General features: G+C 36.1%; 18 protein-coding genes, 2 long non-coding RNA genes and 1 other non-coding gene across 30 annotated transcripts in view; 6 read left to right on the top strand and 15 right to left on the bottom strand.

Annotated features, from left to right (window-relative positions):
* Positions 1–2,647: 2,647 nt before the first annotated feature.
* Positions 2,648–5,783, bottom strand: LOC131000229 (uncharacterized). The gene is made up of 3 exons (XR_009093689.1): positions 5,187–5,783; positions 4,457–4,895; positions 2,648–3,639 (listed from the first exon to the last, which is right to left on the bottom strand). It is a non-coding gene; the product is annotated as an uncharacterized LOC131000229 (long non-coding RNA).
* Positions 5,784–7,437: 1,654 nt separating this feature from the next.
* On the bottom strand, positions 7,438–8,281 carry LOC131000228 (uncharacterized). Its single transcript, XR_009093688.1, has 2 exons — positions 7,874–8,281; positions 7,438–7,747 (listed from the first exon to the last, which is right to left on the bottom strand). It is a non-coding gene; the product is annotated as an uncharacterized LOC131000228 (long non-coding RNA).
* A 2,799-nt stretch (positions 8,282–11,080) lies between these two features.
* On the bottom strand, positions 11,081–14,586 carry LOC131000227 (uncharacterized). Of its 2 annotated transcripts, none has more exons than XM_057926026.1 (3): positions 14,234–14,586; positions 13,517–13,707; positions 11,081–11,358 (listed from the first exon to the last, which is right to left on the bottom strand). In XM_057926026.1, exons 2-3 carry the CDS (start codon positions 13,673–13,675, stop codon positions 11,215–11,217), a joined length of 303 nt encoding a protein of 100 aa, XP_057782009.1. In that variant the 5' UTR covers positions 13,676–13,707; positions 14,234–14,586; the 3' UTR covers positions 11,081–11,214. The 2 variants fall into 2 exon arrangements, with proteins under 2 accessions (XP_057782009.1, XP_057782008.1); XM_057926025.1 differs by lacking the exon at positions 14,234–14,586 and adding an exon at positions 13,885–14,212.
* Positions 14,587–16,068: 1,482 nt separating this feature from the next.
* Positions 16,069–20,249, bottom strand: LOC131000226 (methyl-CpG-binding domain-containing protein 6-like). Its single transcript, XM_057926023.1, has 3 exons — positions 19,683–20,249; positions 16,685–16,801; positions 16,069–16,575 (listed from the first exon to the last, which is right to left on the bottom strand). Exons 1-3 carry the CDS (start codon positions 20,031–20,033, stop codon positions 16,438–16,440), a joined length of 606 nt encoding a protein of 201 aa, XP_057782006.1. The 5' UTR covers positions 20,034–20,249; the 3' UTR covers positions 16,069–16,437.
* Positions 20,250–24,063: 3,814 nt separating this feature from the next.
* On the top strand, positions 24,064–26,848 carry LOC131000224 (bifunctional nitrilase/nitrile hydratase NIT4B-like). Its single transcript, XM_057926021.1, has 5 exons — positions 24,064–24,306; positions 24,636–24,815; positions 25,566–25,859; positions 26,108–26,389; positions 26,469–26,848. Exons 1-5 carry the CDS (start codon positions 24,066–24,068, stop codon positions 26,612–26,614), a joined length of 1,143 nt encoding a protein of 380 aa, XP_057782004.1. The 5' UTR covers positions 24,064–24,065; the 3' UTR covers positions 26,615–26,848.
* A 6,781-nt stretch (positions 26,849–33,629) lies between these two features.
* LOC131000225 (bifunctional nitrilase/nitrile hydratase NIT4B-like) lies at positions 33,630–36,741 on the top strand. Of its 2 annotated transcripts, XR_009093687.1 has the most exons (6): positions 33,671–33,931; positions 35,302–35,481; positions 35,578–35,871; positions 36,048–36,329; positions 36,409–36,608; positions 36,664–36,741. XR_009093687.1 is itself a non-coding variant. In XM_057926022.1 (5 exons), exons 1-5 carry the CDS (start codon positions 33,796–33,798, stop codon positions 36,552–36,554), a joined length of 1,038 nt encoding a protein of 345 aa, XP_057782005.1. In that variant the 5' UTR covers positions 33,630–33,795; the 3' UTR covers positions 36,555–36,741. The 2 variants fall into 2 exon arrangements, 1 of the variants encoding a protein (XP_057782005.1); XM_057926022.1 differs by having other exon boundaries at positions 33,630–33,931; positions 36,409–36,741.
* Positions 36,689–39,149, bottom strand: LOC131000223 (uncharacterized). 2 transcript variants are annotated; one of them, XM_057926020.1, is made up of 3 exons: positions 38,410–39,149; positions 38,218–38,328; positions 36,689–37,951 (listed from the first exon to the last, which is right to left on the bottom strand). In XM_057926020.1, the coding sequence occupies exons 1-3, from the start codon at positions 38,770–38,772 to the stop codon at positions 36,959–36,961; spliced, it is 1,467 nt and encodes a 488-aa protein (XP_057782003.1). In that variant the 5' UTR covers positions 38,773–39,149; the 3' UTR covers positions 36,689–36,958. The 2 variants fall into 2 exon arrangements, with proteins under 2 accessions (XP_057782003.1, XP_057782002.1); XM_057926019.1 differs by having other exon boundaries at positions 38,218–38,335; positions 38,411–39,129.
* A 6,770-nt stretch (positions 39,150–45,919) lies between these two features.
* LOC131000222 (F-box protein At2g27310-like) lies at positions 45,920–47,165 on the bottom strand. Its single transcript, XM_057926018.1, has one exon. The coding sequence runs from the start codon at positions 47,066–47,068 to the stop codon at positions 46,067–46,069; it is 1,002 nt and encodes a 333-aa protein (XP_057782001.1). The 5' UTR covers positions 47,069–47,165; the 3' UTR covers positions 45,920–46,066.
* Positions 47,166–52,513: 5,348 nt separating this feature from the next.
* TRNAL-AAG (transfer RNA leucine (anticodon AAG)) lies at positions 52,514–52,594 on the top strand. Its single transcript has one exon. It is a non-coding gene; the product is annotated as a tRNA-Leu (tRNA).
* Positions 52,595–54,602: 2,008 nt separating this feature from the next.
* Positions 54,603–57,675, bottom strand: LOC131000221 (uncharacterized). The gene is made up of 10 exons (XM_057926016.1): positions 57,447–57,675; positions 57,292–57,363; positions 57,118–57,210; positions 56,700–56,781; positions 56,562–56,618; positions 56,374–56,438; positions 56,194–56,289; positions 55,991–56,077; positions 55,825–55,905; positions 54,603–55,725 (listed from the first exon to the last, which is right to left on the bottom strand). The coding sequence occupies exons 1-10, from the start codon at positions 57,543–57,545 to the stop codon at positions 55,078–55,080; spliced, it is 1,380 nt and encodes a 459-aa protein (XP_057781999.1). The 5' UTR covers positions 57,546–57,675; the 3' UTR covers positions 54,603–55,077.
* Positions 57,676–58,277: 602 nt separating this feature from the next.
* LOC131000220 (mRNA-decapping enzyme-like protein) lies at positions 58,278–62,347 on the bottom strand. The gene is made up of 8 exons (XM_057926015.1): positions 62,130–62,347; positions 61,708–61,748; positions 61,516–61,565; positions 60,975–61,119; positions 60,811–60,867; positions 60,055–60,151; positions 59,342–59,740; positions 58,278–58,630 (listed from the first exon to the last, which is right to left on the bottom strand). Exons 1-8 carry the CDS (start codon positions 62,289–62,291, stop codon positions 58,574–58,576), a joined length of 1,008 nt encoding a protein of 335 aa, XP_057781998.1. The 5' UTR covers positions 62,292–62,347; the 3' UTR covers positions 58,278–58,573.
* Positions 62,348–63,754: 1,407 nt separating this feature from the next.
* Positions 63,755–65,132, bottom strand: LOC131000219 (casparian strip membrane protein 3-like). The gene is made up of 3 exons (XM_057926014.1): positions 64,722–65,132; positions 64,322–64,445; positions 63,755–64,165 (listed from the first exon to the last, which is right to left on the bottom strand). Exons 1-3 carry the CDS (start codon positions 65,003–65,005, stop codon positions 63,950–63,952), a joined length of 624 nt encoding a protein of 207 aa, XP_057781997.1. The 5' UTR covers positions 65,006–65,132; the 3' UTR covers positions 63,755–63,949.
* Positions 65,133–67,045: 1,913 nt separating this feature from the next.
* LOC131000218 (mitochondrial fission protein ELM1) lies at positions 67,046–73,502 on the bottom strand. The gene is made up of 10 exons (XM_057926013.1): positions 72,869–73,502; positions 71,449–71,687; positions 70,560–70,656; positions 69,569–69,718; positions 69,352–69,478; positions 68,483–68,595; positions 68,305–68,368; positions 68,129–68,222; positions 67,941–68,049; positions 67,046–67,478 (listed from the first exon to the last, which is right to left on the bottom strand). Exons 1-10 carry the CDS (start codon positions 73,058–73,060, stop codon positions 67,377–67,379), a joined length of 1,287 nt encoding a protein of 428 aa, XP_057781996.1. The 5' UTR covers positions 73,061–73,502; the 3' UTR covers positions 67,046–67,376.
* A 919-nt stretch (positions 73,503–74,421) lies between these two features.
* Positions 74,422–91,720, bottom strand: LOC131000217 (helicase protein MOM1-like). Of its 4 annotated transcripts, XM_057926011.1 has the most exons (20): positions 91,048–91,720; positions 90,338–90,614; positions 89,315–89,396; positions 87,454–87,599; positions 86,964–87,157; positions 86,670–86,797; positions 86,334–86,591; positions 84,075–84,212; positions 83,371–83,622; positions 82,954–83,094; positions 82,562–82,873; positions 82,149–82,325; positions 81,085–82,009; positions 80,759–80,946; positions 79,208–79,312; positions 77,262–78,563; positions 76,161–76,841; positions 75,849–76,074; positions 74,626–75,211; positions 74,422–74,518 (listed from the first exon to the last, which is right to left on the bottom strand). In XM_057926011.1, exons 1-20 carry the CDS (start codon positions 91,511–91,513, stop codon positions 74,515–74,517), a joined length of 6,588 nt encoding a protein of 2,195 aa, XP_057781994.1. In that variant the 5' UTR covers positions 91,514–91,720; the 3' UTR covers positions 74,422–74,514. The 4 variants fall into 4 exon arrangements, with proteins under 4 accessions (XP_057781994.1, XP_057781992.1, XP_057781993.1 ...); XM_057926009.1 differs by having other exon boundaries at positions 74,422–75,211; XM_057926010.1 differs by having other exon boundaries at positions 74,422–75,199.
* Positions 91,721–97,553: 5,833 nt separating this feature from the next.
* Positions 97,554–98,486, bottom strand: LOC131000216 (protein S40-7-like). The gene has a single exon (XM_057926007.1). It carries the CDS (start codon positions 98,415–98,417, stop codon positions 97,719–97,721), a length of 699 nt encoding a protein of 232 aa, XP_057781990.1. The 5' UTR covers positions 98,418–98,486; the 3' UTR covers positions 97,554–97,718.
* A 2,641-nt stretch (positions 98,487–101,127) lies between these two features.
* On the top strand, positions 101,128–107,514 carry LOC131000215 (uncharacterized). 3 transcript variants are annotated; one of them, XM_057926006.1, is made up of 7 exons: positions 101,128–101,228; positions 101,314–101,385; positions 105,900–106,102; positions 106,178–106,307; positions 106,394–106,705; positions 106,782–106,886; positions 106,969–107,514. In XM_057926006.1, the coding sequence occupies exons 3-7, from the start codon at positions 105,900–105,902 to the stop codon at positions 107,371–107,373; spliced, it is 1,155 nt and encodes a 384-aa protein (XP_057781989.1). In that variant the 5' UTR covers positions 101,128–101,228; positions 101,314–101,385; the 3' UTR covers positions 107,374–107,514. The 3 variants fall into 3 exon arrangements, with proteins under 3 accessions (XP_057781989.1, XP_057781987.1, XP_057781988.1); XM_057926005.1 differs by lacking the exons at positions 101,128–101,228; positions 101,314–101,385 and adding an exon at positions 105,665–105,801 and having other exon boundaries at positions 106,969–107,513; XM_057926004.1 differs by lacking the exons at positions 101,128–101,228; positions 101,314–101,385; positions 106,178–106,307; ... (1 more) ...; positions 106,782–106,886; positions 106,969–107,514 and adding exons at positions 103,963–104,832; positions 104,913–105,012; positions 105,106–105,801 and having other exon boundaries at positions 105,900–106,029.
* Positions 107,515–108,677: 1,163 nt separating this feature from the next.
* LOC131000214 (germin-like protein 9-3) lies at positions 108,678–109,436 on the bottom strand. The gene has a single exon (XM_057926003.1). The coding sequence runs from the start codon at positions 109,434–109,436 to the stop codon at positions 108,819–108,821; it is 618 nt and encodes a 205-aa protein (XP_057781986.1). The 3' UTR covers positions 108,678–108,818.
* Positions 109,437–112,277: 2,841 nt separating this feature from the next.
* Positions 112,278–113,186, top strand: LOC131000213 (uncharacterized). The gene has a single exon (XM_057926002.1). The coding sequence runs from the start codon at positions 112,598–112,600 to the stop codon at positions 113,153–113,155; it is 558 nt and encodes a 185-aa protein (XP_057781985.1). The 5' UTR covers positions 112,278–112,597; the 3' UTR covers positions 113,156–113,186.
* Positions 113,187–114,298: 1,112 nt separating this feature from the next.
* Positions 114,299–118,858, top strand: LOC131000211 (N-carbamoylputrescine amidase). 2 transcript variants are annotated; one of them, XM_057925998.1, is made up of 9 exons: positions 114,299–114,602; positions 115,669–115,717; positions 116,658–116,749; positions 116,864–117,015; positions 117,097–117,143; positions 117,253–117,286; positions 117,514–117,680; positions 118,355–118,451; positions 118,538–118,858. In XM_057925998.1, exons 1-9 carry the CDS (start codon positions 114,517–114,519, stop codon positions 118,711–118,713), a joined length of 900 nt encoding a protein of 299 aa, XP_057781981.1. In that variant the 5' UTR covers positions 114,299–114,516; the 3' UTR covers positions 118,714–118,858. The 2 variants fall into 2 exon arrangements, with proteins under 2 accessions (XP_057781981.1, XP_057781982.1); XM_057925999.1 differs by lacking the exon at positions 114,299–114,602 and having other exon boundaries at positions 116,835–117,015.
* A 214-nt stretch (positions 118,859–119,072) lies between these two features.
* On the bottom strand, positions 119,073–120,212 carry LOC131000212 (uncharacterized). The gene has a single exon (XM_057926001.1). It carries the CDS (start codon positions 119,970–119,972, stop codon positions 119,370–119,372), a length of 603 nt encoding a protein of 200 aa, XP_057781984.1. The 5' UTR covers positions 119,973–120,212; the 3' UTR covers positions 119,073–119,369.
* Positions 120,213–121,307: 1,095 nt separating this feature from the next.
* The window catches only part of LOC131000210 (rho GTPase-activating protein 5-like), a 3,919-nt gene continuing 3,763 nt past the window's right edge, over positions 121,308–121,463 (bottom strand). The window contains exon 5 of the mRNA XM_057925997.1: positions 121,308–121,463. This exon is cut by the window's right edge and continues 430 nt beyond it. Within this exon, the coding sequence (XP_057781980.1) occupies positions 121,387–121,463 (77 nt within the window). The 3' untranslated portion in view covers positions 121,308–121,386.

Genomic DNA, 121,463 nt, shown 5'->3' with positions numbered 1-121,463 from the left:
AGAAAGAATCCATAGCGATTAAGGCAACTTCGGTGAAATTCTTAAAGAGAGAAGCTGGACAAGAAGGCAACCAGAACTCTCCACGAGACAATCAGAACTCTTCCCGAGACTTGGGGCAAAGAAGACCTACCTTGAAAGAAATGCAGCAAAAACAATATCCATTCTTAGACTCTGATGTTTCAGGAATTTTTGATGATCTGCTCAAAGAAAAGCTTATCGAATTGCCAGAAATGAAGCGACCAAATGAAGCAGGGAGGACAGACGATCCAAGTTATTGCAAATACCATCGTCTGGTTGGGCACCCCATACATGATTGCTTCATCTTCAAAGACAGGGTCATGCGGTTAGCTCGAGAAGGGAAAATATCTCTTGAAGAAGACGCTACTGCTGTAAATATGGTCTCCACAGACTTGAATGACATAATAGAAGGTATTGGAGCTCTGTATGATACATCCAATCAAGTAGATGAAGAACCTGAGCTAAATATGGATGAAGACGATGATGCATTGGCAATCACATTCTCCAATGAAGACTTGCAGCTTGGATCTGAACCTCATAACAGGCCATTGTTCGTGAGTTGTTATACACAGGAGCATAAGGTCAATCGAATTCTCATCGATGGAGGCTCGGCGGTCAATATTTTGCCACTAAGGACTTTGAAGCAATTGGGAATCCAAGTAGATGAGCTGTCAAACAGTCGATTGATGATCCAAGGTTTCAATCATGAAGGGCAAAGAGCTCTTGGAACTATAAGGTTGCGATTGCTGATGCAGGACATGGATTCGACAGCGTTGCTTCATGTTATCGATGCCAAGACGTCCTATAATATGCTTCTGGGTCGACCATGGCTTCATGAAAATGGTGTTGTTCCTTCTACATTGCACCAATGCTTCAAGTACTATCAAAATGGTGCCATAAGAAAAGTGGTTGGTGATCAAAAGCCGTTTACGGAAGCAGAATCACATTTTGCTGATGTTAAGTTCTATTTGGAAAGAACCAAAGTCTCAATGGTGAAAGATGATACATCACATGACGAGTTGAGATCTTGCCAGGAGAAAAAGAAAGAAGAATCTTTTCTGAAGATGGAAGGATTCACCATGCCTTTAACGAAGATTGATGCCAAGAAGCCAATTCACCAACCATTTGAAGGGTTTGTCCGACCAAAGCAAAGTAGCATCACAGAGCATGAAGATCTCTCAAACAAAGAACTCTCAAAGCACTTTGGTCCGAAGGCATATAAACTCCTCGTGAATGCTGGATACAATCCTCAAGAAAGCTCTATGTCAAGGTCTCATTTGGAAAAGACTGATAACGCAGGCCAAAACTCCAAAGCAGGTTTGGGATATACAGTGCAAAGCCCCATTCGAATTGCCATCAAGAGAGCCACTGCTAACTATGCTAGCACCAAGCAAATCCTGGAATCTTCAAGCAATCGGAGAACCCAAAGGGTTTCTATTTTCAATAGGATGGGCAGAAGAGAAGCTCAACAAGTATCTGTCTTTAAAAGACTTGGCAAAGGCAAATCATGGAAACGAAGCAAGACAAAAGGGAGTGATGAACTGCACATAACAGAGAAATGGAGAAGTTTGATCCCTCCTCGAATGAAAAGATACACCACTTTGATTATGTCATGTGGGAAAAAAATGAAAGCTCAAATGAAGACCACCATCTTCACACGAGATGCCATAGATCAAGAAGATAGAGAAAGTGTGGCTTCCTCTTACTACACTACTAATAGTGCTAGTAATCCAGTTCCTCTTCCTCATACTACTCAAAGTCAAGTGCGTCGTAAAATTGCAAGTCTCGTTAGAAGTGGCGTTATCACAACAAGCGTTGCAGAGAATATAGCCTTCATACGCCAGAGAAATGAAAGCATAATGACGTGTTTTGATTGCAAAGATCCTCGCCGAAAAGATGAAGACGATGTCACAGCAAACCATATCACCTCCTGCGAGAAAATGGTCGTTGGAGAAGAGAATTCGCACTTAAGCCCCAAAGAACTGGAAACTCTGGATGAAGAGAGACTAGAAGTCCAGCAAAAATTGGAATACTATCAAGCTCTTCCTTCAAGATCCTTCAACAAAGCAGTGCGAGCGCCCTCTTTTCAAATTGGAGACATGACCCTCGCTGCAAGGAGGCCAATTGTTATCACTCTCAACGGAAAGTTCTTGAAGTACTACTATCCTTGAAGGGTGGTAGAAGTTGAAGCATGTGCATATGTATATAGTTCAAAAAAAAAAAAATCGAAAAGCACAAAAAAAAAAGCCAAAAAAAATAGAAAAGCAGAAAAGCCAAAAAGATGAGTCAGATGAAAAGCCACAAAACAATGAAGAAAAACAACAAAATGGAGCATATGAAGACAGCTCCTTGACGCACGAGCCTAAACTGCATGTTACTCCTGGCCCGCATGAGTATAAACTGTGCACGGCACCCAATCTCAAACACTTGTTGATCCTATGAACTACGTTTTGACTTGATCCCTTTCAAAAGGGTACGTAGGCAGCTTAGATAATTTCTAGGTTCAGTCATAAATTGTGTTTGACTCTTTTCAATTTATATCATCAAAGTTATGATTTAAGTTGATTATGTGAAGCCGAATATGTCTCAAATTGGGAAGAAAATCAAGCCATCAAAAGAAGCACAAGCATTTGGAGAAGATGTCAAAATATCCATCACAAACCAAATAAGAATCATCAAGAGAGAAATGATAGAAACTGTGGTTTGCACCAATACTAAGCAAATGGGTCTTGATCCTCCAAAGTTCTCTGAGCAGAGATCAAAAGTGACTCTGAAGTCTTCAAAATTCCGCAGCATTTCCTCATCAACATGTGCAACTTTATGTTTGTCAAACTCTCTTTTGAATTATGGGATTGCACCTCGGACAATATGAAAGGAGGCACTATCTTGCTTGAAGGACAACGTCATCTCTGTCTTCCACCTCTCTATCATAGCAAGCACTTCCTTGATCAAAGCAATTCGGACGATGGCTTCATTCTCCTTGGCTTAAGCATCAAGAAGAAAATACTCAATCTTCTCGAGCCGTTGTGCAGAATTCTCCCAACTTCGTGAGATGCCAAACATAACAACAACCTCACTCAAACCAGATTCAAACAATCCCAGGCCTGAGCGCACCCAAGACCTGTCAAAGAATTGAGTCATCTGGCATTGAGGTCGGCTATGCATCGACAAATTCACTTCTCTCCAAGCTAAAGTTGAATGCGCTCGTGGAGTTGAAACACATGTTCGCCAAACATAATAGAACACCATTGAGTCATCTAGCCTGCTCAAATGCGCGCAAAGAGAAAATGTAACCAGCAATCTTCAAAGGTTGGACTCACAATGGCCCAGATCCGAGCGCACCCGAAATCTGATTAAAAGCCAATTGAGCCACCTGAAGTGCAAAGTAAACATCACTCAAATAAAGTCTTAGATAGGCTGCTGCCAGATTTTTGGATGAACTCTCTGAGGATGGTCTTTAGTCGGGCTGATGGAGATGTCAAGACTGAAAGAAAGAAGACAATAGATTTCGAACTTTGCAAATACTCAAAGCATCTCGTTTGGGGCAAAATCCGCCATGAAGTTGATTAATGAGACTATGCCAATCTTTAACACAAGCTTCCAAGCTCCCATTGCCATCAACTGCAAGAAAAATAAACAATATTCAAAATTGGGGTTGACTTAAAAAAAAAAAAAAAAAAAAAAAAGGAAGAAGAGGAAGAAGGAAGAAATCAGCGTGTGCGCCATCAGAGAAGTATTAAGCTTATTAATAATTTTGGGCCAAGTTTTATTGGTGAAAGATTAACTTAAAAGGCCCAACATAATCATTTTCTCTAAAAATCCAACCAAACTCCTTTTAAGAAAAGCCCACAAGCCTCAATCTCTCTTTCTTTCTCTCTCTTAGTTAACACACACACCAACAGTCCGCCCCTCTTCAGCCAAAACCCGCCGTCGCGGCTCCCTTCGACGAGGAAGCCGTCGACCGGCCTCCATCTCCCACACACTTCCGCCACTCAACAACACGAACCAGATCTCACTCTCTCTCAGCCCTCAAAGTTCAAATCGGAAATTCCCCGCTAGGCCCTTCCTCCTCCGGCGAGATTGCCGCTCAAATCGGTCGGCGCGACCTTGTCTGCTCCTCTCTCCCCCTTCACCTCTTAAATGAACCCTCAGAAAACGCACCATCAAGAGCCCTAATTTCTCCTCCACCAGAAATCGTCACTGACGCCGTCACTGAGCGACCGGCAAGCGGGGCCGCTGCTGCCGCTGTTTCCGAGGTCCGCCGCGCCTTTGCTTTGGCACCGCGAACAACCCTGATTCGACCTTCAGCGGGGTCGTCTCTGTCTCTCAAACGCTGTTGGTGCTCTCTGGTCCGATGGAATCAAGGCGGTCGCCCTCCTCCTTGTTTAAAGGAACAGGAGAAGCTATGAAAGAATGGAGGAGATTAAGCTGAACTTACATATCCGAAACTTGGCAGCTGGAAAGTACTCCCTTTGATTGTTTGGTGAACAAAGACTGGATAAGGGAGTTTGTTTGTTTAAAGGAGAGAACAGGCGGCTCCGTTGCTGGCCGAAGAGAAGCAGCAGTGGTCACAGCCATCTGGAGATGCCGATTGCCGAGGAGCCTAAAATCACCAAGAAACAGAGATTGATTTCCGACTACTGCTACGCCCGCTGAGAAGAAGCTGGAGACCGCTACAAAGCCGAAGCCAAATACCACCACCGCGCTCCAAGCCCGTTTCAGTAGCTGCCGCAAGGCTCCACCGTCGTCTCTCGCCTTCGGCACCACGCGGTTCGTTGCCGTTCGCTGCTGCCAAAGACCGGCGAGTAAGTTGCCTGGAGTCTCCGTTGTCGCAACTTGTCCCGGCACACTCACGACGATGCTCGATGCTTCTCCGCCTAACCAAAACCAATCCAGCAGAAGAAGCCAAAGCCGCGGTCATGATATTATTTGATGAAATACAGCAGCGATAACAAGCATGGGATGAAGTTTTAAGACTTGGCAAAACGCAGCAGCAATAAGCATACAATGAAGGTTTCTTGCCGATACTTGGATAGTAAAATATCAAATTTTGATGAATGAAAAGCTCACAAATACAGTAGAAGCATACTATACACAAAGTTAAAAGGGAGCATGTCATGCATGATCTAAAGTTGAAAGGAGGATCAGAGGTTGCAAGAGAATTTTACTTCGAAGCCTCTACTGCAAAGCTCGATCTCTCCTTTTCGCCGGAACTATGGGACAGCACACCTCGTCGGCACTCGGCGAAATCAGCAAGGATTCAACAACTATGGCTCAATCCCTCGACTGCCAAAGCTCGATCTCTCCCCTTTCGCCGGAACTACGGGACAGCACACATTGTCGCCGGTGCCCAGTTGCAGAAATCGTAAGAACGAAAGCTGGGACAACAGCGTCCCTATAACCCCACTCTTTCTGCCTCGCTACTGCTATTGCTACATGAACTGCTATTGCTACCATGGCTGCCGTTTTTGGATGGCATTTGAGTTCCAAGATGAGGAAATTGAAGTAATGGCAGGTGGTGGTAGCTCAAGAAAGAAGCTAATGTAAGAAAAGAAAGAACAAGGAGAGTGGCTGTTATATTCTAAGAGAAGAAAACCATGATGATTGTGTGAATGAAACTGATCACAGAAGCACTCCTATTTATAGGCAAGGGAAAGTTCTCACATAGCTAGCAGTGGTGCAAATGATAGCTGGCAATAGCTGAGCATGGTACATTTGTGCGCATGAATTAAAAGTTGTTGCAAAGAAAAATGGTGGTACAAAAATGGTGGAGTTCCAGCTGTACACGAAGAAAAAAAAACAAAGCTCCAGCTGTATCAAAGAGTAAAGCACCCCAGCTGTTTCTATAGTTTTCTGCAGAGGCTCCATGGCCCTATTTTCGCAGACTTTGATATGCCTAAAGAGGCAAAGTTGTTGCAAAGAAAAATGGTGGTACAAGAAATGGCGTGAAATAGAAAGCAAAGCATTAAATGAACGGAGTCGAGTAGGCAAATTGCTGAGGAGCTTTTCTGATTCCATTTAATAAACTCCATGGTACATGCATGCAGAAAAAGAGACTCAAAATGTCGGATACTATGGGGCTCAAGTTGCATTTATCAAATTAAGAAGGCATATGGTTAGTAGAATAAGTATGGCTTGATCCTTCTTGTGGTGGCGCCACGTGTAAAGAGGGTTTGATTAGTTTTGTGAATGGTATCAGTAAGCTTGGAAAGAAATAGAAGTGGGCATGCATGGCTTGGTTTAAGATGTGTTGTTGGCTGTTGCCAACATGAACATGCTGTGGCAAGTTCTTATATTGTTATTTAAAAAAAAAAAAAAAAAAAAAAAAAAAAAAAACGGCAAATCCTACAATTTGGTTGGACGGAACTTTTGTCTACTAGTTGAGAGGTTGATTAAAAGAAATTTTATTTCTCTAAACCAATAAAGAAAATGGGCCTGATGTCTAAAAGCCCAATTTGTTGGCCCACTTAAATTCTATGAGTAGGATCGGCCTCGTATCAATGTTGCAAAAAAAAAAAAAAAATCAAATTCAAATTCAAATTGAAGAACTCCTAAATACGAGTATAAACTATTTACAAAATTCAAAGAAATTCAAGAACTCCTAAATACGAGTATAAACTATTTATAAATCCAAAGAAATTCAAGAACTCCTAAATACGAGTATAAACTATTTACAAAATTCAAAGAAATTCAAGAACTCCTAAATACGAGTATAAACTATTTACAAAATTCAAAGAAATTCAAGAACTCCTAAATACGAGTATAAACTATTTACAAAATTCAAAGAAATTCAAGAACTCCTAAATACGAGTATAAACTATTTATAAATCCAAAGAAATTCAAGAACTCCTAAATACGAGTATAAACTATTTAAAATTCCAAAATCAAATGAAGAACTCCTAAATACGAGTATAAACTATTTATAAATCCAAAGAAATTCAAGAACTCCTAAATATGAGTATAAACTATTTATAAAATTCAAATCCAAATCAAGAACTCCTAAATACGAGTATAAACTATTTATAAATCCAAAGAAATTCAAGAACTCCTAAATACGAGTATAAACTATTTACAAAATTCAAAGAAATTCAAGAACTCCTAAATACGAGTATAAACTATTTAAAATTCCAAAATCAAATGAAGAACTCCTAAATACGAGTATAAACAATTTATAAATCCAAAGAAATTCAAGAACTCCTAAATATGAGTATAAACTATTTATAAAATTCAAATCCAAATCAAGAACTCCTCGATAAGAGTTTAAACTATCAAAATAAATTTCGAGGCTCGTCTATTACCAAAGACATTTCGTCCATAAACAAGTCTCGATGGGGCAATTTGTAGACAATTAAATTGTCGTCGAATTAAATCGTGCCACGTGTAAATTCATGAATTAAATATTCAATTATATTTTCTATTTTATTAAATGGGATTTTATTCCTAATTAAATAGATATATATGATTAATATTTAATAAAATGAATTAATGGGCTTATTGGCCACTTAAGGCCCTAAGGCCCATACATGGAGGCCCAAAGCCCATAAAGCCCACGAAGCCCATCTCTAAAATCTATAAATAGAGGTGTAGGGAGCTCATAAATAACAACTCGAAGGAGCGGAAGATCGAAGAGCATAAAGAATTCTCTCTAGTATCACAAGTTGAAGTGGAAGATTGAGGAGTTCAAAGAATTCTATCAAGTCTTCGAGTATTCATCAAGTATCCTTCAAATCTTCAAGATCTTCAAGGCAACATTCAAGTATCCTTCGAATCTTCAAGTATTTGAGAATTCAAATCTTCAAGTATCATTCGAATCTTCAAGTATTTGAGCGTTCAAATCTTCAAGTATCCTTCAAACTCTTCAAGTATTCCTGCAAATCTTTGAAGTGATCTTCAAGTATCCAAAGAAATCAAGTTCGAAAGCTTCAAGGCGTTCTTACAAATTCCAAGAACGATCTTCCTCAAATCAAATCAACCAAGTCCCAAAGCTTCAAGGCGTTCTTACAAATTCTAAGGACGTTCTTCAAATCAAATCAAATCAAGTTCAACGTTCAATCCAAAATCATGACTTAAGTCCCTTGGATTGGCGTCATCAAATCAAGTATTTCAATAACCTTCGAGCTTGTTCAAGAATCAAATGGAAGAGAAGAATCAGAGGATTAACTAGATATTGCAACCCGCATAAATCTATCTTCAAATTCTATCAAATTATTTTTGTAACGCGTTTTTGTATTTTATCAAATTGAAATACAAAAATTTGTGTTTACACTTATCCACTGCAATAAAACTCTTTCTTATTCTTTTAATACAACATAATTTTATTTTAACTAAATATATAAAAAAATTGAAAATAATAATTGTAATTAAAATATACATATTAAATTATAAATTTAATAAAATCATTATTTGGTTAACCCGAATTAATTATCGGATTAATTGATACCCAAAATTTTTAAAAGTTTAATAACCGATTGATGAGGATAATATTATGCACGTCTCTTTGGGTAGGGTTTAAATAAAGACTACTGTAATAAGGGATTAAGCCCAATTATTTAGATTAATGGGCCTTAGAGGTCAAATGAGCCAAGTTTACTTTGAATATTAAATTAGAGGAACATTCTATTCACTTCTCACTAGGGCTGGAAAAATATACCGAAAACTCGGTATACCGGCCATACCGTACCGTAAATTACCGCAAAATACCGAATTTAAGGTATACCGGTTTTTTTGGTAAGGTATGATACCGTACCGAATATTTACGGTAAGGTAAAGGTATGGATTTTCCAAATACCGGGGTATACCGGTGTATACCGATACCGCGGTATATACCGAAAAAATCAATAAATACCGTATTAAAGGTATATACCAGAATACGGTATGATACCGTATTACTGGTATACCGAATATTACTGCATATACCGGTGATGCGGTATCATACCTTATTCTGGTATACCTTAATATTCGGTATATACCGATAATAAGGTACAATACATTATTCTGATATACCGCAGTTGTCCGTATATATTGGTATACCGAAAATCGCGGTATATATCGTATCAAAATCTATAGTTTTAAAATATATAATATTTATTTTTATGTCTATATTTTAAAAAATATTTATAAATTTTATAAAATGATATATATAATCTATATTATGTGAATATATACAATTGTACATGAATTTATAAATATCATCAAATGATACAAAAATAAATAAAATATAGTATATAGTATAAGTCATACAATAAAATAAAAATGTTTATTTTGATATTATAGTATAGTTATAATATATAACTAAAATTATTGTTTTACAATAGATTATACATCTAACTTATAATAGTTACATATATAATAGCATAGTTATAATATTAGTATTATATTATAAATAATATTACGTCTAACATATAAATTATATGTAACTTATAACATCTACATAATTTACTATATATTACATGAATGCATACAAGTATGCGAATATAAATATCATCAAATGATACAAAAGTGAATAAAATATAATATAGTATGTAAGTTATATAATTTAATATAACTGAATTATTTATATTGATATCATAACACAGTTATAATATAATATTATATATTATATAACTAAGATTATTGTACAGTTATAATATAATATTCTATATTATATAACTAAGATTATTGTTCTACAATAAATTATACATCTGACGTGTAATATCTATGTATATAATAGCATAGCTATAATTAATATTGATATTATATTATAACTTAGATTACATCTAACTTATAAATCTCATATAATTTATAACATCTATATAGTATATACTATATACTATATAACTTATAAATTTATAAATATCATCAAATGATACAAAAACAAATAAAATATAGTATATAGTATAAGTTATACAATAAAATAAAATTATTTATTTTGATATTATAGTATAGTTATAATATATAACTAAAATTATTGTTTTACAATAAATTATACATCTAACTTATAATAGTTACATATATAATAGCATAGTTATAATATTAGTATTATATTATAAATAATATTACTTCTAACATATAAATTATATGTAACTTATAACATTTATATAATTTATTATATATTACATGAATGCATACAAGTATGTGAATATAAAGTGCGGTATACCAATTGAATTTTTTCGATTTTGATAATACCGATTATTTCGGTATACCGTTAAAGTGCGGTATACCGTGAAAGTACGGTATACCAAAATTCGGTAAGGTATATCAAAATAAAGGTACGGTAAAGGTTTTGTATATTCTCCATACCGTACTTAAGGTATACCGAACTAAGGTATACCGTAGGTAAAGGTAAGGTAAAGGTATGAATTTTCTCCATACCGGAGGTAAAGGTAAGGTATAAGGTATGGTCGATTTAATAAGGTATACCGTACCGTGCCACCCCTACTTCTCACCATGTAAAATGTAAACTTCCACATGAAGCACAGTGAAAACCACGAGAACCACCCGTGAATGTAGATCTTCATGATCGAACCACATAAATCTTAGCCTTCTTTATTGAATCCGTTAATTTATGTTTCATCACCGATATCGAACCAATAACCAAAAAAATGATTATCAAGTAACCAAATCCAAATTGTGCGATTCAATTATCGGATTATCCAATACCCGATAATCTCCAGCATGACATCTTCAGGCAAACTTCTTCAGTGCACTTCCCTCGAGCTATCTATTACAATTAAAGTTGAGCTCTTTAACAAATGAGTTACTCAGACTCATATCAATGACTGAATTCGTTATATCTTCATGCAAACTCTTTTAGTGCACTTCCCTTAAGCTATCTATTACAAGTAAAGTTGAGCTCTTTAACTGAGAACGATAATTGAACTCGTTTCAATTTATTAATTAGAAATTAATAAACTCTAATTGAAATTTAATAAATCATAATTGAGTGCTACAACATCCTAGGTAGAACTCATCATCAAAAGTCACGCTACGAAGGAGAAGGTGGCTAAAGTGTTATAAACCACATCACTCAACCCGTACTTAACGATGCGGGACGAATCATGACATTGAAATGGACACAGGGGTGTACCCAAGTTTTTGCCTTTAAATTAACACACAAGAACACAATGGGTACTTTTGATTAGAATAAAGTGGTTTGAACTTGAAGACAAACTCCTACACAAGCCTTATTGTAAATAGAAGACATTGGATACAAGGGGTTCAGTCGTCTAGAATTAGTTGGCGCTCAGTTTCAGACAAAGAGGTGAAAGTGGCATTACTGCTCCGACATTGCTGTAGCTGTTCCCTAAGATTCTTAACAACCTCATTCAGTTTCTGGATGCTCTTTTCCTGTGACAAGATGATCTGCACACCAACAACAAACCACCTCCAAATTACAAATAGTGCTCACATTAATTCATACAAACAAGGAAATGCACTTTATTATATGAGATTCACGAGTTGTGATTCAGAATTTATGAACCAAGATCTTAGTTCAATTGGGGGAAATATGTAATTTTAATATCAGGACTATGAACCCTTTTTATAGAACAGATGTAAGATGAGAATTGTCCACACACAGAAAAGAGCATTTCATCTTTGGACTTCAATTGTTCACCAATAGTCCATTTATTTTTTGTAGCCACATATAAGCACAGATGAAAGCCACTTTGGATATTGATCTTGGCTGGAAGGATCAGCACCTATTAAGGGGGGTGTTTACTATTCAAGATTGATAACATATTACATGATTCAATAATTTTATCCCCGTCATTAGGACTTCTCCAATCCAACCCCTTTCAATTGGATATGAATTAGCCACATTAGCTCAAATTACAGTTTTTATAAAGGGCCTTTGGAGTTAGGATATCCGAAAGTTCCAATCCATCTCAGTGAACAATGCAGAGAGCATATTGTTGAAGATCACTTTTTTTTTTTTTTCCAAACACAGTCCACACCTGCCTGAGTTGCATTGTCCGGGGGAAGTGTATTTCTATTTTGCTTTTATGATTCATATTGAAATACGCATCTTTCATACACGGGTAAGATCTTATATGACTTTATGCAGAACCTATCAGAAAGATCCGATGGACCCAAATGCTAATAGATTAACCTAATCTTTCACTTTTATTCAATTTATGCTCTTATAAATACTATGGCTGTGACAGAATACCATAGTATTAGTATTAGGGTGCAGAGGTCATCACGGAATACAAGGAAATTTAGTAACTCTACACACAACATAGAACTTAGACCCAAGGAAAGAAAATTTAACCTTATTCTCAGTACAACCCTATATGTATCATTTATGTATTGCAGTGCCAACACCCTGTAGTGGAAAAAGGCCCTTTTCCAACTAGCTAGCAAATTTAGTAAAATGGCAGCTAGGGCACCCTTTTCATTCGCAAGGTCTATTTTCTCAGTTCTTAGTGAGACATGAACTACCAGTTCTCTATGAAGAAGCACTAGCTCGCTAAGAGTCTGGCTCAATTTTTGATAGTTCCTCTCGTGTTCCCAAGCTAGTCTTTCTGGCAAAAACAATTCCAATTAACTCTCAGTAGTAGAATTAGACGACTTGGTAAGATCACTAGGTTTGATACTCAAATTTTGAAAACAAAATTTGAACACATGAGCTCTTTTGTTATTTGTCACTCCACAAGGTCGCAACAACAACTACAAGTTTTTGGTATATTTTTCCTGGGTCACTTCTCTAAGTAATGAGGAAAACGATGTGTTAACTTTCTCGATAAGAGATGGCTAAGGACAACATAGAGGTGGTAGAGTGGCAGTTGATAAATCTAACACGGCTGATATGAGAATCAGTGAATATCAGTTGAAATTGGTGCCTCTTCAAGGTCCAACGTCAATCATATGAAATCCCAATAAGCCCTTGCAGTAACGCAATACACCATCCCCCTTAATTGTTGAGCATACAGAAAGAAATACGTAACTAAGAACCCAACCATCCTAAGGGGTAACAATAAACCTTTTTAAAAGGAAAAGAATCTCTAGGGAATTCTTTTCTGATTAATTCTGTTAAGATAATGCTAGTATTGTTCTTCCAATTTCCATATGCATATACATTGAATACACCAAATGCGCATGAGGAAAAAGTACAAGCTGATTAAAGCTTAACACAGATATAGAGAAAAACAAGCAAAAATAGCAAAAATGAAATTGCTCCATTGCTTAAATGGTATATGCTATACACTTTCAGTCCAATGGATATGCGACACGTGACATGCACTAGTCAGAAAGAGAAACATGTATGACAAACATATATAAACCTAAAAAAAAAGTAAGAATATACTTTGTTTCCAAGAGACTGCACATCCAACAATATGCTCGCTAGATTTGATCCACATGGATACAAAAATGTATGCGGAACACATATAATCTTAAAAGATGGCATCATGCCCCTTTTGCATACCGAACAGAGACAGGAGCACACATAATATAAATTCATTAACTTCTTAACAGCGCTAACCAATGGATGCGGATTAGAGGAGGAAGCTACAATTACCTTTTCTTTGACACCTTCCTCCCTTTTCGAGATCTGTTGTTGCTTCTGAGACACCGCCGTATTTGTGTCCATGTCATTTACTATTTGCTGTCTCCATTCAAATTGGGATGTAATAATCAGTATCAGCAACAGAAAGACAAGCAGCATTGGTCTCGACATGATTCCTGTAGACCTATCGTCTTTCCCAAAACCTATAGAAATGCAAAAAAAGAAAAAAAGAACAAACACACACAAACAAGCAAAAGCACAAAATTTAGAATCTAGACCACGCAGCAAGTTTATAACCATCAATAATCATGATAACAGAAAGACAAGCACACAGAGTTCATGAAATTCCTAAATTAAATACATTTAATCTGGGAAATTACCTGAAGATAATCAACACCCAACATCAAGAAGAGCCATTCTTATTTAATTCCAAATGCAATGAACTTGCCCCTTACTTATTCAACTTAAACACTTATAATGTTCAAAAGAAAGTAGTAATAGTTAAGAATAATGCCCGATTCCGCTTAATTTTGGAGCTCGATATCCATACACACAAAGTAAAAAATGAAGGGTTTCAAAGATTGTTTATTTCTTTCCTGAGTCGGACCGAATTAGCCAAATCGAATTTTATATCCAACGCACTAATTCTCCATTTACGTGTTCCAGTTCGCTATAAGTTCCACAAAGTCTACATGGCGGAAACGAATTGAGGTGGAAGAGATAACTTACAGATCAAAGCTGAAAATTGAAGCGAACAGCATCTGAATAAAAGGGACGAATCCAAATAGCTTCTGAAAACGTCGAAGGCTTTGTTTGGTTGCAAGGAGTTGGGTTTTACCAAATGTTGTAGTATTGTTTGATTGAAGGAAAATGGTGTTCAATGATTGTTTGAGCGTTAAGGTGGAAACTGTGAGTGAAAGCAAACTGATAAGAGTTAATAGCCAAGGAAGATGAAGATGAATGGACAAATTTGAGTTTGTTGAAGTCAGTAATGGCAGCCGATTAGGAGAACAAAATTGGCTTAGGCGTACTTCAGCACAGCACAAGCCTCTCTCCTCTCTCTCTCTCTCTCTCTCTGCAATGCTGGAATCATAAATTTTGAGATTGAGAGCACGTTTAATGCCTAATTAATTACTCCCTCCGTCCCAAGAAACATGACACAATTTCCTTTTTGGTCTGTCCCACGAAACATGACACGTTTCAAAAAATGGCAAAAGATTTATCCTTTATTCACATTTTTACTTTTCCACCTACCACACTTAACACACAAAATATTAATTTCTTAATTCTCGTGCCGAAAAAAAGTGTGTCATGCTTCATGGGACGGAGGGAGTAATTTTTTTGTTTTTGTTTTTAATAAGCTAAACACATTCTCCATCCACAAAATGTTGTTATAAGACAAAGAAGACACGGATTTTAAAAAAAAATGTGTTATTTATATAGTTAGTTAATGTAAAAATGAGCCTATAAATAAAGAAAAAATAATTTAGTAAATGGGAAAAAAGAATCCATAAATTTATTAAAAATAGATTAAGGACAATTTTTTTTAGACGAATCAAAATGACAAATTATGATAATATATAGTGGACTGAGAGAGTAATATCCAAAAAAACGTAGCAATATTATTTCAAATTTAATTAAGCAAACTAGATTTCGACTCATGTATGGACTCCAAGCTTAATTTATTACTCTCTCACCGTGGTTCATAAGGTTCTTTGATTTTTTTTTCTTTTTTCTTTTTTCTTTTTAGGCACAATAAGGTAATTAGTCGAATTAAATCAAGTCCAATGATTACAACCTACAGGCTACAACCAATTATTTGTCAATTTTTGAAAAAATCTACATTATGTAAAATTCTGAGTCTACAAAGTTATAGTCAAACTTTTGACATTCCTGCATTAATAACTAAAAGTGTTTTGAGAAAGAGTGTAGGAACTATAAAACTAATGTCAAATGATGTAGATTAAGATAGATTTATATTTTATGAACTAATTCATCGGCCTACAATACCTAACAATAAAATAAAGCTAACGAATTGAATAAACGTCATCTTAAGCTTTTAGTTCCCTAATCTTCTTCTACTATAAGGGCGTGTAACCTTTTTTTTTAGGGTTAGCCCTTCAACGTGTCAAAATTGAAGCAAATCGCCCCCCACGTTTTAACGGCTGCCCAAGGCGCAACTCTAACGAGGTTAAGCACCGATAAAACATAGGGGACGATTTGCTTCAATTTTGACACGTTGAGATAGTAAATAGTGTCAATTATGACATTAGGATGTTAAAGGCGATAGGGATGTCAACGTTGGGAGAAAGTGGTGTACTTAACCCCTTTTTTTTACGAAGAAAACCTACAACTATTATCAAAATATGCGTTGGATAAATTTTGATCATGTGCAATAATCTACAAATCATATAAGAAGGACAAACCACTATTAAAAAATCAAGTGTGTAAATCAATTTAAAAGGCATTGATGAAATTCAAAGTCGAGATATTTGGCCTCAAGTTAACCTTGTTTAACAAAATTTTAATAGTATCACAAACACATGGAAAAGTTAATAATCCCATATCCAAATGTGGAGCAACCTCATGCATAACCAACAGGAACAAAGTATTCTACAAAGGTTCTACTTCTACAAGGAAACTGCATTGACATCACTATCTTCAAGGAGGGCTTCCAAAAATAATTTCAAATACAAAGAATCCTCTTAACATTCCACATGCCCCTAAAAATGAAAAGTCTAATCTAGTTCAAAGAGAACTCACAAACAATAGCACAATAATGTTTGAATCCTATATAAGAAACAAGTAAAATGTCTACCACCAGAATCTAATGCTGAATTATGGTAACTCAAAAACAAGCGCTTTCAGTTAGAGATCCCAGAGAAGTGCATAAACACTATCATGCTCGCGCTTGGCCTTACCGTCTACACACTTCATATCTGTTGGGCATTATCTGTCTGGACGCTGTTGAGAACATATGGTGGTTGTGTATTATCAGAAACGAAGGCCTCAGATTTCTTGCGTTTTGTGTTGGACTTCCTTTGTGTTTGGCTCGCAGGACTCCCGGAAGGCTGTAAAAGCAATAAGCAGAAAAAAAAAATCAGGAAGAAGAAAAACACGAAAAAAGAATACAACAGCAGACGTTGGCGATACCAAAATCCATGAATGATTTTTACTTACCGTAGTCTCAGTTTCAGAAGCTCCCTTTCTCTTTGCCGGTTTACTTCCTGTTTCCAGAAAGTGAAGCACCTCAACCTTTGAACGAAATCTACGTTGCCCCGTTGGTTCGACGTAATACTGCAGAATTCAGGATCATTGTAAATGTATTTCCATGTAAAAAGTGAACTGAAAAAATATGACACAAACAAATTGAAGTATATAATACAACTTTAATTCATGCTGATCTCAGATCTCAATTTCTCACCAGACTAATATAATTTCAGTGGAGGAGTTTAAGAAGCATGTAGCACAACATGTAGCCTTTGGCTAGTATGGTTTCCTTAAACAAACCCTTGACATATTCAACCTATCAACTTTTGTACATTTTTTCTAGCAGCATGCCACACACTGTTGCGCAATTAAATTAATCATGAAGTTCTTTTATAGGCAGAAAAAACAAATATATATACATATTCTTGTCCGTGTGCGTGAAAATGCAAAAAATAAAAATAAAAATAAATAAAAGGACTTGCTATAATATCAAATACAAACACATACCCACTAACTTCACATGCTCAGGAATGTCGTCTACAATTACACAAGCACACTTACTATGTAGTAAATGAGAGCATCAAATTACCCAATTAAGTGATTGGCCTTTTAGAGAAAACAAACAACACATGTTTAATATATTTAAACTGTAATGGATCAGATTCACCAAATTAACAAACAGCGCAGCTTTACACAAGGATGATGTGTGTAGAATGGAAAAATCAATTCCCAAAGGAGGAACGATAGCAACTCCAAATCTCGATCAACCAAAACTATTTCAATATTTTAGAAAAATAATTTTCTCACTGATCCTGAAGATCATACATAGTTAAACCATTTCTGAATATGCGCCAATGAAAACATAGGTCAACAGGGACTGTTTATGGGAGTTCTTTCTAGAAATAAATTTCAAGGATATAAAATCATGCCTTTATCTTTCTGAATATGGGAACATTTTAAATTTTCTTCCAGATTCCTTCAGGTGCATTGAAGGTTTTGACAGCTATTTGCAGCCAATTTATAAGTCAAACTCCATTTTATGTCAAACAGTATCAGGCACCATATAAATAATATTCTATCATCTTGAAAAGTTTGTTAACCCAAAAGCAATCAATTTTACATAGCTTATATGCAAAATATTCCTACAAGTTCACATTGAAATTAAAGATGTTATAATTGAAAACCACTCTTGAGTTCATACATAGGGTATTAGAAACCATATAAAAATGAATACAGTCCTTCGATAGAACCAATTGTCCAAACACCGTCAGTTTTGTATAACATATTTGTGCACCAAATAATTAATGGAAGGTCCAAAGAATGGATTTATAAGGTCATTACATTTATGTGTGAGCTGATACGGAATCATCCAGAATTGAAATAAATATTAAGTTGACTACCAAATAGAGGGTAAGCGTTTAACTATTTTACTATTTCATCTCACCATCGTTTCATTGCTTATTTTTACCTTAAAATTTAACGAGTGGAGATTTATTGAACTTTTGAGTAATGTCGTGCCTAACATGCTATAAAATCACCACATCTTGTCCAGCTCATGTCAACAATTAAGTACGTTTAAGGAGCCATCTTATTAAACAAGTAGCAACGAGTTGGAAATGGAAGAAAAAGACAAAACTAGGAAGGAAATGACACAACTAGTAGATAAAAAAAGTGCCTTGAGCAATGACTGACACGTATATAGGCATAATTAAAGAGGGCGAAGTGTTTAGAAGGTCTCTGGTACAATTTTCAATACGACAAAGACTTAGAAATGCATACGAATGCTATAAAACACCTTCATAATAAAATCTTATAACCGTCCCAATTTATGTGCTTAATCTTCAAACAGCCCCATAAGGAAATTACGAACAAAATTTTTCGTTGCTAACTCCCCAGATGTCGACCAGTCTCAAAAGTCATCCTTCTACCAACTAGAAGAGACACGAATTTTCTTCTCTACGGTCAACTCAATCAGGAATCAAATTTAAATTTTCTACCTTTCTTAAACAAAAATTAGTCGATGATAGAATAAATACTCCCCTTAATACACATTACATGACAAACTGTGAATTCCAGGTTAAGAACACATTACATGACAAACTATGAGATCCAGGTTAACAAAACATCAGCAATCAAAGCTAGGATATACACGAAGACAAGAAGAAACATCCTATAATGGCAAGTATGTTCTCAGGAAATGAAGGAGCATAAAAACCATCAGAGCGTCTATACCATACCACGTGTCTACTACATTACGAACCAAGCACATAAATAATCAAGAAAACCAACACTAGCAGACAACACAGCATCCAAGAAAAAGCGAACAAACCTTGACGACAAGTTGATGGCGTAACAGTTACGTTATATCATCCCAATAAGGAAACAACTCATAATTCAAATTGGCATCAAGTTGTTACTCAAACAAGACATCTTTGCTATCTAAAAATGTCGATGCCGATTCTTCTTCTTTAGGTATAACTCATTTAACCACACTAAAAAGAGCTTAACTTTACAATTAAATTGGAGAAGAGTTGTACAATTGTCAAATCAGCTAGACAACCATCAACTCCAACGAGTTAGGTCTTAGTCTATTGGCATGGATCTATTTTGTAATCTCGTTCAACCTAATACTCACTCGACTTAATGTTTCCAAAGGCCTAGACTCCTAAAAACCCTAAAATCTGCTCACTGCATATCAAAGATTCCTTCTAACTACTAAAAAATAAACAAGCAATGAAATACATTCGATTGTAAACCTCCTTAAAAATCAAACAATCCAAAGATAGGTTAAAACGGCAGCAAGCCGCCCCGAACGAGATATCAAAATTTAGGTCAAAACCGCACGAGACAGCTCCTTTTCTCACTCAATCAAACACAACAAACTCCAACACATGCAATCAATTGACCAAAAAAATTAATTAAAAAAAAAAAAAAAACGTTCAGGAAAGAGCGAAAAGATAAAACCTACTCGATCAATGAGTCCAGCTGTGGCTCCAGAAGACCGCACTTTCAAGTCAATCTTCCAGTCCTCCGGCAGCCAGCTCGGGCGCTTGGACATCTCCTCGGGATCCCTCCGCCGCACCGCCCGCGGCGTGGCCTCCGCCGAGTCCTCCCCTGGGACGTACATCGAGATGGGCTCCGCCGCAATCACGACGCCCGGCGCGAACTCCGGCATGTGCTGGGGCAACTCGGCGCCGGCGGCCGAGTGATTCCGGCCCGGGTCGATGTAGGCGCCGGTGTCAAGAAGCGGGTCGGTGGGGCTGGCTTCCGGGTCGTGAGATTCGGGAACCGGGTCGGGCGGCAGCTGGGGTTCAGACATCTCGCGATCGGATTTTTGCTTTTTTTTTTTTTAATTTCTTTGAGGGAGTTGGAGCGGTGAGCTAACGTTCGAATGAGGAATGACCAATCCCGAAAGATTAAAAAAAATATTTAAATAAATCCCTAATTTCTCAGTAGGAAGGAAGGAAGGGAAGCTGTAGATAAAATGGGGTGAATATATTTATTGAGTAAAAATTGACCATTTGACTGAATACCTACGCTTATCAGGTGCTTATTTTAATTTGCTATATTACTCATAAAGTTAGTTATGAATGTTTCCACGTGTCAAAAGGAGCTAATTTTGGGAAATTTTCAAATTTCGCGTCTTTCTTCATAATTCACGTGGGATTTGCATCGTATTACAATTACTGGATTTTATTTTTATTGATTACTATTACCCTATTATTTGAAATTCTGAATTATACGAGATTCTCAATTTGCATGCCAAAGTTTTAAATCATGGTCAATTGTAGATTATGACCACACAATTTTGATGATTTTTTGCTTTTTGGTTTTTCTCTCAATTTCCATTAACTCCCTCCCGACACGGATTTACTTTCTAATTTACAATTTTCCTTCGTCCATGAATTCAATTTCTATCTCTTTTTAAAAATTATACTCTTTTCGTCCATGAAAAAGAGTCTCATTTGGAATTCGACACAGATTTTAAGAAAGTTGTTAAAATAGGTGTAGGTGAGATAAAAATACAATTTGTATAAATAGTATTAATACAAAAAAATAAAATAAAAGTACATTTTTAATTATAGAGTAGAATAAAAGTACAAATTATAGTTAAATGTAAGAGAAAATGTATGATGTGATGATTAAAAAAAATAAATGAGACTCTTTTTCATGGACAAAAAAAAAGGTAAGCATGACTCTTTTTCGTGGACGGGGATCATCCTTCAAATTTATAATGTATTTACACATATTATTATTAATATATTTATATGAATTCATTATGCATTAACTATCACTACTTTTTAGTAATTTAACGACATATTCTTCACTCACTAAATATAGTACTCCCCTCCGTCCCACGAAGCATGACACAGTTTTCTTTTTAGTTTATTCCACGAAGTTTGATCTGTTTTAAAAAATGACAAAAAATTTACTCTTCTCGTCCCACGAATCTTGACACGTTTTCATTTTTGGGCCGTCCCACGAATCTTGACACATTATTACCTTATATTTCCTACTTTATCACATTTATTACCTTATCTCTCATACTTTATCATTTTTATACTTTATTAATTACACACTTAAAACACTAATATACAATTCCTTAATTCTCGTGTCGAAATCAAACATGTGAAGATTCGTGGGACGGAGGGAATACCTTTTATTCACCTTTTTACTTTTTCACCTACCACACTTAACACATAAAATATTAATTTTTTAATTTTCGTTTCGAAAAGAACTAAGTCATGCTTCATGGGACGGATGGAGATCATGGAGTACTAATTAATTTCATGGGTACACATGAAGCAGTTGCTGCTGTTACAGGCTTACAGCTCAAACCTAATGGGTTTGGAACCGGGTTGGATCTGCATTGATGCAGGTTCGGGTCGCGGGTTATCCTTGGGGTGGGCCCAGCTGTGATGGGCCTCCATATGTGGGCTGAAAGCTGCTACTGGTTTGGGGCCGTTGATGCTGTTTTATTTTAACAGCCCATTGTAGGTTGTTACCAATTTTTTTTTTAACAAAAACTATTATTAATTTAGAATAAATAATTTTAATCTCAACTTCAAAATAAAATTTATTAATTGGATTATAAGTTATGATTTAGTATTATTATTAATTATTCGTTTCAATAAAACTTGAACATTATATGGTAGTATTAATTATTAATATAACAAATAAAAGAATGAAATTAATAAAAATCCACATAAGCATGTCCATTAATGTCTAGACCCAATTAGGATGTATATATCTATACCTGCTCCAAATTCGATTTAAAAAGTAGTTCATGTTCTTGTCTCATTTTCTATAATGATATTCACTAATTAACTGAATTCGTAAATTTACAAATATATATTTAATGAAATATAAATTGTTTCTTTAATAGGTTTTCCTCTCAATAAAATTCTTATATAAAATCGACGTGGGATTGGAGATTTTAGAAAAATAAGATGAAAAATACGAAAACTAAGTAAATAGAGAATTTAGATAAATAAAGAATAGAATTTTATGGAAAATACCAAAATGAAAAGAAAAGGAAAATATACCGTAATTTTTGTCTATTTAAGTAATAGATGTGCTTGTAACATTTTGCATCATAAATTGTACCAAATAAATAGTTTTAATAGTATTCTGATTAATTTGCATATTTGCAATTTATTTAGCAAACACTAATTAATTTTTCTCAGAATAATTATCTCTTATGAATAAAAATGGGTAATATATTTATATATTTATTTAAAGTAATTACTATGAATTATGCTTTGAAAGCGTTTGCATTGATTTATTGATAACAATTGAATATATAATTTAAATATTACAAATAAAAAATACTAGTACTTCTTTTTGAAGATAAAGTCAAGTTAAGGGATTTTGAAGTTGTATCTAATCGAAACATAGGTATTTTTCCAACACAAATATAGGAATTTTTTCTATGGGTATTGAAAAAATTCCTATATTTTGATTAGATACCGAAAATTCCGATGATGTATGTGACTTAGATTTTAACTCGCCTATTAAGAAGTGTGTTAGTTTTTTTATGTTTACATGTCTCAGTTAAAGAATCAATAAATCAATAGATCAATTAATAGAAGTGTTTTAAGCTCAATGTCACATATGATATAAGATCAAGTGAAAGCTGAAAGCTAATGACCAAATCAGACTACCCACATTGATCACCTCCGGTAATTGCGCTAATCCTAATTAATAAACAGGTTAACTTATTTATTAATTATCAAATAACGTGAGTAACTTAATCACTATATTTCCCTCAAAAAAAACTTAATCACTATATTTGTGTCTCTCTGAATTTCAATCCTTCTAGTCTTCTAAATACTTTATAGCTAGCACTTGGATTTTAATATAAACTTGTCAATAACTTCCATACTTTTATCGCCCAATCAAACCAACCTCTCGGTCCCACTAAAAGTCACATGTATTTTATTTTGGGTCGGCATACTATAAGTGATATATTTTCATAAATGAAAAAATTTAACTATTTAAAAAATATAGGTCCCACAACTTTTAACTAATTTACATATTCTCCTTAATTCTTGTGCCGAAAAATTTTGAGCCTTATAGTGGAACGGAGAGAGTATTACATTTTACTACTAAACAAATTCAGCAGCCCACGCAGTGGCGGATCCAGGGGGGGGCTAGGGGGGGCTTCAGCCCCCTTCCAATTTTTGAGTTTTTTTTTTTTTTTTTTAAATTATAGATATATATTTATTATTTTGTTTTATATCTATATATATGTGTATATAAATAAAAAAAATACAAGAAAAAATATAGTAATACATTATTTATAGTATCCAACTATCCATATTAATTGCTCAACACATTGAGTTGTTACATTTATAGTATTATTTTTATCATTTTTTCTTTCTTAGTTAATTTTTAATGTTAAATTTGAGTCAATTCTAAAGGTAAAAGTAAAATTACTAATTACTAACAATGAAAATTAGTTTATTTGTTTAGAAGATGAAACAATTTTTTTTTAAGAAAAATGAATAAAAGTACGTTTTTATATGCTTTCAATCTACTTGATGTTGAATTAATTGAATTGCGAACAATTATCTTATTATATTAAGTGATTGTTGAAAAAATGTATGAAACGAAGTGTACGGAATGCTCAAAAAAATTTGCTTCGGGGGCTCCCGCCCCCGAACCCCCGTGTAAATATTTTCAAGCACCGTAGTCCAATAGATTCAGCCCCCCCTAACATTGAATCCTGGATCCGCCCCTGAGCCCACGACTTGACTTTGCAATGGCATTACACTAACAAGTTATTAGAAAAATAAAAATAAAAATAAAAATAAAAAAATAGCAAATTGTTGACAAAAGCAGCCACCTGATGTCCACAGTGATGCTACGTAGCAATTGGTTTTCCTATATAAAAAGCCTCTTCAATATTCTGAATACATCAAATAATCACCATTCACCAATCAATAAACCACACCTTCAAAAACATATGGCTTCTCCAACTCCGACCGTGACCGACGACGCCACCACTGACGCTGCCGCCTCCCCGACCACCATCCGCGCCACCGTAGTCCAAGCCGCCACCGTCTTCTACGACACTCCCGCCACTCTCGGTCAGTATTCCCTCATTTCTACATTAACAAATTAACTGTCAATAAAGAAGCAAGCTATGCTTAGTGGGACGAAGGGAGTAATGGAATACTTCCTCCGTCCCAGCTTTTAATATTTATTTGAAAGACACACGAGTTTTAATAAAGTGGTTGAGTGTGTTGTGAGAGTCCCACCTTTTATAAGAGTGTTAAAATAATTAAAGTGGAGCACGGGTTCCACATATTTTTACTAAAAATAAAAATGGATACTAAAATATGGGACGACCACAAAATGAAAACTGGGTACTAAATGTTGAGACGAAGGGAGTATTAATTTAGAGATTTTGTGACAGATAAAGCAGAGAGGCTGGTAGCTGAAGCAGCCTCAAATGGTGTAGAACTGGTGGTGTTTCCGGAAGCATTCATCGGCGGCTATCCTCGCGGTTCCAACTTCGGCTGCACCGTCGGCCACTTCACGGCCACCGCCACCGAACAGTTCCGCAAATACTACGATGCTGCCATTGACGTTCCCGGTGAAATTTTTATATTCTTCAAATATTAAAAGTTCTTGCTTTCGCAAGTGAAAGTATGCTGGATTAATTGTATGAACAAAGAATTCAATATATTTAATTAAGAATCTCTTTTAATTAAGTAGATGAGATATAATAAGAAAGAAAATATTTCTAACCTTCAAAATGCCAGCAAACTTTTAATTAGAATATTGGAACAAGCTCAACAGCAAACTGCTATTCAACACCGACGGATTATACTTGATGAACTGGTAGCAAATGCAGTAAATTCCTCCTCTATTTATAAAGGTTTTGAAATTTCGAGACAGATGATAGAAAGCTGAGAACGTGGCTTTGATCAAGCTTTGTGCTTGAGCTCAAAGCAAATTTTTAGACCAAGTCCAAACTAATCCTCTTATCTTTTGACTTATAAATCTTACTTATTATTTCCGAATAAGTTGAGCTGCAAAACAAAAAATTTTCCAAAACAGAAGGAAAGTAATAATTTTATGAAGACAAATATATATATTTATATATATATATATATAGAGAGAGAGAGAGAGAAATAATTCAGTGAAAATAATTAACTTTCAGGTGAAATGAGAATAATAAATAAATTAGTAATACAATGCACGAGGAGCAGTATTTAGTTTATGTGGTGAAATTTTTTACTCCTCCAAAATTTAAATCCAAGTATGAATGACTATTCATACCTGACATTAATTTATTCATGAATTTTATTGATATATTTGTTATTAATTATTTTTTGTGCAGGTCCCGCCTTTGAGCGATTGTGCGCCATAGCCGGGAATTACAAGGTGTATTTAGTGATGGGAGTGATCGAGAGGGACGGGTACACCTTATACTGCACAGTTCTCTTCTTCGACCCTCAAGGCTGCTACCTTGGCAAGCACCGGAAATTCATGCCCACGACGGCCGAGCGCCTCGTTTGGGGGTTCGGAGACGGATCCACCATTCCCGTCTTCGACACCCCCATCGGCAAGCTTGGCGCCGTCATCTATTGGGAAAACAAGATGCCGCTGCTCAGGACAGCGATGTACGCAAAAGGTCAGTTTCCCCATTGTGTTTGTTTGTTAAAAGTACACAATGTCTTTAATTGTATTTATTATGAGAAAATGAGAGATAAAAGCGCAAATTTTCCTTTATTTTTTTGATAATATTATCACATAAAAAAATAGAGGGATAGGTGTGCAATTTTCTTTTCTATAAAATGAGAGAATCAAAATGGGATTTAAAGGTAGAAATTAATATTTTCTCTCTCTCAATTTCTTATGATAAATTTACAACCAACGCAGGGATCGAGATATACTGTGCCCCCAACTCGGACGACAGAGAAGTGTGGCAGCCGACGATGAGGCACATCGCCATAGAAGGCGGCGTGTTCGTGCTCTCAGCCTGCCAGTTCTGCCTTAGGAAGGACTATCCGCCCCCTTCCGAATACACCTTCACAGAATGGGAAGACGAGCTCGAACCGGATTCTATCGTGGGCGCCGGTGGCAGCGTCATCGTGGCGCCCTCGGGCGAGGTCCTAGCGGGGCCCAATTTCGAGGGGGAGGGACTCATCACTGCTGATTTAGGTACCTTCAAATTCAATCTCACATATGTAAGAATGGTATAATTTAACTAACAAGACATGGTTGATGATTTTGTGTGCAGATTTGAAGGATGTGGCACGTGCGAAATTCTCGTTTGATGCCGTTGGTCACTACTCTAGACCTGACATCCTGAGCCTCATTGTGAATGATCGTGCTATGAAACCGGTTTCCTTCACTTCTCAAGATCAAGATGCTTCCCACAAATGACTTGCCATTGCATTTTTCTCTATTTCTTATGTTTTGTAAGCCTTGACTTGTTCTTTTCTTGTGCAATCAATCACCTTGTAATGTAATCTTTCAATTCTGTGTTGCGTACGTTATTGTTAGTGGCACAAATTTTAATAAATGTTAGGTGAATATATTATGAGTGAAAGAAGGGAACTGTTTTTATTGTAATTTATGTTGTGATGGTGAAATAAAAAATAAAAGGTTTGTGATGGACCATACGTGCAATAAAGTCGTGATTAAGTTGATAAAACGAGAGTAAAAAATAAAGGATTTGTGATGGAATAGTGTTCAGAAATAAAATTGTTCTCTCTCTTTTGTAGAACGTACCGAAATAACAAATTGAAAAAATGCTCTGGTCCACCCAAGACGTTATGGGTTGCCATGGGTCGTCTACGGTTGTATGGGCGGCGGATTGGAAGCGTAGTGGTTTGTCTTAGATAGAACTCATTCTCAAAAACCAAGCTATCAAGGAAAGGGTGCCTAAAGTGTTATAAATCACACCAATCAGTTCATACTTAATCGATGTGGGACAGATCATGAGACACTGTTGCTACCCTCGTACCAAAGTTGCATATCTATTTGACAATTGCTTGGATGAATGCAGAGACACCCTCGTACCAACCCTTGTATGTGTTGGTGGAGGTGCCAAGAAGAAGAAATAATTAAGGATTCAAATTTGATATTTTGTATTGTGATTTACAACCCACTGGATATATATTTATTTCATGTGTCATTTTTGTAGGGGAAGAAATATGGGTAGTAATACGGATACATGCTTTGTACATCTGTTTCGATTGGATCGTGCTAAAATAAAGGTTTTTTTTTTTTAATTAAGCCTACATATAGAAAATTTAAAAATGCTCATGAACCAAACAAAACGTAATCGTCATGATTGAGGACAGCAAAGTCAAGTCAAACCCACAGTCCCGTTTTCGAAGAGATCATGGATTACAGATTATAATTTTTTATTTAATTTTTGAGCTACTCTCATCTATATCCGTTTCTATGATGTACATAAATCTGATCTTGTCCAGACATGCCTGACCCGATCCGACCCTCTCTTTTCTTTTTCATTCATTTTTAAGTGTCCGATCCATATAAATGGTACTTTTACTAATAATGAATAACATTTTTATTAAATACAAACAATACTTTATAAATAATATTTTTTAGAAAAATAAATAATATTAATTAGTATTTTATACTATAAAGTACTCCCTCCGTCCCACTCCAATAGACTCACTTCTTTTAGGCACTGAGATTAAGAAAACTTACTTTTTAGTAGGAAAGTGGTGTGGTCCACACCAATTAAGTACAATATTTTTACCAAAAAAAAAAATGAGTCTATTAGAATGGGACATCCCAAAAAGGAAAATGAGTCTATTGGAGTGAGATGGAGGGAGTATCATTTTTATATTTCTCATCTTCATATATTATATACTACAATTTCAACAACTTAATTTTTATGTATTATATAGGAAGATAAGAAATGTAAAAATGCAAATACAGCTTTTGTAAAATACAATAAGAATTACGTTATTGTGCATTTACGAAATTTGATTCTCATTTCTTATAATAGCTTTAATTTGGATCTCACACTATTGTTGTGAGTGGAGTTTGTGGACCATACTTCTATAAGTGAAAGAAAAAATGATATTGTGAACAAATCAAAGTAAAAACGATATCGTGAACGGATGATGAAGAGGGTTTTTCCAGCGTGGGTTTGAGAGTGTACGAGAGTGAGAGGTTGATCTCATCTTGGGTGTAATTCTCGATTCATTGTGTGACGAGTTCGCGGGTTGTGCGAATCGTCGGAGTTCTTCAATATTACGATTGGTATTGCTCCCGTGGACGTAGGCATTTGCCGAACCACGTAAATCTCTTGTCTCATTTATCGTCTTGCATATGATCTTGATTACTTGTGGAGATTTTCTTGTTTGCTAAGATTGGGGACGTTTCTCGGTTGTATGTGCGTTATAAATTGTTTCCGCTGCATTGGTATTATTGTATGGATTTGCATATGATACCAACAATTGGTATCAGAGCTTGATATCAAATTTGGGTGGTTGAGCTCACATTTGAGGGGTATTGAGCTGGTCCTTGCAGAGGCGCATACCAGGTGTTCGACGAAATTCCTGAGAGAAACGAAAATCTGAAACAAGCTGAAAAATGACGTCTACGAGTGGTGCGGTCAAGATAAGAAAGTATGAGATAGCAAGGTTCAATGGGAAGAATGATTTTTCCTATTGGAGGATGCAAATGAAGAATTTGCTAATTTCACAAAAGCTACACAAAGCTTTGGCGGGTAAAGAAAAGAAGCACGAAGACATGTCTAATGAGGATTGGGAAGAGTTAGATCTTGAAGCACGAGCGTCGATCATTCTCTGCCTAGAGAGGGATGTTGCTTTCTTGGTGGACAATGAGGTAACCGCCGCGGGAGTATGGTTGAAGTTAGAGGCGAACTTCATGACGAAGACTCTAACGAATCGGATCTACTTGAAATCCAAATTGTACACTTGCAAGATGGAGGAAGGTACACCTATCCAGGAACATTTAAACAAGTTTGATAGGTGCATATCGGACTTGAAGGATATTGATGTGAAGGTGGAAGATGAGGATCAAGCTCTCATGCTATTACTCTCATTGCCAAAATCGTATGAAAATCTTGTACAAACCTTGATGCTCATGGGCGACACTCTGACGATGGATGAAACTAGGACTTCACTCCTGGCGGATGATCTTCGAAAGATTGCAACTAGTGGCATGGCTACTAGTGGGAGCAAAGAGCAGGCACGGGGATTGTATACGAGGGGCAAGACAAGTGATCGAGAGAAAGGCAAGGGAGTAAAGGCTAGATCCAGTTCAAAACCTCTTGCAGAGAGACCATGTTTTAAGTGCGGGGAACTTGGGCATTTCAAAGCAAATTGCCCCAGCAAGAAGACAACTTGGAAGAAGAACAAGAACAAGTACAACAACAGCGGGAAGGTACAAGGGACACAAGAAGCTGGTTTTGCTTCGCAGGAAGGGGATATCGGTGAGTGTTTCAATGCCACGGGTAACGAGGAAAGCTCCGGTAAGTGGATACTTGATTCGGGATGCTCTTATCATATGTCTCCGAATAGGAAGTGGTTTACTACCTATGAGGAAATAGATGGTGGAACTGTTTTGATGGGAAACAACCATTCCTGCAAAACAGTGGGGGTCGGTTCGATCAGAATCAGGATGCATGATGGGGTTATCAGAACCTTAAAGGATGTGAGACATATCCCGGAACTATGTAAGAACCTTATTTCCGCTGGCGTTTTGGACTCCGGTGGATGCAAAATTATCACTTGGAATGGAGTCATGGAGGTTGTTCGGGGTTCTTTAGTTGTGATGAAAGGTATCCGTCAAAGAAATTTGTATACGCTTTTGGGCACAACAGTGACGGGAAGTGCGGCAGTTGGAGCAGATGGAACTAGTAGAAATCAAGGGGACTACACCCGATTATGGCACAGGAGACTCGGACACATGTCAGATAAGGGTCTGCATCTACTTTGTCAAGAAGGTTTGCTGAAGAACTTGAAGAAGCCTTGCATGGAATTTTGCGAGCATTGCGTGTACGGGAAAACACACCGAGTTCAGTTCAGGGCCAGCAAACACAGGAGCAAAGGCATCTTAGATTATGTGCACACTGATGTCTGGGGGCCAGCTACAGTTACCACCAAGGGAGGCTCCAGGTACTATGTCACGTTTATTGATGATTATTCTAGATATGCTTGGATTTATTTCTTGAAGCATAAGAATGAGGTGTTTGACACATTCAAGAAGTGGAAAGCAATGGTTGAAAACAGGACAGGAAAGAAATTGAAGACATTGAGATCTGATAACGGTACAGAGTATACAGATGGTGCCTTCAAGAAGTTCTGTGACCAGGAGGGAATTGCTAGGCACTGGACTGTCAGGAATACACCGCAGCAGAATGGGGTCGCGGAGAGACTGAATTGCACGCTGCGAGAGCGAGCAATGTCCATGCGGTCTCATGCAGGGCTAGGCAGAGAATGGTGGGCAGAATCGATGTTTACAGCACTTCATGTCATAAATCGATCTCCACATTCGAGCTTAGGTGGAGATACTCCATACAAGCTATGGTCTGGGGAACATGCAGATTATGAGAGACTCAGAACTTTTGGATGCACAACATACTATCACGTCAGCGAGGGAAAGCTTGAGGCGAGGGCCAAGAAGGCAATATTCTTGGGGTATGCAACTGGAGTGAAGGGTTATCGCTTGTGGTGTTTAGAAAATTCAAAGTTCATAATCAGCAGGGATGTTATCTTTGATGAGTATTCCATGGCAGCTAAGTTTAAAGATACAATGCCCGGTGAAGATGAAAATGAGACGGTCAAGTCTCAGGTGATCGAGATAGAACCTAAGGATCAACCAGGTTCTAGTCGTGTTCAAGAAGTAGGTCATGGAGACACTCGAGAACAGAGTGATGAGGAGTCTGAGCTCGAGGCTCTTGATCAAGAGAATGTAGATGTTTTACACCAACAGCGGCTCGCGGATGATTTGGTTTCCACTAGGCCAAAGCGAGCATACAAGAGAGTTCAAAAGCTGGGGTCAGATCAGCCTTTGAAGCATTATGGGCAGGCAAACTTGGTCGGGTGCGCACTACCAGAGGATGATGCGGTGCCAGCATCATACCAGGAAGCTATTCGGGATAAGAATAGCTCAAGCTGGTTGGCTGCGAATGAAGAAGAGATGGAGTCTTTTCGGAAGAATCAAGTTCTGGAGGGGGTTCTACCTTTGCCCAAAGGAAAGAAGGCTATTGGTTGTAAGTGGATCTACAAGAAGAAAGAGGATAATTCTGAGCTCGGTGGGATCAGGTACAAGGCGAGGTTAGTAGCAAAGGGATATGCACAGAAGGAGGGAGTGGACTACAATGAGATTTTCTCTCCAGTAGTGAAGCACACTTCTATTCGGGTGTTGTTGAGCGTTGTGGCTCACAGTGATCTTGAGCTGGAATAACTCGATGTCAAAACCGCTTTCCTGCACGGAGACTTGGAGGAGGAGATTTATATGCGTCAACCTGAGGGCTACAAGGTTGAGGGTAAAGAGGATCATGTTTATCGCTTGAGGAAATCCATGTATGGATTGAAGCAATCTCCTCGACAGTGGTACAAGCAGTTTGATTCTTTCATGCTGAAGCATGGTTATTCCAGAAGTGATTATGACTGTTGTGTCTATATTCGGAGACTTCCTGGAGGTGAGTATATCTATCTTTTGTTGTATGTGGATGACATGCTTATTGCCTCGAAGAGCAAGGTGGAGATAGATAGACTGAAATCTCAACTTGGTAAAGAGTTTGAGATGAAGGATTTGGGCACTGCTAAGAAAATACTGGGTATGGAGATTAGAAGAGAGAGGACAAACTGTGTTTTGTTCCTGAGCCAGAAAAGCTACATTGAGCGGGTTGTGCAGAGATTTGGGATGCAAGATGCAAAATCGGTGGCAACTCCGTTGGCTCCTCATTTCAGGCTCTCTAGAAAGCTATCTCCCACTTCACCTGAAGAAAAAAAATTGATGGAGAAAGTGCCTTACACTAGTGCAGTTGGCAGTTTGATGTATGCTATGGTGTGTACACGTTCGGACATTTCACAAGCAGTTAGTGTTGTGAGCAGGTTTATGGCTAATCCTGGAAAGACACACTGGGAAGCTGTGAAGTGGATCCTTAGGTACTTGAAGGGTACCAGCGACACAGGATTGTGTTTTAGTGGAAATACATGTCAGGTTAATGGGTTTGTGGACTCGGATTATGCGGGTGATCTAGACAGACGACGATCTACTACGGGATATGTGTTCTGTGTACACGGTGCCCCCATTAGTTGGAGATCGATGTTGCAGGCTACAGTGGCTCTTTCCACTACCGAGGCTGAGTACATGGCTTTGGCAGAGGGGGTTAAGGAAGCTTTGTGGCTGTGGAGTCTTCTGGGTGATTTTGGGATTAAGCAGGATCGCGTGGACCTGTGGTGTGATAGCCAGAGTGCTATACATTTGGCAAAGAATCAGGTTCATCATGCTCGTACCAAGCATATTGATATCAGGTATCATTTTGTGCGGGATGTCATAGAGGAAGGTGATATTTCTCTTATGAAAGTGCACACAGATGAAAATCCAGCAGACATGTTAACCAAGGTGGTGACGGGTGGTAAGTTTAAACACTGTTTGGACTTGCTACATATCAACCCGTGTTGATAATCAAACGGGGCAGCCTTTCGGGGCGGTGTTGGGGTGAGGTGGAGCTTATCCTTTTGTGTTCGAACTACAGGAGCTTGATCCCTGGATTGGGTATGTAGGCAACCATGGAAAAGTGGTGCAGCTTGTACGGGTGTCCATGTTCGTGGGCGGTGCTCGTATTCGTCCTACATTTGAGGTTTATCAAATGAAGTACGAGGTGGAGAATTGTTGGTGGCAGACAAAAGTTTCTGCTTTTACTGTTTGTTTTTTCCTTTTGTTGACTTCTTTGTTGTAGTTGTTAAGGGGTGTGTGTTGTATTATTCATTCTTTTTTTAAGGAATGAATAATACAACACACACCCCTTAACAACTACAACAGAATGAATAATACAACACACACCCCTTAACAACTACAACAAAGAAGTCAACAAAAGGAAAAAGCAAACAGTAAAAGCAGAAACTTTTGTCTGCCACCAACAGATGAAATATATTATAATCCATATTTACAACTGTTGAAGAATAACCCAACTAATCAAGGGGGATGAATGTATAGATATGCACACATTTTTATGTATAACAACATTAGCCTCTCCTTGAATTCCAAACTTTCTAGGTCTTTAAAATACTGCATAGCCCTTGGATTTTAGTAGAAACTTGTCAATAAGTTCCCTACTTTTTCAACTAGTTAAAAATAATCATTGATATATATCATCAATCGAACCAATCTTGTAGTATACTAAATAAATTAAGCAGCCCACGATTTGATTTCGTAATGGCATTACATTAATAGCAAGTTGTTGATGAAAGCAGCCGCGCGATGTCCACATGAGATGAGATGCTATTGCCACGTATATAAGAATTGGTTTTTCCTATATAAAAAGCCTCTTCAATATTCATCAATAATCACCTTCACCAAATCCAAAAACCACAACTTCAAAAAATATGGCTTCAGCTCCAACTCCAACTCCAACTCCGACCGTGATGGACGCCACCACTGATGCGGCCGCCTCCCCGACCACCATCCGTGCCACCGTAGTCCAAGCCGCCACCGTCTTCTACGACACCCCCGCCACCCTCGGTCAGTAATTCCTTTAACTTCTACATTACTAAACTATGAGTAGAAATGATAGCTATTCACGTGAAAGCAGGGGACGAATTCAGGATTCATTATTAGAGAAGTTGAATTTGTTAAAGTGTGACGTCTTAAAGTATTTATATAGGGGTTTGTGGGACTTTGGGTTTGGGGGCGAAAGTATTTTTTCTTTTTTTTAACATTTCATACTGTTCATTTTTATGTCAAAGTAGAATCATAATGGAATTAGAATCAGAACTCAGTTATTTATTATAACTAGTACGCCCGCTCATGCGATGCACGACTAATATTAAAAGTGAGTGATATTTTCAATAAATAAATATACATATTAAATGTAAGTAAATATAATTGATATTGTGTATAAATATAAAAATCATCAAATATCAAAAGCAAGTAAATGATTTTTTTTTTTTTGAGGAAAAAGCAAGTAAATGATAATGAGTATCATTATGTATCATATAATATTCTAAGATTTACTCCTATAAATTTATACAAATCTAAATATCACCTTTAAAAATTTACTTTTAAGCTAAAGAGTTCTAAAATGAACAAATTATAAGTTTAATCTTTTTAGTCGCATAAATATTAAAAATGATGTCTAATAAAAATACTATAAAAATAAAATTAAATTAATAAAGAAAAGGGAATGAAATAAGGAAAATATATAACCGTGAAATTCAAAAGAATGGATTTAGGAGAGAGAAGATGATAGATGAGAGAGGAGAGAGAAAAAGAAATAAATTTATGACTTTAAATGATAATAACTTATTTATTTTAAATTTATTTTTTGTAATTTTTACATCAAATTAAAGATCTTTTCGTTATCTTTAGTTTAACATCCATATTGAATATATTTTTATGAATTAAAATTGATGATTTTTAAAAAAGAAGCAAAATTGAAAAAGAAAGATGAAGAAAGAGAAAATTTGGTGGGAAAAAGTTTACGTTAAACTGGTGTTTTATATATTATATAGATAAATAGTTGTTCGCAGTTCATTTAATAACATATAAAGACCTATTTCTATGCATTTTTTAAAAAAATATTTCATCTTTTAAAAAAACTAATTTTTATTATTAATAGTTCATAATTTTATTTTAACTTCAGAATCGACTCAAATTCAATATTGAAAATTAACTAAAAAGAAGAAATGAGACAAAAATAACATAAATTTATCAAATAAATATAACAAATTACTGTAAAAATATTAAACAATTAACGTGGATACTACAACTATTAAAACAATGTATTCTGTTCTCTAATGTATTTCTTAGTGCAAATAATGAAACACTAGAGTGTAATAAGAATGATTTAGCCTTGATTAGTAAATTAATTTAGAGATTTTGCGACGAGGCAGATAAAGCAGAGAGGCTGGTAGCTGAAGCAGCCTCAAATGGTGCAGAATTGGTGGTGTTTCCGGAAGCATTCGTCGGCGGCTATCCTCGCGGTTCCAACTTCGGCTCCACCATCGGCCACTCCACGCCCACCGCCGCCGAACAATTCCGTAAATACTACGATGCTGCCATTGACGTTCCCGGTATGCATGCACCAATCAAATTAATTACTCCATAATTTTTATTTTATTTTTATGTTTTTCAAATATATATATAATTTTTTTGTTGTTGTTGTGCAGGTCCCGCCTTCGACCGGTTGGGCGCCATAGCCGGGAATTACAAGGTGTATTTGGTGATGGGAGTGATCGAGAGAGACGGGTACACCTTATACTGCACAATCCTCTTCTTCGACCCTCAAGGCTGCTACCTCGGCAAGCGCCGCAAATTCATGCCCACGACGGCCGAGCGCATCGTTTGGGGGTTCGGAGACGGGTCCACCACTCCCGTCTTCGACACCCCCATCGGCAAGCTCGGCGCCGTCATCTGTTGGGAGAACAAGATGCCGCTGCTCAGGACAGCAATGTACGCGAAAGGTCAGTTTAAATTTATCATGAAAAAATGACGGAAAAAAATAATGGGCCTTGTTTGATGAAAAATGATAAATGAGAGAGAAGAGGGATTTAAAGGGTTTTTTTTTTTTTTCAATTCTGATTTTTTTATGATAAATTTACAACCAACGAGAACTTAACAAATCCTAAATATTATGCAGGGATCGAGATATACTGTGCGCCGAACGCGGACGATAGAGAAGTGTGGCAGCCGACGGTGAGGCACATAGCGATAGAAGGCGGCGTGTTCGTGCTCTCAGCCTGCCAGTTCTGCCTGAGGAAGGACTTCCCGCCCCCTCCCGAGTACTCACTCACAGAATGGGAAAACGAGCTCGAACCGGATTCCGTCGTGAGCGCCGGTGGCAGCGTCATCGTGGCGCCCTCAGGCGAGGTCCTAGCGGGGCCCAATTTCGAGGGGGAGGGACTCATCTCGGCTGATTTAGGTACCTTCAAATTCAATCTCACATATGTAAGAATGGTATATAATTTAACTAACAAGACATGGTTGATGATTGTGTGCAGATTTGAAGGATGTGGCACGTGCGAAATTCTCGTTTGATGCCGTTGGTCACTACTCTAGACCTGACATCCTGAGCCTCATTGTGAATGATCGTGCTATGAAACCGGTTTCCTTCACTTCTCAAGATCATGATGCTGCCCACAAATGACTTGCCATTGCATTGCATTTCCCCCTGTTTCTTGTGATTTCTTTGCCTTGACTTGTTCTTTTCTTTTTGGATCAATCACCTTGTAATAGGAATTTAGTATATACTAAAGTTTTTTTAATGAGATGCTATTTTTGGAAATGTAGCTTGATTTACAATTAATTTCTGCAAAGAAGAAAATATGAACTCATTTGCCAGTTCCTGAACTGTAGCAGCAATCCAAAAAAAATTTAGCAGCCAATCAGAAAAATTCTGCGGCATGAAAAATGAAATGGAAGAATACTTGCTTGATACACTTCTCTGGAAACAGAAACAACTCCATTTCTCACTTCGTCAATCTTCCAAATTCATCCTCAATTCTTATAATAGCAATGAATTCTTGAATTTCTTGCTCATTTTCTGCTGCATTATGATAACAATGGCATCTGCAGTTTTTGGCTCTGAATGAATGGTTGCTTCTTGGGTATTCTCCCTTTACTTGTATCAACGCAGTTCCGTTTTGATCCGTTATCGACAGCATCACGCCACATAAAGCTCTTGCTGATTTCTTCAATGCTTAATTCAATGGAGTGGAGATCACTATCATCTGATTCCTCTTCATCTTGATTCACAGCTGCACCTTCTTCATTTTCTTTACCCTGGTTTCGTTGTAAGCCCTGAAACGTCTCCTTCAAGATTCTCTCGAGCTCGTTTCTTCTGTTGTGTCTAGGAGAGTCATCCCCTTTTCGGCCACACTTTGTGCCTTCCAAATAGGCCTCAACCTCATTCCTCAACTTGTCAACAAGTGCATTCTTCTCTTCGTACAGACACTTAGCGTCAGAGAGCTTCATCTGCAGCCTCTCTTCGCGTAGTAGATCAGCTAAATGGAACATCTCCCTCTCTTTCTCCACTTCTTCCCGGACTTTGGCAAATTGCCTCTTGAGTTCCCACACGCCTCGTGCCAACTCCTCACACACTTGCTCCACCTTTCTTCGTGCCTTCTTCTCGCTCTCAAGCTCCTTGACCGCCCTTGCAAGAGCTGCCCTTGTCTCTGCTAGTTCTGCCTCAGTTTTCCTGTTCAGTTTCTCAATTCTTCGCCTCAGTTTCTTCTCCATCTCGAGCTCTACAACAGTGGATGGAACAGCACGGTGAATGCCATGTTTGGTCTGCTTCATCATCACATCATCCATCTCACTCTTCTCTGTCTTCTTCTGTCCTTGGATTAGCTTACTCACTCGATTACACGAGCGCTCAAGTTCAACCCCCAGAGCTGAGACGAGCGTTGAGCTTATACACTCGGGCTGCTCAAGACCCCCAACGCGACTCAATACCTCAAGCAGCTGCTTAGAAGCAATCAGACCATTGTATACATCCTTGAGATTATCTCTCAGTCCATGGACATGATTTTGCATCCCATCAACCTAGATTTTTCGTGTTAGTCAACAAACATCACCTTCTAAGCACATTCATTCGAAGAAGAAAGACAATGATGAAGGGCACCATAGTAGCATTCATCATTCATCTTAAGGTATTCTCATTGTTACAAACTTATAAATATCTCTGAGAAAACACCACCAAAAACCAAAATGTGCACAGACAATTGGACTATAACTTATATGAAACAATGAAACAAAACAGATTTCATATACGAGCCCTAAAATTAAACAACAAAATTGAAGAATTATACCTGTGCAATGGAAGTAGAACTTCTCAGATTACTACTAGGTCGCAGTGGCTTTCGGCAACCAGCTGATTGTCTTCTTCTACCGCTACACAGTTTGTCTGGATCCAATATCATCTGTAACATTCAAATGAAAAAAAGGAAAACCATTAATGAATCCTAGAAAAGCAAAACAGAAATGCAGTCACAGTGTCTCACCTCAGAGACATTGTTTAGAGATGGATCCAAAATCGTGTGTTTTGCAATTCTCTTATCCTCCAAAATAGGTGCCCCATCGATCTCCCAGAGAAAGGCGGCGAGTGCTCGCGCCGACACCGATAAATCTTTGGCATTTCCCCCAAACAGAGAGCAGCGGTGATTTTGCAGGGATTGAGATTGAGAGGCGATCATTTTCCAGGTCGGAACCGGGGTGGTGGATCCCCTCCTTTTCCCCATCAAAAAGGTGCGCTTCAACCTGTAATTCTGCGCCGATGTAGACGACGACGATGACAATCCTCGCTTCCTCACCTTCCCTTGCTCTCCTTCCATTTCCGCGTCCAAATTCAACTTTTGGTTTGACATGATTGTGGGGAATATATATTCGAGAGTGCTGGCTCGGTTCCGACCAAAATAATTCAAAAATTTAAAGCGAAAGCTGTGAGTCACCACTTTGATTGAGCAGCTGCAGCTCCTCTTTTTCCTACTTTAATTATCTTTTATGCATTTGGAAGTGCGCGATCGAAATTGAAAACAGAGTAGAATGATCGCATTCCCAATCAGTCAAAAAAGGGTGTCAACCTACTATAATGAGCTGCGTCTTTTGCGGTGGGGGATTCATGTCGTCCAAACTCAGAGATTGCAAATAGGTAACTGTCAATTATTGAGTTTCAACTACAGCTGGAGAAGAAGGCCAAATTTGTATTTCCATGAGACAAGAAATTAGTCTGCTGCCTTTTCCTAATTCGTCGACAAATAAAGGCCAACTAAATAAATATAATTAAAAATATTGTCCTTTTTCGCTTTATTGGGTAGAACACAAACACATGATTACTAAACCGAAATTTTCGAAACTTTGGGGCTCGTTACATCTATCTAAATTCTTTAATATAATATTAATTTCTTTTTTCAGATTATTAATACTCCACTACACCCAATCAGATTATTTTTCATAGTTTACTGGTGACTATTCCAACTAATCAATCGTAATTAGTTTAGTATTATTATTTTTAATTATATTAAAGATAAATAAAATTCCAATTTAACTAATTAATTAACCTTGTATGTAAAATTGAGCTTAGTCGGGCCAGGGCCCACACCAGAAGGTCTCCTATCTCCAGTCCAAAGCTCAATCACATTGAGATTTGGGCCCAGTGTAAAATATTTGGGATTCGTAAATTGAAGCCCGATTGTTCTTGAGTTTATAGCAAGTAATTTAGGAGTTTTTTTTAGAACCAAGTAATTTAGGAGTTAAGAGGGTGTTTTGGGTAAATTTGTTTTGAAAAGTTTATAAAGATATTTTAAGAATTTATAAGATGTAATTTTTTAAAAATTTATATTATCAATATATTTTTAGAGAGAATTTTGTGTTACATATAGGAAATTGAAGAGATGAACTTAAAATAATATATGATGAAAACAATAAATTATAGTTGAATATTTTTCTGTGAGCTTATAAACTCTTGAAGTTTATTTTTACATCTTATAAATTATTTATGAATTTATTTTTACCAAACAATTTAAACGAACTTATAAGCTCAACCAAAGACCCTCTTAATTATTTGCTAGATCTCAATTTTTCAGCCGCGCTGCAATTTAAATCCAACTTGTAAAACATGTCAATAATCATAAATTTTTTAATTCGTAATAAACTTTGTCCCACCAAAAATTATCCGATGATATAAGATATGGCAATCGAAAAAGTTATGTGATTTTCACCACCGTCGTCTTCGCCTCCACCACCACTGCCAAACTGTGAAATCATTTTGTTATCTAAAATTTAGTGAAATCATTATGTTAAGATATACTTCCTCTGTTCCACTCCAATAGGGTCACTTCTTTTGAGTACGGAGATTAAGAAAATTTACTTTTTAATAGGAAAGTGATAGTAAAGTGGTGTGGTCCACATTAATTAAGTATAACTTTTTTTACCCAAAAAGAAAATGAGTCTATTAAAGTGTGATATCCCAAAAAGAAAAATGAGCATATTGGAGTGAGACGGAGGGAGTAATATGTTGGGTGAAGTGAGGCAGGCCAATTTAATTTGGATCTTCCGCCGATTTGAGAGACACAAAGCAAAGTCCAAGTTTTGTGAGCATTGGAAGACTGAATTTTGTCTATATACCACATTTTGTGTTAATAACTACAAGCCAAATTGGCTCGCAAAATAAAATAAAATAAAAATTTACAATCCAAATCAAAACAAATTGAGACCGGCTTTGCCGTTTCGCCTCACCCAATCACATTTGCAAAATTATTGTGGGCGAACGGGTACAACATTTTATAGAGCAATTAAGTCTTTAAAAAAAAGTAAAAATACATAGAGTAATTAAGTCTTATTTATTCAATATGCATGCAGTTCCATTTAATTCTATTGTAATATAAGAGTCTAGCTCATTTTCTTTCTAGAAACATGTGTATTTTTTTGATTGATAAAATAGATAATTAAATATTTTTATTCTTATAATCTTAATTTGTCGATACAAGCTAATATAGTAATATATGAGTCCGTTAATTAAAGAATGTAGAAACAAGACTCTAGGTAGTTCATATAAAGAACTAACCAATCAAACTAAAGCAAGAATATCTTCTATTTATACTATAGCTCAAATACCAAAATACCATTAAATACAAATAAATAAATAAACACTAGTCCCCTTGGGATGACCTAGTGGTTGGGGTGGTTGTCTGTTGTCCAAGAGGTCACAGGTTCGAATACTCTCAACCACAATAACCACTAGGTGGGGTGTGTGTGTGGTTTGTATTATTTATTATGTAATTTCATCAAAAAAATAAAATAAATAAATAAACACTAGTAAGCTCAATCAAGAGCTAAGTGGTCGAGCCAACGAAGCCTTCTTGCAAATGTGAAGCACCTAAAGACTCTTCTTTGTTAAATATTTTGGGTTCAATCTTATCTATGTGTGGTGATGTTTTTTCATTTTGAAATGGTATTTTTTTTTTATCATTTTATAATATTGAGGTCTCGTCTGCATGCGGATTGCATAATAGATCACTCTGTTGTGATTCTAATTCAAAAATAGGAAAAGAGCTAAGTGGTCGAATTTGACAGGAAAATTAAATACATTTACATCACCATCATTCCTATACATCTTTGAAATGATTCACCCTCGAATGAGGACCAACGTCATCTCCACAAAGAATTTAAAAAGCACTACTCTAACTAATTTTAAAAAATTTAACCTTGTTTTTGTCCGGACAAATTTTGTCTAAATAACACTACTCTAAAAAGAATTACTACTGCGTTAAAACGAAATGAAAATTTCCCTTGTAGTAAACAAATAATAACGAAAAGCCCAAATTAAAATGAAATCAACCACATTAATTAATTGATGAGAAAAAATGATTGAGCAATGCCCATTTGTGGTGACGTTACAACCGTACTAGTAGAAGGTTGCACGCGTACGACTTCAAAATAAAACACGCGTTGCTCAAGTAAAGACACGTGTGAAACGAAATGTGACAATAACATCTTAACTGATACCATAAAATTGTTACCTAACTTTTCTATTTAATAGTAAGATCTTAAGTTCTCTGCTCGAAGGAAACATAAATCTCGAATTCTGTACATTTTCTAACTATTCTAGTCAATTCAATAAATATTAAATTGAATAATGCTGAATGGATAAGCTAAATATTTTTAAAAATTGATTTATTTTATAAAAAAAATTCAAAATTTTAAAAAAATGTAGTTATTTATATTGCTTTCTCCATATGGTAGTTCTTTTTTGTAATTTTTTAAATAATTTTGAATTATTATTATTTTTTTTATACTTAAAAAAAACAAAAAAACTACAAGGTAAAGAAAAACAAAAAAGACAAAAAATAAAATAAAAATAATAATTAAAATCATGTAGGACACGCGCCCGCCTTTAAAAGGCGATGAGCCGAGCTCATTTCATCGGGCCGCGACTCGAGCTCCCCCAGCATGCATCGATCGACTCATAGCTTGAGCTGATTCGAGTCAGTCGATCAATGTGAATGCTCTTAGATTTTGTGAGAAAATCCAAATAAAATTAAAAAAGTTTGTGTATATGGAACAATTTTTAAAATTCACGTGCAATTTAAACACAGTAAGGTTCATGCATTTTGAGGCTAATTTTAATTCATGCATAATCCAAAAACTACCTAAAGTTCGTACGTGGTGATTACCGGCCCTAATTAATTTGTTTATCGGAAAGGGGTATATATTGCCTATTGGTATGTAATTTAATGACTTTTGTCTATTTTAATTGCCCCAACATCGCCGAAATTATGTTAGATGTTGTTCTACTCAACTGAATGAGTCGTAGCTAATGTTTTTAATTAGGCTAATGTGTGTGACACAAACTAAACCTTGTCTATCAAATTAGGTTTCACCGATTTCATCTAAACAATCCTAAATTCATGGGGCTTGCCTATCTGTTTGGCAGTAAGTGATCAAATGAATCTTCGAGAATTAAAAGATTATATGTTAGTATGTTACTACAACATAGCATTACATAATAAGTAATTCAATTTCAAAACTGCAAAAGTATGAAGTAACTTCAAATTAGTACTACTTGAAGTATGATACCGCTTGTAATTAATACTATTAGTTCTTCTTACGAGTTTCGTTATTGAAAAATGTGTCACTTTTTCTATTTATGTATGTTCAATAATATTCTTACAATTATGGAGTATTATATACTCCCTTTGTTTTTTTAAGTGTCCTATTAATATAAATTTATTGTTCTTTTTTAAGTGTCCTATTTCAAAATTTGAGAATAAAAAATGACAAAGTTCCTACTTTACCCTTTTTTTAGTGTCCTATTTCAAAATTTGTGAATAAAAAATGACAAAGTTCCTACTTTACCCTTTTTTTAGTGGCCTATTTCAAAATTTGAGAATAAATTTATTACACTTTGAAAATAATAAATATGGGCACAAAAGTAATACTCCAACTTCCTTGGTATACGTACTTTTTTTTCATGGGACACTTAAAAAAAAACAGAGGGAGTATATAGAAAAATGTATGAATTTTATGTAAAATATGTATGAATTCGCTGTATAAAGGTATGAATTGGGAAAAATAAATTTTTACTATCTTTGGGATTCGAACTCAGAACTATAAATTCATGAATCAACTGTAAATCTTGATGATCTAAAGCTAAAAACAATGCTTATTTTATATCTTAAAAAATGTACTTATTTTAACCCTCTAATATATATATATATATATATATATATATATATATATATATAGGGAGAGGTTCAGGAAAGAACCATAAATAAAAAAAGAACGGAGAACCATTTTCAGTCATTCGATCATCAAGATCTACGGTGGATACATCATCTTGTTGGATGAATGCAGATCCTGGGTTCGGATCCTGAAGGGAGCAATTTTTTTTAATTTTTTGAATGCATTAATTTTAACAGCGAATGCATTAATTTTTACAGTGAATGCATTAGATTTGATGGTTCTCCCTTTCTCACAAATAATGTAGTTCTCTCTAGAACCACACCCTATATATATATATATATTGATCTAATAGTAGAGTGGGATTTGAAATCAAAGTAATTTATTTGTCCTATGTAGTTTGGAGGTTAACGTTAAAGGTATATATATCAGTTGTTGTTGTGGATCGAAGTACTCTCACGAAATAAAAAATATACTTACATTTGTCACTATTTCTCCCAAATAAAATACTGCCATATGGTTGGTAATAGAGAAAAATCAAATAGTAGAGTAATAGTTTTTCTTTGTATTTAAAAGAAAACTAAAATCACATTTAATGGAGTGGCTTGCGTCATGTGTACCCAACTATTTATGTGTACTTCATGCATGACTGATAGTACCCAACTAATAAGAATATTATTCTACTAGCTCACAAATCCATATCCGAATTAATTAAAGAATATAATTCTAGCTCATAAATCCATATCTCGGACTAATAAACTATGAAAATAAATTAGGAAACAGTAGGGTGAAACTTTGACATCATATGGCCTGCCTTAACTCCAGTCAGCTCTCTGAGATGCTTGATCAAAGCATTCCATTTTTGACAAGTTTGGTGCCCTTTTAATTTCTTTATATTATAACCAGCAAGGATGTGTTCTCTTTAATTATAAATTTATCGTAAAAAAAATAAGGAATAAACAAACTTTCACCTTTTAAATCCTTTCTTTATTTTCCTCCATTTCGTACAAAATAGAATTTGATCTTTACTCATTCCTCTTTTTTACTACAAAATGAAAAATAATATTATCACATCAAAAATAAAATGATAAAGGAGTGAAAAGAAGGAATGAGTAAGAGTCAAATTTTATTTTGTAGGAAATGAAGGAAAAAAAAAAGAAAGGATTTAAAAGGTGAAATTTTGTTTATCCCTCATTTTCCCATGATAAATTTACAACCAAAAGAACACATCCTAATACGTTTCGGGTATACCTTAAAAATTAAATATACGTTTAAATTATATTTTTAATTAAATAGTATAATTTTATATCTCAAAAATCAAATAATTAATTTTAAGTGACTAACATAATATAACTATAATTTGTAAGAAAATGATTTTTTTGAAAAAATCCATGATGCCGCCTTTCTTCTTCGACGGTAGTAACCGCTGCAGACACTACCACCAAGCACTGCAGCGGAACACCACTATAACACCAATGTTCTTCTTTCCTTCTACAGCAGCGATTTTTGATCCAATCTGAAAAAAATTTTGTATTTAGTCTATTCTCGAAAAAAAAGAAAGGTCAAAGTTTAGGATATAATACTCACTTCTATACTTAGGTAGAAAAAAAATCATGTAATCCACGTAAAAAATTCGATGAAATGACTCATTATTCTATGAGATTCTCGATTTTGGGACATTTATCACAATACAGTGAAAGTTTGAAAGTTTATAAAAAAATAAACGTAAATTAAGAATATTTTTCAAAATAAATTGTAATTTTCCATTTAATATATCCATGTAGTTTTATATAGCTCTTATTTTAATCCAAATTTCTAGAAAAGTGATCATGTAAATTATATATAGAATAAATATTTAGTCATCGCGTCATTAATTGGGTGTAGCCAAACCATACGAGTCAAAATTTTACAATACCAGATAACCACAACTAGTACCACCCTATGTTAGTATGTTTATAGGTGTATTAATTGAAAACCAAATTAATTAATATGTAATCAAAGCTAGCCTCATAAAAGAAACGACGATGCAAGTATATTTCATGAACTGGCCAGGAAGAGATGTATACCGAACCTAAATCTCAAAGTTTATTTATACAAAGGTTATAGATAATTAAAGTGATTAGTAGGCAATTAACAGATAAAATTAATAGCGATTATGATTTTGTAACTATAGGGTTTGGCATAAATCCTTTTCAGATATCAACATTAATTTGATATCTGACTTGAGGAATTAATACAGTATATACTAATAAACATTGAATTAATGATCTCTGACCGCACCAATGATCTTAGTTGATGGGTTTCTTTCATCAAGCTTATCTTCACATCCCAAAATGAATAAAATAATATTATCGACTTTTCTGAATTCTCTATTAATTTTTCTAGGTTTTCACTTTCACACCCTTTTTTACCTATTTTAACTGTATTTCAGTTTTCTTCTCTTTTCTTTTTACACAACTCCAAAAAAATTAAAATAAATAATTATCTGGACAAGAGAAATGTCCAAATGGCGACAAAAATAGCGACTCCGGCAGCTATGCACACTATGTCCAAGCTCCTCTCTCTCCTCTGCTTTCTCTCTCTAGACTGTATCTTCATCCTCAGGAACATCTGGTACGCCTCCCTCTGCATCCCGACGTGGCTCTTCAGCCTCCGGCCTTCCATGGCGGCGTCCAGAATCCCCAGGCTGTGGGACCCGGTGAGGATCTTCCCCTCCATGTCCTCCACCTGCATGCTGATCTCCCTCACCTGCAGCTCGCCGCCGTCCTTCCCGCCGCAGGTCACCACGGCGGCGCACTGCACCAGCTCCCCGTTCCCGGCGTCCACCACCGTGGCGTAGCGGAGCTGTATGTCCTCCGTCAGCCAGTGGCGCCGCGCCTCCACGGCGGCGGCGCTGGCGACGTTGACCGCGCGCCCCTTGGCGGGGTCGATGAGGATCCAGCTCAGGCGGAGGCGCTCCCTGGCGAGTTCCATGCACGCGCCGTCCTCGCCGTCGAATCGGAGGGGCGCCGCCACGGCCTCCTTGGGGTCCACCAGGTCGATCCTGAAGGGGGAGCTCTGGAACCAACCGGAGCGCGTCTCCGTCTCCTTCACGCGCGAGTAGATCAATTTGTCGTCGCAGTAGACGTCCACGGCGGAGATCAGCGTTTGCGTCGCCTGCTGCGGCGGCGCGCGGCGGCGGAGGGGGGAGGCGCCGCCCTGGCGGGCGACGGCGGGGAAGGAGTCGGAGTAGAAGGAGCGGTGGGCGGAGGGGAAGGCGGAGATGGCGGCGCGCACGGTGGGGTGGGCGGTGGAGGGCCACGTGGCGTTGCAGATTTGGCGCCAGAGGAGGTCCTCGGCGCAGAGGGAGAGGAACTGCGCGGAGGCGCAGCTGGTGGAGGCCAGGGTGGGGCCGTCCAGCCGGTTCAGGATGTGCGACTGGATTATGTCGGGGTGGATGGCGGCGAGCGCGGTGGCGCCGCCGTGATCGGCGTCGCTGCACATAACGGAATGTTTTGTGTTAATTTGTTGTGGGATGTTGGGATTGGGAGGGAGAGAGAAATGTGAATTTTTTTTGTATGGATTGAGTGGCGACGAAACTAATTTTGGGGAGTATTTATAGGGAGGAGTTGGTCATGGATAGAGTCAACCGTGGCGCGTTGGCTAAAACAACGTGATGACTCCAATCCTTTTTTCAGACTCACATGTTTGAATATTCATTTTTTTTGTCCCCTTTTTTTTTAATGATATATATATGGCTTACCACTTAATAAATCAATCCACCTAGCTAGCTTCGTCGTGATTTTCATATCATGAAAATCAACCTATAGTTCTCAAAAAAAAAAAAAAAATCAACCTATATATATATATATATATATATATTCTTGAATTTTGATGAACTTCATTGTCTAATTTCTCAATCTTGTTACAAATTTATGTTTTGCTTCGTGGATTGTAGATATGAATTGAACTTGATGAAGAAATTAATTTTTATAGCTCAGGTGCTATATATATACAGAGGTGATTAGTTCGTGATGGATTTTAAAGGAGTAAGTAATTAGGGTTCTTCTTGATTCGATAATCGAGCTCGTGGATTTCAACTTAAATTTTCGATTTGTAAGTCTTAACTTTTCTTTCTTATTATAACTATGGTATATGAGATGCCAATAAAAGTTTATAAATTAAAAATAATATATATTTATATATGAAAATATAAAAGGAAAATATCAAAATTAAAATTTGAAGAATTTAGCTATAAATGAAATCTTACATTATATATATTAAATAACTAAATATCCTATAAATAAAATAAAAATATTATGTGCATGTACATCACAATTTGTAAGAATACATACATTTCATAGTAGTAGATGAGGTGGTCTAAAATAAAAAACTAGGAATTATTTTCAATTTTTAAATTATGGTCCTGAGTTCGAATTACATAGACAGTAAATATTTAAAATTTTGAAATTCAAACAATTACACGGCGAATTCATATGTGTTTTATATAAAATTCATATAAATTAACTGGTTTGCATTTTTAATTATAAGAGCTATTTTTAGCCAAGCCCTGCTTCCAATATTAGATAATACATGTTGGTACCAATATATTCGAAAGTACGTAATGCTTTTATTTTAAATTTTTATATATATATATGTTGACACCAATATATAATTTTTCTGAAATTCAGACAGTATACTGTCGCTTTAAACTTTACCAACAATGTTTAGTTTATTCCAATAACTAAAATTCTGTCTTGGAAAAGAATCAACGAGTCAAGAGTATTGGCGCTTTTAGTCATTGCTTACAAAGTAATTAAATTCAAATTTAGTTTTCTTATTTAAGGGCTGACATTGTCATTTAGCACAGACAATTTGTTCTGTACGTAAATAAGAAAATACATTGTAAAATTATTATTCATATTTTTATTTCCCCTTATTAATTTTATGAGGAGTCGGCCTGCTTCAAGTTCTGAAAGAATATGAGCTGTCTTTTATGAGACAACAGAATAAAAACAAGAACATAATCAAATTTCAAAGTCTTGTAGTCCATTATTACAGATCTCTGGATGCAATTTGGATTTTTGTAATTCAATTTTGTATTACTTACATGGTATAGAAAAGTATATTTATGCTCGATGAATATATAATGATGATTTTTATACATTTATATATTAGTATGATTATTGGATAGTCTAAATGTACATCGTTCGATGAGATAAATTAACATTCTAATATACTCGTCGATGTTCAATACTTGACGATGATAAATTTAAATCTAGTTTATTGCAATTACGTCGCACTCATTAAGTATTTGACATCAATTAATATAGAGGTGGTCTCCTGTGAAACCGGTTTTATGGTGAAATCGACTTCACAATGACACTACTTCAACATACAAATGATACTTTAATTTTAAAATATCATTTGTATGTTGAAGTAGTGTCATTGTGAAGTCGATTTCACTATAAAACCGATTTTACATAAGTTTTTGTGATTAATATTTCAAAATATTCATCTCTTCTATCCCGTAAAACCTATAATTTGATTTCTTTAATCAATGGATCGAACTATATATATGAATTAGAAAGTTTGATTTGCCAAAAATTTTGGATGAATAAACAATAAAGCACATTTCAATTAGTAAGACATTTCTCCACCAATTATTATTAGATCAAAACTTTGAGTCACTACAAGGTAAAAGTGGAGAATCATTATATATTGATCCTCTTTAAGAAAAGAAAACAAAGGGGGGAAAAGTTGAGCAATTTTACTTTGTAAAAACTTAACAGATTGAATAAATATTTGCTAATTAGTTTTAAAAAGTTTTTGAGTTGAAATTATATATATATTAACTCAATGTAAAAGGATGGAGGCAAAAGTTGCTCTTCATCCTTTTTTCGTTTTTGAGGAAAAAAAGAAGAAAGAATGAAGAAGTTCTCTTTTCACTTACAATGAAATTAATAAAATAATTGATATTGAATTCAAATACTATTAAATCAATAAAATTATAAATATATTCGATAAAGATTTTGATCTAAAATTCCGACTTTGACACAATTATAATTTTGTGTTATTATTGTCAAAACTAGAAAAGTGTGATACTATTTGTATAGTGTTGATCAGCTGTAGTTACACTTAATTTTTCCTCAACATAGAACTGAGCTCAACTAAATAATGTTAATTTGACAATTCAAGGTCCTTTTATATTGTTAGACTTTATGCTTTCACAATTTCACCATGCTTGTTAGGCATTGTGGTTCTAGATTATCACCGAAATAAAGAAACAATTAAATAATTAATTTCTTCTCTCTCTAAACTTTAACAAAAAAAAAAAAAAAAAAGGTGAAGTCAAAATTGGGTGTCCATAATTCCATATTATTTAGAGATGGTAGTGGACTAGTGGGCTATCAAAATTCTTGAAATTCAATGAATTGGTTCTCTATCTTCACTTTCCACTTTGTAGCTGATGTCAACACACATATACTCCCTCCGTCCACAATTTAAAGCCCCACTTTGATGTGGGCACGAAGACTAAGAAAGCTGAAAATGGTGATGTGAATGAAATAAAAAGGTAGTTGACTAAAATGATAAAGTAGTTGACTAAAGTGTTAAAGGTATTGTGTGGTGGGTCCACTAGTGATAAAGTGTAATAAATATAGAATATAAAAATAATAAAGGTGTTGTAAGGTGGGTCCATTAGTGGCAAATGGTAGTAATTTTAAATAAAGAGGGAGGGTAAAAAGGTACAAAAAGCATAATAGGGCTTTAAATTGTGGACAAAAATTTAGGGGGAAGTAGGGCTTTAAATTGTGGACGGAGGGAGTATCAATTTCAAACATCATTTTATTTCGCTTCATACATCTAATTAGGGTGGGCCACATTTTTTTATTATTGGGCGGTCTTCACTTTATATCTTTATCACTAAATCAAATCAATTAATCAAAATTTCTATTTTTTTTTTATAGTTATAACCACTCTAGTGCTAGGTCATTAATACAGATATAATTTTATTTTCAATATGTAATATCTTTATTAAGTAGAAAAATTATATATATCCTCGACATATAATATTTCTAACTTTTATATAAGTTAATTAAACATGCTCCTAGTTATGATAATTAGTGGATATCGATAATAAAGATAGTGTATATTCAATTGCACTACTTCAGATAAGATCTAGTGTATCATATTGGGCGTTAGACTTGTGTCTTATATTTTATTATTTTATTTTCTTTCATCTCTTTTAATTTCTTCATTTTCAATTTAGCATGTTTTAGTTTAGTTTATGGATTATTAACTAGGGTTAATCTCATCTAATTGGGTATATAAGTATTTTTTTAATATTTAATTTCACTTTTATTAATTAATAATTCATTATTGAAAATAATTCAATATAATTCATAATATTATAATAAAATATATTTTTATTAAAAATATTGCATGTTAACAAATATAATAATAAAACAAGTTAGCATAAATAAATAAAATTTGGGAGGCTAAAACTCATCCCATCCAAAATCCAAATAGATATTAATTTAGATTGAATTTTGATTTGATTCCATTATTATATACTATTTGGCATGGCATTAATTGGCCTAGTCTCTCAGACGGCATAATTAATATTTTTTTAAGAAAAGAATAAAATATTAGGACACTAACCAAACTTCACTTACTCACAACAAAATAAAATGACGAACGTTGACAACTCGCAATTCTCCCGGGAAAAAAATATTTTACAAGACTACAAACATAAACAAACAAAATAATTTAAAATTTTAAATAATTCTGACTGTTTATTTGCATTGAAGATTAAGAATGCGTATAAACATTACTCCAAATACGTATAAATTAAACAATAATACCATGTCTAGCTACGTTTAGCCATTTATTATAAATGTACTACTAGCAAATCTGAATAAATAATTGTATGTGAAACTGATTGTTCACGTACAATATTAGGCATTCATGCTGCTACGTTATGAGATTTTTAATATAATATAACTTTGATGATGCACATTGTGTTATGTAATTTTAATTAATTCGATGGATGTTATAACTTTTCTTTAGTCGACTTGACCATGATCTCATTAAAAGGTTTCAGACTCAAAATTTTGAATAGTTAGCTCATTCTTGATTACCTTAATCTAGTTTATAACTTATATTAAATGCATTTGAATTGTGACATATTAATATCAATAAGATCCTTTTACATTAGTTATCAACTAATCATACTTCTGGGTTACTTTCTACATATAAAGTGGTCTTGAGATTTTTCGATAAAGATGGTCGAACAACGAATTTGGACACGTAGAATTCGAGATGATTATTTCAACATAGAGTTTAGTCAAAACAATGAATAAGTATGCAAAATAAATAATACTCCATAATTAGATCATTTTAATACATATTTTAAAGTTGGTGTACAAAATAATTATTTTTTTTAATTCAATAATTTATACTCCCTCCGTCCCAATAAAAGTGGCCATATTTCATTTTTGGGTGTCCCATTAAAAGTGGCTACTTTCTAAAAATGGCAAAAGTTTACTTTAATTAAGTCAACAATTACTCACTAATTTGGTCAACAATTGTAGGCCACTTTCTAAAAATGCCAAAATTACTCACTAATTTGGTCAACAATTGTAGGCCACTTTCTAAAAATTACTCACTAATTTTGGTGGGTCAACAATCCCTTTCTTAATCTCCGTGCCCAAAAAAAAGTGGTCACTTTTATTGGGACGGAGGGAGTATATAATTAATCCTAAATAAAAATTCATATATTAATATCCGATTAACCTTTTTATATAAAATAAATCAGTAGTGGTTTTGTTTCTGCTCCACATATTTCAATGAAGTTGGTCTACCTCCTAAACGTGGACAAATACTTGGCGAGAAACATTTGAGAACATTATAATATATTTATAATTATACACAAAATTTATTTCATCTGTTGAGATGGCCGAGTTGGTCTAAGGCGCCAGATTAAGGTTCTGGTCCGAAAGGGCGTGGGTTCAAATCCCACTCTCAACATATTTGTAATTTTTAAATTTCCAATGCTATTTTTATCATTAAATTTCCAATGCTATTTTTATCAAAACAAGAAGGTATTCCAATGATAATCTACCAAACCAAACCACTCTCAACATATATTTATAATTTTTAAATTTTTAGTGCTATTTATTTTATTTTATCAAAACAAAAAGGTATTCCAATAATAATCCGCCAAACAAAATTCTAGTAATTTACTCCATCTATTTTCCTTCTTATTTTATGTCATGACATTATTGATACTCCATCTATTTTGTATTGTTGCAGATAATCTTTCCAATCATACTCCATAATACGCGTATATATATATTTTTTTAATGGTGTCACGTTTATTATGCGACTTATTAAGGATAATAGTCACGTGCATCTTAAAACAAAAAAGAATAACATCACGTGCCTCTTAAAAGAAAAGAATAAAGTCACGTCTTTAGCATTTTTGGACTTACGAGAAGATGCATGGATCTATGATTTATCCACAAAAAACCAATATGGGCATTTTCCTATATTTTTGGTCTTATATGTCAAAGAAAGAATTGGTAAACGTGAAAAAATATATATTTCGCGTGTCAATAATTAAACATTAAATGTTCTTATCTTTCCTTTTCTTTTCCCATATGACTTTTCCCAAAATGAAATGTGGAAAAAATATTGTTTGCGTGTTGAAGAAAACGGTAAACTGAAGTGTTCGTTGAAAGAGAACTGAAATCAAGAAAAGAATATGGATAAGGTTCAAACTTTTGATTTCTTAATTAATCGGTAGAGTTATACACGAATACATAGCAATCTAGATAATTAACCAACACTGAGTTTACTTGAAGTACTAGTGTATAGCTCGTGGAATTTCCATGGAAAAAATCACTTTTTATGGTGATTATATTTATTTAATGTTGTGTATGTGATCTTAGTAATTAAGTAGTTTTTATATTATAATATTATACTCTTCCATTCACATAAAATATACTCATTTTTAAATGTCACGTGTTTTAATAAAATGTTTGATTGTGTCGTGAGTGGAAGAAAAGTCTAATGTTATTGTGACTTGTGAGTAAAAGACTTACCAAAAATAGACCAAATACATTTATTATGAACATAAGAAAATGACAGACTGAATATATTTTATGTGGATGGAAGAGTATTACTATATACTTTCTTCGTCCATCAATTCGTGTCCTAATTTGTTATTTTGGTCCGTTCACCAATTCGTGTCCTACTTATTTTTAGTAACTATTTCCTTAACAAACAAATCAATTTTTTTAAAAGTCGTGCCTCCTTCTCCACTCAACAAATAAACAATACACATTTTCTTAATATTCATACCCGCGTCCCCTATGATACAAATTGGTGGACGGAGGAAGTATATTTTTTTAGAATTACGGAAGAGTATTATAAGTTATACTCCCTCCGTCTGCGATATGGTGCGTGTTTTAAGAAAATTAGTGGATAATAACTAATAGTGAATATTGTAGGGAGTGGAGTTTGGGTTCCACTGTTATTGTGAATGGAAGTTTATGGACCATACTTTTATAAATGAAAGTGGAAACGATATCACAGACGGATTGAAATGGTAAATGTAAAAACGATATCACAAACGGAGGGAGTAGTATTTTATTGAGATTCCACGAAGTACTTTATGTCATACTCCTTCCGTCCCATGAAGCATGACACACTTCTTTTCAGCACGTAAATTAAGAAATTGATATTTTGTGTGTTAAATGTGGTAGGTGAACAAGTGAAAATGTGAATAAAGGGTAAATTTTTTGCTATTTTTATAAACGTGTCATGCTTCGTGGGACAGACCAAAAAGGAAACTGTGTCATGTTTCGTGGGACGGAGGGAGCAATTTATAAGTAGAAACTTATAAAATAATTTCATATTTAGCTAAGGTTCCACCATCCAAAATCATTGATTGTGATAGAACACGATAATAAATCAAAATGATGAGATTAATAAAATTTAACTACTCAAATCAATCTAAAATGCATACACTCTTAGTCGTCCTACATTCAATTACAAAGTTATTTTATTACATATTATTTGTGTCCCGTTAAAAAAAATTTAAAAAAATTGGAGCCTGATATAGTTTTTTTAGCGACATTGCAGAGCTTTAACATAACATAATACAAGGAAGAAACAATAGAATTCTGATAGTTCAGTTTCATCAGCATCACTAACAACACACCTTTCAAACTTACATAAAGAAGGTAGAGTTAAAAGATTAATTTTGTTCAGTGTCATCAGCATCACTAACACACCTTCCAAACTTACATGAACAAAGGAGATTTATAAGATTAATGCTAAACAAAATTTTCCGCGACATACCTGCCTCGACGTTCAGAGTAACATAGAAATCCTCAGTCCGGTTATACAAGCTTGCAAGCACCGGGCTAACACGTACAACCAAGAACCGGAGCCATGAATGGAGACGATCAACGTGTAGTGTAGTTTAACAAACATCATATTATCAATTACACAGCCCAAGCTGAAGGCCCCCCTAGCCCAATTTCATCAACCTGTGACAACTCGAGCATATCAGGAAGAACGTCACGTTTCTTCTTGTTCTTCTTCTTGGTTGGATAAGTTACCAGCACACTCGTATCATCGATACCTTGATCCATTTTGCGATCCAACTTACTGTCAGCAGCCTCTACGGGGTCTTTAGGAGGACCCGTCAACAAAAGATCCATAAAAGGGTGGTTTTCTGCAGTGTCAGTGTTATTTATGGTATCTACTTTGGATGTTTTTCTTGATTTCTTTTTCTTGTGCTTTACTTCATTTGCTTCCTCATGGCTGCCCTTGAGAGCCTCGACATTATTGGTGACTCTGATTTCATCCTGTTGCAGCTTCGACTTTTTCTTCTCTCTCTTGTCTGAAATATTGGCATTCTCAGCATTATCTATACCTTTTTCATCTTGTAGTTTTTTCCTCTTATTCCTAGAGCCCAAAACATCCATACTTTCACTCAGAGGATGAGCTTTGCTTGAGTTTTTGTTTCTCATCGGCTGATTACCTGCCTCGACAGAGAAGTCAGCACCGTTTTCATGAACCACTTTTGCAGCTATTTTGTCGATTGGTCTAGCATTGAAGACATGCAAATTTGGCAATAGCTTTTTGACCTGATAAAATATTGGCCATTAGAAAAATCAGATTGTAGCCTTAAAAGTTAAAACACATGCAAACAAACAGAAAAGCTTATTACAGGAAAAGGAACTTACTTTCTTTAGCAAATTTTCCTTTTCAGCAATAGGGTTCCCTTGTAGATTCAAATTTGTCAAATTAACTAGCGAGGAAAGCACCTGGCGTTGAAACAATAAAACTAAGGCCGGTGGAGAGCATGTCATCTAAAAGAAGAGCAAAACACAATTATGGACTTTGTGTCACCTTAAGATTCGACCATCGTGCAATCAAGTTGTTCCCCAAGTCTAGATTCTGAAGTTTCACCAAACGCCCGAGCTCATCAGGAATAGTCTGAAAGATTGAGAAAAGAAAAGCATCAATGCTTTTTACAGGACCAAGAGGCTCGAAAAAATCACTAGGAAGAGACAATATAATATGAGCATTTTGCAAGTGGCTATAGATCGTACCATAATTTCATTATGAGCTAAACGAAGCTCCTTTAACTCCAGGCAGGATCTCAAGGATGAATCAACTTTTTGCAGTTGGCAGTTAGAAAGAGAAAGCTGTAACGAAAATGGCTGTAAGATTCCTCATGTCCTTAATCTACTGTTTGATTTTAAATATACTCAACTAATCAAGAGCATTACTTTGGTGATTGATTTCAGCTTAACCAAAGATTCACCGAGCGAATTGATTGGGTTCCTCGACAGAACTGCATACGTATATTAGTCAGAAAAAACGTATTTAAACTCAAAACATCAAGACCCGACATTGGCTAAAACATTAAATATAGGCTCAGAATTTCACTTTCTATTACAGCGACTAAAGCATGTACCTAGAGTGTTCAACTCTTTCATCTGATCGAGCTTGCAAACTGAACTGATTTCATTGTCTGCCAGATGGAGCAAAAAACCGTCAGCCTATATAGCAGCGTTAGTTACATGAGGCACAACACTTCCTACCAAAGACCTACCATTTAAAATTAGTGCACGCAAACTTGTGAGAGATTTTACGTCATCCATTGATTTAAGCTTGTTTTTTCCAGCATTTAGTACCTACACCACAAAAGACAGAGCTTCAAAATACATCAAGTCCTATTCCAGCGATAAACCGGAGCAAAGGTCCTCGCCAGCAAAGTTATCAAGCTAAATGTCACAACAAAGCACACAGATAATTACAGTCATAATCTGAATTCTGACATACAAGATGAAAAATGAAATTTCAATCATACTACAGAAAGTAAAAGCGTTACTAATTCATTAACCACTCTCCAAAAAACTAGGATACGATAATACAGCTTCAGTTCAAAACCTAGACGAAAAATAATACTGGCACCAACAGATTTAGGCTCCAAAAATACAAGTATGTGAAGTTACACATTGAGAACCTACAGTGAGTTTATTTAGGGCATCAATGCCCTTCAAGCTCTCAAGCTTATTCTGCACAACTGATAACCACTTCAAATTCGTACATGACTTTAAACCCTGAAATTCCAAAAAAGAAAACTCAGAAAAATTGCCCGCATTTTTATTTCTGGGGTGGAATAAGTTTTAGTGTTTCACTACCTCAAGCGAAGTCAAGTTATTGAACCCAAGATCCAATCTTTCCAGATTCTTGAATACACCCAAACATGAAACCTAGCAAAAACCACAGCCAAGAAATAAATAATTATACCAGAAATTAAACTGATTCCAATAAAGAAAACATATACAAGAATTACATCAGTGAGGGCTTTATGAGTAAGAGTAAGAGAGGTAATTGAGTTGGGGTCATTTGCGTTCTGTTCTTCCAAAATTTTCTTGGAGCTCAGCGCTGCCATTGTTTGATAGAGTTTCAATTAGGGCTTTGGTGCACTCTGCAAAAACCCTAAATAAGTGACAGTTTTAGGTTACAAGGGCTGGCTGTTGTCTGCTGAGACCTGAGGGCGCATATATAAATTATTACTAGTATTAGTATATGAACGTTGGTTGATAATAGGCTCCTGGGATTTTGGTTTAATTGTATAGTTTATAGTCGAATTTAAAGCTATTAAAAAAAATGGTCCAACTTTTAAAAAATAATAAAAATTAATTTAACTTTTAAAATTATTTATAAAAATAGTTCAACTTTAAAATTATGTAAAAAATAATCTAAATTTTGAGTAATGTGTAAAAATGGTCTGAACTTTAAAATATACAAAAAAAATAGTTTGAATTTTGAAGTTATTTGTAAAAATAGTTCGAACTTTAAAAAAATTAAAATGATCCGAACATTCATAAATACAAAAATAGCTTGAATTATGACGACATAGAAGACCCTGAGTTGATATGAAAATTATGTAAAATATATAAGTTCACTTGATACATTCTCATGATGCAAACAAAATATAAGAATTCCCTTTTACAACTAAAATAATATTTTTTTTATATAAATCGACTATGAAAAAATTTAAATCTCAAGAATAGTAATATGAATTTAGATTATACATAAAAATGATTATTCCATATTTGTTAAAAAAATGTCACTATATCATATTTTTGGCATTTGATTTATAGTATCCTAGCTCTGATGGTTGGTTGAAAGTGAAGTGTGTGTGAGTAGAAAATTCTACTCCTACATGCTATATAGAATATATTTGGTGCACAGTTTAAAAGATGCATATAGAAGCAAGAGTGTTTAGCAGCTGCAATGTACATAAACTTGCCCCAACTCAGCCTTCCTTAGCACAGACAACACAAGTATACTAATACTCTCCTCCTTCATTACTATGCCAAAAATTGCGCAGCTCCACAAAACCCATCATTTTACACCCAATATCAACTGCAGACTTGTAAATTCCCAGACACGTTTAAGGAGATAGAAGCTCCATCAGTCGTCAGGCGCGTTCACCACTGCTCTGTAAACAATCTCGATGAATTGATCGTCCTATGCATACATTCATAAAATCAAATCAAAATCTCCAAATACAAAGCTTCTAATAATCATAAGGTGGTGGAATAACTAATAAGCAATAAGGAGAATTTGTTCCACCACATAAAATGGGAGAATTCTACAAGTACAAGTGAGCTTGAATTACTAATAATACTGGATTATGGTATTTGCTCCATTTAGCCTCATCTAGTAGACTCATTTTCATTCTAACATATCAGTTTCAGGAAATGTAGCTTTAATGGAAGACTGAGATGTGCATATTATATACAAGTGGATTTTTGTCTGAAAACTCAAGCAAATGGAAAACATAGTCACAGGTCTGGTATTTTCTGCCACGATTCATTTCCTGAAGCCTATGTTTCAAAGGGCAACAACTGCTTACATGGCATGATAATGCTGTAATAAGGATAATTATGGTTGTTCATTTCCCTGTCTAAAGCACTCACAGAAATTCATGAACGGACACACCGAGTGGTAGAGACGGAGGATCAAAATGTGTATGGCATGAAAAAACACAAAGCACAGCGATGGCTGTTACTGTTAGCACAATTTTGTTGCAACGTAACTAAAACAAGACCTTAACCACACAAGAAATGACATAGCAGAAGATACCACGTTAAAGAAATGACGCAAGAGTTACTTGGAGCCTCAAAGAAATCACACCCTGTGGAACAAAGTGAGAAAAGAATCGGATGGACCACATACCTGAATAAGAAATTGAAGTGCTTTCCTGATTTTTTCTCTGCTAATACACGTAGGTGTAGGAACAGAAGTTGGAGTGGAAGATTGTGGGGATGGTGGTGGGAACATTGGAAGTAGAAGTTCTCCATGAGGTCGTTTTAGATTTGAAGGAGAAATGAGAGGAGAGTGTGGTGGAGGGGGAGCAAATGAAGTTATGGATGGCAAAATATGTGGAGAAGAAGGATGTGGGCTTAAAAATAATGATGGCTTCACCAGATCAGTCATGTACGTCTTAGCATCCTTAGGTTCAGAAATTGCAGGAATGGACAATTTTAGGGTAGAAGGAGATGTGACAGGAGCTGGAGCTGATATTGATGGTGAAGTGGGAGGATCAGAAACAAGAGCTGTTGGAGACTGGTCCAGCTGCGCAGAAAATTGCTACATGAGGAGAAGTTCCAACATTCAAGGCAGCATGCATTATCTATTTACTAATTTCATCATTAATAATATTACTATAAGTATATCCATTGTGCTCAGAAATGGGAGTCACATAGAAATGTTTTCTACTGTATACGAATTGGAAAAACCTATGAAGATGTTTGATCAAAGGAATAGCTTTTAATATAGTTAAGAACCTCACCTCTTACTTGACATGTTACTGTTAAACTTCACACCTTCTATCATACAATAAGTCGGACAAAGTCAGATAATAAGAGTTAAGGGTGGAAAATGCATACACTGGAAATTTTCACAACAGATAGATCATCAATCCCATCTGCAACATTGGAGTCAGCAGTAGATGATGGCTCTAGGGCAGCATCCTTTTCCACTTCACTGAAAAAAGTTAATCGGAAGGAAGCTACTCAAACTGTCTCTCACACAAAAAAAGCCAAATCAACATAGAATTAAACTTATCTGTCTTTACAGAAAATCTGGCTAGAAAGAAAGCAGAGCAGGCAAAGAATTGATAGAAGACCAATTAATATGCCTAGATCAATGTTTTCAAGATAGAATCTATCCTTTGCAGTAGACGTACATCATCCAAGAACAGAAGTGGGATTGAACGTCAATGATTAAGTTTTTATAGGACTAATAGCCCAAAAGTATCTAACATCCTACTTCTAGAACCGTGAAAATCAGAGATAGGCACGGTGGAATTTCTCAATTTATTGAGAAGAAATATCCTCTCACATAAAAGAAACAACCCCTTACTCAATAAGCTACATGGATGACAGATTCGTATTTATCTTGCTAAAGTTTCAGAACCATGAAACTAAAATCGTAACCTTTTTTTCGTAAACAATATACATGTTGTACTCGAGAGTTATAAGCTAAATTTAGATGCATCAGGTCCATATACATAGTGCTATTATCAATTTATCATAATTACCACTTTGTCAATATAGTACTGGCAAATGAGTACAACAAACTAATACATCTTAGTTGTTTTGGTACTATTTTGATTAAAAACTGAAGGGACTAACAACAATTACCTTTCTTTTGAAGACACTTTCAGCTCTGTAGGCACCTCGGGATATTCATTAAGTATCCTACAACAAAAAGTAACCACCTTACTAAAGCAATAAACAGCTGCTTAAAGAAAACAAGTCAAAATGTGACAAAGAAAGAGTATCACAACATTGATCAAATAACCAACCTGGTAAACAGATTTGCAATCTCCTTACAGTCGTTTGAAATATAGAACCATATTCCATTTACCTCTTCAGTGTGGTTTCTGTATAACAGATATGAATCCTGCACTTCACACACAAAATCTCCCCAGAGACTCTCCGTAAGATTTTCTGGTGACAGCAACAATCAAGCCATTCAGTATATATTCATAGATGTGAAAGTAAGATTATTTTACCTTCTTTCAGGGCAATAAAAATCACATGTATACATATTATCTGCTTATCTGAACTATATTTTGATTTGGAGAAAAGATCGATCTGGATGAGGTCAGGAAATTTCAACTCTTAGGAAGATAAACAGGCATAACAACAGAAACATTTCGTTTCAGAAAATCATGCACATCTAGAACAATGTATTTAAAACTTAATTATTCACCTTTTACAGTAAACAGGGGTTGATTGTTCTCTACTGGTCTCACAATGCAAGTAGCCAAAAGTAACAATGTGTCTACATACTGAAATCTCCGAACTATTCAACAACAAGGCACAAAAGGTTGAGTGCCTAACCTGTGTTTTGACGATTCATTACTATAAATTGGTAGTGTGGTTTAGTATTCCTGAAACAGCAAAAACAGACGCTATATAAAGAAATAGTGATTTGCATTTGCACCATCCAAACTCCAACGTAAAACCTTCTGAGCTCATTCCTACAGAAAAATCGAACGGCAGAACTTCCGCGAAGCCGAAGCAACGACTCACCTTTTCACAACGAAAAGAGAGCCTTCAACATTCTTCCGACTCTGTCGACAAAAATTCGTTACAATTGTTATCTCAAACGAAACGAACTTATCTAAACTATGAAAAAGCAAAAAATCGAACCAATCAATAATTGTTTGCTTTCCTGTAGGCGCAGACGCGCGCACAATTACGGAGGAACACACACTCGCGGAGAAAGCTCACATGCATATGCACGCACGAATTCACAGAGAAACGAAGATGCACGCACACACACAAACTCTCACATAGAAACACAAACTTGCGGAAGAACACACACACACGCGCGCGAAAAATCACGCGCACTTACGGAGAGCACGCACATAACGCGCAGTAGCAGAGAAACTATCACGCAACAGTCACACACACTGGTGGTGGTGGAGAAACATAAACACACAGTAGCATACCCACTGCGAAGCCTCGATGTTCAATTCGTAGATTGCGACGTGAGCAGCGTTGGTGAGGATCTCCTCAATGCAAGGATCAATCCTCTGCAGCACCCTCAGATTCAGCTCCTTGGTGATCTTCTCATCCAGAATCGGTTTCAATTTCTCCTTATTCTTCCCCATTTCTCACTCTACACACTCCTCTCTTGAGAAATTTTCACTTGTAGGAAAATGCCGCTGTTTTCCCTCTATTTATCAACTTCCAACTCATTTAGTTCGTGACTTGCTGTTGCCGCGTTTAGTTAAAAGGAAGTCGCAAAAGAAAAATTATTTTATTTTAGAATATTAATTATATAAATTATTGAATTTTTATAAAAAAAATATTTTGCACAGTAATTTTAAAATTTATACCAAAATTATTCATATTTTCCCCCTAACTAGCATTTGCAATTGCACGGGAAAATATTTTTAATTTTTATATTTATATAAAATTAATACTAATTCAATTATTATTATACTTATAAATATAATAAAAAATTAATTTTAATTGAATATTGAAAAAATAAAAAAAGAATTCATAATTATAAAATTTGATATTATGAAAAACAAAAAAAAAGTTTAAAAAATAAAAATAAAATACTAATTAAAAAGAATTAAAAATATATTTATTTAAAAAAGATGAGAGAGGAGACAGAAACTTATAAAATCTTAATATTTAAACAAATTTATTTTTTACATTTAAAATCAAATATTTTCATAAAACATATCATATTAAAGCTCTTATCGTGATCTTTAATTTGATATGCATATTAAATATTTTATAATTAATCGAATTTCACAATTTTGGAAAGAAATGTAACAACAAATAAGAAGTTAAAGAAAATGAAAACAATAAGAAAAATATATAATTTAAACACAAACCTTCAATTTTATTAAAACTACAAAATTGTCACTCAATTTTAAAATTAATTTGAAATTGATTTTAAATTGAAAACTTCCTTTTTAATATACTCCCTCCGTCCCTGAAATGGCTTCCTCTTTGGGGACGGCACAGGTTTTAATAAAAAGTTGTAAAGTGTATTGATAGTGGAGAAAAAGTGATATAATTATTATTGAAAGTTGTGAAAAGTGTTATAATTAGTATTGGGAGTGGTGAAAAGTGAAAAGTAAGAATAAATAAAGTATTATTAGTGGTGGGGTAGGTTTCCAAAAATGGAAAGAAAGAAAGAGGAAGTTATTTGGGGGACGTCCCAAAATGGAAAAAGAGGAAGTTATTTTAGGGACGGAGGGAGTAGTATAGATTTGACATACTCGTCCATTTTTCTGATCAAATTTTATGTTAAAATGACAGTATGAAATCTTATGTGTTCAAATTCGCTCATCTCATGTCAAATTTTGAAGGGGAAGTTCAATTCGATCCAAGTAACTAAAGTCGCATTGATTTGCCTTAATTCTTTATTAGTCATTCATTTAATAATATGTAAGTTCTTTCTCTTTGTTCCACTGTCCAAGGTTTGGACTTTATATAATATCTCTTGAAGGGTTGCAGTTTATTTCATTAAGCATTTGCAAATTTAATGTGTTTGTAATTTTTTTTTGACAAGGCTTAGACCTTCTAAATTTTATTTTATACAATAAGGTAATAATAAAACAGAAGACAAAATAAATTTCTTATAATATAGGAGTAAATTAAATGTTTCATGCACGACCACATCAAGAAAAAGCAAATTACAGCATTCCTCCATCAACGGCGATGAAAGCATAGCATGCATGTAAAAACAACAGTAATATATATGAACACACAAACGATTTTGCAAAGCAAACAGCAACATATATCTATCTCAGTGCCTGCGAAGAGCGACGGCGGATAGCACAACCAAGCAGATGAAGACCACCGCAGCTATGAAGGAAGCCACGACGGCGCCGCTCACGCGCTGGCAGAAGTCGTTGAACTGCTGGCAGATGGCGAACCAGTTGGTGTTGGAGTTCCCGTTGTGGGCCAAGTACACGATCGCCGCCGCTGCCGCAGCCGCCGCGATAGTGAAAGCCATCACCACCTGCATGTATAATTAATTTTTCATTTTCGTCTGTCCACGAAATATCTTACTATTCCTTTTTTCAATATAATATAATCTCACTTGACTACACCATTTTTTTTTAATTTGTGGGACCCCTTCTTCACTAAGCAAATACATTTATAAATACGATCTTACAGTATCAAGGATGAGGAGGAGAAGCTTGACGCCAGCAGCGTGGGGGCGAACAATGGCGACGATGGAGAAAGGCATGGATAGGACCAAATAGCCACTTGCTATAGCATTGGCCACCACGAAGAATCTGCAGGAAAATATGAATGATTATTACTCCCTCCGTCCCATTAAAAGTGGCTTGTATTCTATTTTGGATTATCCCATTATAAGTGGCTTGTTTTCATAAATGACAAAATTTAACCCACAAAAAAGTGTAGGTCCCGTCACTTTTAACCACTTTACACCTTCTCCTTGTAGATTCTACGTGCAATAAAGTAACCCGTGACTTTTAAATGGGAGGGAGGGAGGGAGTAATTAATAATAGTAGAAGAAGAGAAAGATGAAAAGGGAGGTGGCTAGGTACGTGAAGGTGGGGAGGTCGTCGTAGCTGGCTTGGAACTGGAAGAACTGAGTGAAGAAAGGAAGAGTCTGATCGGTGGTGCCCATGGTGGCGGTGGCGGCGAGGGCGGCGACGAGAGCGCAGACTCTCAGAATGAAGTCGAAGATGGAAACTCCTCTCTTCCATGCCGGTTGCGGGGCTGCAAGTGGAACCGCCTTGGTGGTGGCGGTGAAGGCGGTCTTGTGCTTGGCCGAGTTGGATTCGCCGATGTTGATGGCTGTGTCGCCGCTGCTCTTGCTGTGATCCATATGTGTATGCCCTTTGATTTGATTTTATGCTAATTAACAGCTGTGTTATGATGAATTGTGGTGAGAAAATGGGAGTGGTAATGGCTGAATATATACATGGTTGATGCTTGAGTAGAGAGGAGCAGTTGATGGTGTGGAGATTATGGGAGAGTAGCTAGGTTTTCTCTCAAAGAATGGAGTTGTTGTCAACTTGCTCCACCTTCATGCTATTATTTCCTACTTTTTATGTGTAATATTATGCCTCATTTTTAATATTTGAGCAACAAGTTTTTTTTTTTACAATGGAATATAGTTTTGCTTGAGAACCGGCCGGGGCTAATATAATCAGATGAATATATTAAGATGCTTTTGTATTTATGTATCATTTAGTTTGTATTAATTTTTTTATTTTTTTCAAAAAAAATTAATAATATAATAATTTCTCGTTTACCCGTGATAATTCGAACCATTGTGCTCTGTGTCTTGTAAGTAAAACTAGTGTGCCCGCCTGTGCGATGCACAGAGAACATCAAAATTAAACGATATCATTTTTACGTCCTCTCGTATTACACGAATCATGATATATTTTTATAATTTATATATATACATCAAAATATCATTATTTATGATATAGATGAATTGATAACAAAAGAATACTTTCTATTATTTTATAGTATTATTTTATTTGAAGTAGTGTGTGATAATAATAATAATAATAATAATAATAATAATAATAATAATAATAATAATAATAATAATAATAATAATAATAATAATATCACCTCAGTGAATATTATATTAGATTTAATGAGTATCTTATATCAATATTAAATTACTAAGAAAACAACATAATTATGATAACAATAACACAATTTGAGATGACGATATGAAGCATAGTATGTTGGTAAGACGTTTTCCTTCTAACTAATAGGTCGGAGAGAGTCACCTAAAAGGATAGAATGTGAGTGTGTTTTTTCTTTCTTTGGATGCAACAAATTTTTTAAAAATTAACACAATTTAAGATTATTTTATATAAATTAATTAATGTATATATATATTATATATATATATTACATACTTTACAATATTTAGTCTATTTTACATGTAATTAACAATAAAGTAATTACTCTATCGTATCGTTACTTCAAAATTCAACATATCACTAATTTTTTTAAAAAAATAAATGTAAATTATATTTTTGGTATATATGAATATCAATGTAAAATTAAATTTAATTGATAAACGATGATAACAAATGTGTGTATGTATATTATTTTATAGCATATGCTATAATAATTATTTTTTGAGAATGTAACTTATTTTTCTTCTTTCATATATCGGCAGTTGCCTTGTCTTTATTTAGTACATTAGCAAATGTAAAATTTGAGAATAAAAATATTTATGAATAATTTTATCACCTATCTCTTTTATTTAATTTGATATATATATATATATATATATATATATATAGAGTATTTTATTATTGATCAAATTATATGATTATTAGAAAGAAAGAAAAAAAATACAAAATGAAATTAAAAGGGGATAATATTAGGCTGACATTTTTTTGAAACAATATTATTAGGGATAATAGTAGGCTGACATGTAGGATGTGGAAAGGGAAATTAAATGAAATGATTTGATAGAAATAGCGGCTGAAAAAACGATAGTTATTGTTAAAAGAACTAAAATTTGAAAAAAGGCGCTAATTTTTTACCGTTAAAACTCCTTCTTTATATATAATATAGATTGGAGTGAATTAATAAGAAAATGTCTTAAAAATTAACCCAACCCCCCACCTCTCTCTCTCTCTCTCTCTCTCTCTCTCTCTCTCTCTCTCTCACACACACACACACACACACACGCACGCATAATACGGCCAGGAAAAATACAAGTTTAACACACGCCCAATTACCATGCAACGGTCATCAACACCTCATCTCTTAACTTCTACATCACATGTGCATGCCATGAATATCGAATAACATTATAATTCATACATATAAGCATATAGTAATATTGAATACGAAGACAACATTATTCCTAGTAGACAAAGTGAACTGGGAAAATTTTTGAATTCTTAAATGTATAAAACGCTATATAGCACAAAGGCCTTCACAAAGATAATTTACTTTGACTCTGCGATTTGTTCATTTTTACAGCCTACTCAAGGCATCAAAATTTACAGGCCGCATGAATGAAGGTAATGATTATTTTACAAGTAAAAATATTGTAACTGCTGCTACTTGACCTCAACAAGTATATATATCTGTGGCACTTTCTCTTTTCAAAAGAGAAGCTATAATATGGGGGAAGAAAAGGAAAGGCATGCTACTGGAGAATTTTTTTGATGAGATGATTAATGTTGCAACAACAATGTATTTAAGTGGTTTTATGGCCGTATTCTCCATCCTCGCTCAGCAAGTGCTTTATGCACCCGACTTGCTGCCTCAGCAGTATCGTTCAAAGGAGGGTAACCCCAGGTTTCTGACATCTGAAATAAAGAGAAACGCAAGAAATAAGATAATTTGGCAACCAGAATCCTGGCCTCATCACTCATTTCTTAATATATTCGAAATGAAATATCTGCCAACATCTACATTGACACCAAGAATATATTGAGTAATTCAAAGGTCAACAGATGCTTCTGCCCATGCTAACAAGAAAGCTAAAAGTAAATTTCTTCCACACTTCGCTAGTAGACAAACAAGTTGCAGAAGTGAAAACAAGACAACAGATTGCATGGAAATACAATTTTAATTAGACGAAGTTGCTAAACCCTCCCTGTGCAGCAGATAACTCATCCTCTTTCTATCATTTTTTCTTTATTAATTGTGATAGCTTATCCTCTTGACCTTGTGATTATCTCGCTCCTGTGTCTATATTGCCTAAGTGAACATAAAATTGTTTGGTTTCTCTATGGTCTTTGATGGGAGAAGGAGAATTGGTTACTTACATCCTCAAGACCTGTAAATGGTCTGACCAGGCCTCTTTCCCTTAGCTTCTTATGGAATTCCACAAGTTTCCAGGTGCAGCGTTCAGCTCCAACAACATAAACAGGCTTCCTGCAATCACCAATATTAAGCGTCAATAATTGGCACGTGTGCCTCCAACATCATTAACAACTGCTATAAAGCATTTTACCCGGTGCTGCAAGCCTCACTCAACATGCTAACTGAATCAGCCGTTATAATAAAAGAATCAGCCCAAGCCAGATGTCCCAAATGTGGATTAGGTTCTGGTAATGACAATGAACTCATTAGTTAAATCTTAAGTCTCAAATTATAAACCACCCATAATGTTCAGTAAATGAGAAGTACCTTCACCATCCCATATGTAGATTTTGGGATGAGTTCCAAGTTCTTTAATTATTAATTTAGAAACCTGCAAACAGAAAGCCCATCTCGCAATAAGCCGAGTATCGGGGGAAAGAAGGATGGTGGATGGACCACAATCCCTTGAACAGAGGTGAAAACTTGAAACTGGAGTTTGTCTTACCTTTTCAGGTGTCCGCCTCGAGAAAGATATCCTGACACTTCCACAGCTCGTGAGAACATTGTAAAGGGACGCTATCAGCTGTTTTGCAAGGTCTGTGCTATATCTGCAGTACCCTATCAAGATAGAATCCCAAAACTATGAACAAACCATCTAAAATAATATCTGACTTGCTAAATGAAAAGTTACAGAAAAACAAACTCAGTGAAGAAGCCACAAAAGAAGGAATCATGTCTTCCAATAGTAAAAAAAGTGTGAGAATTTCAAATATTCTATTATTTAAAACCATGAAAGCATGTCAAAGTATGTTAATTTAACCCACCCCCCAACAAAAAAGATAAAAATAATAAATAAATAAATAAATAAATAAATACATACTGAATGCCTCCAAGCAGAGAAGAGATGCACTGCATGTCTCCCCAAGAGTTGGGTGAAAAGGAAACAGGAGAAAATAGGAGGTTGATTTTGTTCTAGCTGTCAACTTCCAAGGAGTGATACACAAAAGACACATAATATTCATTCTCAAGTCCCAAGAAAGAGGCCAAATTAAAGTAAAATCTCAAGAAAGAGGCAAACTGAAATATTGCAATACTTCGTACTTACTGACCTAACCTTTTCACTCTTGACCAAGAAATTACACCACAACAAGTCCCACTAATATTTCCCACTACTGCTCATACTCTTGGCAAACTAAAAAACTCATAACACAGTGTGATGAATAAAGATAAAAAGTAAAAATAATAAAAAACTTAAAATCCAATTTTCACCCAAAATCTAAATACAATCTTGTTGATTTAGCATATATCTAACCAATTTCAGTTGTAACTTTTTGTTAATATGACAGTGCCACATCATCAGGATGGAGTAATTACTTGTGGGCCCTCCAATGTTGACTACAAGCAATGGCTTAGGAAGAGGTGCAAACTCATGGTGCCAGGCATTAGCTTCACTACGAAGTACAGCAGAATCTATTTGATGAAGTGCTCCTACTGTGAGGACCTGGATATAATAACATGCCCGCTAGGTCAGCTCTAACTATAATCCTTGAAATGGAGTCTGGAGTTATACACATGCAGTGAGGATACTTACGACATGATCACCAGCAGGTTCACGCGGTGTTATCCATTTCCGAAGAAAGCGAGGAACCTGCTCTTGTGCCTGAGGGGTCAATGAGTAATAATCATGTTGTGGGGTTATCACCATATCAAATCTGTCCAAATGAGACCGTGGATGCTGAACCTGAAGAGGGAAGGCATGACAGAGTCAGAGATCCAATTTCAGTAAAAAAAAAAAAAGCAGCATGCAGCATAGTCTGCAATGACATATGCACTAATGGTTCTCTCTCTCTCTCTCCAAATAGACATGATATGTCACATGTAAACTAGTACATATGCGAGTGTTTATGTACTTATGGATACTTCAAAAGAATAGAAATTTTACACATATTTCTGTGCAGTCAAGGCAAACGCACTTAAAAATATTAACTGTCAACAAAATAAAGGTTTTAGGCTTTTAGCTCCAGGTGTTAACTTCTCATCAAACAGAACTTCCACGAGAAAATACCGCTGAACTATTTCCTAATATTTGTCTTCACTCACAAAAGTTCCTTCAGACCCAAAAACATCCATGAAAATATTGGATGCTGTAAAAGAACATCATATTGTGAAATGATGAAAATATACTATCCACAGTTCCTTAGAATTAATTGTTTTAGGAGCATATACATAAGCTGCAGAACTCAAAATGGCAATTTATTAAAGAAAAGTAAGATACAGTGTCCTGATAACAAATTTGACTATGGCATATAACATCAATTAAAGGTTAATATACTACAGAGCTAAGCTAACCTATGTGTTCAGAAAACAGCAGGCAGATTTAGAAACTACATAGTGACTCTGAAATATTACACTCTACAAGACTTACACAGTAACACGAATATAATTCTGTTTGATGAGTTAAATAGTACATAACCGAAATCTTTATAGCGAAACAATTTCATGAATTCTGTTTCAGGACTGAGATTGGGATGATAATTTACATTTAGAACATATTACAGTTCTATCATATATGGGTAACAAACCTGGACCACAAACACGTTGTCAGATGCTAATCTTTTTATAGAGCTTGCAATTGAAATCGTATCTCTGCCCGATGCAACCACAAGCAATGGGCCATCCCTAGAAGAAGACAAAGTGTTACTTCTCATGTATCAAATAATTAAGACATTGATATATGAATTAATAATTCTCAGGAGATATTAGTCTATAAAAATTGAAACATATTCATCCCACCAGCTAATATTATAACAATTGTACTAACTTTAGACTCTAAAGTTAGTAGTATCAATTTTTAAGGCAAAACTATTTGTCCGAGTCAATATTTATAACCAAAATGGTCTTATGGGATCTTATAGACCAAAGGAACTAGAAATAATCTTTCTGAAATCAACAAGATTCTTTTTATGAGCACATGTACTATGTCTATTCAATTGACCATATTTGAGTGAAAATAATTGAAAACATGACCATACAATTAGCTTCATCACCCCTGTTACATTAACCAACCAATATCCGAAGTGAAGGTAATAGAAAATACAGTCATTTATTTCATCATATAAAACAAAATACTCCGTATAAATTATCTTCAGCAAATACCAAATTACTCCTATTCTATCTTATGACAGCATGTTCATTTTATTCCTTCTGTAATCTGTATGAGGTTCTCTCGCTATTGATCACAACCTCCACCACAAAGGCATCCACATATGTTGCAGCCTCCCCCACTATTACATGAATAGACGCGCATGTTCGATCAAGTAACCCATCACTATTGTTCTAGTTTGTGAGAGAGAAAAAAAAAATCAATCCAGGGATAAAATAAGACCAGGTGTATCCTATCCATAATAGTCTATGTGGGAGGGTTATTCTGCAGCATTTTGTGTTCTAGGAAAGAGAGTACATGGAGCTTACTTCTCAAAAGTATCCTTAGCCATTTTGACGATATTCTTTACATCAGCTTCCAACACTGATGACAAGCCCACACCAGCACCATTCCCAGCAGGTAAATGTGCTAGTTTCCTCCCTCTTCTGGAAATAAAAATTTTTGAATACCCATATATCTGGCTAATGATAAAGTACAATTTCTTATGGATAGAAACTGGAAGCCAGTGAAGCCACTCATTGATTCCTCCTGTTGGTCTCATGACCCGCTGAATTCCATATGCATCAAGAAGATAACACAATCAGTTCTCATATGTGAAGTTCTTCTACCATAAATTTAAGAATGGATGCTCATAAAGCAATCTGGTTCACGTATGCAGAAACTTTCAAACAGTAGCTTTCATTTTAGCTCAGAGATCATACATTTCATACCACAAAAGGAAGACAGGCTTGAAGCCAGCAGCAATATAAGAAAGAGTGCCATCATAAGAAAATGACAGTAGCATACCTTTTAGCAAGTCCATTCAGAAACATTTTACATAGAATAAGGCTGACTCGGGAAACCTTCTAAACCATTTACAGAAGAGATGTTAACAAAAGAGGCATATCCTGTGAGCCAAATAAGGTACTAACAGTCTTGGGATGCTAAAAGAGAGAAGCCCTTTTTTTATCTTGACATCACTGATATGATAATTTTGCTTGACTTGTTTTCTGTTACCTCAAAAAAACTATGACAAAAACATGAACTACTACCGGACAGAGCACTTCACAAATTAAATTTCAGACAAGAAACATTACTTTCATTCAACTATCTTCAAAAACATCTTCCAATAAAACATTGATCTATTCAATGTCTTTCCAATATAAAATCCAATGACACAGGGTGGGTCATTCTCCAGAACAGAGCAACTCCCCACCCCAAAAAAATTCAACAAAACCACCAAAAAAGATATTGCAGTGGAGAATGTCATTAAACTCATTCATTTTGAGATGCCTAGCGGCTAGCAGAACCTCCAGGATTACTAAGACAAAAAAGAACAAAATAAAAAGAGAAAAGAAAAGAATAGAACATCTAATTATGAAACATACTTTGTACTACAATATGCAAGTATAACTGAATCCATACAGAAAGGAATTAACTGAATCCATCCAATCAGCAGGTCCTATCTACAAGCGGTTCAATCCATTCCTCATTCTAATTCCAAATTCAGAAAGCAGGATTCAACAATCCCCTTTGCTTTAACCACTAAATTGCATCATGCAGAAATTCAACCCTAAATAATCCACAATTAAGCCGATCAGAGCATGCACGCTTCAGGGCAAAAATCACGTGTTATGAGTACAAAACCAGACTTCAGCTTCTCAATACTGACTAACTACCAAACATATTTCATAGTAAGACCAAAAAGAGGTTAAAAAAAAAAATCGTAGAGATAAGTTGAAGACTTACATATAGCGTTTGCTTATCACTTAACCCAAGTGCTCGAACCAATCCCATGCTCTGGTTCTCCGACGCCGGAAAACCGTTCCCGATGATGACCGCACGGCGTACGACGCCGTAAAGGCCGCCCTCGAATATATCTGGCACTCCGCCCATCGGCTTCGGGCTTCCCGGCGGCTCCGGAAGCCTAATTGGCTTCATCTCTGAAGTATAAGTTGATCAAAAACCCTAACCCCTAGGTGAGATTTAAGATTGGGGATTTATCGCTGCAGTCAGTTGGGATTCGGAATGAAATAGTGGAGAAACTGAAGATGATGTGCTGACAAAGTGACAACCCAAACAAAGCGGTTCCCAGTTGAACTTTTGTTCTTCGCTTCAACTCCACCACTCTACCATTATTATTACTTTTTTCTTTAGAAAATAAAATAAAAATAAAACCAGAAAATTTACATAGATGTTGTTGCACAATAGGATTTTTTTTTTTTTTTGGGTTGAGCTCCTTTGCAACGATTTACTATTTAATATAATTATAATTTATTAGATAATTTTAGATGATAATAATAACAATGATAATTTTATGAAGCATACCTATAGTGCGTTGGCATTATATTTTGTATGTTGCCATACTCGATTTGATTTTCATATATACTTTTTTTTAGGGGGATTTTCATATATATTTGAGTATTATGTTATCTTGCCAGTTAATTTAACGAAGGTTGTCTCACCTAATAGTATGTAGATGTATGAATTTTGACCCTCAATTTTATTTACGAGTATATGCGGAAGTCGAAACGATGCCAATTTATTTGATTTAAAAATAGAAAAAAAAAATGGTAGTTCTTCCTTGGAACCCTCTCGAAGACCTTGAGCAAATATGTTTTTTTTTTTGTTAAAAATAAAAAAATCACTAAAACAAAACAGTTAGGTCTTGTTGGGACATAAATTGACATTAAAAGGGGACTTATCGTATTAATAAATTAATTTTGAATAATTCCAAATTCTGAAAATGTGATGAATCAATGTCTTACTACATAGATTGATAGGCAGGTATTCAATTGACAGGAAACACAATTGAAGATTACAAGTGAAGAAATCAGCATTGAGATCTTATTACTTCTTAAGGTGAAAGGAAATTCTACTGTTAAATTAGGGTAGTGAATTTTGATATCAAACAATACATAAGAAATTGAAATTTTAGCTCTTTTTATCACAAACTGATATATTTGTGTGTGCATTTAAAACTAGTTATTAAAAAGTCGTATAAATATACAAAGAACTTAACGTGAACTTAAATATTACTACAACTTTGAAAATGTATCCTCACTTTTACATGAATAAATGAGGAACTTCTTTTGGAAAATTTGATAAATTTAAATTGGAAGAGCAATGTCGACAAAATGATTTTAGTACTGATATAATTTTTGAATGAAATGCAAAAATAATTAGGAGTGAGAAGCAGGTGATATATATATAGCTTACTGGGAATAAGTCAGTCTAGATTGCTTCACCCATCACTGAGCCACAATTATCAGAATTTACAAAAAAAAAAAGTGATTGCAGAATTTGATCTTCAAAATGATTTCATATGTTACTACTCGTCATCAGATAAGCAAACAACGTCTGGTTCTGCAGCAGATGTCTTGTTGCCAAGTACATTACCTAACATTTCCAAGTCAGATTGTTCCAAGGGATGAAAAGTAGAAGGAATATCAGGTACATGCGAACTACGATTCACGGGTAAATAAGGTTGACGATTTGCAACTAACCCTTGTGTAAACCCCGGTGGACGAGGCAGATCTTGCACCTCAGCACTTTTTGGTGAAGGCGGCCGTGGTAGTGGTAGTGGCCCCGGTTGTGAAGATAGCTGCACAGGCTTAGGTGATATTTGGGGCATCCGCAGTTGAGGGACTGATGAACTAGTGTCGGGTGAAATGGGTGCACCTCCAGTGGGTGGTCTGCATGGTTGAAGATGAGGAGCTGCAGAACGGATCTCACCAGCTGCGCGGAGGTTTGCAGGAGTGATGGCACTGATGACTGGAGGGGGTCGGGGTGAATGCGCTGCTGCGTGTTGTACAGGACGACCTGTAACATTTCGAATGCCCACAGGGGGAGACCTCACAGGATGTGACCGTGAAAGCTGTTGGACAGCTGGAGTTGTGGTTGGCTGAGTACGGGCAGGCTGTTGGGCTTGGACAGCTGGAGTTGTGGTTGGCTGAGTACGGGCAGGCTGTTGGACTTGGACAGCTGGAGTTGTGGTCGGCTGAGTACGGGCAGGTTGGGAAGCCGAAGGTCCTAGAGAAGGTCTGACGGGAGGAGTTGGCAGCATGAAGCTGGGCACACCTGCAACGAGAGCTAAGATTATATATCATTACCCGCATTGACAAGCGCATGCCAATACATGTAAGAGATTGATAGATGACTAAGAAGGACAGTAAATTAAACCAAATCGAAATCAAGCTAGAGCATATTATAGAGATTGGCTCCAAGTCTTGTTCCTGAGGCAACAGACCCAGATATCAAATAATAAAAACCCAGTCCCCTTGGGATGGCCTAGTGGTTGGGGTGGTTGCCTGTTGTCCAAGAGGTCACAGGTTCGAGTACTCTCGGCCACAATAATCACTAGGTGGGGTGTGTGTGTGGTTTGTATTATTTATAATGTAATTTCATCAAAAAAATAATAATAATAATAATAATAAAAACCCAAAATGAATTAAGGTTATTTCAGCTTGTTTCCGAAGAAAAAGATACATTGACATATTGCAAGACATTATCTTCCTAATAATCACCTCCTAGGCACTTCCAAGGCACTGATTTTTTATTCTTTCAAAAATCCCTCCAAGAACACCCAAAAACCATACAAACATTTCCTGAGCATCTTACCTCCTATTAGATTTGGACCATCTAAAACAATCTCTCTCTGAAAAACATTAGTTATTGAGCAACATGGATGCAAAATTAACAAAATAAAACTGGACTTCTGGTATTATACCTTGCTGCATATTTTGTAGCCCAGAAGGCCTGATTTCCACACACTTAGATCTGAAAGCAGCAGCCAACATTTTACTCAGAACAACTTTATTCTTGTTCTGGTCATTTTCATTCTTTTTCAATCTAAATTCAGCTTCTTTCTCCTGACATATCACCTCATATTTCTTATGTATTTGAGAAATAATCTCCTCTATCTCCTTGTCGCAGTCAGATTTGAGCTGTGCCATCTGTGTAAAGTGATAAAACCCAATTACAAAAATGAGAAAATAACTGAAACGCATAGCAGATGATTAACAAGAATTTCCAGACTGACCGTGTCTGCATGGTGTTTTTCCAATTGTACAGCTTCTTTATGCATCATTTCTATCTCAATTTGAAGCGGGTCAAGTGACAAAGATGGAGATGAATTCCGAAAAGAGGGATAATGAGTTGGATTCAGAAGGAAGCCAGGTCCATGAAGATGGCCTGCATCTATGTCCGCTTGTGGAATAGCCTGATTTGGCCGTCCTGATGTGCTCACCACTTCTTGGGGAATAGCCACATCATTCTCGCTTACAGCCTGTATTGTCTGTTGTGATGTACTCGCCACCTCCTTGGGTATAGCCACATCATTCTTCGAAACAGTGTGATTCAGCCTTTCTGGTGATTCAGCATTTTGTTCATTAGCAACTTCACTAGAAGGACCTACATTCAGGTGATCAGGATGCAATTCCAAATTTTCTTCAGTCCGTCCCTCAGGCCTTGCTGCAGTTTGAGGTGAGCTTCTTCCTTGATCATGGTGTCCAGTAGCAGGCAACTGATCGCAGCTAAGTGAGATATCAACTGATAAAGAATGCAGCTGCCCAAAAACCTCATCTACCGGAGGTTTGCTAGATGGCTTGGGGGTTACAACATTATTAGTTAAACGTGATTCCAAGTTGGGTGGCACAGGGGCTGCAGAGTTGGTAGGTCCTGGCATTGCCATTTCAATCTGCAGAGCACTTCGATCTGAGTCCTGCAGTTCAGCAGACACCAAGTGTTTGTCAGATTTATTTTGTCCCGCCAACTTGCTTTCAGTAGTATTAAACATGTCAAAAACATTCAGTGAATTGTATTTTATGTAGACAATTAAGGGAAATGGGAACTGGAGACTTGGTAGCAAGACAATCAGGTGTATGGCTGCAGGACATTCTAGAATCTTTCACCATGTCATGGAACACAAAATTAGGAGGAACTGAATATCTTCTAATATTTCTATCTCACACTTGAGGAACCTTTTATCTGATTTACCAAGGCAAATATATGAAACTCCAGGCATTTTAGTTTCTGTAACTGAATAAATTTGATCACATTTAACTTTCACCTAACTGGAAAAAAAAGACAAACAAGCGCTGATGCAAATAACTAGATAGATAGGCAGAGAAACATCACATACATTCTGTGGAATGTCACAAAAATCTGGCGAAACTGTGGTTTGCTCTGTGCGCAATGATGGCTGTCCTGGGCTGTGCAGACACCCGCTGACTGCCACCTCTAGTTCCCTTATCTGTCTCGTCAAATCATCAAGCAAAGAAGTTTTTCTTACTTCATTGGACTCTTCCTCTGATGGATAACTTAGTTCTCCTCCGGCCTGGTCGTGCCCCGCAATTTCATTGGAAGCAGTCTCAGGCACCACTAGATGCTCTTCAGTCGGATCAGCAGATTGAGATTCATCAGAAACCTGCTCAGGAGCAGGTAGCTTTGTTGAACCAGCCTGCCTATTATCTATGGATTGTACCGACTGATTGAGAAGCTCAGCTACTGTAAATGATTCCCACCCTACTTCATTTTCTGAATTAATGGTTACCAATTCTTTAACGGGGGTTTTACTGCACATTGCTTCAACTGGTGCACCAGACATACGGAATTTATCCCCATCACCACCAACATTGATGCATGTTCTTGGCTGAGGGCCACCAGCATCATCATCCGATTGAGAACTAAGTGACTGATGACCATTAATAACCCTTCGTTCACTAGAGCATGCTTTTGCTTTGGCTACCAAATCAGCTGCCTTTCGTCTCTCCTCATTGATAACAGCTAAATGCTTTGCCTCAAGATTTTTAAGCTGTGCATCTTTTAGGATATTGTTATCCTGGATTTTATCTTTAAAACTATCATTCAAAAGCTTGAGTTTGTCCATTCCGGCTGCAGAGGCTTGACCATGTACAGTCCGAATAATGGCGGACTGCAATTTGTGGTCTGTCTCCAGTTTTTCCCTTTTATCCTTCCAGCTTTGTTTCAACTTCTGAATTTGCTCTTCGTGTTCCTGCATAAGTTTCTTCATCCGCTTATCACATTTTTTCTGTATTTTCTTTATCTCATCATCATCATCCATTTCACTAGCACCAGCTTCTTTCTGCTGCGTAAGAATCAGGCGTTCAGCATGATCTTTATTTACAGAATTTTCCCGAGTCTCCTGTTCCACACTTTCATCTAAATATGGCATACATTGTAACTCCCCTTCGTTAACATTTGATGCCCCCCTGTTCAAGTCTTCTTCAGCTAGGAGGCAATCTATGTTCAAGCGTGTAATGTTGTCTGAGCACTGCAAATACAACCTCTTGAGAGACCTCATCTTTAAATAAACTGAGCTGGCCTCTTCTTCAGTGCATTGATAGTCCAGAAGCTGTTTTGCCAACGTGAGCATTTCCTTCTTATCAACCTTTTGTTTTGTGATAGATGCAGCAACCCAACACTGACATAGCAAACATATAATTAAATCTACTGAGAGAGTAAGAGTTAGCAGATATACTCCATTACTTGAATCTGGAAAAATGCATAAAGAGATGATAAGGAAAATACAACTCTCCTACTATTGAAATTCCCAGACTATTTGCATCAAGAGATTATAAGGAAAAGAAGAAATGCATTCTTCATATATCTATCCTTACTTCAACCCATTAGAAATGACCACCAAGTCAAAGGAACCCCACAAGGCTACCACAAAGAAAGAGGAGCAAACACTCAAAGAGGGGAGAGTGCTAGGTGGGTCATAGGATGAGTATGCTCAAACAAAATTCACCCCACACTCAAATTCGCAGCTGGTCTTGCGCTATATGACATATAAAAACAGAAGAAATTAAGTGGAGAACTGGTAAAGCTCTCAGTTCTCAAGTGTAGGGGATAATGCTCGGTTTATAGCAAAAAACATAGAGAGATTAAATAGATTATTAAGATATATAAGAATGAAAAAATATGGGGATGCCATGTAGGATAGAGGATTGAATTATATATATAGGAAAGGAACATAATGTTAGAGACCAATGTGTCTTTCACTGTAAATGTTAGGGGTGTATTTGCTACTTAACCCTAAATAATATATTCAGGAAAGGGACTAACCAGAGATATTTGAAAAGCCTGCACAATTGATGTTGGGTTGCTACTGACATGATGATTCTTGATCACATATTCCAAAAATAATTCAGCCACCTGAGTGACATTGTCCTGCATTTCCAGCCATGTTCACAAAGAACAGTGAGTAAACAAACTAAGGTGATACATATGAAATATAAGGACTATTTGATCTAGCGCGAACAATTATTACTTCAAACGCATGAGACTTGATAAAGAAATAGCGGAATTCTGTTTCCAATTTCAAACTTCACTTACTCAAAATAAAAGCAAAATGTTCTTCGACACATCACAAGTGAAACCTCACATTTCTAGTTCTGGCCAATTATTTTCTAAATTCATAATATTGTTTCATTTGGTCATTAAGAATATAGGTTTCTGTTCAGTCCAATGCATTGGGACTCTCAAAATCAGCGATAGCATGCATTTCTGGACTAATGACTTCAATCTCAATAGAGAAGAGCACAAGCTCTTGTTGTTTAGGTAAATTCTTTAACAGAGCCATCAACAGAAAATGTACAGAGTTAGGTAGCAAGAAGTGATCACTTCTCAAGGATGCATGAGAAGTGAAGAGCTCATTCTACACTACCACAACAAAAATGTTAAGAATCCCTAACATAATCTCTTATTATAATATTATATGTAATAATTAAGGACAAATTTCAAGTTGGTTCATGAAGATCCCAGTACTACCCTAGAAATGGCAGAGCTAACACTCAAACATTCGTATCACACATCATCACAACACCAACTTTGCCTCCCACTTGCAAGAGACAAGATCTGCTATGCCAGTTGAGAGTCCCGTCACAAGGCAAAGCAGATATATTTCCACATCGATATGGGACCAGAATTTAGCTCTTTGACAAGGGACTACAAATATAAGGTTTATGAGTCCGCCATAGGGAACAATGCACACGAGTATCTAGTTGATTTCTTATATATCATTTGCACTCGTAAGAATGTTGTGTTCATTCAAGTATATGGCAGTAAAAAAATTAAATCTCCCTGCTTTGCTTTGGCAAAAGATGATTTCTGCGTTCACCCAATCACCAAGTATATGGTGATACGGATCAGCCAATTCAAGTTTATATGCGTTTAGAGAAAAGACAGTCATTGGGTGCAGAGGCGGTGGATGGGTATTGGGTTGAGGATGAGACAATAAGTTAATAGGTTGTTCAGTTATTCAATGATTCTAGTTGTCTAGATAGCAAACTTCATCAGTGTGGGTGCTTAGGAGTAATTTAGGAGGTCCTCTTTCGTTAACTAAGAATAGGAGGTAGGAAATTTGTTTTTAGATCAAGATTGGGCAGAAGATATTCCTGAAGAAACCGACCAGCTGTTACCTTCTTCAAGAATTTTAAGCTTATAACCTTCTTTTTTACAGTTGTTTCTTTCCTGGCCAGAAGGACATAATAAGCCCTTGACTCTATTATATGCAAATTGTAATGAAATTAGTATCCACTTTCTGGGCAGTGTAGGAAGATAACTATAGTTTAAAAGATCATCTGAAAGACTGAAGAATAGAGTTAAGAGTTGTACCGGAAGTTTAAGATTTTGGCACAGTGTCTTTACTTCTCTCAGCAGAACACCATGGATGCTTTGCTGCTCATCAGATGATACAATTCCTTCCTTTGATGCAGCACTTACAGAAACTTCAGCACCCAATGAGCTCTGGCCATCTCTATGCAAACTTTCAAATTGATTACAGGATTTGGTTGAAGGAGGCCCTGAATCACCAAAAGAAATTCTTAGTAACAGCATAGGGGGAGCCTGAACTACAAAATGCTTCATCAAGGGGCTACAAACTTCTTAATGCCACAAATATCAGTCACTAATGAAGCGAAGTGTCCTAGCTTAACCATTACCTTCATTAGAAATAGTGACTTGAGCTGCGCCTAATCCAACTTGGGATGAGGCAGGACCCAAAGTTTCATTCACCTTCTTTCTACGTTTGTTTGCCATGTTATCTTTCTCAGCTTGTGAATTGGTAGGAGATCCTTCCCAGTAATGAACTCTCTTCCGATTCCGTGGACTGGGGCTTTTTAAATGTTTCCACATCGGATTTTTCCCTTCAAACAAGTTTCTCCAAAAGACATGAGGCGCCTCTCCACCTTCCAACTGAACTTTTGATTCGCCAAACATCAGATTGTTTGTACTATAGCTTCCATTGTCAACTTTAGCTTCTGAGATGACAGAATTTGAATCAGCATTTTCACATTTTTCAGAAAGTATGGCCCGAAACTCCTTGGTAACTTCATCCAAAAGTGATTGCCCAGACGAAAAGTTCAATGCCAAACTAGAGCTGCTATTGGCATGATATTCATCTAATTTTCTGAAGAGATTTGTGATACCCCAGGATAGCAGAGTATTACTTGTGCTTCGGCTGAAATTTTGTGAATTGTGATCAAGATTTAAGTTCTGCTTTGCAAGCACTAGGGCTCTTTCTTCAATAGTGAAAGAAGAATATAACCGAAAAATTTTGACCTGCGCAACTTTTGAATCAATTGATATCTTTTTCAGTGCCTTCAAGTCATTTACCGGATTCCAGTCACTATCATATATGACAACAACATCCAATGATGAGAGTTTAATGATTGAAGAACAAGCACGGTTTTCCAACAGAAAAACAAACTGTCCATTTTCTTTCTTGTTAAACCGGTTCACGGCAGCTTGCCTATCAGAAGGGGACTCTGCAGCATCAACGCGTTCATATGTATTTACGCCGAACCTTCGTCTTACAAAATCACTCAATATATTTCCAGAAGTTAGTAGTCCTTCTGAGCCAAGCAGCTGCAGTATAACAATAAAAGAAATTATTACCATAACAAACCAACGGGCAGTCAAATTGCTAGCAGTAAAGTAATAAAACACACAGATCCAAAAGTACAAAAGCTGACACCAAAAAGTGACGCTGCACAGTGCACATTACCTGAAAAAGTATTAGTACTCGTAGATCTCGCTTCTTAATCTCATCGAGCATCACATCAAGAAGTTGTAATTTGCCACTTGCTGTTATCCCAATATCCAAAATCTCATCAGCAGGATGCTTGTCAGCAATCAAGCGAGCTTGTACAGAAGTGTCCAGAAGATAAGGGTGATGGCAGCACTACAAGCAATTAAAACGTATCAGAACTAAACAATTTTTGCAGCTAGGTTGGCCAATTGTAGCAATTCTTTTCCTTGGTGAAAGAAAAACAAATAATGTTCTCAAAAACATGCATAAGGAGAAGCATATGATACATGTCCGAACAATTTATCCATCATATGTGTAAACACACTCTCCTAAAAGGAACAAGGTGTACATATGTAGTAATGAAACCAGATAGATACAACTGAGCAAACCTTTCGAACTGTCGAAAGAATTTCTGGGAGGACGCCAAAAGGGTCCTTTTTTAAACAAGAGCAAAGAGCATTAGAGTGCAAAAGAAGTGTATCACAATAATGTTCAAGCTGAAGATTTGATATCTGAACCGGGACCCAGTACTCAATGAACTTAGATACTTGAAAAGGTCGTCCATACACAATAAACCGGGACAATCTGTCTTTCAATTTACTAAGGTTGTCATTTGTCTCAGGCTTCAGGCTCCTCAGTTTGTCAAAATCACCATGAGGTTCGACCAAGGATAGGATTTTAAGGTACTCAGACGTTGCATCCTGAGGCGTAGAAGAAGGACATTAAACACAACACTGATGTACAATAAACCAAAATATCAAGACCACAAAGGGAAACATACCTTGATCTGACCACTGACCAGGAGTATTCTCATGTCTGTTGAGAGCATCTTAATTCGTTCAAGCTCATCTGCGATCCCAGAGATCTGATACTCATCAATTACAATGGCTTTCCATTTTATGCTTTTCATTATCTCTAAATCCTGCATGATAAATACAGTGCAAGACATGTACTGAATTACAACATGTTAAACTAATACACTTCCAGTACATTGAAAACCAGATAAAAATACTACTGGCACCAAATAAAGACACTTGGATTTGTACTGATTATGAAAAGTTTTTTTCTTCTTTTAGTTTGATCATCAAAAGTTATCAAGGAGACAACGTATATAAAGAAGTAACATTTTCTAATTTTCAGGAGACCTGGTAACCAATCAGAAATCTAGACAGGAATTGTGGTGAAATGATATCCATACCTCTAAAACATCTTCTACAGATGACAGGAGTACTTGGACTATCATGTGACCTCCTTCATCATAAAATTCTGATGTTCTAATCCTGTTCCTGGTGTCTCTGCTTCCACTGTATACAACTACATCAACGGATGGTACCAGTTGTTCAAAATTAGCTTCCCAGTGAGGCCGAGAATCATTGGTCGTGACAATGAGGAATGGCCGAAAAGTTTCAATCATTGAATGAACTACAAGAATAGCCGTCATTGTTCGTTCCTGCATTCAAATAAATTAAATAAGACTTGTGCACTTGATTACTAAAACATCAGGTCTCAACAGCAAGGGGATAAGCATATCACTGCCCCGGCCAGCAATCAGCAAGGGTGGTAAATATGCACAACTGATATGCTTTAAGTACCCTAATTCAGCAAGGGTGGTAAATTTGTGCTTACTACTTTATGCTTTAAGTACCCTAATTCATTAGGAAGAGATGCATGCAAATGCACAACTGATAACCATATAACTATTGCACGTTTTTAAGTATTAAATTTAATTGACAGAACATAAGCTATTTTGTCAGAATAATAAAACAAAGGCATAAAGCTTCCATCTACATAAAAGGCCAACAATATAGCACACTAGCACTCCCACATGTAATAAAGTGCCAACCAAACATCCGTAAATTAGTCAATTAAAATAACTTGATTGTTGAGACAGAAAAAGCTCACCTGAATCTGATCATCAAAAACGACAGCATCTGGGCATTTGAACAAGGATTCACGCAGTTTATTCACATTTTTCAAGACATGGGTCTCATGCAATTGACCTGGAATCTCTGAATATCCGACAACTGATTCCGTGTACAGCTGCAGTATTATAAGCAAAGAAAACAAGATTAAGCATTTATCACTTAGCATGCACTATAAGAGGACTGAAAACGACATAAATTATCATTGCATAATATGTTGAATATGATCATCAACAGGCAATGACTGTACATTTCATATTTGACTCATCAACCAAGAATCATAGTTCCTCAATGTTATTCTCATCTATAAATAGCTGTATTAATGCAAATCACCAATTTATGTACATCCATCTATAATGAAAGTCACATTCATATCTTCTAAGTCAGGTCAGGGAAAGAAAAAAAAAAGGATCACTACAAAACACTAAGGGGGCATTTACTCAGCATGATTGATAAAATGCATAATTGAGTATTTTTATCCTCAAGAGTAGGGTTTCTCCAATCCCACCCTTTCAATGGGATAGGAATCAAGCCAAACAAGCTCAAACGATAGAAATAATCATGGGCCTTGGGATATCCCAAAGTTTCAATCCATCAAAGTAAACAAGGGGTTAGTCTTACTATTTTTATCTGTCAAGGCTAATCATCTAAAGAAAACCCTCCCTAACATGAAAAGATTAATCCCCTAGCTTTGAAGCACTGCAACTAGGTCTGGAATTTACCTGTTAATTATCAATTGAGAAACAACCCAACATATTTTTCCACCAAGCAGGTCACCCCCCCCCCCAAAAAAAAAAAAATCCCTCCCCACTTGGCCCAATGAGATGTATTGTTCTTATATCTTATGTTCTTCTGTTTCCTATTCCAAAATTCATTGCTTCATTACAAACACAAATTTTGATCCTTTTAATGATATGCAATGATCAATGGAAGATCCTTACAGCCAAACACCCTGTGTTTTAGAAGTTCCACTTTGCTACAAAGTAGGGCCATCATACTCTGAAGGCGTTTGGTTTGAGTGAAAAGACATGATTGATAAAATAATCCAACTCAATCAAGTGTTCGGTTTGCATGATTCGGCTCATGATGGATAACTTGGCCCGCACACTAATCATCCAATCAAGTGATTATTTATCACCAGTTGGATGGATTATTCAATCACCCTCCAATACTATCAATCATCTATCACATCCACCAAACCCAACTCCCCCTCTATGTATTAACAACCAGGAATCGTTGAGGTATTCGAGATTATAGGTATGATCCATGTCATTGCAAAACTGTCGAAACAAAAGTAGCAATAAATAGCAAGTATAAGCATATGAAAGAATTTTATGCAAATTCCTCTGATGTAATTGGAGAATATTGGCAGAAAAAATGAGTTTAGGTAGCTTTGTGGCTTCATAATGAACCTTACTAGAAAACAAACTCCAATCAAAATTCATAATGAACCTTTAGGCTATCATTATAAATTTATAAGATTTATGAGCAGGAGTTATGAAACCAAGCGATACAGGGTATTTCTATATGGTACCAAGTTACTAACAGTAGGCTAAAGAATTATACAAAAAACTGTGTGAATGCAGATCTCTCTGCTTCAACTAGAATCATAGTATGTTTTTCAGGTTCAAACTTTTAATCAAAGCCAATGGACATGTATGAAAGCCTTCTAAAGGAAAGCACCCTAACTAACAAACCATCCACTTGAATTTCAGGTTTAAACTTTTAATCTCAAGTAGTCCAAACCCTTTTTGCAGAATGTTTTCTTCCTTGAAATTAAAAAGAGATGCTTGTCTTCTATATTGAAATAAAAAAATTATTATCAGACCGTTTTAAGGCTATTGGACACACTTGGGATATTAGGTAACTAGTTCTGTCACATCTTCACAATTTCAGCACATCAATGCAACCAGCAAGTGTGCATATGATGTTCACAAACAGTTTCAGTAGTTGGGATTCTTGGGAAGTGTCTCCCCCAGAGCTCATATCCCTATTACTTCCTATTCCACTCAAACTACAATAAAAATTTTAAAAACCTCAACACTTTCAACCAAACTACCACAGTCAGATCATCAACTACCTCTGACTGAGTAAGTTACGGTGTTTATACATAATGCACTACTTATATTTGGAAAGAACTAATCAATAGCTTATGATAAAACAAACTTAAACCAAGAAATATATCTAAGTACCCAAAAAAATAAAGTATATTCCTGCAATTTGGAGATAGTTCTGGCACCTTATTTGATTCTTGCTTAGCCTTTCCTCGACGAACCTCATAGTTCCTCGCAAGGTCCTGACCTAGGGATGAGACTAGGAAGTTGGCATTATCCAACTCCCATGTAGCAAGGTCATAATCAAGACCACGCCATTTCACAAGCCACTCATATTCGCACACCCAAATATCAGAAGTAGATGCTACATAAATATTATCTTGTATAGGTCTTTTCCCCAATAAACGATGTGGCACCATCCATTCTGCATTCCATCTGACAACCTGCAAGTAAGATAAAAAAAAAAGATGGGTTAAGATGTTCTCATTCCACTTAGACTTCTAAGAAAAAAGTGACTTAACCTGATCTTTTTCAAGAAAGTTGGATACAAGACAGGGGTTTTCAAGAAGCAGTTGTTTCTCTGGAACCCAATGGTTGTGAACATGAGCAAGTCCATGATATTTAACAAGAAATTGTTTCTGCTGAACTCCTAAAGCCAGCATCAAGCATTACAAGTCAAAACCATAAAGCAGCCAAAAGTGATAATAGATGACTTGACAACATGTGATATCATATACTGCTACATGGTCTACATTGTTATTGGTTGATTCTAATATTTCTTATCTCGATATATTATATTGATGAAGATGTCAGACCTTTAGAATTTGGAACCTCCACTTCTCTGACGTCCCAAATCGACTCAACTCCATCTGACACAGAATGCACACCAAATAAAAGCTTTTTCTTCACACACTGTGGACAGTGCCAAACACCAGGCAGAACATCAGTAAGAGGAGGATCTAGGCAATAAAGATGGTAGCAATTCATGCAACTTTTCCCCTCACAGCACCTGCAAATGCATGTTTATCAAACCGAATTAGCAGATGGAGGTCACAAAAAATTAAAAAAACAAACAAACAAAATACACACAAAAAAGAACAGAAATAAAACAAAGAAGACCACGAGTTTTTGTTATTACTGCATGTCCACACAAATAGGAGAGATCCTCCTGTAAGAAAACTACTGTCAATTGGAAACCAATCATTCCCTTGGGAACACTGAAGTCTCCAGTGCATAAGAAAGCAGTAATAACTAATATCAGAAGCATATTTTTATGAGAGAGCCTGACAACAATGTTTTACCCACACGAGATCTCCATCTTTGCTGCACAAGACACACAGTTTTTCAGCACCATCTGTATGAGAATCTGCATGCCTCTTGGTCAATGGATGTCCACAATCAAATTCCCCGGTAGATTCTGAAGTTACAGAAGCTCCAAGATCACTTCTAGCCTAATGTCCAAAGCATTTCAAGAAAACAACAAATCAAAATCACCAATAGCAGCAATTTATAACTGAGATAACCAATCCCTTCTTTTCTCAACTATTCGGGCAACCAAACTCATATAAAAGATTAGTCACTATTAGGGATGCACAAACGCAGCCACTGAAGTCAAGTCTGACATGATGAATTAGAGAAAGTCAAGTCAGACTCCTTACCGTATTTTTTGTTGTTTACAAATTCATAAGATATTGTTGCTAGTTATAGTGTGAAGTAAGACTTGCTTTTAACGTATTAGAGAATTCAACACGACGAGAGACTACGTATTTCCAGTACATTATCAACTAAAAGAGGCTGTTTATCTACTTCATCTATGTAATTTTTAATTTTTTATGGAATGCAGAAGCTCGTAAGTCACAGAATTCCAACCGGGCCCTGATGCAAACAATCGATAGAGAACAACATCAAGAAACAAGTCCATTCATACACATACAACAAAAAGCTCATAATGCAGAACCAGTTGATATGATTCAACTAACATTGCACAAAACTAATTCCACCACCTACATCTCTGAGGCAAACTGGCACATAAAGAAACAGAGAAACCAAAGGAATAATGTAGATAGAATAACCAAGAAAAGAGTATGGTGGATTTGGATTGAGATATGGTTTAGGGTTCAAAATTTACTATATATAAACTAAATTCAATAAGCTATCTTATCTCGCAGAAGCCAATTATTCTCAGGAAAATGCATGCAATATATTGCAAGGAGATCCATGCTCTAACCGTACAATTTTGAAAGATTATCATGCCTATAGAAGTTGTTGTAACCATCTGGTTGAATTTAGAATCAAAAGATCTTACAACCTATATCCAATTCACATGTAAATATTAAATAGTAGGCACATAAAGCACCATATTCATAAATCCTATGAAGTACGTTAAAATGCTTGATTGCAGTTTCACTTTACTTCATATAGATGAAGAAGAAATACCTACTGTACTTTTCTACATCCTTATTCCTTTTAACCAATTGCTTTCGATCTTCTCCGAAGAAATCAAGCAGAAATACCCATTGTATTATTTGTTTATCCTTATTCTTCCTTTTCCTAATAATTGTTTGCTCATATTTTTCTTTCCCTATAAAAGTTGGATGTGCTTTTTGGATCACATAACTCCTACCATAGAAAGTGTGACCAAAAGATCTGAGACTCCTAAGAAAACATTAAATTTCCAGATTACATAAGTTATAAAGACTCCTTAATATACATAGATTATTTGATCACCAAACTTATTTGGCAACTACAACAGAACATTATTCATATCAGAGAAAAAGCTTTCCCTGTGACCAAAGTCTAGATTCATTGGGAAACTCCAAAAGCTGGTATTTCAAGTACACCCCAAGTGAGTTCAGCGCAATCACCCACTTCAGTGGCAGACTAAAATTGTAGTGAACTACATTTGAATGTTTGCTAAACTTGCATCAAATGGTCATGACCTAAGAAACTAGCACATTTACTGTTTGCTAAACTAGCACAAGCACAACAAGTTCCTAATGACTGAAAGAAAGTTCCAATATATATGCAGACTCCTGCTCTGATTTACACAGTTAAAATGGTGCAGCACATTTATAGAAACCTCAAGATAGAAAACAACAACTGAACAACAAAATAATCTTTTCATTTGTTGGTGGTTAGTATCCCACTCTTTGTACCAAAAACTAACCTTGCAATTAGCCATGCCAACCAGATTATCGCCCACAAGACTGCAAGAGCAAAGCTCCTGTTTTGGCGAATCATAGCGCACCCTACACAAGAAGTCAAGATTATTTTATCTCAGTTAAGGACATTTATGTGAGCTTCGTTTTTTTCACTCATTTTATGTTTGGAGGAGGGGGATTGCACAAAAAAAAAAAACCACCTCCTATCCCTTTGATGCATAAGCTGTGAAGCAAGCAAATTAACAGAACGTCACAGTCCCTAAATCCAGTTGAAGGTCAGAACTCTTAATACAAGACTAGAAAACTATGGTCAAACCCACCTTCTAAAAAGCATTCTTGTTTGCGTTTCCATTTCCTTTTTTGTCTTTTTCCTACCATCAATTTTAAACCAATGGACCCCTTTAATCAACGTAGGACCAACATCATTAACCTTGGAAATAGCAGAAATCCTGGGTCAAACATAACTTGATTGATGAGGCTCAAAGAATATGATGAATCCAATTACTGGTGCTCCTTGAGTTTCCAGTCCAATAAATGGGCACATCTGCACTAGCTAAAAATATTTTACCTTTCACTTATAGGTCCACACAAAACTAGAAATGCAGCCTAGACAATGAAATAAGAAGAACCAAAAAAAACCTTACTTTTTTTAAGAGAAAGGAAGAATACATTTACGTAGCCTAGGTTACTACGTTTTGTATAGAGATCCCCCATAACGAAAACTGCATGCAATTTTTAACTCAGACTGTCTAGAAAATCTAGGTGGAAAATTCCAGTAAGCCATCAACTACTCATAATGAAACCAATCAGACTTCTGGGCAAACAAAAGAAGGATTCGTGACACCATTTAATGCAACGTAGACGGATTAATAATGCAATGATTTTCCTGGGCAGCATGTTCTACATATTCTATAAAAATGTTACCAGAATTTATTTCACTGCAGTCATTATGTACCACCCATGACCTGGGAGCTCTTGGAGAAGAAAATTAGGTCAGGCATAAATGCGAGTAGGAAGTTGAGTTGCACCTTTTACTTTTAGAGCATATAAGACAGGTCCCCTCCAGATTGCAATTTTCGCACACTAGAAATGCTGAAGCAGCATCCACACTGATGTCATTTTCAACATCTGCTTGATAGTGTCTTGAAGCTGAATCTGGAAGAACTCCTTCAGGAACTTGGTCAATACTTCCATCATCTGCAGCATCCTCAGTATCTTCCATTGGCTGAGAGCTTATACCATTGCTGCTATTATCACTGCAAACGTCAACTAAATTTTCTGATCTTTCCAGCTCATCACCACCGTCTACAAAAAGATAAAGATGAAAATGATCCAATAGGGGCATGATTCAAAATATTGAGAATACCATCTGTTGCATCAAAACAAAATACTTTTTCTCAATTCACAAAGTTAAAAACCACAAGCACTTCATCAACCCAAAAACATAAACAAGAACATAAAGGAAGGCAAAAAGAAAAATGCTTCTTTCAACTTTAACTAGTTATGATGATTACTAAGCATAAATACGAATATGCATGCATACAGAGATTGGAGTTGTGTTTATAGCTAGGAGGTTATCCTTTATTTTTTGGATTTTCATCCCTTTGTATGAGAATCCTTTCTAATGAAGCAAAAAAAAAGGAGAGCATGAAGAAGAAATATTCTGGATAACAATAATGATGTTTGCATTTGCAGGTGCATGGAGAAAGTGCCATGATTGGGAGACTGATTACTTCACCTGGCACAATTCCTTTAATTTGTTGTCTTTTGAAAAGAGACTTGAATTTCCGGGCGCTCATTGTCTTTCTCTTCATGCCAACTACTTCCAGCTCAAGTTGAGCTTTTTTAGATTCCATTGTCACCTGAATCACAGGCTTCTCTTTCGTTTTCTTCAACTTCGACAGAGGTTCTTCAGCAGATTCCTTGGATGAAAAATCTATCTTACCCCTACCAAACTTCCTCGGTGTATTACCTCTGCCTAGTCTCTCTGATGTCCTCTTCATAGGAGGAATCAATGGCGGCATCTCCTTCTCAAGACGCTTGGATTTTCGAACACTCGGAGGGCTCTCTGTCGCATGTCGGGCTCTACCAGGGTTTCCTGGGCTTCCTAACAATGGATTCTTTATCATATTCGCTTTCTGATTCGAACCATGTCCATCCAACTCGTCTCTACTTTTGCGAGTAGATCGAGTATCACTCACCATTGTCACTGCAAACCTGAATTACGGCATCAAAATGCAGAAAACACTTGAAATTCTCGGAGAAAAATTCACCTCTCGGAAAATCCCTAATTTTGCTAACTTGGTCGACCCATCTGCTTCGCGACTCCCGAGAATAAATTGCTGTTGCAAGCAAATTGCTCCGTTAAAATTTACAAATAAAGGCTCCCTCAAAAAAAAAAAAAAATCAAAATAATACTCTACTGTTTACAAAAAAAAGGCTATGCGGTCAGCCGAATATTTTAATAAAGTACATCAGTGACGAGAAAATAACTTTTTTTTAATGTTTAAATATTTTTATGCTAACTCTATCCACAAAATAGTCTCGTTTAAGTCTTGGATACGGCCCGTGATTCAATTTTGGAAGAGTGCCACATAGGATTAGTCTTGGTGTATGAGTCTTGGCTTACCCTTATGATAAAATTAATTTTGGGCCAATTTAATCTTAGGTAATATCAGACTAATTTAATCTCGGCAACCAAACATGACATCCTATATAGAGATAGTATTAGTACAAAAAAATAAAATAGAAGTACAGTATTAATTAAAAGATAGGATAAAAGTATAATTTTATAATTAAATATAGGAGAAAACGAATAATGTGATGGTTCAAAAAAATTAAATGACATATTTTTATGTGAAAAAAAAAATAAGTAGGACTTTTTTTTCATAAAGAGAGATAATATAATACTAATAACTCTTTTATTACCAGACAAAAAAAGAAGGATTTTTTCATGAATAGAGAGAATATAATACTAATAACTCTTTTATTACTAATTTTATAAAAATAATATAATTAGTCGGTGATATAATAGTCATAAAGGAATTATGCTTTTTTATATATATAAAGAAAGGGTTAGACATACAAATACAACAACTTTGAACCAAACTTTAAAAAGTGTTAAAAAAATTAATTTATTGATTTTAGTAATTTTAACATGAATTCTATCTTCTGTCAAATTAAAGCTTACTTAGCATGCCGAAATATTAATATGGACAAATCGAATTGTAGTAATTTTAACACGAATTTGAATTGCCGAATTATATTAAATTAGACATTTATTTTGGTTCGTCTCGAATTATATCTATGAAAGTAAATAGAATTCATGTTAAAATTACTACAATCAATAAGTTGGTGTATTTTTTTACACTTTTTAAAATTAATGTTAAAAATCAGAATGAATTCAAAATTGATGTATTTATGCTCCAATAACCCATAAAGAAATTATGCTTTTTAAGTGAATTAAATATTTAATTAAATCAACATCAAATGTAGTTTTTTTTTTAAACCGAATTTATGGCCAATCATATTATGATCTAATAGATCACACTAAGTACTCATTTGGTTCAAGTAGAGAAATGAAAATGGAATGAAATCAAATAAATGAGTGGAATGATAACAATAATCATTACTTATATAGTTATATTATATTGAGTGTTTTGTTTAACAATAGAAATGAATCATTAGTAAGGGATTCTATTTTTTTTGTTTCCCCTCTATTTTGAGGGGTAACAAATTGGGTGATTAAGTTACTCTTAAATAAGGGTAATGGTTAACTCATTATCTAAACCAAGTAATAAGTACTGGATTAAATTTACTGCATAAATAATTAAATATGAAGAAAACAATATTTAAAAAGATGATTGTGAAAAGTGAAAATATGAAATATCTGGCTCCTTTTATAGAGTACTAAAACTTTTTAATAATACTAACTACTAAATGGGCTTTGCATTAAAAAATTAAGACAAGTAGTCAAAATAAATTGAGGGAATCGATTTAAATTTTCAAAAGCATGGAAAGTCAGTACTTTAGAACCGGGAAAAGCTAGATTTTCACCTGCTACCGACTACTAGGGGTTTCAGTAATTTTTTTTAATAGGTTATATCGATCTTTTATTAGATTTCATCAATTGAAAATCTAAATAAAGATATATACATTGTTTTTTTAATGAAATTTCACAAACTTAAAATTTAAATAAAATTATATAATTTATACAATTTGTTTTAAAATATTAGTCTGGGATTTTTAAGATAAAAATGACTAATTAGCGGATATTTATACTAATTACAGCTAATGTTTACTCTGCGAACTTTGGATTTCATTGAGATAAATAAACAACCATTATTATAAAAACTTATTTATGAATTCGGGAAGTCGACGGATATTACTATGCAGGTTTGAGATGAGATTGGGTAGTTAGCGGTATTTATACTAAACTGCTTGCTTTGTAATGTTCGAGTTTTATTGAAATATATAATCAATTATTTATAATAACTTATATTTAATTAACGAGTAAATATCACTTTAAACTCAAAACTATTTTTTACATTATCAATGATTCAATCATGTATCTTGAACTATCAAAAATATTTTATTAGCAACCCGTACTTCGCAATTGAGAGTCTTATTTTTTGACTTGGGGAAGAGAAGTGGTGAGATTTGAACCATAGATATCACTGTTCACACTCACATACAAGAGTTCGCACCAAGTCCAAAGAATCTCAGTAATTCATAATTGAAAGCCTTCTTAATTGCGAATTATTGATTTTTGGCTATATATCACAACTAAGAGCCTTCTTAATTGTGAATTATTTATTTTTTTTGTTCTATAATTAACAATTTCGAACACATTCACTTGTAGTGATTTTTTGTTATACTCACAAGTCACAACTGAGAGTCTTCTTAGTCGTGAATTAGTGATTTTTTTTGCATAACTCACAACCTATGTTACATAGGTACGGGGGTGCGGATGCGGGGGCGATACGATACGAGTACGGGGATACGGATTTTTAAAAATTATACGGTGCGATTCAGCAAGGATACATCTAATTATTAAAATTTTATGATATATAATGCTTATAAAATATATACAATTTAAATTTTCTTAAATTAATTATATGTAATTTACATTTTATTTTACCCAAAAGTTAAGCATTTTCAATTATATAAGTTAATTGAGCAACAATATAACGATTCAAATATTATTAGTCCAATATATAAGTCATAACTGAAAATAAAATTATCAAAATAACCTTGTGTAGGCCTTTCGTGCACGAGATATGTGAATTTCGCCTATAGAATTTGCGAGTCCGGTTTATTTTTATAAATTGTTTTAAAAGATACGCCACGTGGCGAATCGGGTGCGAATCCGACGAGAATCCGAGAGAATCGCACCCTAAAAGAATCCGATTCGCCGTACATTCTAATTTTTGAAGAATTCGTGCATCATAGCTCACAACTCATAATATTCTCAACTGTGAACTAGTGAACACATCAAATTGTAACGAGCGCAACGCCACGTGAAGGAGTCGCACCCTTCGATCCTCACCAAGCACCGGCCGAGTTCCCGCCCAATCCATTCCTTGCTCGGCGGTCGTCGTCTCCGCCCATTCCCCTCCAGTTGTGCGGCTTCCACCTCGGACTTGAATGGTGCGGCTACTCCATTCAAGTCCGAGGTGACACCGGTGATTTTCAATTCAACCATTGTAGAGAATAACATCGTTCCATCGATTATCTCAATTTCCTCGAGCAGACCAGAAATTATCACGATTCCGAGCAATCACTGCCGTCTTCACCGTACCTGACTCCAACTTCTTCAACAGGCGAGTCCTAGAATCACAATAATAGCGCCGATGGAACAAAATCCAGGGTGTGGCGAAGCATCGATGAGTGGTGGCATTACGACGCTGTTGAGAAGCAGCGCATTGAGAACAAACACGACTCGCCTCACCGGCCATTAATGGTAGCTCATGACTCCACAAAGTATGTATATATGGACCATGGTGCCCTCCAAATCTGGGAGTGTTTAGACTGACTTTCTAGGGTCAGTTTAATTACCTGTCTACATTATACAAAGTATAGATAGCAGAATGCTAGCAGAGATTGTTTAGAAGGCTGAAATTTTCCCAGACATATAGGGCAAATCAGCAGCATATGCAATTTAAAAACAGATAAATGTTGCTTTCAAGTTAGGAGAAAAACATTATTTGCAAATCATTGTTGTTTCTCCTAACTCTCAAGAATTAAGCATTGATTTTTGATGAATTTCAAACGTTTCTGAAGATTGTGACCCTAAGAGAAACAAGGTAATGATTTTTAAGGAAAGCAAATGCATCATGTTTCCTAATTGACTAGTGAGACAAAGTTCCAGTCCAGTTGATAAACACGAAAAGCATCAATTGAAGAACAAAGCAGTTTCATGCCATATGATTTCCAAGAGTAACCACATTGATGGCGCTTAGAATTATGATTTCAGTTCTCCCATATGGCTCATGAAAGCTTCTTGGAATCACTCAGACATATGCTCAACGAAGCTTGTATAAATGACATGTTTAAAGCACAATAAGATCTCATAATGATAATTCAATATGCCATCTAACTAACCACTGGATATGAGAATTCCATGAGATATTCATTTCAGATGAATGAACTGCAAACAGCTTGTACGAGGTCAATCATCAAGGAGAATCAAAGCTACGTTACATGAGGGGAGAGATGGTATACCTGAGAAAAATATTCTAAGGTGGATTCCAAGAAATGTTGCTGCAAAGCATAAGAACTGAATCTTAACTGAGCAGTGCCGCAATCGAGACAAGGATCAAATGCATACTGAGGACTATGACATATTATAACTTGAGGTAGTATCTAAGCATCACAGATGCACCCATGATTCAATGATGTCGGATCACACCACAGAAAATAAGGGATGCACGACAACCTATGTGCTCCAAGCAACTGCAGTTTAAGAACATGAGCCTTTTGTATATGCTCACAACAGGACCACTTTTCCTCGATGTAATGTTTAATATTTCGTAACCATACACTTCAGCAAATTTCCCTATTACCAGGAAACCATTAAGAACAAGTTGCATATACAATCCAGAACACTAGAAGGACTCCCCATACCTTCTCTCAATAACCACCACCACGGTGCAACTATTGTGCGATTCATGTATCATAAAGCAAATTCTATATGTATGTCCCATATGGTTGTATCTGCAAAATTATCTAAAAGACAACTAGCATAAGTTTCCATAATTGTAAAATTATTCCTCCACCCAGCTTCCCACAAACCCCATTTACTCCATGGAAAAAGGAGATTCCCATTATACTTTACTTTGACACTGATTAGCAAACAATCCAGATAGTAAGGGAGGCCACTTTATTTGATAAGAAACAATGTTAAATTACAAGTCCCTTAAATTCTGAATAATTTACATCCAATCAACCCATTTCTCAGGGATTCCATTCATGTTAACCTCATTCACCTAAAGAGAGAAACAACAATTCACAAATTCTTAAGAATCTTAGCTGTATGTTTAGTATAAGTATGTATAGAAAATTTGGTGTTTTGGCAAATTTCATCTTGGTATTGCTACCTCCGTTCAAAAGCATATTAATGATGTAAAAGGAAGTAGAAATTTGTAAAAAGTCCAAGAACTATCATGAAGTTAAATGCTAGGAGATAAAATTTACAAACTTCCCTAAAATGAAAATTCGACCCGAAGTAAAGCATTACGAATTCTGTTTTAGGCTACTTCAACTTTCTTTTTCTACTATCCCCAAGTTCACAGTAGCACCTTTTCTCATCCAACAAGCTCAATAGAAGAATTTGCATGGATTAAGCACAAAGAACATATAAAAAAACTGCATTTCCTTTAAGCAATAATGCAATATCCTACTTCACTTTAGAGGGCTTCTCGATCGCTGCCAATCATCAATTTATTTGAACTACTAATGCTTTCTTTCTTCTTCTACTTTTTATTTTATGTAATTTATAAGAACTAAGACACTTGCGAAAGATGGGTCCCATTGCCAAAAGTATTCACGATGTTCACTTGCTATTCAATGGCCTGCCCTAAGTCCCCTTCATGACTTCATCACAGGGTATGAATGATTATGTTGCCGAATTAATGGTCGTTTTTAGACTAATGACTGCTCCAAAACATCTTACTCATCCGAAATAAACAAGAATTCATCATCAATAAAAACACAAAGAAACCAATAGAAAAACAAAACTCAATCTATAAGCCAACATAAAATATAATCAAATTTATAGCTATAACTTCCCACGTTTTATGTACAAAACATCCCTACATATGCAGACAAACACATTATTCATAATTTCATATTCTAAACCAAATCACAAACAAAAGAATTCCCTACAGATACACCAAAAAGGGGTAGAAATCAATCTAGAAATCCAGTCTTTCGCCAAATGGCGTTGCGCACCTGCCTGAGATCCCTGCCTTTAAGCGTCCGGCCAGCCCCCTCCAGCACCGAGTTCGCCAGCATCGGCGAATTCCGCGCCGCCACCACCTCGTGCGGCGGCAGCATCACTCCATTGCTCCTCGCCGCCTCCTCCCCCTCCTCCTCCTCCTCCGACAGCACTTCCTCCAAATCCCGCGCCCTCCTCCTCATCGCCGCGGGTATCACCGGCACATTCACCGGCGCGGACTGATGCCGGAGCCGCATTCTCTCCACCGGCGGCGGAGGCGGCGGCTTCCTCGGGATCATCATCCGCGACGAGGAAGACGCGGCGGGGGAGGTCGACGACGACGACGACGAGAGGGAGACGGGGGCGGATGCCTTGTGGTTGAACACGGGCCGGTTATCGGATCCGGATCGGGTCTTGAGGTTATCGTTCAGCGCGGCTAGGATGCCGTACTGATTTCGCGTGTGGTTGTGGACGCCCCGCGTCCGGTTAGGGCTGCTGCCCGAGTGTGTGGGGGACGGGGGAGAGCTGCCCGACGGGGTGTTGAAGATGTCCTGTTCGGAGAGCTCCAGCGCCGGCGCGCCCGGCTGGTGACTGAATACTCCTAGAAGTCGATCGGAAGGCGGAGCGTTGCGGTGCTGCCGCGAGCGGCCGCCGCCGCCAAGTTCTTCCATTGGAGTGTGTGTGTGTGTGTGTGTGTGGAGAGTGAGAAAGAGAAGACGTCAGGTGTGTGATGTGTGTGCAATATATGTATACCTTTTGGTATAAATATACGAAAATAAATACTCCCATTTGGGAGCAATCACGTGCGACGCATAACCCAATATACTTGTACGAATATGCCTATCTTAGGTAATTTGATTCAATTTTATGAATTTATAGGTACTAAGTAGTATAATTTTCAAATTACTATAACTATATGTATTATTATATGTGTATGTTTGGTTTAATTATAGAATGATTAATGTATATGGATAAACATAAGGAGGAAAAATGTAAAAATTATGTAATTCTATATACAAATAAGCAATATTCAAAAAATAGAATAGAAGGTCTCAATGTACATCCAAGCAGTGCGAAATTTTATATGTAAACACTAAGGTTCAGGGGTGAAATTCCACCGCTTCGAGTTCCCCTCCTTCAAATTAAAATAGAAGAATAGAAAATAACAAATGCACGTATAAATTGATTATTCATTAATTATATAGGAAGCATTTTAGAATGATTTGAAGAGGAGTGCAAAGGAGAACTTCGTGAATTGCATTGGCACCACTCTTACTCACCCCAAAAATCAATTCAAACTATTTGATTGAGAGAGCAAGTAGAAATGTAAAAGAGAGAAAATATTAATATTGAGAATTTAAATAAATAATTAAAAAAAAATCGATTTTGGCGAGTACAGAATAGTGAGAGGCAGGGGATAATTGAGATGGGGTGGGCGACAAGGACGTTAAGCTGTTACTCCCTCCGTCCACCAAAAATATGCCACAATTTCCTTTTTCGTCCGTCCACAAAAAATATGCCACTTCCATTTTTAGTAGTAGGGTCCACACAACTCCACTCACATTTAAAGTGGGACCCTTACTCCACTACCAACTTTACTCACATTTTCTTAAAACCCGTGCCGAAAGCAAAGTGGCATGTTTTTCGTGGACGGAGGGAGTATTTGTTTGACATTTTCCTTTGTGGAACCGATAGCGACACAGAGATATATGACATGTGTATACATATGTTTTTATTCTCATTTTTCTTTTGAATTTTAAAAATTGGATGTATGCACATGTTCTTTCACTGTTTTACTTTTATAGGGACCATCCCCATTAATTTATACACTACAATTTTAGTGTAAACTTTATAGTAAAATATGTTGTACCAACCATCAACTTTACATTGCAATTAAATAGACTTTTATATTTTTATGTATACTTCAAAATTATAGTACTCCCTCCGTCCACGAAATGAGTACCCATATTTCCTTTTTCGTCCGTCCACGAAATGAGTACCCATTTCCCTTTTTGGCAAGTGTACCCCACATATCTTTTTAATTAATACACTCAAAAAGTGGGACCCTTAAACTATTCACACTACACTCCATACATTTCTTAAAACCCGTGCCGTCCACAAATGGGTACTCATTTCGTGGACGGAGGGAGTATTAAATATTACTCATTTCGTGCTACGGGAATGTACATTATTTTTAAAGGTATCAGTTTTAATAAATGTTACGTGAGTATTATGAGTGGAGGAGCCCTTCTTTTTTGTAGTGTGCTAGTGAAATAAAAAATAATGAGTTTGTGGTGAAACATGTGTGGTAAAGTTGTGAATAAATTAATAAAATGAAAGTAAAAAAATAAGATATTGTAATAGTAATTGTAGCATCCAAAACTATAAAATGAACACTCGATCTTGTGAAATATACTAAAATGACAAAAAAATGTACTCCCTCCGTCCTACAAGAATGTGCATCACTTTTGGTGGCACGAGTTTTAACAAAATGTTAAATGAATGTGTTGGGAGTTGAAAAAATGATTCAATTTAGTATAGAATAAGAGTAAGAAATAAATAGTTAGTGTTGAGATAGTGTCCAAAAATAACAAATACACACTCTTATGGAACGTTACAAACTAAAAAGAAAGGCACACTCTTGTGGGATGGAAGGAGTATATTTTTGTAGGACATGGAGAGTATTTTCCACTACAAGAAACAGCGACTCCAACGACCGAAATTAACGACCGAAATTTTCGGTCGTTAAAAAGGCGGCCGTAACGACCGAAATTTTAATATTAACGACCGTTTTGTTTAATATTTTAAATCTTATTTTTTTTTATTTCCTACGACCGAACGAAACGGTCGTTAACTTATAACGACCGTAACTACGACCGTTTTTACGGTCGTTGGTTTTTTTTTTGAATTTTGATATATTTTTAATGTAACGACCGTTTCTAACGGTCGTTGTATTTTAATTTATTTAAATTTGAGTTCTGATATTTTTAAGTTTTCGGAAATATTTAACGACCGTTTTTTAACGGTCGTTGTATTTTAATTTATTTAAATATATTTAATATTAACGACCGAAATAATTATTTATAACGACCGTGTTTCGGTCGTTGTATACCGAAAATTATTAATATTTTAATTAAAATTAGCAACGACCGAAAAACGGTCGTTAAATTGAAATTCGGTCGTTGAATTCGCGGACTTAACTTAGGTTTTCTAATTTTTCCCCCATTTTCTTCTCCACCCTTTCCTCCTCCGATTCTCCACCTCCTTCCGCCGATTTCGCCGTTCCCGACACCGCCGCCTCCGTCCATCGAACGGCCACCTCCACCGGACGCCGCCGCTGCTGCTCCTCTCCGTCCGACGCGACCGCTGCTGCTTCTCTTCGTCCGACGCGACGCGACCGCTGCTGCTCCTCTCCGTCCGACGCGCCGCCGCCGCCGCTCTCCGTCCGACGCCGCTGCTCTCCGTCGACGTGATACTCTACGGTAAGTTAATTAATTATTCATCCTAACCCTAATTAATTATTTTTTATAGATTTCATCAATTATTAACCCTAACTCTAATTCCCAGCCCCCTGCCCTCGCCGGACCGCCCCTGCCCTCGCCGGAAAGCTCCTGCCGTTGCCGGAATAAGAGATTGTAGGTTAGTTCGTGTAACTTATATAATGTAGGCTATTAATTTGAATTTAGGTTAATATTGATATGTTAGTATATATGTGAATTAATGTGAAATTTACATAGAACTTAGTATAAATTATATGTGAATTAATGTAGGCTATGTTTCAAATTTATGTTAATTATATTAGTATGAATTAATGTGAAATTTGGTTGTTGTGTTGTATAGTATATGTGAATTAATGTGAATTTAGTTTGAATGTAATGTGAAATTATATGTTAATTATATATATGTTCATTTGTATTTGATTTGTTTAAAGAACAAGAACTTAGTAAGATAATTTATTTTATAAGATTTATTTAAAGAACTTAGTTAGGTTTATTTGTAAATATTAGATTTATTTAAATAACTTAGTTAGGTTTATATATATTAGATTTAGTTAAAGAACTTAGTTAGGTTAATCTCTATTTAAAGAACTTAGTTAGGTTCATTTCTATTTAAAGAACTTAGTTAGGTTCATTTCTATTTAAAGAACTTAGGAAGCTTAATTTCTATTTAAAGAACTTATAATGTTTAAATTTATTTAATTCGCTTTATCGCCGGTGGGGGAGAGGCGAAATATATGATTTAGCATGATTAATTGCGTTGAGCATGTTTTAATTATAATTAAGCATGATAGTTTCGCCGGTGGGGGAGAGGCGATTAAGTATGATTGTGATTAATTGGAGTTTGGGCCGCCGGTGGGGGAGAGGCGGAGGCGGTAGCAATGACTACCGCCTTGGTTTTGTTGTTGTGTTGAAATTTCAATCTTCAATCATCCTTCTTGAAATCCTAATCGTAATCTTCGGTCATCCTTCTATAATCCTAATCTCCGACCTTATTTGAGTTCTTAATTCCTAATCCAAATCTTAATCTCCTTTCTTAATCATACTCTTAATTTTAATTCCAAATACTAATCTTAATCTCCTTTCATAATCCTAATCTTAATCTTAATTCCTAATCCAAATATTAATCTCATTTCATAATCTTAATCTTAATTCCTAATCCTTATCTTAATCTTAATCTTAATTTCTAATCTTAATTTCCACTCTTATTCATCATCTTAATTTTATATCTAATGTGTGAACTAATTAAAACATTAATAATATATGAATGCAGGAAATATAAACATGAGTTTAGATAGAGGGTGGATGTATAGGCGATATGCTCAAGGTAGTCTAACAGGAGAGTTCATGGATGGATTGGAAGTATTTATCCATTATGCACTTTCTCGACCGGACTTAATGATTGGAAATAAGATCAAATGCCCATGCACGAAATGTAAGAACAAAAAATTTGATACTCCAATGACTGTTAGGGTTCACTTGGCAAAGAATGGTTTTATCCCTAGATACCATATATGGACGATGCATGGTGAAGCGTTAGTGCAAGTCCCTGATGTTGCTAGGCGTATTGTAATAATTTGGTGACTGGAGATTTCTACAGTGCAAAGAAATTGCTTCGTGGGATGGGTTTGCCAGTTGAGAAGATTGATTGTTGTCGTAATAATTGTATGCTTTTTTGGGGGGATGATGAAAGCTTGAACGAGTGTAAGTTTTGCGATGCAAACCGTTACAAAGAATCTTCTGGTCCCAGTGGTAGTCGTCAACGACGCCTAGTTGCAGTAAGTCAGATGCATTACTTTCCCATCACTCCAAGATTGCAAAGGTTATATGCATCTAAAGCAACAGCAGCTGATATGCGATGGCATGCTACATCAGTTAATGATGGTGTGATGAGACACCCTGCAGACTCACCTGCATGGAAACATTTTGACAACACATTTCCTGATTTTGCGGCTGAGGTTAGAAATGTGAGATTGGGGCTTTGTACTGACGGATTCTCGCCATTCAACAATTTTGGAAAGCAATATTCCTCATGGCCAATCCTACTTACTCCATACAATCTTCCTCCTTGGATGTGCATGAGAGAACAACACATATTTCTCACTGCTGTCGTCCCTGGGCCACACAATCCAAAGGATATGATTGATGTTTTTCTTCAACCGTTGATTGCTGAGTTATCTCATCTTTGGGAAGTGGGTGTCCAAGCGTATGACATATCATTGAAGAATAATTTCCAAATGCGTGCTGCACTTTTGTGGACAATTAGTGACTTTCCCGCTTATTCTATGCTTTCTGGTTGGACTACAGCTGGTAGATTGGCATGTCCACGTTGTTGTGATGATACAGATTCTTTTCGATTACCTTTGAGTGGTAAACAATCCTGGTTTGACTGTCATAGGAGGTTCTTACCCACTGATCATCCTTTTCGACGCAACAAATATGCGTTTATAAAAAATGCTCAAGTAAGAAAAGGTCCTCCACAAACAAAAAATGGGTACCAGTTGTTGGCTGAGATTGAGGGATTGGGGATTAAAAAAGTAACAGAATTGACAGTTGAAGAGACTCGATTACGGATATCTAAACGACAAAGAACTTATGAATCAGGTTGGAGGAAAAAAAGTATATTCTGGGATTTGCCATATTGGAGTTCGTTGCTTATACGTCATAATCTTGATGTTATGCATATAGAAAAGAACGTCTTTGAAAATTTGTTCAACACCATTATGAACACTAAAGGCAAAACAAAGGATACGGCCAAATCTCGCGAAGAATTGAATAGGTTTTGTCGCAGACCTGAGTTAGAAGCCAATGAACAAACAGGAAAGTACCCTAAAGCATGTTATATGCTTGATAATGATGAGAAAAGAATCTTACTTAAGTGGATTGAAGGGCTTAGATTTCCTGATGGCTATGTATCCTCGTTGGGTAGATGTGTCAACTTGAGTACACTTCAAATGTTTGGTATGAAGAGTCACGATTGTCACGTGATGATGCAACGAGTATTGCCGGTCGCACTAAAAGATCTTCTACCATTCAATGTGTGGAAAACAATTACAGATCTTTGTCTCTTTTTCAAAGATTTGACTTCACCAAACATTCAAGTTGACAATCTTCTTCAGATGCAAAAAAATATTCCTGTCATTCTCTGTAAGTTGGAAAGAATCTTCCCTCCTAGTTTCTTCGACTCTATGGAGCATCTTCCAATACACTTGGCCGATGAGGCTATGATGGCAGGCCCTGTACAGTATAGATGGATGTATCCATTTGAGAGGTACTTGGGAAAGTTGAAGAAAACAGTTAAAAACAAAGCCAAAGTTGAAGGATCAATTACAAATGCTTATCTTGTGGAAGAGGCTACAGCATTCTGTTGTTATTACTTTGAAGATCATGTTAAGACAAAGCAACGGAATGTACCTCGAAACTTTGAAGGTAGTGGTGTTGATGTGATCCCTGACATGTTGTCTGTCTTCAAGTATGTTGGGAGACCATTTGGAAAGATGACAACTAGATTTCTAGAACCTAAAGAGCACGCCGCCGCCCATTTGTACGTGCTAAACAATTGCACAGAAGTTACAGAAACCTACACAGGGTATGTACAAAGCATATGTTATTAAATTTATTAATCTACACATAGGTTGTTTAATAAATATGATATATATTAATCAATAGGTTGTTTGAGGATGAAATGCGGGCCAAATTTCGTGATATTTCATCCAATGAACTTCAACAGAAACTTGAGAAAGAATTTCCCACATGGTTCAAAGCATATGTAAGTTCTTTCATCCAATGAACTTCAACTCAACGTATTATGTCAAAGTATACTACAATTGTTTGTAACTAATCAGTTTCTTTCATTGAATAGGCTTCAAATCCAACAAATGGGCTAGTCAATTCATTTTTGCATCATTTGTCATTGGGACCTCTGCACAGAGTTACTACATACCAAGGATTCTTTGTCAACGGATTCAAATTTCATACGGTTTCTTATGGCTCGAAGAAATCAACTGATAATAGTGGATTGTGCGTTAAGGGTTCAGTGTTGAACGGTGTCCAGTTAGATTTCTATGGTCGTTTGTTAGAGGTTGTTGTCCTAGAGTATCCTGGGCTACCAATAAAAACAACCACATTATTCAAATGTGAGTGGTTTGACCCTCAAACTCCAACTGGAACCGACATTGATCGTGACTTCAATCTGGTTTCGGTGCACAAGAATCGTCGTTATTCCAAATACGAACCATTTATCCTCGCCAATCAAGCTGCACAAGTTTATTATTGCTTGTATCCAAGTAAAAATAACAACAGAAGCAATTGGTTGGCCGCTTGTAAAGTGAAAGCAAGGCCAGTTGTTGAAGTTTCCACAACTGAACTTCCAACAACGTCTTTGCCTTTTCAAGAGGAAGTCGTAGGCAGAATATCTCTTACGAATATAGATGACATTTCAACAATGGTTCATCCACATGGAGGCGAGGTGGACATAGATCATGATGATGATGATGATGAAGATGATGAAGACCTTATTTTACAATCCCCCGAGTCTTCTAACACTGAATCAGATTGAGTAATTAATGACTTCAAATAAAACATATTTGAACATTTTATATATTTAATGTGTTAAATAATAAACTAATGTACTAATTACTTCAAATTTGGATATAGATGGATGCTTCTACTCAATCCGGGTCTAATCCATCCGGTTCTACTCCATCTGGTTCGGGTCCATCCGGTTCTACTCCATCTGGTTCGGGTCCATCCGGTTCTGGTCCTATTTTCGATAATAGGCCGCCAGTGGATGAAAACCCTAATGTGGAGGAGGAACGTGTTGCTAGTGATGGGCGGACATGGGTTTATTTCACTCGTAGGTACGTTTCACAATGTATCAGTTAACTTCAAATTGTTTTGTACATTAATTCTAAATTTAATTTCAACACTTTAAGTATTCTGAGGCCGACTGGAGCTATTCGGGCTAGGGCGACTGATAGCTTTCAAGGTATGCCACATGAAAGTGGCACCAATTGGAAGAATTTGACTGAGGGGATGAGGGATTTTTATTTTGATGAGTTTGAGGTACGATCATCTCATATACAATTTTTATATTCTAAACAAACAATCACAATACTAATTTTTTTCTTATTTGCAATATCTTTAAATAGAAAGCATTTTGTTGGGATAAAACGCAACATACCAGGCATGTTATTAAGAAAGCGTGGGTTAAGTCAGCTCGAGTGGCGTACAAGGATTACATCAGCAATTGCAAGAAGGTCCTGTTGATACATAAGAAGAAGATTGAATATCTTCAGCCTAACATTGAGGCAGCTTGGAGGGCTTATTGGGCTTTGCCTGCTACTCAGGCAAGGTCTGCTCAGGCGTCCAGGAATCGCCGCTCAGAGCCAGGCGGTCCGGGTACAGGGATGGCTATCCATCATGGAGGGTCGCGCAGTGCTTTATATCATGCTGAGCATCTGGTAACTTTACAACGTTTTATTTAAAATTTTTATGCATTACTAAATTGTTACTTATATTTTTAATGTGTTTTGTCAGGCTCGGGAGAGCAATATTTCTTTTGACGAGGCTACTTGGGCGACTTTTCGACGGATGCATTATAAGAATGGACAGTATACCGCTGGACGACCTGCGCAGCACGGGGTATGACGTTAATTTAGTATGTTTAAATTCCTTTGTTCGAATAAATTATTTTACAACTATTCTAACTATTTTTGTATTGTAGTTGGAGGTCGAGAGGCGATTGGCAGAGCTTCGCCAAACACAGGAAGACGTCACGCCCGTAGATGTAGAGCGCATCTTCCGAGAGGTCGTCGCTCCTGATTCGAGGGGGCGCATCATGGGATTAGGCATGATGATGTCTAGGGCGATTACTGAGAGCGGCGATTCGTCGAGCACGCACTCCACTAGCACCTCCCAGTTTCCTTTCCCTGTTGCCTCGAGAGATGAGCTCATTACATTGAGGGAGGAGCTGAGCTCCACACAGAGGGAGCTAGAGGTCAGGAGAGCGAGCGAGGAGGCTCAGAGCAAGGCTATACAGGAGATGCAAGCCCAGATCGCCCTCCTCATGCGAGGATATCATGCACAGTCCCCCTCCGACGCCTCTGATGGGACCCACCCGGACCTCTGATTATATTATTTACTATCGTTTGTTTGATACTATACTTTGAATACTGAATTTCTAAACTTGTTGACATATTTTATGATTTGCTACTTTGTTATATTTGATGTCTTTCTACTTTGCTCATCTTCATGATTTTGAATAATTTATAGATTGCTATATAATTGAAAACAGGAATACAAAACAAAAAAACAAAAAAACAAAAAAACGACCGAAATTTTAAAAAAAAACGGTCGTTAAGAAATGACGGAAAAAACAGGAAATATAACGACCGAAATTTCGGTCTTTAAACAACGACCGAGTTAAAAACGGTCGTTAATTCTTTCGGAAGAACAACGACCGTTTTAATAACGGTCGTTGTTTAACGACCGAAAATCAGGGCTTAGCGACCGTAATTCGGTCGTTGATCAACGACCGTTTTAAAACGGTCGTTGATCTTTTGAGATCACCAACGACCGTTTTAAAACGGTCGTTGATCAACGACCGAATTTCGGTCGCTAATCCCTGATTTTCTTCGTCCCTGGGAGCTTGGCTACGGTTTTAAAGACCGAATAAACGGTCGTTATAATTAAATTTCGGTCGTTGAATTTCAACGACCGAAAAAAAACGGTCGTTGAAGAGCACACGACGAACAAAATGGCGACCACAGTTTTCGGTCGTTGTTTCGGTCGTTAGGTCTGTAACGACCGTTTTTTCGAGTTTAACAACCGAAAATTCGGTCGTTAGAGCCGCGTTTTCTTGTAGTGTTCTAACTATTGTTTATCACATATGTTTACAATGTATATACATATATCTATCGAAAACTCGATCGATTAAAAAGTGAACATAAATAAATTGGAGACTATTTATTTGTCTCAAACTAAGTTAAAAAATTATTTTACTACTCATTCTCATATCAATAACATATTAATACCCACCAATTAACCAAATTAAAGGCTCATATATATTTAGAGATTTTTTTCCATAATAGATAGTCATAGAAAATAAACTATTAATTTTAAAAAATAAATGACTATTTGAATTTTCATTTTGTAAACAAACTTTACTTTTTTATTAAAATTATTAAAAAAAAATCTCTCATTTTTCATACTCACTAATTTTTTCATCATGATAACATGACATACATATATTCATTTGACATAAATATGCTCGTGTGACATAAATATAATCAGCATTCTCATGTATAGTTGGATCTTGATCAATTATGTTGAATGGAATTCTTCATCTCAATCATTCAAGATTCTAAAATTTCCAATCGTTTTCTTTGTTCATTTGATATGATATAAGTAATCTTTCTTGTTTCAATGGACACAAGTCAAAAGCAGCTGTTATTCCATCAAAAAAGCTTAACACCTTCCCTAATTGAACACCACACTCGGTTTACATATTAGGTTTAAACAAAAAATATTTCAAACGAAATATCGAAAAAAATCTCTTAATTAATTTCTCCGTCTCTATCCCTTCAACCCTGCCTTGATTTTCTGAATGGTGGCGACATCGGTCTTGAAAGAGAGAGCGAGAACAGTGTCATCAACGGTGGAGTTGAAGAGCGCGTTGGGCAGCGAAACAGTGCCGGCGGCGGCGCTCCCAAAAGCCGACACGGCGAAGGCCGGAACTTGAGCGTCGGCGTTGTACTGGAAGTGCACCAAACCCTTGGGAAACACAAACATGTCCCCGGCCTGCAGCGTCTGCGTGTAGAGCTTGTTGGCGGAGTCGACGAAGCCCACCTCCAGCTCCCCCTGCGTCAGGAAGAGGAGCTCCGCCGCGCGCGGGTGCGTGTGGACCGGGTTCGCCGACGCCGGAGGGTACAGCAGGGCCGCGTACGACACGCTCTGCCCGTTCAGGGCTGGGAACTGCTCCATCGTCGCCTTCACGACCTGGAATTTCGCCGGGACCGGCGCCGCCACCAGGGACCGGAACCCGCTGAATGTGAAGAAGGTGGCGTTGGGCGGCGGCGAGTTGGGCGGCGCGATGAAGTCTGTGAGGATGTCGGGATCGCCTCCGAGTACTGGTTTTGGAGATATGGAAAGGAGTAGTGTGGTGATGAGTAGAGTTGGGATGTGGGAATCCATTTTTGGCTGTGTTTGTGTGATTGTGATAGAGATCGAGATTGTTGAGGTATATATATAGTGTGGAATGGATTATGCATGCAAACTGAGGCGTGAGTTTTGCGAGAAGGAAGTTTTGTGTTTCTTGTTTCTTGAGATTGATTTCAACAACATAGGAATTTGTTTCTTTACTATTGGTTTGTTTGTTTGTTTTTAACTTGGTTCGACAGTTGTTGGCCTGCTGAAATCGTTACTTTTGAGTGATGAAAATGGTACCAAGGGAAGGGATTGATATTTGCCATTCTTTTATTTTATTCTTGAATACCTACAAATTAATCTAAGGAAAAAATTTGTTACAGCAAAAAAAGAAGAAAATATTCACTCACTCACATTCTAGCTTTTAGGGTGACTCGAACCCCAAACCAATTGGTTGGAGAAGAAGTAATTTAAAATAAAAAAAGTTGATCTACATTATCTAGGAGTAGGATCAACTTTAATACTGCTAGTATTTAATTAATGCGACACTGTGTATTTCTTTATTCGTCATCAACACAATTTTCGATAGGTGAATTCAAACCACTTTATATAATTCAGCTGCTGTTAATTTTCTCTTTCTTTTTTTGAAGAAGTGAATTTCTATGTTTCAGTACTTCAAAAAGTTGAATTCCCAGCAGTAATACGCCATAAACAACAAGCAGTGATGGTGGCGCTTCTACATATTCACTCGCACTCTAGTAAACTCATTTTTTTAATATAATGATTAAAAAATTTATTTTCTTCGTTCATGAAAGATCTTCCTATCTTTTCTTTTTGAGACGTCCACAAAAAAAAATCCTACCTATTTTTGAACTGTATCACACCACTTATAATTACTTACTTTTCCTTTTTTTCAAAACTCTCAATATTAATTACTCCATAACACATTTTCACCACTTCCAATACACTCAACATTTTTTTCTCTACTTTCAATACATTCAACAATATTTTTCTTAAAATCCGTGCCACTCCCTCCTAGGAAGTTCTTTCATGGACGAAGGGGGTACTTTTTAAAAGAAAGAGTAATGCTAAACAGCCACATTGTGGCTACCCACAATTTACCAAAATAGAAAATAATTTAATTTATTTAACTTATTTTTTAAAATAAAAATAAGATTTAGTTATTTTATCATATTCTCTACATTATATTTATTTTTTTGCAACTTTTTAGTAACTTTTTTATTTTTATTAAAAAATAAATTAAAAATAAAATATTTAAAAAAATTAGTACAATATAGACTAAATTATATTTTTATTTAAAAATAAATAAATTAAATAAATCAAGATTTTTCTTATTATAGTAGTTTGTGGGTTGCTACAATGTGGCTGCATAGATTTATTGTAAAAGAAAAGTAATGTGATCCACACTAATTAAATATTTTATTTTTATATAAAGTAAAAAATGAGCCTATTCTAATGATAGCGTCTCAAAAAGGAAAACGAGCCTATTAAGGTGGAACAGAGGGAGTAATATTTTATTTTAGGGTTAAATAGCAAAAACAACCTCAAGGTTGACCTGCATTTTGCAATAACATCCTCAACGAATCGTAAGTAGCATGGAACACCTTATCGTAATATTTTTTTAAATTTTCCGTCGACGCTAATGACATCCGTTTACTGTTCGTTAAATATATATATATATATATAGGGGAGGGCTAAAATAAGAGCATTTCTTAAGATATAAAATAAGAATCATTTTCAGCCCTTAGATCATCAAGATCTACGGTTGATTCGTAATCCTGTTTGATGGATTTATGGTCCTGAGTTCGAATCCCAAAGGTAACAAAAATTTATTTTTCACAATTCATACCTTTATACAGCGAATTCATACGCGTTCTACATAAAATTCATACATTAAAAATTGCTCTTATTTCTTATTTTAAGATGTGCTCTCACGGTAGCTCACCCCTATATATATAATTTTAATTTTAATAAAAACGGACCCACTTACAGTTTTAGCGCACACACACTAAAACACATTTACTCACACACACTCAGCCACACACACACGCACTGTCTCTCTCAGCACACTGCCGCCGTCGTCGATGGTGGTGCAGCCCGACGGGGCGCCGACTCTCTCTCTCTTCTCCCTCACATCTCTTCTCTGATCTCTCTCTCACCTTTCCCGATCTCTCTCGCTCGATAAACAAGGCGGCTGCCACCGTGCCGTCTGCCATTCCTTCTCCGGCAAAACTGCCGGAGGCACCACCGCCGCCGCCTCTCCAAGTACGCCCTAACCCCCTTCCTTCTCTTTTCTTTATTTTCCCTCTTTCTTTTTCTTATTTAAAAATATGCAAATCTTCATTTTTTATTTTTTTGAATTGGCTGAACGGAGAGAACGACGTCTTCGCCTCCGCCGCGCCAATCGACGACGACGGGGATGAGCCACCGCGGCTCTGCCGCTGACGCTGCTTGTCTGCTCCAGGTATAACCCTAGTTCTCTTTTCCTTTTTTAATCCTGTAAATTATATATACACACACACATATATATACAATCATAACTCTCTCCTCCCTCTTTCTTTGATTCTCTGGAAGATCGGAGACAAACGGCAGGTCTACCGTCGCCGGCGACGAACCACCGCGGCTGCCGTCATCTTGACCCCGTTAGTCACACACAAAATAAAACAGGGTAGCGCCGATCCAGTCAACAACATAGAAAGTGGGGCCCGTTTTAATTTAAAATTAAAAAAAAAATAGTTAACAGACAGGATAACGGATGTTAGATAGCTGGACGGAAAATTTTAAAAAATATTACGATAAGGTATTCCATGCCACTTACGATTCGTTGGGAATGTTATTACAAAATGCGAGTTAATTTTGAGGTTGTTTTTGCTATTTGGGAACAAAAAGAAAAGTGCTGTTATTATATCACGCGTAATTTCACTGTTAATGGGAAAGTGGTAGTCCGCGCCGCCCATCCTTTATTTCCGCTACTAACATAAACCACGTTTTTAATGATACATATTAGAATCCTACATTCTACTACCACAACAACAATATATTATACTACTCACAAACTCAGAATTGAAAATTGAGTCGAAAAGCAAGGGCAGTTCCGTCATTTGACTGAAGTTGACTCCCTTATCCACACAACAGTGGTGAGTGGTATAAAATCAAATCCGAGCAGCAAGCGGCAGCGGGCGAATCCGATGGGCAAAGGGAAGAAGTTCAGCTGGGGATCGGCCCTGGTGGGCGCGGCGGCGGCGTCGGCCGCGAGCCTGGTGCTGTCGTCGAGGCCGCGCGACCCGACGTTCCACCTGATCTCCATCGACATCACCTCCTTCAAGATGAACTTCCCGGTGCTGGACGCGGAGACGATCCTGACCGTCCACGTCACCAACCCCAACGTGGCCCCCATCCGCTACTCCGACACCGTGATGTCCATCTACTACGCCGGCGCGCTCCTCGGCTCCGCCCCCGTGGAGGCCGGGTCGCAGCCACCGCGGTCGTGCCAGCTGCTGCGGCTGCCGGCGCGCCTCAGCGGCCTCCAGCTGGCGCACCACGCGAAGAGCTTCGTGGCGGACGTGGGGCGGCGGGAGATGGTGCTCGACTCCACCGTCGACATCAGCGGCACCGCCAAGGTGCTGTGGTGGAACCATGGCTTCAAGGTGCACGTCGACAGCCACATCGTCGTCGATCCGGTTTATCTCGATGTAATTGATCAGGAAAATAAATCTAAGCTGGAATTGTTTGTTCGTAATTCCTGAATTATATGCCAATTTTAATTGTTTATTATAATTCTCATGTCGTTATTTCCAGATTTTGTTGTCGCTGCGCCCCCTTTTTTTTTTTTTTTTTTAATTATTATTATTATTATTATTATTATTATTATTATTTAATTCGCTTTCAAAAAATTAACATAAAATTGAAATCGGGTTCAGAACTAAATTAGTCCTCTCTTCGTGACTCCGTCCATAAAAAATACTCTCTCGTCTCACTTCAATTGGCACACTTGTCTTTTTTGTTTGTCCTACAGTCCTACTTGAATTGACACTTTTCAAAAGTAGTATATGACCCCTACATTCTCTACACACATTAAACAAATGATCCCCACACACTTTACACACCCAACTATTTATTCTTAATCTTCGTGCACAAAGTAAAAGTGCCAATTAAACTGAGACGGAAGGAGTACTAACGTAAATAATAGTATTAATTAATTATATTATGAGTGAAAAAAAATCTGTTATATTATACTCCCTTCGTCCTACTTCAATAGGCTCATTTTTCATTTTAGGTTGTCCAACTCCAATAAGTTCAGTCTTAATATGGAAATATTTAGAGCTTTATTAAGTAACAATAAGGAGTACTATTTAGTCTTTTCATAAGGAAATACTCTTAAAAAGTTACTTTTTGATGGACCACGCCACATTTAACTATCAAAAAGTGAATTTCTTAATATCTTTGCTGAAAAGAAATGAGTCTATTGGCCTGGGACGAAGGGAGTATAAAATTTCTAAAAATAAAAATAAATTAACTTTTAAGGGCATTTTAAAATATAAAAATGCAATATGTTATGTGCATGGAGGGAGTATTGTCTTCTATAGTAATAATATGGTTAATAAAACCATTTCTTTACTCACAATATAATTAATTATTAGTATTAATATTATTTTTATGATGATACCGTTTTCTTATTCATAACATACTTAATCAATTTTATTAAAACTCGTATGACACTTTCTTAGAATTATTTTTATAGGACGGAGGGAGTAATAATAATAATACTTGTAATTTTGTAAAGTTAAATATTGGATATGTAGGCGCCTATATTAAATAATTTTGTAAGGTAAAATATTGGAGAATGGATCCCATAAAAATTCAAAATTGTAGTAACAATAACGAGTGGAATTATTTTTTGTCAAGATTGTAAGACTAATAATTAGCGAAATTATCTTTTGAAAGAAATTAGTGGAATTGCTTATTAAATAGGTTAGAATTTTTTTTTGGGACGAATCAAAATGCAGACAAATGAAGATATTTGAGAGCTATAAAAAAGCAGAAATCTTAGTTGCGTGGGTTTATTTATCGGGTCTCTGCTCTGCTGAAAGCTGAGCTAAACACGAAGATGGCAAAAAGCAGATTAGTTACCGTCTCCGCTCTGCAATTCGCTTGTACTGATGATGTTCCCACCAACGTCGAAACTGCCGAAAGGTTTCGGAATCAATTTTTCTGCATTTTGTGACTGTTTTTTGCACCTCTGTATCCTTTTTCGTTTTCTTGGTAGCGAACATGAGTTAGTGGAATTTCGTGGAAATTTAATCCGTGTTAACATGAATTAGTGTATTTTTGGATCGTTGTATTACTTGGATGTCAGAGTGCCGGGGTGGGTTTCAGATGCTTTTCTGAAGTATTCTGTGGTTAAGAGTGAATGGTAACTGAAAGTGATGCACTTCAATGGTGGCTTTGAAAGAGAAACAAGTGCCAAAAGCTATTTATTTATTTCCTTAAGTTTTGTCACCGTTTTCTTGTTTGTTAGCCCTAGAAGAGGGTGGCTTTGGATTCAAAAGTTTCATTGTTGGTGTGATACAACCATGCCGTATCAAGAGAGGTTTCTTGCTTAATTCTGCCAAACGTATAAGAGGGGATTGATTCTTAATTGTAATAGCGAATAATGGGTTATCTATTCCTCGTAATTGATGGTTTGTATATGCCCGCCACTGGAGGGGTATGCCAATGCACATTCCTAATTTCTTTACCCTAGCTGGTGAAGCCTAAACGAACTAGCTATTAGTTTGAATATCCAAAAAGCTACCGTGATTAATGTGTATTTTGCTAATGATGATATGATTGTTGCTCTGGATTAATTGATTTGAACTCAAGATGACTTGATATCTGTAGCTGTCTCGCTTGATTTTTTTTTGCTGGGAGTCATCATAGATCTACTTTAGGCCGTTTTAGTTCCTGCCCATTCCATCGAAAGCTTTCTTTTAAATTTATTTTGAAGGCCGAACTCCTTGATTACATCATACCGTTGTGCTTGCAATGCTTGTTTTTGAGTTGTCATGATTGATCATGCTGCTATGCTTTACCCTAGAAGAAAAAGAAGTTTAAAAGCTAAAAACGGTTCTATTAGGTTAGCACTATTTCTGCTCACTGCGTTGTGATATGCCTGCATCATGAACCTAAAGGAGTAGAACCTTATAATTTGCATGGTTGCACCGTGCCCGGAAATTTTGGCATTTTAATAGAGCATGAATTTGAATGCTTTTGGATGCAGGTTGGTTAGACAAGCTCATAAGAAGGGGGCTAATATTATTCTTATACAGGTTTGTACTCTTTGAAGAAAAGATTCAGTTTCTTGGAAACATTATAATTTCTATATGCCTTTCTAGTTGGTTTTATTATAGTTTGTTATGTGTTTTCTTGGATTTATTGGCTTTAAAACTATTTTCACTCTTCCATTTTTGAATTTATGCTATCTTGTGTAATCATTGGTTTAACTTTCATAACTCTTTATGGCCCAAACAGATACTTGTTAGTCTTTTAGGGTCTGCACAATTTATGCTATAGAGATAATTTGAAAGTTAGTTAGGATTATTAGTGGCTTTGGTGGCATGAAAATGTTTTTTTTATAATAAACTTTGTCTTTACCTTGTTCCTTGCCTTCATATCATCTTCTTCTTTGTTGAATCGGGAGAAAATGCCATCCTAAATTTGTGTTGCTCTTAGACCAGCCCACAGTGTTTTACTTACACAAACACTAGTTTTTAAGTGATCCAGTTCCTTATTAAGTCATATCTTAGTTAGCAATTAGAACTTATCTGTTTCTATGATTAGTTTCTAATGGCACTCTACCGTCTGAATGGCTTCTGGAATTCCATTAAGAGATACCCCATTGTATTGGAATTTATTGTTAAATCTCAGAGGTATATTTTCATGTGTAGCTCCTATTATGATTAAGGAACGCAACATGCAGTTTTAGGACAGCATTTAATCTCTGACCTTGAAGTAGATCCAAGAATTTGCTTTACTATGTCCATACATATAGAATATTCTGAAAGGAGGAGAAATATAATACGAGTTTGGTGACTACTCAAGTGAATTGGAGTTAATTGCAATTCCTTCCATCCTTGACTTTTTATATTTTACAAAAGAGATTCAAGATAGAATAGAGCACCACCTGTCTACTTCAACAACCCTATGTCTCTTTCTCTGCATTTCTACTCCTATATGTTTTGAGTTGTGCTTATGACGTCACACCTTCAGGAATTATTTGAGGGTTATTACTTTTGTCAAGCACAAAAGGAAGTCTTCTTTCATCGTGCTAAACCTCGTACAGAGCACCCCACTATACTGAGGTACACAATTTCTACTCAAGAATCTATAAAGATATTTTACTAAGTGACCTCGATACTTTTGGATATCAACTTAAAATCAGAGCAGTGTGCGTCTCTATGTCTGGTGCAAATCAGGATGCAGAAACTGGCAAAAGAATTGGGAGTAGTCATACCAGTTAGCTTTTTCGAGGAGGCAAACAATGCACATTATAATTCAGTAGTTGTGATTGATGCTGATGGGACAGATCTTGGGCTATACAGGAAATCCCACATCCCAGATGGGCCAGGTTTGTTGAGGTTTGATTGATGCATCTCAGATTGTATTGCCAGCACACGGGTTTATTTATGGTTGATTATGTTTTCCCCAGGTTACCAAGAGAAGTTTTACTTCAATCCAGGTGACACTGGTTTTAAGGTCAGGACCATTGAATTGAATGACCCTTCTGATTCTCTTCTTTTATCGAACTTATACTTGTAGTGCTATTGCTGATTGTTTCAAACCTTGGTGATGTAAATGTCAACAGGTGTTCCAAACTAAATTCGCCAAGATTGGAGTTGGTAAGATGTCATTACATCTAGCTTACAATCCTTCATGTTTGATTTGGTTTCAAGACTAGAGTAAATTTTAATGTATTTGAAATTACCACAAGAAAAACATAGAGGCTTCCGAGGTTCTAATTTTCTCTTGTCTAGCTAATGCATACTGGTAAATATTAGTGATAGAAGGGTGAAATAACTTGAAACCTTTCAGTGGGAGCTGATGGTTACTCCTTGTTACCTGTAAGGTATTTGCTGGGATCAGTGGTTTCCGGAGGCAGCTCGGGCCATGGTACTTCAAGGTGCAGAAATATTGTTCTATCCCACTGCCATTGGCTCTGAACCTCAAGATGAAGGCCTAGATTCGCGAGACCATTGGAAACGGGTGATGCAAGGCCATGCTGGAGCTAATTTGGTGAGTTTCTTAGAGAAGCACCATTTATAGATCAAAAGTTTTTGAGCATCTTATAAATTATTCTTCTGTGCTGGCATAAGATATTCAGTATGCTTAATACCATAATGCAAGCACAATTGCTCAATTAACCATGTATCGCATTCTATTGCTTAGTTTATGACCCCACTGCTTTCTCTGAGCATTATATTTATAATTACTTTTGCTCCCATGAGATTCTCCATTTTGTTATTGGTTGGGTATGTAGGACACATGTTGTTCTCTATTTTCCTTGGGCTTTGGATATAGGTTCGCCTCCTTTGGCCTGAACTTCTTTTCCTGTTAATGCTCATTTGCGAAGTATTTTTGCAACGGTTTATCTCCTTTAAATGGTTAACTTAAATTTGTAGCATATTTTTTGAAGTGAAAATTGTCAATGCATTTCCATTTCCAGTAATGCTAGTAACCATATGTTACTCTAAATTCAGTTATTGTCTGGGGGAATCACGTTGTACTCATATCTCAGCAAAGCTAGTGTGTAGGTATCGATAGACAAAGGAAAAAACTAGACTTGTTTCAGCAGCCTTATTTCATTTCTAAAGCATTCATTTCAATTCGAAATGTATTTATCCAATCACGATTTCATATTGGTATATTTTGCATTGACAGATAATCTCATGTGCCTTTTATACATACAGGTACCTTTAGTAGCATCAAACCGCATCGGTAAAGAAACCATAGAGACTGAACATGGCAAGAGTGACATCACATTCTATGGGAATTCGTTTATAGCAGGTAAATCTTTTGCCAATTGATCACATTCTATGGAAATTCTTTTACTATTTACCAGGAGGATTCTGAACATGTATTGTGTCGAATAGGTCCCACCGGAGAACTGATTGCTAATGCTGATGATAAAGATGAAGCAGTTCTTGTTGCAGAATTCGATCTGGACAAGATCAAATCCAAGAGGCATAGTTGGGGGATATTTCGCGATCGACGCCCGGATTTATACGAGGTTCTTCTAACCTTAGATGGCAGTAACATTTCCCTTTGATTCAATAGAAACTTTGGCCTTGCTCTATACAAAGATTTATGATTTCTTTGTTTTTAGCCCCTCCTTACTGCGAATCGCGAAACGATGTTGTTTTAACAATGTGACCTTTTTCAATTATTTAGTCAGCAGACTTAGTTTGATGAAATTATTCTCTTTTTTCCTTATGAATTGTGATTGGCGGATTATTGCACGTTTTAGCCTTATAATTTGACTTAGTGAGAGTATAAGCCCAAATTTAAACTAATACATTATTCATCATCATAAATTTATAAAATGACATATTTTAGTCTATTAGTGACTTAGTGGTGTATTTTACCGTTATGCCAAAACAGAGAAGGGAACAACTAACAAGAGAGAAATTAGTTACAATGTTCAATTATACAGAAATTTATGAAATTAAGGAAAAATTATAAACACAATTCACAGAAGGCCTAATTTCCTCAAAAAAAAAAAAAAAAAAATCTACAGCGTCTTATTTGCATGATCCGATGATGAAACCTAAACAGGAGCAAAAGCGCTGAAAATTTCTGCCATTGATGCAAACAAGACTTAAGCTGCCTACCTATGTGTTATTTGCAGCTGCTGCATTTTTGTTTTTTTTTTTTACATTAATTTTCTTCTCTTTTTTGCATCCTCCTCTCCCCCTTCTCCATTGATCATGCCTCGTCCCCGTCCACGTCCACGTCCTCCGACTGAACATTAATGCTGAGCTCGAGACGCCCATTCTGGCGGCACGCATGCAGCTCGAGCTTCCCGTCGTCCTCGTCCTCCTCGTCGGAGTGGACGACGTGCACCTTGAGGCGGCCGTTCTCGCGGCATGCGTGCAGGAACTCCTGCGTCGAGATCCTCATCTCCGTCAGAATCAACCTCCCGTTCCGCCGTATCGGCTGCAGGCAGCTCTTCCCCATGCAAGAGATCGGGGGCGGGAACCCCCCGTAGCTTCCCCTCGACCTCCTCCACTGGCTCCTCGCGTGGCTCTCCTCCTCGTCCGAGCTCTCCGTGGGGTGCACCTCGTGGGAGAGCTCCGACGAGAGGGAGGACGTGGGAGAGAGCGTGAAGAGGGAGGAGGACGACGACGTCAACTCCGGCAAGGGATCTCGATCGAGATGCTCCTTGAGATAGAGTTGAGCAAATATCTCTGTAAAAGAATGGTGGTGGTCGTCGTCGTCGTCACCGCCGTGTTTCCATGAATCATGAAATCTTGGATTTTCAGGCAATGGCATCTCAAACAGGTGCTGCAGCCCACCGTAGGTTGCCATGATTGATTTTTTCTTTTCTTTGTAATGTTTAATTTCTGGTTTTAATCTTGATTTGTCAATAATGTGTTTCCCTCTGGAACTTTTCCCCACCCCATTAAAGATAATGAGAAATGGGAAAAGGGTAAATATGAAGAGAATACTAATTTCTGGTGAGCATTATGTGGTTTGTGTGTTGTTGTGAAGAAGAGAGAGAGAGAGAGAGAGTTTAAAATTTTGGTTGATGAAGTCAAATATTGTATGAAGGGTGCTGGGATTCCGGGCTGCCTCTCAATTATAGAATAATGAGCTTTTATATTTTGGTTGTTGCAAATTCTAACACTCCTTTATCTTATCCAACATCAAATTAGGATGATTTTGTAACCTACTTCACTTTTGACTCTAATGACTCATTATAATTTTTATCTTACTATATTTTATCCAACTAATACATACCCCCACCACCTAATTTAGATACCCAATGTTAATGTACATTCGGATATGTGCTACATTTAATTTAATTGAAGTTCATCAATCCTAAATTAAAATTTATTGATTCTTGATTATAATTTGTTAATCACAAATGGTATGAATTCTTCTTCTATTTTGTTGTACTATATTTGACTTGTTCCGAACATATGTAGAATTATATGGATAGAGAATTGGAAACAAATTTTATGAAATTTGCATGAACCATCATCCATCCTATGTTGTTATCTTTTTTAATTTAATGTAAGTTGCATTAAGAAGATGAATGTATTTGACTGTCCACGAGATTATATGTTTGATTATATTAATTGAAAGAAAATATATATATATATATATATATTTTACAAACTTTAGATAAATTTATTTTGCCAAAAAATAGTTATAATACAAATTAAATTTAGAAAGTGGAGAAGGTGATACTGAAGGAGAGTGTTTGATATTGTATATTTGTACATAGATAATTAAATTCTACTATGGATGATTCGCTGAGTAAAACAACAACCGATTTTTTTTAAAGGATCAATAACATTTTTTATTTTTCACCTTGATGGCTCGAACTCTCGACCTATTAATTGAAAAAGAAACATCAATTTATTCATTTATTATTGTAGTTCGTTTTAATTTTTAGAAAACAACATTATTTTAGTGCTAGCCTCATTCTAAATATATTTGTAATAAATCCGAATCAACAGACACATATTCGTTATGTTATCAAAACTTGGAATCCTATGAAATTTAATTAATTTTTGATAATTCGAATATTTAATTATAATTAAGTATATTTCATTTTTTTTTCATTTCCATTAAAAGGTCAATAATTCAAATACCAAACTGTAATTTTCCCCACATTTCCCTCCTAACACGAGCACATAATAATTAACAAGCACTAAATAGTAACTAGTTAAAATCATACACAATTTAGACATAAGATGAGATAAAGAGTATTGGTCTAGCGCCAACCTTCAAACCATTCAGCCATAGAGTTAATACGGCTCAAGTTGCTGCTTCCTTTGCTCTTGCTATCCA

This window comes from Salvia miltiorrhiza, chromosome 8 (genome assembly GCF_028751815.1).
Source record: "Salvia miltiorrhiza cultivar Shanhuang (shh) chromosome 8, IMPLAD_Smil_shh, whole genome shotgun sequence".
NCBI classification, from domain to species: Eukaryota; Viridiplantae; Streptophyta; class Magnoliopsida; order Lamiales; family Lamiaceae; genus Salvia; species Salvia miltiorrhiza.
Note: the sequence above shows the minus strand (reverse complement) of the source record. Positions and strands in the feature narration are given on the sequence as shown.

Bases quoted from the DNA above. Each gene is read 5' to 3' on its own strand.
- LOC131000218 (XM_057926013.1), bottom strand. From the start codon at position 73,060: ATGAAGCCAATTAGGCTTCCGGAGCCGCCGGGAAGCCCGAAGCCGATG. The intron at 69,479-69,568 runs GTAAGTATCCTC...TATTATATCCAG, and splicing joins AACCTGCTGGTGATCATGTC to GTCCTCACAGTAGGAGCACT. The intron at 67,479-67,940 runs GTAAGTAACCAA...TCTTTATTTCAG, and splicing joins CATTTACAGGTCTTGAGGAT to ATGTCAGAAACCTGGGGTTA.
- LOC131000227 (XM_057926026.1), bottom strand. From the start codon at position 13,675: ATGTCGAGACCAATGCTGCTTGTCTTTCTGTTGCTGATACTGATTATT. The intron at 11,359-13,516 runs GTAATTGTAGCT...GTTGGTGTGCAG, and splicing joins AGGAAGGTGTCAAAGAAAAG to ATCATCTTGTCACAGGAAAA.
- LOC131000221 (XM_057926016.1), bottom strand. From the start codon at position 57,545: ATGGCAGCGCTGAGCTCCAAGAAAATTTTGGAAGAACAGAACGCAAAT. The intron at 55,906-55,990 runs GTGACACAAAGT...TTTCAACGCCAG, and splicing joins CACGATGGTCGAATCTTAAG to GTGCTTTCCTCGCTAGTTAA. The intron at 55,726-55,824 runs GTAAGTTCCTTT...ATATTTTATCAG, and splicing joins AGGAAAATTTGCTAAAGAAA to GTCAAAAAGCTATTGCCAAA.
- LOC131000217 (XM_057926009.1), bottom strand. From the start codon at position 91,513: ATGGTGAGTGATACTCGATCTACTCGCAAAAGTAGAGACGAGTTGGAT. The intron at 87,158-87,453 runs GTGGGTAAAACA...ATGCATTTGCAG, and splicing joins AGCAAAGATGGAGATCTCGT to GTGCTGTGAGGGGAAAAGTT. The intron at 80,947-81,084 runs GTAATGGTTAAG...TTGGTGATTCAG, and splicing joins AGTCACTATTTCTAATGAAG to GGCCTCCTTCAACCAAATCC.
- LOC131000216 (XM_057926007.1), bottom strand. From the start codon at position 98,417: ATGGAAGAACTTGGCGGCGGCGGCCGCTCGCGGCAGCACCGCAACGCT.
- LOC131000215 (XM_057926004.1), top strand. From the start codon at position 103,967: ATGAACACTAAAGGCAAAACAAAGGATACGGCCAAATCTCGCGAAGAA. The intron at 104,833-104,912 runs GTATGTACAAAG...ATTAATCAATAG, and splicing joins GTTACAGAAACCTACACAGG to GTTGTTTGAGGATGAAATGC. The intron at 105,013-105,105 runs GTAAGTTCTTTC...TTCATTGAATAG, and splicing joins CCACATGGTTCAAAGCATAT to GCTTCAAATCCAACAAATGG.
- LOC131000226 (XM_057926023.1), bottom strand. From the start codon at position 20,033: ATGTCTGAACCCCAGCTGCCGCCCGACCCGGTTCCCGAATCTCACGAC. The intron at 16,802-19,682 runs GTAGGTTTTATC...TGAATTCTGCAG, and splicing joins CAGCTGGACTCATTGATCGA to TATTACGTCGAACCAACGGG. The intron at 16,576-16,684 runs GTAAGTAAAAAT...TTGCTTTTACAG, and splicing joins CTTCTGAAACTGAGACTACG to CCTTCCGGGAGTCCTGCGAG.
- LOC131000214 (XM_057926003.1), bottom strand. From the start codon at position 109,436: ATGGATTCCCACATCCCAACTCTACTCATCACCACACTACTCCTTTCC.
- LOC131000222 (XM_057926018.1), bottom strand. From the start codon at position 47,068: ATGTGCAGCGACGCCGATCACGGCGGCGCCACCGCGCTCGCCGCCATC.
- LOC131000220 (XM_057926015.1), bottom strand. From the start codon at position 62,291: ATGGGGAAGAATAAGGAGAAATTGAAACCGATTCTGGATGAGAAGATC. The intron at 61,749-62,129 runs GTATGCTACTGT...TTTTGTCGACAG, and splicing joins ACATCGAGGCTTCGCAGTGG to AGTCGGAAGAATGTTGAAGG. The intron at 59,741-60,054 runs GTATGCATTTTC...TTTTCTGCGCAG, and splicing joins CTGTTGTGAAAATTTCCAGT to CTGGACCAGTCTCCAACAGC.
- LOC131000224 (XM_057926021.1), top strand. From the start codon at position 24,066: ATGTCCACAGTGATGCTACGTAGCAATTGGTTTTCCTATATAAAAAGC. The intron at 25,860-26,107 runs GTCAGTTTCCCC...CAACCAACGCAG, and splicing joins GACAGCGATGTACGCAAAAG to GGATCGAGATATACTGTGCC. The intron at 26,390-26,468 runs GTACCTTCAAAT...TTTTGTGTGCAG, and splicing joins ACTCATCACTGCTGATTTAG to ATTTGAAGGATGTGGCACGT.
- LOC131000223 (XM_057926019.1), bottom strand. From the start codon at position 38,772: ATGTCAAACCAAAAGTTGAATTTGGACGCGGAAATGGAAGGAGAGCAA. The intron at 38,336-38,410 runs GGTGAGACACTG...TTTCATTTGAAT, and splicing joins TCTCTAAACAATGTCTCTGA to GTTACAGATGATATTGGATC. The intron at 37,952-38,217 runs GTATAATTCTTC...CGAAAAATCTAG, and splicing joins GTTCTACTTCCATTGCACAG to GTTGATGGGATGCAAAATCA.
- LOC131000219 (XM_057926014.1), bottom strand. From the start codon at position 65,005: ATGGATCACAGCAAGAGCAGCGGCGACACAGCCATCAACATCGGCGAA. The intron at 64,446-64,721 runs GTACCTAGCCAC...ATTTTCCTGCAG, and splicing joins GACGACCTCCCCACCTTCAC to ATTCTTCGTGGTGGCCAATG. The intron at 64,166-64,321 runs GTAAGATCGTAT...TTATACATGCAG, and splicing joins TCCTCCTCATCCTTGATACT to GTGGTGATGGCTTTCACTAT.
- LOC131000212 (XM_057926001.1), bottom strand. From the start codon at position 119,972: ATGGCAACCTACGGTGGGCTGCAGCACCTGTTTGAGATGCCATTGCCT.
- LOC131000213 (XM_057926002.1), top strand. From the start codon at position 112,598: ATGGGCAAAGGGAAGAAGTTCAGCTGGGGATCGGCCCTGGTGGGCGCG.
- LOC131000211 (XM_057925998.1), top strand. From the start codon at position 114,517: ATGGCAAAAAGCAGATTAGTTACCGTCTCCGCTCTGCAATTCGCTTGT. The intron at 117,681-118,354 runs GTGAGTTTCTTA...TTATACATACAG, and splicing joins GCCATGCTGGAGCTAATTTG to GTACCTTTAGTAGCATCAAA. The intron at 118,452-118,537 runs GTAAATCTTTTG...TGTGTCGAATAG, and splicing joins TGGGAATTCGTTTATAGCAG to GTCCCACCGGAGAACTGATT.
- LOC131000225 (XM_057926022.1), top strand. From the start codon at position 33,796: ATGGCTTCAGCTCCAACTCCAACTCCAACTCCGACCGTGATGGACGCC. The intron at 35,872-36,047 runs GTCAGTTTAAAT...AATATTATGCAG, and splicing joins GACAGCAATGTACGCGAAAG to GGATCGAGATATACTGTGCG. The intron at 36,330-36,408 runs GTACCTTCAAAT...GATTGTGTGCAG, and splicing joins ACTCATCTCGGCTGATTTAG to ATTTGAAGGATGTGGCACGT.